Source organism: Semicossyphus pulcher, unplaced genomic scaffold (genome assembly GCF_022749685.1).
Source record: "Semicossyphus pulcher isolate SPU_LCO1_2020_fin unplaced genomic scaffold, fSemPul1.0.p SCAF_4, whole genome shotgun sequence".
Taxonomy (NCBI): Eukaryota; Metazoa; Chordata; class Actinopteri; order Labriformes; family Labridae; genus Semicossyphus; species Semicossyphus pulcher.
The window spans coordinates 17214361-17334131 of record NW_027211715.1 but is presented as its reverse complement, the minus strand read 5'-3'; the positions used below and the strand labels follow the sequence as shown (position 1 = coordinate 17334131).

Below are 119771 nucleotides of genomic sequence, written 5' to 3'. Positions count from 1 at the left end.
TTCACAGCAACAAGCTTGTAACTTCTCAACCATCACCCCGTCGGCCTCCTGCCCAGTTTATCTTGGCATCTCTTGTTGGAGTTTTGGGCAACAAATCAGCTGCCTTGAAGCCAATTACTCTAGCCTGAATGTTAGCACATAATCCCAAGCTGGCATGTAAGAGCATTTTTACCCAGTTAGTTAATGAAATGCTGTGTGCATGCAGGAGGTCAAAGCTCAGATGGAAATGAAAGACTCACTATAATAGCAGTATGTGGTTGTGGGATTCATTGCAAACGAACCAAGAACTTGAATGTTGATTGTGTCTGCCAAGATGTCATCATGCCAGTCTGTCTGAACACTAGACCATGATTTAAGAAGGTACCTTTTATGTCGATGATAATGATGATATGTCCAGAAGCACAGAAAGGTTGTGCATTCATTTTTGTTACCTTTCGAGGATCACAAGTTAATTTTTTTGTTATCGAGCAAAAAAAAAAAAAAGAGCTCGTTTTTACTCGTAACAAAGAAAAGAAAAGTTAGATGACTGTCAGGGAGGATTTAAAACTGAACAGTGATTGAAGTACAGTCTGATTAATTCATCAATAATGGGTCTTAAATCATTTGCATTACAGACACTATTGCATGCTGGTATGGCAGTTCTGATCTCTGATAAACATTACAAGTGATGACCTGAAGTTTTCTCGTGATCGTATCGTTATGTTAAGACATAATATTTTTACAATATAAAAATAAGTTGTAAGTAATAATATTTATAATCAAGACACTCAGATACTATGATAGTTTGCATGCCACAAGTAAGTACATTCAATGCCATGTTTTTTAAAACCCCAAGCATCAAAATATCTTTGTAAAAAGGTAAGTAGAACTCAAAGTTAAATTAATCTAATTTAATTTTACAGACCCCCTCCAGTGAAAATCAAGTGTTTAACCTTGTAAACATCTCCATGTGGTGTTCTTCATGTGCTACAAGACATATCAGGGACAACACAAGCAGCTCCATGGCTGGGCCTGTCTGCTTTAAACTGCAGTGTACCGAGGACAGGCTGAACAACACGCTTTCAGATTGGCAGGTTTGAGACGTCACAAACCTAAGGAGCCAATCCCGTTAATGGACGAGGTGACGCTATGTATATCATAATGACCTATGGCAACCACTTCGGTGATATGCGAGCCATTTGTAACCTTCATCATAATTTTTGCAAACTCACGACTGACTACTAACGTTATCATTACTCCTACTAATTACTACATTTCAAGCTAGCTGAGTTTCAACAAGTTGCCACTAAACCATGGCAGAGACATGTTTTGTTTTCGGCTGTTTTATTTTACGAAAGGAGAAGCTGAACATTTCAGAACCAGTTCGAATTTGCAGAGTCGGATTCTTTTCTATCCTATGATTCAGGAATTTTTAAAGAAGGAGAAAGAGGAGACACCTTGGGAGGATTTTGACAAGGTAATTAAACTTATTTTGCAGAAAAAACTTATCAGACACAATTTAATATCTCAAGCAGAGTATTTTTATATGTTTTAAAAAATGACTGGAGCTGGTCTTTAATGATAATAATAATACATTTTATTTATATAGCACTTTAAAAGGTACTCAGAGGCACTTTACATGAAAGAAAGAACAGAAGCAACAATAGCAAAGACATTAAAGACATACAATGAAAACAATCAAAAACAAGACTTACAGTTAAATAAAATATGTAACAGTTTAAAACGAAACTCACATCAAAGTCTTTACAGTCTGTTGGTTTTGCTTTGTGTTAAGTAGTAAATGTTAGCATGTTAACATGCTAATATGTCAATCATAGTAAACATTATTCCAACTTAACATCAGCACGTTAGCATTATCATTGTGAGAGTGTTAGCATGCTGACTATAGCATTTAGTTTAGGGGACAGCCTCACAGAGCTGCTAGCATAAAAATACAAATATTAGCTTAGCCTTAGACCTGTTGTTCAATCTAGGATTTAATACTTTAATTCCTCTACCTGTTTTCTCAGGCCTATACAGTATGTTCAAGTAGTTAAGGATAATGACACATTGCTGCAAATAGTTATTTAAAATGCATCATTATTTTACACTCAGTTGGACAAATCACAGACGATCTTGTTTATGATTGTCTGTCTTTTCTAAACATCCTTCTACTGTCCTTCAGTCCGCGATTTGTAGCGTCTGGCGCTCTAGTGGTCTTTTTGTCAGGACAAGTCTTAACAATCATCCAATAAAGATCCATTTTCACTTGAGCTATCTGCAAAACATTTGAGGCACAACTGAATTGTTTTCTGGATAGAGAATGTTTAATTCAGCCCACACTGTGTAATGAAAGCTCTCTCTCCATCTCGTACACACACCCACAACTTTGCTCCCACAGCAGACCAGCTGGCTTCATGAGCTGGTGTCTTCTATGAACATTTCAACATATTCCTCGAAAAACCATGACTGCATTTGTTTTCCCACAACTGCCAATCAACTCAGATCCCCTTGTCCATATCTTTGCGATGGTCGTTGTGATGAGGCGGAGCAGAGCTGAGTGGCTCAGACGCCAGACCTCTGCGGAAGCAAGATGTTGGACTCCTCAAAGGTTTTTGGCGAAAAAATTTTAAGTACTTCCAAGACTAGATTCCTACATTTACTTCTAGGAATAACACATAATCACATGTCCAGATTCACAAATATAAGTCTGAGTGTTGATCCAAAAACATCATCTTTGTTCAGAATATTGTATTTTGTGCAGCTACGTCATCCCCACAGCATTTATACTTTCAGTGTTGTGAACAAAAGTTCTTCTTGTATTATTCTCGGATAATCTGAAAACTAAGAATCTTTTGAGAAAGAATACAGAGCCAGGCTGCAGGTCAGCGACAGGTCTGTGCAGGTTACTGAACAGGTTTTAAAAGTCAGCTTTGTGGCCCCAACAACACTTTTAACCAACATCACAAAGTCATGAGGGAAAGCAGATGCTTTTAGTGTACTGTACCCTGTCTTTAAGAATAATTGTCACGGTCGCTTGTGGATCGTCTTTACTTCATTAACTTTTTTCAGAGCAAAACTGTTGTTTGATGTTTCCTTTCTTCCCACAGTCGAATCTCTTTCAGAGAAACTAATTCACAAACTCATTGAATCTGAGATACAACATATTTTTCTCAGTCAGTCTTTGGATTGGTTATGTGTTGCGTAATATGTTTTGAATTTTTAGCAAAGCTGGCTTAGTGATAACAACCAGCTGTAATCCTGTACTATTAAAACAAGTTGGACTTGGGCTTTAAGTAGTTTCAGATGTTTGCTGATCTACAATGACCTTTTTGTTTGATGGCCACAAATGATAATGCAGTTTTAAACTAGGTGGGAGAAGTAGGTAAGCTAAACATTATCAATAACAACCTACTTAAAGACACACAATGGGGATATTCGCCACTAGGGGCACTGCAGAGCAGTCTTGATGAAGGACCTCCCTATACTGTTGGTACAGGCCATAGACTGTATAAAAAGATGGACGACATGACAGCTTCCTAAGAGTGAAGCCAAAACATCTCTATCGCCCCCTGCTGACTGGCTGCAGTATAGGTCATAAAGCCCGCCTCCTCCATGTTAACAGATGGGACATGAGTCAAACTATAAAATCAAAATACATGTCAAATACATTTTTCTCAAACATGGTTTCTGTCATTATAGTTAGTTATTATAATGATGATTGACAGCTCTGTTGACAAATCCGGCTCCTGCAGCCGATCTGTTCTAGGTTAGCAGAGCGGAGGACAATCCGGAAGAGGACACATAAACAATCACTACAGTCATTGAAGTTTCCATACCTGTGCATGTCACCCTCAGACCAACACAGAGAAGCTATTCTGCTGTTAAACACGCCGGTGTGCGGGATCCTTGCTGTTTTTTCGGTAAGCTAAGTGTGTGTTTGGGTTAGCGGAAGTGGCTACGGCCGCTTCACCCGCCAGTCTCTGGCTCCAAATGACGTCACCATCGCAAGATGGCAGTGCCTATCAAGGTTGCTATTTTGGCATCACTTTCGTACAATGGGAGCAGATGGAGATGCGTCATCCATACAGTCATTGGTACAGACTAATACAATGTGTATGCGGCAGTGGCTTACAACTAAAAAGGTCAATCAAATTTAGGCTTAGAGTATAATACATAAATTATGTAAGGTTAGGGTTATGTAGTGTTGCTATGAGTACATTGCTAATAATTGTTACATCTTTAACTGATGGGAGTATTAAAAGATGCTAACTTGACTTAAAGCTTGCTACCTTTGACATAAATATGCTCAGGGTGGATTAGCTGTTCACTGGCTAATGCACAAAATGTTAGCTAGCTAGCTAGCTAACGTTCTGACAGGAATTAAGCATAACATTACAAGACAATAACCATTCATAAAATTATCAATTTCAGAAAACTTTACAAAAATTCTCACTATTGACAATGATATCACAAGAATAACACTAATTCAATTCTAGTTTTCCGCTTTTCAAGACATTTGCGTGACATTTGACAGTCACTGAGAATGCCATCCAGAGCAGTCCAGTAATAGCTGGACTGTTGGGAAAAGCCGCTGTGGGAAGGTACAGTTCCATTATTCAGTGAGGTGTTTGTATGTAATTAAACTAACATTTAGCTAGTTGCCTGCCTTTGTAAAAGTTATTTTCAAACAGTAGTAGCCTATACAGTGGTGTACTCGAGGGTGGGGCAGGGAGTGCAATGCCCTCTTGCCCTTCCAGTGAATAAATTATACATGTTGGAAAATTAGTCGGCCTCTCCCACGTGTGAGACAATGTGCCCTCATGGTATGCCTCCATAGTTAAAAATGCCCATGTTCTTGTTTTGCATCACAACTTTCTGTATGCTGGTGCCCCTTTTTTTGCCCCTGCCCCTAAAACAGCCTGAGCATGTCACTGTGCCTATATATTCATCCCCCCTCACTGTAGACAAGCTCTAGAACAAAAGGCACCACATTTTGTGTTATAGTACATATTGATAGGAACGTTTTTCTTTCATTAATTTCTGTTCATTCAGAAATACCATCCTCTACTTTGTTGAACAGCCACTATCTCATTCAAGTGTAGAGGATGAGTTTGGATTTCCTAACACACCCATTGATTTTTTGTGATGTAACAAAGTACAAATACCATGTAAGAGTTCAGGTTTATGAACTCTTCTTTTCTTCTTTTGGACAGCGCTGTATGGTTGTTTGTTTTATGCTTTTATATCAATATATAAGGAAGTACATTTAGAGCATATTTGATATTTATATTCCCAGCCTATATGAATTATAATTAGGCCTTGATGTTTAGCCATGTTCAAGGCAGTGCTTCTCATCCTTAAAATGGGAAGTGGTAACTTCATCCCGGATGCAGGTCCACAATCATTTGTCAATTTATTTATGTTATTATTATTAAAAATCAACTTGAGTAGTCAGGGGTATAGAAATATTTGAGTTATCTCTTTATTAAACAATCCTGGGCTCTTCATTAATACAGTGCGCTGCATTTCAGTGAATAAAAGTAAATGCACTGAACAGCCGGCATGGAGACCAATTTGATTGATCTTTCCAAAGCCTTGTGCATAAAATCACAAAATGCATCATTTATAAAAATACAGATGACAATGGAAGCCTGCAGAAATATATTACAGCTTAATATACAAATATATAAATGTACATTCAATAAATACAAAATGAAGTATTCTTGAGATGTATTATGGCTATCATATAGGCCAGTCCAGCACAAATTATCTGCAAGTTTTTGTCATTTTGCAATATCTGACCTTTCAAAATAAGGGCATGTTGTTGACTGAGTCAATGAGGTAAACAGTTGCAAGTGAGACACTGTTGACCCAATCATAAAATAAGGACCCAGCCTTTACTGGAACGTTATAAAAGTGGATACAACACGCAAATCCCAATCTGAGTGACCTCAACATCTGTGTGTCTGCAGGGGACAGAGAGCCTTTTAAAGTGACCAGTGACACAATAACCAAAACTCAATCAAAGAACAAGCAAGGCTTCAAGGGGTCAGTTATTAACACATAACTCATTCAAAAAAATAATAATAATACTAATTAAAAAAGTATTTACAAAGACTGCTGTTATTCTCTGTTCAGTAGACAGTAAACACTTCTTTGGTCCCTGTTGATTGTTGGCAATTAGTGGTTAGATAAAGAAGGGTCAAAATGATTTTGTACATTTAAAATAAGAAAAACAAACATAAGATGTGCCTAAATTGTGCCTTTCACTCTGAATCATTTATACATGAACAATAATCCAAGTTCACAACGGCAAACAAAACACACCACTTCAAAGTACATCGCTATAAACCGTACATATAGGCTACAAAAACATACACAATGATTACATAGATATGCAGGGAAGGCGGAAGTTTGTGAGCACATAATCACACAGAAAAACTGTAACATTTCTCAGCAGCACAATTTGCACAGAGACAGGAGAGAGCTGCTGAGCCGACTGGTTTCCAGCACTGTGGATGACGATGTGTGAAGTCATGAGGCACAGCAGGAAGAAAAATGCGTTCAGTATAAGTCCAGTCACTTGCAAAGGCTTTCCCAGTGTCTCTGTGTGCTCTCTATCTTTGGTTATGAATGTAGAGACGGGTGTTGTGCATGGTGGGCGGGTGGTGAGTGCAACTTCAAGCGTCATTCTGCCCAAAAGAACTGCCCTTCATCTTCAGCTTGTGCATCCTGTAGAGAAGAAAAGACAACAGGTGAGCTTCAGCTTCTGACGATACACAACAAGGCCCACAGAAGAGTTCTGGGACCAAATGTGGTTAGAGGAGAACATGTAATGTGGACTTACAATTCAAATGTAAATTAAATTAGATAAGATTTTGATGTGCACAAAAGGAAGCTTCTTCTGAACTTACTGTCTCCCTTTACGGCTCAGGTTGTCTTCTTTTGACTTGACGAAGACTCCATCTCCTCCTCCCCTGACAAGGTAAGCAAACTCTCCTTCCTTCGCGCTGAAGTTCACCCTGAAATCACACAGGAAAAAAAGTATTAAAAAATTAATGAAACATAAAATAAAAAAAGTAAAGTACAAAGTATTCTGGAATTTTCTAGATCACTTTCTTTATAGTGGTTACTAATAACTCACTTGGACTGGTACTCTCCAGACTTGATGCGCAGTTTGCGGAGGTGGAACTGGATGCTGCCCCAAAGGCTCGACCAGCTTATGATTGCATCTTTCTCCCAGCGCAGCTTCACAATCATCAGGTCCCCGATGTCAACGTCGGTGGTGATGAGGAAAGAGAAAGTTTCGTTGGTGCTTAAGACCGGCCTGCAGAGTAAAAGAAAGAGCAAAGGTCAAAGGTCGGCAGCTCAGATTGGAAGCAGCAAAGGCATCTGTGGCATGCGTGTGTGTGTGCGCACGCATGTGGATGAGGTAAGAAGCACGAGAGCCTGTTTAGTCTTAATTTAGTGTCAGGATAAATGGGAACACTGTTGCTGACTATGTGTTTTCTTTTCCCTGTGTATGTCTGTGTTGTAGGGTGTTAAAAAGTTGTACTATTTCAAAGTACGTACATGACGAATGGAATGTCCTCCTTCTCTCCGTGGGTCCCATACAGAGAAATCTTCATCGGCTGCTCGGTGTATCTCAGGCGGTCCTTGCTGAAGAAATAGGCCTTCACTTGATAGTGGAAAACTATGGGAGAAGAAGACACTTTAGTCACAGCTCAACATGCTCCCAACAACCTGTCTGTCATACTTAAAGTTAGTTACACACCAGAAAAGCTCTTATGTAATCATGATCTCTCTGTCTCCATGTGACTGTCACGGTGCTGCACTCAAACACAGATTTGCACTAAATCCTGTTACAGCAGTATACAACTATTTTATTACAACACACCTTTGCATCTGTAACATGAACATCCGTCACAAAGTCGACTTGCCAAACTGTAATGCTTAAATAAACGTTTCCATTGCACATGCAGCGGTGTTGCATTACCTTAGCATAGCTTGAGCAACTAAAATACCCATGACCTCTTCTCCGTGTCACCTCCTGAATACTTACTACTTGTCGTACACGTCTGCCAGCATGGTGTTAGAGCTTCAATGAAAAGTGTGGGCACTCTATTTGTATCAACTACTAATTGAAGTAATATAAATTCAAGCTCATTGCAGCCCCATTGCATATACATATAATATACCAGTAGCTGGTACCAGAGGAGTAAAGGAATGTGCATGAATTAACTCAACTCACCAATCCTCACTTAAGCTCATAAACGTATCTGGACTTTTCTACAGTAGTTAAATATGTCTTTTCACTTGCATGTCACAGAACAGATAAGATTTAAATGTGTTTTTTACCTTTGTATGGCATTATTTCACGGGTCTTCAGGTACATCGGGGCGCTGCGGGTCATGCGGACCTTGTTGATGTTGTAGCCGATCTTGTTGCAGCGGTTCTTTCTGCAGCTCAGGCACAGTCCCTTGTTGAAGGCCTCTTTGGAGATGCAGCGGTAGGCCATGCTCGGCAGCTGGGTGTTGAGCAGGGAGTCGATGAACAGGTGGATGGAGCGCTCGTGGGAGCATTTGACAAGCTGGTCCATATCTGCGGCACACACGATACAAACACAAGCTGTAAGAAAAAAACCTCTGCGCTTCTTTTAGATGACATCATCCTTGTGTGTGGATTTCATGATCTTAGCATGTCAGACTAAATGCTGATCCAGATGGCATGTTTTAGTCCTTCCTCCCTCGCTCTGTTCATACAACAGCTGAGGGAGTGAACCAGACGAACATCAAGCAGGACTTTCATCTTTACACTCAAACAGACCAGGACTGCAACACTCTGTGAATCTGTGATCTGTTATGACTGCAGGCAGACATGTTTGAATTGCAGCCCTGAAAGCTTTAATAGAGTCAGAGTGTGTGTTGACACCATGTAAACTTACACAAGCACATCTAAATGATTTACAAGAACATTGTTGTTGGACATGTTTGACTTTAATGTGGGCAGAGATGTGTATTTATGTCACACAGAGGAGGACTAAGTGGTACCAGCAAGTCTGAGCCTCTGGAGTCTTATAATAAGGGCAGAGCATGCCCACATGTAGGTGTGAATACAGGTCATCTAGTGCAGACTACACATTTCTTGAGTGCTTACAATCCCCATTTACATCTATTGAATCCTAATCCTAAGCATCACCTCAAGCTTATGCGGTAAAGAAGGGATGGAAGTCATTTGGTGTACGTACTTTGGAGGCCCTTAAGGCCTGCAGATGCAATCCCCAGCAGTGTATTCTGGATGTCGCAGCCCGGCTGGAAAGTTCCTCCGTTGGGGTAAATGTCGATGTGGCCCACGGCTCTCTGGATGCCGATGCTGCGGTCCGGGGAGCCCCTTGTGTTGGTGTGCAGGACGTCCACAAACTGGGCGTCCTCTCGGGACAGGGTGTTCTGGTTGTCTGCGTACTCGAAGGTGGGACCTGCGGGATCCAGACCTGAGAAGAAGAAGAAGGAGGGGGAGAGAGAAGGGATTTTAGACGTTGAGAATAATCAGAACAATGTGGTTCTGTGGGTTCTCATGGTGCCGTTCACCTTAAACTTCTATTATTCGAAGCAGCAAAGAGTTTACTTCATAGAGATAAATTTGTGGATTGGACCCTGTAGCTGGCACAGACATGCACATATTCAATACAGGCCTGGAGTGGAATGGCCAACGGATTATATTTCATTGGTGCACTGTGTTTTTATGATCGTCCGATAGTGCCTACATATTACATTATAGTATGGTATGTTTGAATGCATACAATTCCCTGGCTCAGAGACAGACTTTAGACATTAACAGGGTATATCAGATTTAGATCAGCAAAAAGGAGGTTATGCACTACACTAACAAAGGAAGAATTCACCATCAAGAAAACGTTTTGTCATGCTTGAACCAAGTGTTTTTAAGCATAGAACTGAGGGTGACAGCGACCCATTTTCCAGTTGAATACTTCTTTGCTCATGCTGTATATATGTATGCATGTAATGTTGGAAGATGAAGATTGATTCCCACCTGTAATCCTGCTGATTTTACGGTCAGTGAGGTCTCCGGCGATTCCAGCCACATGTGCTCCCAGACTGTATCCAAGCAGATGAATCCTGTCCCAGGGCAGCTGCAGCTCTTTCTGAAAGAAGGGAGGTGATGGGTGAGATGTGCCAGAAGAAAACATTGACATGCCTTAAATCAGTTTAAAGTGAATCCTGCAGAGCACTGCAGAGCTAGAGCACAGCAGAAATCTGTCCTAACAGAGTTTGGGGCTTAATCCAAGACATTAATTCATTTGTGTCATGTCATACTTTGCCAAAACTTTGCAAGCTTTATATCTAAACAAAGAAAAACCAATGAGAACATTAATTATGCCTTTTGCCTTGAAGTCGCTCAAACAAAGGTAGTGCTCCACTAAACACCGAGCCTCTGAAGCCACAGACACGACCATAAAACGCCTTTATAGGGCGTTTAAAATCATAACCAGTAGGCAAACATGTCCACAGCAGCGCCGCTGGGTTACAAACATGACATCACCGGCAACAAATTTGTCACAGACTCAGCGGCTGCTCTGCTTTCTTTGCTGGCAGATTTACATAGAATGTGGTGATAATTTGGTCGTTGAAACAGCAGGAAGCCAAATGCACTTGTTAGAGGATGTGGCAAATGTGATGCAGCTGTTATCCAGCTGTCAATCGGCTTGGATGCAGTTCAGTTAAAAAACACTCACTTGTAACCAGGTCACGAACTTGGCGATGTCCCGGCCCACCAGTTTGGTGTAGGCGGCAGAGGTGGGGTAGTGCTGGCTGGCGCGGACCAGCCAGTCCACCACGATCACGTTGGCACTGGGCTCCCGTTCGTACAGAGCCGACACCAGCTTGGGCACCCAGCTCTCGAACATCCCCGTTACCTATAGTTACACACACACACACACACACACACGGTCACGCACATTTGTGAGGTCAGTTGGAGTATGGCGTGATTTATTCCAGCCTTAGCCCTCGGTCTGTGTCCTGGAGAGAAGCCAGGGGTGAAATCTTGTGGCATGAATGGCTCTAAATCACATTATAGGAGGAGATGCATGAACAGTTTGCAGTATGGAAAGTGGAGTTATTACTCCATTCATGTCATTAGACTGTGTGGATGCTTGACAGTTTGGAGTTATGATCAGTTTGTTGGTTCTAAGCCCAAAACCTGCTGTATGTGCAATGTTAAAAGCATTGTTTTAACTGGTATTAATAGTATAATTTCCATATCACAGAGCCAGGGAAGCAGGTAAAGAACACAAAGTCAAATAAGGCAACAAAAGATAGACCAATAGAGGAGATTTAACAGTGATTTTCCATAGTAATGACAGTTTTACATTCAGTGTGACATACCGTCCAGCCATGTATCACAATGAAGGTCATTGTTGTTGAGTTGAATTCACACTCCTCGATGGTCTCTGGCTGACCGGCCACAATGTAGCACATATCATCATCAGGGATGTCGGCAGAGCGCAGGGAGAACTTGGACTGGATGTCAGTGTAGTCTGAGATCCATTCAGCGGTGGTGGGCAGCGGAGTAGCAGTGACTGTGCTGTTAACTGATATGACGCACAACAACAGGAGATTATTATGTTGTGCAAGACATTTAGAGGTTTGCATTCACAGTCACTGATTTTGCCTTTGAAAAAGTTACATTTATAACAGTATTATAAGACTTTCCAGCTCTGTGCATCCACACAACAACCAAACAGGATTTGAAAACCTGTTTTATAAAGATATGCTTGCAGGAGAGAAAGACAGACTACAAACTTTTATTGAGAGATTTTGGAGCCTAGCTCTGTTTCTCTATAATTTCAAGTGACCTCTTATTTCTCCAGAGTGACTCAGTCAACCAGTCGGAGTATAAAGCATGGCAATGTCGCCCCCTTTTGTCTGCACAAGATTTCTGCTATCTTAAATTGAATGAATCCACAAAATATGAATTGCATTGGAAAAGTAAAGCGTTTAATTTCTGTAAAATAGACAAAAACTCAATTAAAAAAGTATATCTAAACTACTTCTTTGCATTAGGTGAGCCAATTCTGGAAGGGTTGGTACCTAAATAGTCTAATAAATCTGAATGGATGTAGTTTTTAAAAATAAGGTAACGTCTTTCTGATTAAATAAATGCAAGTAGTTATTATATTAAATGTCAGGTTTATGAGACTTTATTTGATATTTAAAAACACCCTGTTTTTCCTCGTTAGTGTGTCCCTCTCTTCAGACAAAAGGCCTGTAGCAGCAGCTTTTCTTCATGCACACATGGACATGAATGGTATGAAATGGGATGCAGACCTGCAGACCTGCAGTCTGAAAGCGCTTCCCGGGGTTACTCCCGGTCAGAGCGTAACAGCATGCATTAATTAACCTGCTCCCTGCTTATGTTAACTTCATTAGAGCTGCGGATGAATCATGACGATAAAAACCTGCCTAACAAGTTATCACAAAACAAAAACACCTCCAGGTGAATCTTACCAAACACAGCAGTGGTGTTGAGTTCAGGGTCAGAAGAAAAAGTTGCAAAGATTTTTCCCAAAATTATCCAAACCGGTAAAAAGCAGAAATTTTCTTTTCCCATATTATTGAGAAGTTTTTTTCTAAAAAATATCCTGAATAAAAAAGTTATCTGGATGTGACAACGTCGCGTTTGATATCCAATCTTCTACTTTAGAAACAGAGCACCGGTCAGAAAGCGGTCTGCTGCTGTGGTTTGGGACTAAAGTTTCTTATGGTCTGTCACAGATGCCGCACCAAGTCATCTTTATGGGTGGCTCATTTGAATATTCACACGTGATTGGCTGGAGGTAGGAGGGCGGGGTTTAAACTTTGTACCAGTTCTGAGGGGAAGTCATTCACAACCTTCATACTCACTAAAGTTGATTCACTGCAGCGGACGTAGGACTCTCTGCATGAAGCCTTATTGAAACGGTCTAACTTCTTTCAATTACAAACCACCAATTAGGTTGATAGATTTAAAAAATAATAATACATAAGTTGTGTTTGACTCATTTAAAGCTGTAGCAAAGAAAAGTGAAAACGTAAAAAAGCATTTGATTTACAGTATGTGTTTCATATGTGCCAATAATGAACAAGTTAAGGTCCTGCATCGGACATTTTTCCAAGTAAAAGTACGCAAATATTACTGAAAGTATCAAAAGCGTAACGTTATATCATAAGTAGATTAAACTACTGACGTCTTGCTGTTTTATAAGCATTTAAGCTAACTGATGTAGTTTGTAGAGGTGTTACTTTTTACTACTTTATACCCTGCTCTGTAGTTACTCTTTAAAGTGTTTTCCATGTAAAAACTTATTTTTTAAAGTAATTAGCTGTCAAAAAATGTATAAATGTCAAATATGTCCCTCTAACCTGTATAAAGACACAATAGGCTAAATTAAAACACTGAAGAAAACTACAAATACTTTAAAGCTTTACTTAATATAGTACTGTAGCCTAACCACTGTGCTCTCAAAACATATAATATTCATCCAATAAATGCAATATATTATACAAACTATGGGCTATATTTCCTTTATATTGAAATGATTACTCAAATGTCCCTTGTGTTTCTTGTCTCAGACAAAAATCTTGTAATGAATCTGCTAATTGTCTGATGCCATGGTGTGGACTAAGAAGCCCTCCCTGAGGCTGCTGATGCTTTTTGCAGCCAAGTCTGATGTGACAATCAGACGGGTGTTCTGAGCAGGGTGGGCGTGTTTAAAGGCCCCTCTCCCATTGGTGCACCACTGTGGAGCGTGAAACTCTAAAATAATGACCAAGCCCAAGTGGTTAACAAATAACACCACAATGTCTTCTCCCATGTCCTCTGACTGCACACATAAAGGAAGCATGGAAGTTTTTTTTAAATACAATAAATACAGAAAAGAACATATCATGTCATGTAAAATCAAAACAAGATGTTAAGAGCTTGTACTGCACTCGGGGGCACCGGAGAAACTGAAAAACTGCGGAGAATGAAAAACACATGCAGGATGAGAGGCGGCATGAGAGAAATGTGTCTGAGCACATGTGTCGGACTTTTATGATGATTTTAAAGCCAAAACATCTGCATGACAAAATCTTACCCCTCTATAAATGGAGGGCAGCAAACACACAGTGACCTATTGCCTAGATATTTCCCCAGCATATTATTGAACAGTGTGTTCTCACCTACTGTTTGATAACAAGGTCAAAGTTTCTGTGTTTTTAAACGTGATGTGTCTGTTAGAGAATTCTGTGAGATGATGCCAAACAGAAATATTATTCTTCTAAAACACGTGATGAAAATAAACAAACAAAATGAGGTTCAGGTTAAGATATCACAAAGAGACCTGCACTACGAGGGAAGGCCATGTTGTTTCCTGTGGTCTGAGATGCCTTGAAAAAAATGTGCCACAGTATATATCACTTGGCACTCTGGTGGTATTCCTAAGGTAAGATAGAAGATAGATAGAAGATAGAAGTGTTACATTTACTGAATGTTAAGTTTTTGTCTGTTTGAGTTACCTGCATAGCAAAAAGATTGTCCTTTAGCCCGATTGTTCTTTTGACATTGGCTTCATTTCCTCATTGTTTGGCAACCCACGTTCTGTATATGTAAATCCATCCATCCATCCATTATCTACACCACTTATCCTGTTCAGGGTCGCAGGGGGGCTGCAGCCAATCCCAGTTGTCATTGAGAGAGAGGCAGGGTACACCCTGGACTGGCCGCCTGTCACAGGGCTGACTCAAACAGACAACCTTTCACACTCACATTCACGCCTACAGGCAATGAGAGTCACCATTGAACCTAACGAGCACGTCTTTGGACTGTGAGAGGAAGGCGGAGTACCTGGAGAGAAATCACGCACACACCTGTTCTCACCTGCCTCCCCTGTATTTAAGAAGGCTGTAGACCATGCTACCTCTCCCACCCTCACCATGTGAGTTTTGATTTCCTTTTAAATGTAAAGATTTTGTGTGCAAGTAGAAGCCATCTAGTAACAAAATACAGAAATGAACATAAAGAAAAGTTTTTACTCCAAACAATGAAACATTTTGAATAAATAAATCTATATTATTTTAATTGTCCTTGACAGACAAATAAATGTAAAGTATGTTGTACAAAAAAGTTATTTGTTCGGAGGGAATCCCAGAGAGAGCTAACTGTTTGACCTTTTATGAACACATTTTTTCCTTTTTGTCTTTATGTGACAGGGCAGTGAACAGAGTCAGAAATATGGGAGGAGAGAGTGGGGATAACATCGAGTCGAACCAGGGTCCACTGTGTTGAGGACTAAGCCTCTGTACATGGGATGCACACTTTAACCACTGAGCTAAACCTGCGCCCCTACCTATGGATTTCTAATAACTGTAATCCATTTGGCATAAAATTGTGTTGCTGACACTACAGACATAGAAGCATGCTTTTTTTAATGTGTTGAATACATTAGGTCTAATAATAAGTTGGGTGGTTATGAAGACTCCCTTTCCTTTCATGAAACATTCACTGCATTGAATCGTCCTCAGTAATCAACTGCTGCGCTATATTTGCCTCCTGTAAACATAGCCTGCTGTTTCTTTTATCCTATATTCTCAAGTATATGTATGTGTGTGTGTATGAAAGTGTGTGCCAGTGATTGTTAGGAAGGTGATGCTTATGGGCAGACCAGAAGGGCCAACCCAGTGATTAGAGAGAGGAGCAACGCCTCTCCCCGAGCGTCTGATCTCTGTCTCGATCTCTGCGGTTACTGCACTTGACCCCACGAGAGACAGACGCACAGAGATAAACGACAGGGCAGAGATGTCACATCCGGTACAAGGCACACCCAGAACCTCTGCTGAATAAGATGACTTTTCCATAACAGCTTGAAAAGACGGTAGAATTGGTGTGAATATCTGCGTAAAGAGGGAGATGGAAAGAAGAAAGGTAGAGAGAGATTGACTATATAACGAAAGGCAGACAAACTGCTGCCAGTGTTTTGGCCTGTTTTGATCTGATATGTCACAATGTTTAATGTCTTTCAGTCCTCTCGAGCTACAATTAGTTTGGCTTTGACCCCGAGACCTGCTGAGGAAATGAAAAGATCACTGCAGAGAGAACATTTATTTCCTGCTGCGGAGGAATTCCTTCACTTTCCTGTTGATGCTTCTTCTTCATCTTCTTCTGCTGGAGCGTTGCAAACTTAAAAGGCCGAACATTTGTTTCACATTCCTCAGATTACGTCTGCAAAAGTGCAAAGCAGTGCTGAGCCGTGCAGACTCTTACGGATGTTAAACATGCAGGTGCAGTCCGTCGGCCGCCTTATAAGTCTCTGTTTGACTGTCTCTCTCGTGTTAACAGGTGTAGTCTACGCAGGTGTAGCTCAAATCCCAAATAATAACAGCATAAAGTCGGCTAAGCGCTCTCTAAATCTCTGAAAGTGAGACGTAAACATGTGTTCAAGCAGCCGAGCAAACACACACACACAAACCAAAGTCCTCAGAGTAAACAGCCATTCTGATGACTCACTGAGGAGAAGGAAGGAAAACAGTTTGGTTTCACAGGATTATGCAGCATAAATTTTCTTGCCGCGCAAAGTTTGATGGCCTCCCAGCGTTTGGGAGATGGTGCACCATGTGTCTGCAGTATGTGGCTTCACATTAAAGAAGGTTTTTTGAGCCAAAAAACCAGCATGAAGGAGATATCGCTTCTGAATTTCATGTTTGCTGATTTCTCCGAACTTATACTGCGGTTTGATTCTGATTCAGGCCTCCTCCTCCTCCTCTGTCTTCCTTTCTGTTTATCAAACTTCCTTGCACGTTCCTGCTTGTGCGAGGCCATCCTCCCATTGTTTTCCATGACACCCCTCACATTGTGTTCCTTCTTATCTGGGTGTTTCCACTCTCTCTCATTGCCATCGCCGTCCAGACACATCAGGAGATGAAAAGACCTTCAGGAATTTCTGCCGAGACCTTGAAGCCAGCTGGAGAGTGTATAATGTTGAAGGAAGAAGTAAAAAAAAAAGTCATGAATCATGGTTTCACCAGTCGTACACTAAGGTTCGTTACACTTGTGGCAGGAAAGCCAAAGAAAAGCCTCTAATTGAGCAGCAGCAGAGGGCTTTAATCGCCCATTCAGTAATCCATTAGGGAGAAGGTTTGGTGAAAGAAAGAAAAGAACCCAGTGGGAGCTCGGTCTTTTACGAGTCGAAACAGTAAGGTCATAAAAGAGCCGCAGCGAGACTCGAGAAGGAGACGTGTGTGTGTAAGAGCCGGTATTTTACTCCTCATTCAAGGCTGACATGAAGAGGTTGTGTTGGGCAGTTTAACAAGAGAAGTCAATGATGCTTGAACTGAGTGCAAGTGTACGTGTGTTAATGAGTGTTTGCACAGGACGTTTGGTTGTTTACATGTAACATACACTGACCCTGTCTGTTGTTGTGTCCACCGTTCACTGTAAACTGTTTGGCTCCTTTTATTACCTTCAAGGCCACACTTTCCACTAAGTGAACAGGGAAGACATCAAACATGGAGCTTCTCAGGAAAAGCTGCAACTCTTCCCTGGAAGAGTAGGATTTAGGTGATTCTGACTCTGCAAACAGTATGTGAGAGCTGGATGTATGCCAGGGTGAACTCATGAAACTAGTTGGAAACCAGGAACATCAACCTTCCCAAGGGTTAATGTTTGACATATACAAATACATCTAGATTCATATGAAAACTAACACCATGTACAGATGCCAAACCCAGAGACATGTATGTGTGTGAGCAATCTTAAACTGTGCACGCATGTCGAGGGATATGCATGAGTGATATGAACATTTGACATACACACACACACACACACACACACACACACACACACACACACACACACACACGCAGAGGAACATATGGTTTGGCGGCTGTACATCTGTTGCTGCATGTCCTCTATACGTCAGCTCATACAGAGCTCCAACTGTCCTTTACACTCTGTGTCCAGCACACAAATGCCCACACAGTCCCAACAGTGATATAAACACATATACTGCAATAAAGCACACACGCAGGCTGAGAGGCACACACACACACACACACACACACAGACACAGAATGCTCTGATGAGTTTTTCACAGTTTCATGCATGTACATTACATAAGCGCTTCACTATGGAATGGACCCTACAGGCTGCAGTACAAGCAGACGTCTGGTCAGACCGGACTTACCCAACGCGCTGAAGTCAGGTCAGGAGAAAGAAGAGGTTTCATAACTTTTTGATTTCAGTTGCTCCAGAGGACGCCAGCGAAGAGGTTGCACATGGGGTCAGACAGTGCAAAGGTCATTTCAATACTGTGTTGACTTTCTTATTTAAGTTATTTAAATAATAACTTTGCTCACTAATATTTCTCATAAGATAACATTTATTCTTTTAGATCAAATACTGTGTAATGAGCAATGCACTGCAAGTTATTATATAATACCTATTTTTAAAAACGTTTATGTTTTTGGCTCCTTGTGAAACCAGACATTTAAAATGACATAATTCAAATGAACAGCTGACAGCATCTGAAAGCATCCTAATAGACCTGGATGACAGGATGAATATATGTCTGACTTTTCACTCATTTCTCTCCATGATGAGGTCTTGGACTGTGATGACCCGGCTTGGCTCAGGCCTCGGGCCTTCGCTCTCCTTTCGTCAGTCTGACTGCTCTCTGAGCTTGATGTGTTCGGCAGTAAGGAAACAGAGAGAGCATCATGTGTCTCATGCTGCCGCCCAGCCCATAAATAACTGTGAGAAGCCCAGGATCAGAGATCTGGCATTGAAACTCCAGCAGATGACGGATTTCCCACATCTTTCATGTTGCACCTTTGTTATTTACAACTTTCACATTTCTGTCTGTGGTTTTGCCTGAATCCCTTTTAAACCCTGAAAGATACCAAATGTGTCTCATCTGTGTTTTTAATGGAAGAGTCTCTGATATAAATCTAAATTACACTGTGTTTTGTGTGAAGTCTGACACATTTCCTCAAGTGATGTCACTTGAGTCAGTGTCTGCTGGGGCTAAAGACTATCCATCCATCATTAACTATACCGTTTAACCTGTTTAGGGTCGCGGGGGGCTTGAGGCGATCCCAGCTGTCACTGAGTGAGAGGCGGGGAAACCTCGACACACAGAGACAGACAACCTTTCACGCTCACATTCGCAGGCAATTTAGAGTCACCAATGAACCGATCGAGCATGTCTTTGGACTGTGGGAGGAAGCTCCTGAAGGGAGCCAACACATGCACAGGCAGAACATGCAAACTCCACACAGAAAGGCCTTCTACGTCCAAACTGGGATTTGAACCAGGAACCTTCTAGCTGTGACAGCGCTAACCAGCGCTAAAAATATAACTTTGAAAATGAACTAATCTAGACATTAGTTGCTACTAGCATAAGACCCCCAATTCTGACAATCAGATGCCAAGTTGCATTATGGGTAATGTAGGCATTGCTTTTGGACATGATAGGAGAATTTAAACTGTCCACTGTGAGCCTGACAATGTAATAAGAGTGGAGTTCAGTTTGAATGCAGTATTTAACATTTCTCATCCTGTTTTGTATATTTCAAATCATTGAAACTGATTCTCTGAGCTTCACTTCTCTGGAAACATAATCAGGATGCTGTCTCAGCTTTGTTTTCCCTCAGCTGTCAAAGGAAGCTCCCGTTGGATCCACGTGTGGAGGTCTCAGGTCCAGTGCCTAGCAGACTGACATATAGAGGAGCGTATGCACATGAGGGTACTATCAATGCAAACATGCAATCTAAACCCCTCCATAGCTCCCCTGCTGCAGCGTCTTACCTTCACATGCACTGCAGCTGATTCACAGGCACGAACCATTCAAAGCCATGAAACCCTGCACTGAACTCCTGCTGTGTGATATGATGTGAATTCCTTCATGTTTGTGTATTTCTCACATGCTGGACGCATGTGGAGCTCTGGCACCTTCACTGTTCTTCTCAACACCTTAACATATCATAACAAAGGGAGAGAAATACCTTCTTTGTGAAATGCAGAGTAGAGCCGAATGTCGACCCACATATCAGATCAATATAGAGCCTGTGAAGAGGTCATAAACTAAAATATTTCTTTGAATTGATTCAGAGAGGATAAAAAGAGCGGAGAGACAGGAGCACAGGCAGAAACTTGGAGGAAACAACAGTGAGACAATTCATCAGAGCAGACATCTGAGAAAATAAACACAGGCCAGGAATCCGGGAAAACCATGTTGCACAGCACGGGGGTGACACCATAGATCAGTGATATGTGTGCGTGTGTGCATTCCTCTTTGACCTCAGTGTGGGCGCTTGCACGCACATATTTCTCCCTTAAAATATGTGTGTCCAAATGAAGTGTCTGAGACCCTTTCTAGCTAACACCCCATGTGCTCCTCTCCCCAGTGGCCGTGTTGTTTTAAGCTGATCGTTTTACATCTGGTGGACTCTCTGTGTTGGTCAGTGAGGCGATGGGAAGGAAAGAGGTGAACCAGCTGCAGGGACTCCAGTACATGTCCTGATTTTATCTCCATAGAGTCATGTCCTCTGGGCCCTTATCATCTGTACTCAAAATAGTTTTTAAGTTACGCTATGAGCTGTCAGACATGGAGTATGGATGAAGTAGAAAACTCAGTGCTCACACTCAATTGTAATGTTTTAAATGTTGTACTCACTTTTAATCTGCACAATAACTTCTGTCTCTATAACGAAAACAGAAATGACTACTTGTCGCCTGTATTTATGGTTATATGTCGCCCTCTAGTGGACTAGAACTAAAGAGGAAAATGTACTGTGTAGTAACCTTGTTCTGTAGCTGTGTTTCCATAAAACAGCACAACAGGGTAAACAGGTGGGTAGAGAACGTGCGAGTGCTGTTGTGAATGTTGCAAACAGATCATGATTCATGCCTCTATTCCTGGGAACTAAAAGGTACACACCTGCATGACATGAGTCACCTCTTTTGCCAGAAAACCTACAAAAACAATTCACTGGCTAAAAGCTTGTTTACACTTTGTTCCGCTTCTGGATGACAGGCAGTGTGAGTGAGACAAAAAAAAGGATTCAAAACCAGGTTTACGATTTACCAGTTGAGGTGTAGATTTATTCAGGCCATCCAGACAAGCAAAAAAAAATCATTATCAATCAAATATCAAACATCATCATTAAGTGTCCTCTGTAGAGACAAAAGAAATGGAGGTTATTCAAACACAGACACTCCTCAAACCCCTCACCTCCAAACTGACACACATCAATCCAACAGCTGATTTCACACACCTTTTATATCTTGCTTTTAGGCCGATCACAGGTGAGCTCTGTAATCAGTGCCATCTTGACCACAGGTGAACTTAATCTCACCCACTCCAGGAGTTGATTACACTTAAGCATAACTGAACAAAGGAAAAATACTGAACTCAAAGCACAAGCGGCCATTTTAAAGGAATAAATAATGAAAACACCCCGTTTTATCATAAATTCAAACAGAAAATAAAAGAAATCATGAAGTTTAATTCACACATATTTAACAATTATTATGTACAATTATGTTTGAGAGGAATATACACCTTCCTCTTAATCAAAACAAATCTTATCATTTTGCGGGGTTGCACACTTTTAGATTCGACTGTAAGACAAGTGTGCAAAAAGTCTGTTTTTTCAGGTTTTGGCAGTCAGTTAAGACAGGAACAAATGCATCCAAAGCTCACACTTCTGTTAAGTTGTGTACTTCCCTGGTAATATGCGTACACTCTGAGTCAACATCAGCGCTTTAAGACACAAGCTGCGGTGGGGGGGGCTAACGGAGGAAAGTATCACTGGTAAAAGAAGAACTTCATTTATAGAAAAGGAACTTGCAGCCAGTAATAGATAAGGATCGAGGAAGTTAGAGTGAAGGAAGAGCTTTAACACAGAGGTCAAGATGGCATCATACAGTCAGATCATATCCTGTTCTATTTAAACATACACAATGTGTGATCCGTGACTGTGCTATTCTGCAATAAGCAAAATGTATGCAACAGTGACACTTGGATTTTTAAGAGGTATTATTGTCTTCCTTTAACCATTATAACAAGGTGTATACTTGTATCTCATAGCTGCTGATTGTATCTAGCTGTGTTGTCATTCCATTCAATAGAACTGGCTTGTTTAGGGTTTTCAATACCTGAATATTGCCCTACTTTCTGTATCATAAGGGACATTCTCATCATGCTGCATCATCAATTATCTTTACTGCTTATCCAGTTTGTGGTCGCGGCGGCTGGAGCCAACCCCAGCTGTCATTGATTGACTGATCACCAGTCAATCACAGTGCTGACACACAGAGACAGACAACCTTTCACGTTCACACAAATGATCCTAACGAGCATGTCTGTGGACTGTGGGAGGAAGCCAAAGTACCCGTAGTTCCCTACGTCCGAACGCTGCTGTGAGACGATAGTGCTAACCACTATGCAGCCTGCATCATCCATCCACTCTATAAAAAGTTGTTTTGGACACAATCTGCACTCCAACAGGCTGAATTTAGTCTAGTGAAGAAAACGGGAAACTAAACAGCATATATTAAAGTTTAGATTTCATCACAGACTCAGAGGAATTTGAACAGTCTTCAGGGGCATTTATTACCATAAATCAACAACACACGAATCAAATACTATTTACAAAAAAACTTAAAACACAAAAAGAAAAAAAGCATGGCTAATCAGGATGTGACATTTACTTTAAAAACCTTTTGTTGAGCAGCACAACTTTACCAACCATCCGTGTTATAAAAAGAACGTCAAAAAACCTCAGAACAAAGTGGTTTCAACAAAAGTCTCATTTAATGAGAATGTTTCTGACACCAACGGGGGAGCGGAGAGAAGGCTGGAGAGGTTAGGTCCATCAGGTGTCTACAAAACATCTGAGTTTACAACACAGAGGGTTTGAACGGCTCCCCACCAAAGCACAACCTGTGAATAATACATACTCTTGTGTGCGGATGGTTGTGTTACACAAGTAACGTAGAGTGAATGAGAAACACAAGGTTGGAGATCACTACATCACACACTAAAAAAAGAAGGAAGCGACCAGAAAAATAAAGGTCTTCGTCAAAAAGGGATTTGAGTTTTGTCCAAAAGGAATTTAAATTGATGGTTTAAAAACATGTACAAGACAAAGATGGTCACATCCTTCATGACATGACCTCCTGAAAGGGTCCCTCTTCTGTCCTCACACACACAGACATCAGTAGCGTCGTCCAAAGGCTCCACCCTGCAGCCCGCTGCCCTGCATCAGCTGGTTCTGTCTGTTCAGAGCTCCAGAGAGGGACTGAGATGTTCCTGTGTTCATGTAGCCTCCACGGCTGCTAATGAGACCAAAAAAAAAAGACATGATGAGCAACTACAGAAAGTGCTCATGTCTTAAAAAGTATGAAATCAAAATGTCAGATATTCCCTCCTCACCCAGTAATTCCTCCACGTGCCATGTGGCTCTGGCCTGGGATTGCGCCGTCTCTACCTGAAACAAGACAGCAAAACATCAGACACAAAGTCCAACACAATGATAGCTATTGTTCTCTATTCATATAAAAGTTACTTATTATTATTATTTTAAACTAGTCAGTGTAACCAACAGTAAAGTCATCACACAATAAAAGACTATGCATACTTTGCCATGATCTGTCTCCATCCACCTTCCGGCTGGAGTCCCAGTCTCGACTTCCTTCCCTAAAAGAAAAACATAAAACATATATTTGTTAAATGTCTCTGTTCATCAGGAACGATCTGATTACTGGACTTCGTATCGATTTTTATGAGGCTTTAACTGAGGCCAGTTCTAGCTCGGAGTTATGCTCACCTGGTGTTCAAGCGTTTGTCGTATCCTCCGCTCCAGGAGTCTCGGCTGTCTCTGCCGTGTCTTTCCGATCTGTCGGAGAAGTGCTGCGAGCAGAGCAAAAAAGACAGCCTTCAGATTTCCTGAATCACAAAGTGAATGCATGCAAGTTCCTCAGTGACAATGTGACACATACAGATTGTGCTACTGTGCGTGCATGGCTTGGCTCTGTGTCAGTACTAACAAAGTTTTTATTGTAGCATCCTTTGCACTCTTCACTCTCTCACCCTGTCTATGCCCAACTATGATCTGCTTGACTCTTGGCATATCATTAAGTTTATTTTAATTAAAGTGTATGCGATACATCTGGACATCGACGTTGTGGCGGCACAACGAATCTGTTTCTCAGCTTCTAGTTTGTTTTCAAAAGTGTGTAACCTGTGTTATGAGGATCATCGCCTCTTACCTGGCCATCTCTGTCTGCACCGATACCACGAGTGCTGTCACGCCTGTCGATCATCACGTTGTCTTGGTAACGGCTCCTGTCTCTGTGGTCAATGTCCTGATAACGGTCCTGTCGGTTGAAATCTGAGCGGCCATAGCGGTCATCCATTGTCATGCGCTTTTCAGGCCAGTCATCTTTTCTAAAGAAGGAGCAGAGACAACATCGAGAATGAGGTTCATCCACTGAGGCTCTAATACTGTGAAGCCAACTTAAATCCATTTAAAAATCATGGCCGTCAGCATCACTACACCATGTCTGTTATTATTTACCTGCCATCCATGTCATAAGGCCTCTTAACGGGCCGTCGGTCCTGCTCGAAACGCAGCTGCTCCTGCTGCCGTCGCAGCTCCTCGCGCTCTCTGAGGATCCTTTCCTGCTCCCGCCTCCTCTCGTACTCGATTCGCAGTCTTTCACGCTCCAGGAACTGACGCTCCATTCGGTCTGCATCGAGGCGCTGCTTTTCAGCCTGGAAACATAAACACACACGGGTTCAGCGAGATAGCAACAGATAGCTTCTGAGAAAATAAGGCTGAATAGGAATTTGTTAAGTCTATATTTGGGAGCAAAAATAGTTTTGAACAGCTATTTCTACAGTTTACATTTAACAGACACAAACATTAGCAAGAAAGCTACAAAGAGATCGTTCCATTGTAAGAAATTGTTAATCTGTCAGTACCTCCAGCCAGTGTCTCTTCCGGAGCAGGTGGTTTCTCTCCTCTCTCTCCCGAAACAGACGGATTCGCTCTCGCTCGCGGTCTGGGCGGTTGTCACGATCGCGGTCACTGTGAAAAGACGGCAAAGGTTAAACTCTCTTAGCCTTCAACAAGCAACGAATATTTTAATCAAACAAATAATTCTTATTTAAGCTCTGGATTGATTCCTTACGTCACTCTGCGTCTCTCCACCTCTCGGATCTCCCGCTCTCGTTGTCTCTGCCTCTCCCGCTCTCTCTGCTCCTTGATCTGGTCGAACGACAGGATGTCTTTCTTCTCCTTACTGGGAGACTTGCGGTCCCGACTCTTTGTGCTCTGGAAAGGGAGAGATGGAAAGAAGATTATTTGAATGACAAATACTGTTCATCAGGGTATGAAACATATCTATAAAGAGATTATGAAGAGCAGCTTTCTCGTACATGTTATATCATAGGATCAGTTTGGTGCGAGAGAAAATGTTTACATACTCGTTCCTTGCTTTTGGTTTTGACACTGATGACAGGCTCTCCTTTGGACTTGTCCATAACTACAATCCTCTCATTTCGCCCTGTCAATCAAACAAATGATTTGTCAAGAATGTAACAAAATGTTTTTTCAGTTCTTTCAAACTGAACATTGTGCAAGATTTCTCACCTTTTCCATCTTTACCTTCTCCCTCAGACTTCTCATCTTTTCCTTCAGATCTACAGGGAATGAAAAATGATGAGAACTCCATCTGACTATATGAACAAACATCTTAAACAACAGTTTAATGGCTGCTTAACTTTTCCTCCATTTAATCGAAAGCTTATCTAGTCTTGAGCCAAAACTCAGAGGCTTATTGTAGTCACGATTGACCACTGCTGCATGCCATGCTAAAAAATGTATGCATCCATGCTATTTAAAAGTACACTGGACCAAAACACACAGCTAGTGGGGAATTAATAGAGGGAGACTTAAAGAGCTTGTGAGCACTCTTACTTGGAGTCAGAGGAGTGTCTCCGGTCACTGCCAGACTTCTTGGCTTCGTTCTTGTCTGCTGGCTTCTTTCCTGCAGGCTCATTTTTAGCCTGCGACATTCACAGATGAGCGAGTTAATTCAAAGTGGCTGAATTAAACGATTAAATTACACAGTGACCAAACCGTATGTTGGAAAACAACAGTAACATCTCTTCTGTAAGCGTTAGGTTTTATGTGACAATTGTGTTGCTCAACTGAAGTTAATTTGATCCCAAAATTATGAATAAAATACATTGTCAAAAGCATGCCGGCTATTTTTAAATCCCATCTCTTCTTACGAGTGCAGGCTTCACAACAGCCTCAAGTATGAAACATACCAATATGTTCTGTAAGCACTATGACAGGTGCCTTCCAGAGATGCACCTTGAAAATGTATTGTTTTATTCATCTGGTTATATCATAACCATCTTAGAAGTTATACAAGGCGACACCTACACCTTTATAAAATTATAAATAGACTCTCACTGGTCTGGATTGCGTAACAAAAGTTTTCCTTTACTTAACAGGTCTCTTCTTGCAATTGGATGTCAAAAATTGAGCTCTGCACACAAATCTAGGGACCCTCACCCGCTCCACAGAGATCATCCTGCCATGCAGCTCGGTCCTGTGAAGGTGGCTGATACACTTAGTGGCCTCCTCTGTGGAAGACATGGTGACAAACCCGTAGCAGCGAGCACCGGGGCTCTTAGCATTGGTCACCACTTTAGCTCCGACAACCTGCAGAAAGCAAGGACAGAGAGGTCGGGATGGAGACACGGAGGATCAAATATAATGATTTGTAAAGTCTTTGCATGATGGCAACAGTGAGGGAAAGTTTGCATCGACTAACCTTGCCATATTTGCTGAAGAGCGTCTTCAGATCAGTCGCTCTGGTAGTGGAAGAGAGACCACTGACCCACAGATTCCTGCTACTGCTTGCTGCAGCGCCACTTCCAGCAGCTACAAACAAACACACAATAAATAAATTAGGAAATATCTACTACATTTGAAGGATCAAGATATGATGAAACGCATCTTTCACTCACCCTTTTCATCTTTAGACTCGGTCTTGCCATCTTTTTCCTCAGAGCTAGAGAGAAAGAAAGACAAAGCCATGAACATGCAGCTGTGAGGAGACCTGGTGCAGACGTTTATACTCGAGTGTTTATGGTAAAATACATAACTGACAGTGATCAGCCCATCATGTACCATAGTGCTGTGATTAAACAGTGAAAAAAAAAATCGATCAACACCCGAAGGCAATCCCAGTAGGTTACTCATTAATGGGTAATAAAGTGGGACAGGTGGATGTAAGGATTGAAGAAATGAAAACAGACAAATGCACAGAACGTTTTTACCTCCAAAGAGCATCCAAATTTTGCTAGCACAAAGGAGCCAATGCAACAGAGATAGCCATTTTGGTTTCTAGTAGACAGAAAGCAACAAACCTCTTTTTCTGATCATCGCCCTCTACAGAAGAGGACTCTTTCAGTGTCGAGGCTGAATCCGCAGCAGCTTTCTCTTCTGTCTTCTCATCCTCCTCACCCTTAGACCCCATTTCTGAATCAACAGTTTCACCCACAGCCCCCTGTTCGCTTACACTAACAGCCTGAGAGTTTTTGTTTTCAGAGTCCAGTGTCTCTTCTGGGACGTTCTGTACGTCCCCAACCTCTTTGCCGTCAGCCTCCACAACATCCCTGTCGCTCTCCACGTCCCCGGAGGTGGCCACGTCGGACTTGGCGTTGGCGTCGGGCACATTTTCTTCCCCTGCGGCGGTGGCAGCTTGCTCTTCTTCGGGGCTCGTCTCGTGGCTCTGGTGGTGATCTTCGTTAAGCGGCTCAGATAAACAAGACCCGGCTACTTTGTCATTTTCTACGGATTTAACAGGAATAGAATGGCACAGAGTTTAATCACTTCTGAAACACAGCAATGGTTAACGAGGAACTGGCAAGGCCTGGATTAGGAACGTCATGACCACTGGCCTGTGCTTTAGAACTATGTATAAAAACGATGAACCCTAACGAGAGACTGGAAGGAAACCCAAAAGGCTGGAGGACAACTGGGCAACTTTGGCTCATTTCTCACGTTGAACCACTGTTCACCTGATCCAAAGCAGACAAAGAGTTCAGTGCTGAAGAGAGGCACAAGATCTGCAGAGCAGCAGTAGGTTCTCGAGGCAGTTCGTCTTCTTTCAGCTTTCGACTTTCCCAGAGTCCAGTGGTGATAAACACAACTTCAGCACAAGTCCAGAAATGTCATGTCCAGCTGAGTCCATGTATTTAAAAACGTGTAATAGCAGAAGCTTCTTGATGGTTCTTCTTTGTCTTTATCTTCATGTGGCAACCTAGAAACACTGCAAGCACCTGCAACAGCTCACACCTCCCTGACCTTGGTATATAATTGCTGCCAATGTGCATCAAATGGTTAACCACTGTTCTTTTACTATTAAAGAACACAAGTGGACTCTTCATCAATATATTTAAGTGTGAAATTATCAATTGTGGTTAGCCAAATTTTAACACATAGACAGCAATTTCCCTTTGGGCTTCCAGTCTCTCCACCTCATTAAAACTAAACAAGCTCAACACTGTAAAAAGATGTCTCCACCTTTTTATCAGCCACTTTCTACAGTACCTGTTTCTTCTTTCGCGTCATCAGCGTCTGGATCCTGAGCCTAAAAGACAAGCAGGATGTTTCAGTGAGCGTGACATCAATTATAATGTATATGTCATAAAATATCTGTGACGGGGCGTACCATATTAACTGATGAGTCCGTCATATATTCATCCTTTTCTGTTACCTCAGGCTCATCCATCTGTGACACAGATACAAACAGTGACATTAAAAAAAAGCCAGTTGGACAAACACAAGATGCATGTTGGTTGTCACATTGTCAGCATAGTTTCTCACCTCTGGACCCCTCGCTTCATCTTCTGACTCGACGGCCCTGTTGTCATGTTCTTCATTCAACAACGCGTCTTCGTCAACATTCTCCGTTTCGTCCTCCTCGTCCTCCGCTGGTATTCCGTTGTCGTTCTCCGTCTCATCCAAGACGTTCATGTCCAGGATGTCCATTTCCTGCATGTTCTCGTGATCGTCTTGATGCTCCTCCTGAAAACAAACAGGGAATTTGTTAAACAAATGTTGAGCAGCGATTCCAGACTGACTTGCTCTGATACCGGAATCAGAAAGGCAACATTTATCAGTAGTTCTCTGTGCACGTATCCAATATTGTAATTAATAAGCCCTGAATCAAATTAGAACTCATTTTCAGATATTTTTCTAGTCACAATAGCAAACAACAACACAGTGCTAGCAGAGAATGTATTATTTAGAGCTAGGCTTGATTACACAGTTACATGTTAAAACAAACATGACAGTTTGGCAGACGACAGGACCGGGGGGCTAACAGCCAACACTAGCTCAACTCGTTTGTGGTCCTGCTGCTTGTTTTGAGGTAAGGACTCCTTTATCGTTCATCGTCTCTGAGGTTTTTAAGGGGTGGCAAATTAAACACTGAATAAAGCAGCGGTGTCTTTAGAAGACTCAAGTGAGAGAGATGTGTCCAATTCAGTATGAGAAAACAACTGAGGAATAAATACGTTCTTTCTCTGATATGACTGGCTGTCAAACTACAAATAAAAAGAAAGTAGTAGTATATGTCTGCCATTCTCTTAGTCTCGCGTTGGTGTATGTTCAGTACTAGTGTCAGCTGTTTTGCAGATTCAGGTATCGACAGGAAAAACAGGTATTGGAACATCTCTAACAACGACTCTGCAGAAGAGGGCCTCTAATCCTGCAAGAACAGCATGATACAGCGGCTCTTAAACTTGCAGAAATATGTGAATCTCAAGGCAAAACTCACGTGGCCATCATGGGAATCCTCCTCCATAGTGTTGTCCTCTGGTTCATCAGTCTCTTGCTTTGTATCTGCAAAAAATAAGCTTCACTTTAGACAAAGGGTGTCTTACAGGTTTCAAAGAAATCCGTTGAGTGGCAGATTTTTACAAAAGGTGAACAAACTGAAAGCAGTCCAAGACATCGACGTGGCAGACTCCTCCCAGCATTATTTTTAAACCTTACAGCCTACACCCAAATTAAGCTCCACCTGATGTTCCTGATTGGTCTATAAGCAGGTTGGAACTTAAAATCAGTCATGCAACTCTCCAATTGGGTTGATTTGGAAAGACAGATTACAACCGTTTCTAAGTAAAACACCTGCCTATGTGCACCTCCCCCACATTCCTATGTAAAGACGCTCCAGGTATGAGATGTTCCCCTACGACCTCTTGCAGCTACAGCAACAAGCATTACAGAAGAAGATGAACTGTCTCCCTCTCTATGTTCGTGTGCATCAGTACCATGTGCAGTATAAGGAGTAGAGCCTGACTGATATTGGATTTTTGGGGCTGATTCCGATTCCGATATAAGGGAGTAAAAAAATTCCGATATCGATATATCGGCCGACATATTCACATATGTTCAAAATGTATCTGAAATTAAAACTCCCAATCTGAAATGTTTTTTGTCACATTTGCATGACATACAAAAACAAAAGTCAAATAAAATAGTGTTTCTGTAGCAACTTAAATAGCACTAAAATAAAATAACAATTATAATAATAATAATAATTAAATATGAGTATACACAAAAACACTGCTGAAGATAAGTCACTAAACACAGACCAACTCATTTGACATATACTGTTAATAATAGTAATAAAAGGCTTAATGAGTAGGATTTCCATATTAAATATTCCCTATTAATCAACATCATAATCCAGGAGAAGTGCGAGATGTCTGTATCTGCAGAGGATCTGCCCTTCGTCTGTGTTTTCTGTGTCTTTGTATTTTCACTTGTATTTGAGTTGTTTTTTGTATTTCTCTAATTTGTACTGCATGTTTGGAGCTATCTGGCACTTTAATTTCCTTCGGGATTAATAAAGCTCTATCTTTTACTTACTTTCTGATCACAAGTAATATCTAGGATTAAAAATAAAGGTTTTAAAATCACAATTTACACAACAGAATTTCTCTCAACTCTTGTTGCACCAGAATGTCCTGCTGCTTTTGACTTATTTTTAACATGTCCTTGAAAGATGTAATACTTGTTGCGGTGTAGATTTCAGCAAATGGAAAATAAGAGCAGAGAAACATACGCTACTTCTAAATATTTGAAGGAATAGTCATTTAGTTTTAACTTTTAAGGGGAAGTTCACTGCAAGATATGCTTAATATGTCATGCATGGAAATCGTTTTAGTATAATACTTAAAAAGTGTCACTAACTTTAATCTTCTCCAAAACAGTTAAAATAAAAACTGAAAATTACAGGTTAAGTGGCGATCAATTTAAGTACATGGCTATTGAAATAAACCACCACATAGGGGGCTAGTCTCTGACAGTCTCTGAACACTAGGATAGTTTGTTTTTTCTTAATGCGAGACAGCGTGTTAAAGTGCACGCGCACGCGACATGCAATGCCACGAGACCGAGTATCTGGTGTCATTTTGCAAGCAGATGAGCTGCAGCTCAGTTTCGTTTAACATGAAACATGGTTTTCCAGGCTACAGTCATTTACAGTGTAATTTGAGGTGTCCACTCCGCATCTTGTGCGTACTTTACCTTTGACGCTGCGTTTAGGTGTGGATTTTTTTTGGGTTGACTCCGCAGCGAGAATAATCTCATCAGGATTCCCCCCCTCCTCCTCGAGTGCCTGTTTATGGAGAGCAAAGACACAAACCACAACTTTTAAAATAAAGTTCAAAAACAGCAAGAGTTTAAAAAAAAAAAAGTCATACATGTATAATAACACAAAAATGAAATCATTTTACGTTAGCTGTTGGGCGCAAACGTTTGCCTTTAGCTTCGTTAGCTGACGCTAGTAAGCTAGCAGATCTAGTGAATGGGCCTTTTATGCTAATGTAGCTTTAAACTAAAGGTGCATTGACAGGGTGCACTTACAAACCCAAATACAATACTCTGTGGTAATTGTAATAATAAGTGTCTGTGCCTAGTTGTTCGACAATTGAGCATTAAAGGACCTTTTTCAGCCGCTCTGATAGCACGCTCTTGACGCCCGTGGTGTCCAGGTTTCGTTTCTTCAGCTCGGCCTTCAGATCAATGACTCTCAGCTCGGACAGTTTGCGGACCTCTGCGCCCTCCAGGACCTCCACGTCTGCTGATGAGTCAGCCATCGTTTCTATCCGCAAAAAAGTCGCCTCAGCTTGAAATAATTCCTTAATGCACGTTTAAACTGATGCTTCACCTCGAATGGAAACAGATAGCTAGCAAACCTACTGCAAAATGGAGGCCGCGATAGAACGCATGCGCAGTACACTTACAGTGCAGAGACTGGCATAGGAGATCTGCCCTCATTTATCCATCCATGGCTTTTACAAACAGGTAAAATCTTTTGGAAGCATGCATTAAGTGATTTAACAGTGAAGACGAGAAGCATGCGCAGGCAGTGACAGATATTAATTATATCTTATGTAATATTGTCAAGTGTTTAAAAGCACAGTTACAAAAGCTTAACACATGAAAGCATTTTAAAAGTTTAGTTTTTAATTTATTCTTTTTTTTTTTTTTTTTACAAACAGTGCACACATAACACTTGATCTGCAGTGTAATTACTTTTTCTATGCATAATAATGTATCAAACTATTGAAAATGCAAAGTTGTCAGATAAATGGATTAACTACAATAACCACAGTCCTGGGTCTGTTCCTTCATCTTTTTGTCTCTTTTGCTTCTCTGTACTTCTGATTTATCAGAGCGTAATGGTCAAATAGAAGGTTACATAAACCTTAGTGTGAATGAAAATTGTACATGTCACTAAATTTGTAGTTTGTCTCATTTGCGTGGCTGTGGGGCAAGCTTTTGGTGGCAACAAGAGGTTTAGGGGACTCAAAAAATTCACAGCTATCTGTCTCCTCTGGTACATTGGCACTTCTGGATGCAGTTGAAGAGTCGCTGACGGAAGATTGAGTGCCGGTTTGTGCATAATATGACCAAGCATCTGAGGAACTAACAGAGGCAAAGGCCTTCGTCAGGGAGGAGCACTCAGGAACGTCGAAGGAGTCGAGGCTGGAGGATGAGGAGGCAGAGGCAAGAGGCGCTCGTGGTTCATGCAGGTTCAGTTTGGAGACCAGTGGTTTCCCTACTGTCACTGCTCGCCTTTCCTGTACCTCTTCATCCATGTTGGAGTAGGTGTAATGGAGGCACATGGTGAATGTGAGCTCCCTCTGTAAAGACAATGAAGAGCAAAACATGTTCATTAGAAACGCAAAGTTCTGGGTTTTGAACTCTCTTCTAAAAGTCAATTATATAAAAGATCAAAATGGGACAATAAATACATGAAAAATGCTTTTTAACAGACTAGTTTTGTACGTATTGTTCTTGACTTTGCATTTCAAGAAGGCATCAACATTGATCAGGTTTCTCTTTGGACAGAAATTAAAGAATTTATTTAAAAAGAGTCGCACCCGGAGTCTCTGCAGGCCTCGGATGCGTGTGTAGAGACTTGGGACCTCGGGTGAAAGAAGATCTTCCTGGATCAGAATTAAACTGCCGGCCTCAAGCAGAGTCTCCTGGTTACTCTTCTTCAGATCAACCTCAATATCCTGCCACGGTGACAGAATACAGTGAACAACTATCCACAGAAGCAAATAAATACCTGATAATGTTGAGTCATTATGGGCCAGAATGCATGTGTTTGTGTGTCATCTAAAACCTGCATGCTTAAGGTCTGCTAACACACCTCAGGGAAGTCAGTAAGCTGAGCAGAGCAGGAGATAATTTCTTTGGGCTGCTCAAGTATCCGAGTGTAGATGACCATGATGTTTGAGAACTCTGCAGCAAACCCAAGCTGCACTTTCACTCCACACTCGAACTGCAGGCAACAGCTCTTTGGTAGATCTACGAAGGAATACATTAGATAAGATAAACCTTACTGTTTCACTATTAAATAATGTAATATACAGCACTTTGCATCAATATTATTTGAGCTCATGTATGTGAAAACAGTACCATGAGCGACAGCCCATTGAAGGTTTCTTGCAGATTGGGATTCAGAACAGGCAGGGGTCTGAATCCGGTCTTTGAGGGAGCGTCGTTCAGAAAGATTACTGCGCAGCTCCAGAGCCTGACGCCCTCTCGTGATCTCACAACGTCCCATATCTGGTAAGTAATAATCATATTTTAATAAACAATAGGCATTAATCAGTGCTGTCACAGAGTTTTGCATCTGGCAATAACCCAACGATTGTTATCACAACAGGTGTGCTCCATCTCCTGTCAATGCTGAAACATGACATGAGTGGTATGTGGTCGGAACTGCAACAGGATGTTTAATAGATATTTCTCACAGCAGAGATTTGACTGTCATTAGAGGAAAGGATCAGGTGGAACAAATAACTTTACTTCATTTAGGTGTGTCAGTCACACGTGTTGCACAGCCAGCAAGCACAATACCAACGCCCTGGAGCTTCAAGAGAACAATATTTCAACTATAAAGAATAATACTGGAGTGTTCGGTCAGGAAAAGTTACATCTGTTGTTTTAGTGCAGTTTTAAATTATCTCATAAAATCTGGAGTATAATGTGACTGAAGAATTGTTTAGGTACATGTCTAATAATCCCTAAACAATCAGGCAATTTAAAAATCTGGGAGTAAATGCACATACAGGAGCTACTTTGGATACATTATAGGATGCATTATAAAGTCAGGTGCAATAATAACATGCATAACCAAGGTGGTGCAAATCTACAATAGTGCAAACAAGAGATCTCATACATCATGCGTGCATACCTTCAGCCACTCTGTCTAGCATGACTGTGACCTTCTCATCTTCACAAACTCTCCGTTTGAGGAAGCTAATGAAGATGCCATTGGACACGTCCTCCCTCTTCACTTCATATGCTTCGGCGTCTACGCAGCTAAACACAACAAGTGACACTTAGTGACGCCTTTAAGCCTAAAGCAGTGAGAATCATTCAGAAATGTGTGTTGAGACAATGAATGTGTCTTAGAGTAAGGAACTTACGTGGCATATCCAAACACTATATTTGCCGTCACCTTGAGCAGCCCTGTTTGCACAATGACATCATCATTTGGGTTTCTGAAAAGAAATAATTACTATTATTAACATGCACATATGATATAATAAAGCTCTTATATAAGTTAATCGATTGAAAAACAGTCACACCTTTTGCGGCACATATCCAGCAGGAATACGTTAAGGCCAGTCTGTTTCTGCTGCATCCTCGTAAGTATGTTCTGTACACACAAACAGTGCTCGGATGTGTAGGAGGCTGGAGCATCGATGGGAACCATGAAACTGTTGCCGAAATTCTCATAACCATGACCAGCAAAGTATAGCAAGCCTGTGGAAAGAAGGACATGAAAAGTGTCACTAACTGAGCATCAAAAGCAGATAACAACCTGTCAAGTATTTGATGCTTTAAACAAGTAAAGATGCTTGGTTTAAATATCTGTTTTTTTAATGAATATTTTGGCCTTTCATTCCTTTATTGAGAGTGAGAGGACAGTGGATAGTGTCGGAAACAAAGGGCCAAGGGTGGGAGTTGAGCCTGGGGGCCGGCGCTGTAGCCTCTATATATGGGATGCACGTTTTAACTGCTGAGCTAAACCGGTGCCCCCAAAAATTGTTTTACATAAGAATTTAATCAGTTTTATACTACATTTTATTTTGTTAAAAAAGCCTTTAAATGAAAACATTGGCAGTTATGTGTTATAGTGTACTAAGTGGAAATCGCGAAGATCTGAAGACCTGACGGGAGCACGGGTGCAAGATATCCAGACAGTGTCGCATGTGTGGCGTCCATGGTTGGCTCCAGTTGTAACTCTTTAATTTCCTCACTGACGGGAGAGTCGAAATTGTTTCTTTTTCTTTGGATTTTAACTCTTCTTTGAAGTTGTATCTGTAGACATCGATCTTTTCTTTGTTTGTTCAGCCATAGTAGATTACTGTTTACTCGCAACACTTGCAGAGACCGGAAAAGCATCTGCTTAGCTCCGCCTACCCTCTCTGGCAGAGTAGCCACTGCTGGGTGATGGAAAACGCGTCACTAACTGGGCGCCGCTTGTGATTTTTAGTCGCACCAGACACCCAGTCTGTAAAACTTCAAATGCAAAGGCTTTCATCAGTGGGCCATAGGCTCAACCACCATTGTGTTACTTTATTCAGCGATAGATAGAGACTTAACCGACATTTATGTAAATGAAAATCTTCGAGATTATCACTTTAAAAATACAGATACAGATACGACACAAGTTTATTTCATATGGCTCATATATTCTGAATGCAGATGAGACCAACCATAGACTCCCTTATCAAGCAGCAGGAGGAACTCTGTAACAGCGCTGTGCATCTCCTGCCAGTTGAGGTCGAGCAGGGAAACCACCTTGAAGTTCATTTGTCTGAGTAGGTTGGTCAACTCGTGGACGTCAGCAATGGGAGCGCACAGCTGAGTGTGGTAGACGTAGTTCATGTTGCCAATCAGGAGGGCGACTTTGTCTGTCGCTGTGGAGGGGGAAGAAAAGGCATCATTAAAAGATCATTAACATAACAAATAATGTGTTTTTTTACAGTGTATATTTTAATCCACAGATACTGTAGCGTGACTACAGAATTTCAAGCGCAAAACTCACCATGGAAATGTTTGGATGCCGGGGGTGGATTGGCCATCTGTTGGAGCGGATTCATTCCTGGTCTGCAGGTTTGCCAGGGGGCATCTTGTGTGTCTGTCAACACAATGTCAAATGTGAAAATATGTGAATTTTACCGACACCAGCGGCTGATAAGTTGCTTTAAAAATCACAGAGTTGGCTGACATGATATTCTGTACGTACAAAAACAGGAATAACAGTGTGATAGAGGACAAAGGAACTACAATTGAAGCCAAGTTCCTCTATTTTCTCAGAAATATTCAAAGAGAATATTAAAAACATACCTCGCCCTCGTTTCCCTTCTACCCAGTGGGTCTCAGTGATGGAGCTTGGGCCTGCATAAACGTGTAAAACAGGAAGTTATTAAGTGTACAGAACTGTATTTATAGGCTCAGCTGTGACAATGAGCCTATAAATGTGAAAAGTCAGTGTTGAATTTTTTAAGACCTCATTTTACATACTGAATATAGAACAGCGAAGTCTCACCGATAGTTACTGTTGCCATGTCACTCCACGCCTCGTGATACAAATTAAACACCTTGCATTTGTACTCTCCTCTGTTTGCTGTGGTCACACATGGGATCTGAAGGAAATACAACAATACACAACATAAACTACAAATAGCTTATAAACTCTGCTTTAGGTGTACATCTATCTCCATAGTGGTACCAATCTATAAAGAATTTCAAAAACATGGATTACAAACATGATACAAATAAGATTTTGCCAGTTTGAGAGGAGCTCAAGCTAACCATATAAGTTTTTGAATATATAGAAGACCATCTTTAATGGGTTAATAATTTGATTTTGTTTAGGATACCCCCTTTTACTTAGAAAGCGACGGTGATTTTATCATTTTCCCCCTAAAGCTTTAAAGCATTTCCTCTGTTTAACTTTTAATCAAAAGAAAATATCGCTTCATTATCATTATAAACAGCAGGTCACAGAATTCTCTGTGTAAAACCTACCTTGAGTGAGCGTGTCTTGTTTTGTTTTATGGGCACCGTGTTATGGTACCACTCATACTGGGCAGGAGGGTTGGCCTCCGCATCGCACTCCAGGAGCAGAGTGTCACCCTCGGACACTGCTTGAGATTGAGGCTGAAGGGTGACACACAGCCCGCTCACTGAGCCTGCAAACAGAGTGCTGCTGCAGCCTGGGGTGACAAGATTTGAGCAATTACATCACATGAGATAAATCAAAAAGAGGAGCATGTGAAGACTTGAAAGAGGAGAGGACAGGTACCTGCAGAGAGGATGCAGCGAACTTGAGCCCACTGAGAGAAGACAAAGTTGTCTCCATGGTTAACCCTGCAGATGTAGTGACCCTGGTGGACCGAGGCTAAAGGACACATGATCAGCTCTGGTGCGCTTCCTGTCTCATCCGAAATCTAAAAACAGGGAAAAATCAACTAATAACCACTTTATAGCTGAAATTTGACGATGACTATAAAGACAACACATTATATGCCTCATTACCATCACCACGTTAACGTCGATGTGAAAAAAAAGTCACCCAATCTGAGATTTTATTGTTACTTTTGATAACCACATAATCAGAAGACGTTAGACTGACCTCCTCTTTGCCTCTGAACCACTGGTAGCTGATTCCAGCAGGGCCCGAGGCTCTGCAGGTCAGAACCACCCTGCCCCCGGCTGACGCCTGCTGGGACTGTGGCTGAACTGTTATCTGTATCAGCTCTGCCACTACCACCCACACCCACACACACACACACACACACACACACACAGGCACATAGCAAAAATGTGAACAGTCACAGCATACACCGTTCTATAACAAGCTTGAACATGTGAATGCTGATTCAAATGATCCTGATAACGCAACTAGCGCCTGATCTTTCCACCAGTTTGAAAGTTATAATGTTAGTAGAGTAAGGACTATTGCTTTCTGTTACTCACAGAAACATAATTAAAGTGTCCACACATTAACTAATCAATAAAATAACAGATAGCTGTATGCCATTTATAGAAGAAAATGTGTCTCAGGGCCAAGGCTATGCTGTTGTTCATGCTGGCTCAACTGGGGCTGTCCTGGGTAGGTAGTTCCTGAAAATCACTTTTGCATGTGTTGGGGCGACTCATCACTTCTGCTTTACCTGTGGACGTGAGGTACTGCACAGCTTCATGATGGTCTATCTTCCTCAAGCAGTGGAGCAGGAAGTCCAGGGAGCAGGAGCGATCAGCTAGCCAGGCCAGGAGGGTCCGTCCTGGGCTGCCTGCCGCGCTCAGCACCTGGAGAGAGCAGGTGGTCAGCTCTCTCTCACTGCATGGAGGAAGTGCAAAGGGAAGTGTCAGAAGAGGTGGTGACCGTCATAATAGAGCTGCCCAGTGCAGGAGAGGGCCTGAAAAATCTTTCAGGAATGTACAGTGTTCAGGAGGGAAAAACCTGATACATAGCCTGACCTCATACATAGTATCAGAGAAAGTCCCTTTCACTCATGATGTTCAAATGAGTAATTATTCTTATAATTCTTCTTGTAAAAATATTCTAGAAAAGGTGTGGAAATGGCTTGAAAATGTAGCTACTACATCCTTTGTGTGATGCCTTCAATGTCTCACCTGCAGCGGAATTTCCGTTGCTCGGACACTGCATTGGCTAGCTGCCTCCATCCGCAGGTTGAGTTGTCCAACATCTTTGACAGCCTCTTCAGGACTTCTTCACTCAGAGTACCAATACTCATTTTCCACTCCTCCGTCTCCGTATTTGACGCCACTAAATACAACCAGAAAAACAGCACTGACTAAAAAGCGCTTTAATCTGACTCTATACCTTTAATTATGAGCTCCACCACGTAGCCGTAGCAGTGAGTCCATTATGATGTACACTGCACTGTTTTCTTGTATCGTGATTATTTACAGCAGTAGTTTAATTGCTGAATCAATCTCCCACTTGTTCGCCTACAAGGCTGGTAAAAAAAAAACCTATAGGTTGTAAACGGTCGTGGATTATCCAGCGGTCTACTTTATGAAAATGCGCAGCACAAAGTAAAATGTGTCTGTGGTGTACAAATACACAAATACAGCTGGAGACAACAATCGTATTAAGGAAAAAGGGGTTGCAAAACGAAAGGATGAGTTGAATTCCGACCAAACTAAACACTACGACGTCGATAAGTGATGCACTTTCACTTGTCGCTTCCGCCATGAAAACATTACACTGTAGCGTTTAAAGTCAGTTAGAAAAGTTTGGACTTACCTGCTTTAAAAGTTCTGACCGGTAAATAAATTGTAGAGAAACAGGAACATGTGCCTTTCACGTGAAAAGAGATGTCTGGTGAATTTTACACCCCATCAGTCTTCCAATCTTACGTGATTTTGTCCCACAGATGATTTGCTTCTCATTTCGGTTCCTCATTTCAGCCATCTCCGGTATGCTCAATCATTTGCATGAAGCGTTGCCATAGCAACTTTTACAGAAAATGATCAGTGTAAACATAGTTTTACATTTACAAGCTGGAAACCTTAATATTTTTTTTCATTCAAAGCTAATTAAAATGGCCATTAAATTATGTATCAATTAATTCTGCTAGTCTATATATCCATTATGAAGGGCGAGTCAAACATTTTCATATTTATTTAGTCAACTGTAAAAATAATAGTGAAAGTGAACTGAGGAAATAGCAGTATGCCATTTCTCTCTAGGAAAAACAAAAAATTCAAAGCAATGCAGTAGCCTTGAAACATATACTGTATAACACCACCTTCTGAAATAGATACAATAATCAATGTAGTTTTATTTAGCCGTTCAGTCACTTTCAATCATATTACACAGGCTTTTAAATTGAAAATCCTAACATTTTTTGACAACCAGACAAATACCATGTGCTGTAGAAGATACATGTATATACACAGTGATACTATTGAAAGCAACAACCAACTACTAAATAGACCTGGACTACTTTTTCCAAGGTCAAAAAATGACCTTTCTTCACTTTATGATGTAAATCTATTATTGAGACTGTTTCAGTTATGAGGCCATATTCTGGTTGTGTGCTGGGATCCACTTCATTTCGAGTGGATCCCCCTGTTTGTTTGTTTTACCATAACCAACACAGTTTTCTTATGGCTTTCAAGTAATGTCATCAGAGAGTCAATAAAAATGCTGCATGATTTAAGATAACACACTGAGTGAGGCAAGAGTTGGTATAATGATATTTCATTTAAGAAGCTGAACTCTGCCTCCGAACATTAACCATGTCAGGTAAATCAGTCCATAGGGTCTGAAGCAGCCACACGTACAGGAAGAAACACTCTCTAAGTCCAGTGAAGTCCTAAAACTTCTTCCCTTTATGTAGTCTGTTGTGACGCCAAATGTTTTCCTTCCTCAGACGCTTCCAGTACTCCCAAGTGTCCGAATCAAGCTCATGAAGCTTTTTGGGCTCTCCCAGGTTCAACTGAAACAACCTGCGTGGATGATTACAGGAAAGGGCAGTCAGATTAGTGAAAACACATCAGAATCTACTGGCAACATATGTTAAGCCATATAAGGAAATTGAAGTCTTAAGAAGTAGAGTTTAACACATTAAACACCTTTTTAACCCCATTAAAGAACCTCAATTTCAAAGGTGGACAACATTACAGACACAAATATACAACTTACATATAATGCAGTGAAGCAATAACACAAACTATGGTCAAACAGACTTAACCTATGAGCTATGTTTGGTGCTATTTCAAATATGTCAATACCTCCCTGTTATAGTTTAAACAAAAATGAACAAGGAAACATGCCAGAAACAAACACCCTGGTGGAACTAGTGTGTTAGTGATTTGGTGCATTTCCTAGATTAAATAAACTATAAAAACATTAGGGATGTGACTGCACTTAGTATGTGTAGGTGTAAAAAGTAATAGTAATACCGAGAGGAAGCATGTGATGAGTCAAAAGTTGTAGATTTACTGACATTAATGTGAACATCAAGTTATAGTTCGTTTTAAGCTACGATGATGTAAAGCAAAGGGAAGAAAGTGGAATGTGCCCTCACCACTCTGGATATTGCTCAGGAGGCTTCAGCTGGGGGTCTTCGCCTTGCTTAAGGATGTTGACACCAACTGCATAAGAAGTCAGTCTCACAGGGTCTTTACACACCTCTGGACCTTTCAGCTCTTCTTTCATTACGCCTCTGCCTTTCCCTTTGGCCGCTGCAAAGAACGGGAAATACATATTTGTAATGCTTATACCACCATAATGACATGCTGTTTTTTTTGTCATGCATTAAAATAAATAAAGTCAACGAGGCTGAAACTATAGAGACAGCGCTGATTTCAGTGAGAAAATAGATGCGTAAATAATTACAATACAGCTGTATCCCTGTATGACAACAAAATAGCAACTCAATAGAGATTGTAGATGTCCTCTTTACTCACCAACTTTCTTAGCATATCGACATGTCTGTATTTTGTTGAATGTGTTCGTCCTGCTCAGCAACGTTGTAGCGTCGGTTGTGATGCATTTTGTTAATGTAAAAATCCTAAACAAACCGAATCCTGACATTTTTTACTGTATGTTACTTGAAACGTAGTCCAGCATGCTACAGTTTGACATTCATCCCTTCAACTTCCGTTTTCTGCTCTGTCTTTGACTGTGTGAAAAAAATCTACCGCCTCTCTCTGGCCAGGAAGACGCACTACAAGACGAGTACACACCGGTGCACACAGCATGCTCAGGTTATAAAGGTGGCAGAAATATTGGGAAGAGGACAGAAAATGAAGGCGGTTTTCCAAAACCAAAGGATAGTTGATAAGATGAGAAGTAATAGAAGAACAAGAAAAGAAGAAACTATAATATCAAGACTACGGTTTGGGCACACAGGATTAAACGATACATAATGTAAAATAGGAAAACATCCTACAGAACATTGTAATTTCTGTGAACAAGTGGACACAGTAGAGCATGTTATTATGTACTGTCAAAAGTATGAGGCTGAGAGAAAATGAGGGAAATTAAGATGAGATTGGATTTAAAAAAAATTTATTGGATTTGAAATTTTTTGTTACAGTATCTAAAAAGGACTAATTTTTAAAGAGAAAATATAATTATTTTATTGATTTGCTTTATATTTTTTAATAGATAATAGCCTGTACAAACCAAATCCACACTCCATTCCAGTTGGTGGCGGTAATGCACCATAAAGTTGTTTGCCAACCGCCAATAAAACAAAAAATAATAAGAAGACCCGATAGGTGGCAGCACTACTGTATCCGCCTGTTTACTATAATAACAAAACAGAAGAAGACGACAGCAGAACGCTTCCCGAAAATGTCTGAATACGCCACGGCCCAGAAGAGTGTCCTGAAATTAAAAGGTGTAGGGACCATGTCCGCTGGAAAAAAGTAAGTCGTGAAATATTTTAAGAAATATCTGTAAAGAGCAAGGCGTTCAAATCGACCAAAATTGGATTTTGAACCGAGTACAGTACCTGGCTAGCATTCAGCTGAAGCTATTGTTAGCTTGTTTGCTAACTGTAGCATTATTTTAACGTTACGCTGACATATATTGAGATTAAGAAAATACAATTGAGTAATACTGGTAAACTCATTATGGTATATAAGCGTACTGATCTCATTTGTGACTTAAACACTGTTAACAATGAAGTTATGTAGTGCTATTGTAAAGGATGTAAAAGGATGGTAAACATTAGCTATGTAACTTTAGGTTAGCTACACGTAAGCTTAACGTTATAACAAAATATCGACATTTCAAACACATTTTGAAACAACTATATAGCATTTCAAAGACTTGGTTAGTAGATTGTACTAAATACTCGCATCAACAACACAACCACAAAGGTAAAGATACTAACATCACCAGTTGGGTCTTTCTAGGACAATCCAGTTCAGTGTTTAATTCCCTTATTTTGATTTTGTGTCTGTGCAGTCTTTTTGTCACCTCCCTTGCCTGTTGGAGAGAGTTGTTGACCTGACCAACCACTGATCAACCATGACATATACACGTATTTTTACAGGAAGAAGAAGAAGGATAAAGAGAGTAAGCATCGCTTGGAGCAGGTTGGGAACAATCAAAGCGATGAGGAGGTGAAAACCACGAAAGGTTACGTTGACAAAAGGACACCGGCACAAGTTGCTTTTGACAAGACGCAAGAGAAAAGGGTATGTTATAGTTTTCCAGTATTAATTGCATAATTGTTCTGGGATTTAAAGCAGAGGCGTGGCTAAATAATGTTGTAACAGGCTGTTGGTTAACTAAATTTGCATAAAGCGCCTATCACTGCTGTCTTGAATATCCAATATCAGCCACAATTCCCAAATAGTAAGAAAGTCTAGGAATAGACACATTTGCTTTAAGACATCTGCTTCATGGGGCCACCTTAATATATGGTGCACATAATAATAATAATCAATGGTGCTAAAGAAAAAGAAAATAGCAACCAAATATGAGTAAGCAGTGTTGAGTTTCAGCACGTGTTCCTGCTACACCAGCCAAACCAAAGCTCTTCCGCTGCCAGAGCAGTTAAAAAGCTGGAGCATTGTCTTTCACTCATGCTAGCATTATAGGCTGATATTTGACAGTATTGTGAACTTGTTACATTCGGGGTTCCATCATGAGTAAGCGAAGCTGGTGGATTAGAAGGTCTGACAAGGTGATGAGCAAAGCAGAACAGAAAAGTTTTTGGAACTGTAACGGTGCGTTGGTAAAGGCTTGTAGTATCTGAAAAAAACTTTGTGGCCATGGGTATTTGATCTCTAGAGTATAATATACAAGAAAACCATTTTGCATTGACAGTAGCACAGAGCGGGCACCACACAAGTACTTTCACAAAACACAAACTGGTTTATAGAACGGATAGGAACATTAACAGGAAGACTGTATGACAAATGTAGATTTTCGTTCTGATCTTCAAATCCAGTCATGCTGCAGCGCAAAAGAAACACCAATTTATTTACTACGTGGGTTGTAGATTATTAACTATGGTACTTTTTTGTACTTTCCTGTTCCACCAAAGTGCTTATCATATTGGAAATACTACTGAGAGAGAAGGATTAATGTGTTCAATTTAAATCTTGTCCCGGTAAATAAAATAGTTAAATAATAGACATCATTAGCTTAGGGGTATGGTTAGCGATGTTACATAATCTGAGTTTAATCATCTTCATGTTTTAAAATGACGTTAATCTGCCCTTTTCTACTCCAAAGTACAAAGTTCATGTTAGCACATGCATGACGAAGCACCATAATATGAACACTGTGGGGGGTTTTTTCTCCATGGGTAACCTGATCAGTGTTTGCAAATCAGAAACATGAGATGTTGAAAAAAAGCCATTATGCAATTTATTATTTGGTCTTTAGCGGGTAATTGCAGCAATTATGTAGATCTAAGGCAGTTTAACACAAGATTTATTTCTAACATGTGAAATTGTCAAAAACCTCAGCTGTTGTCAGCGACACTCACAAGTAGGGTCACATCCAGTACTCATTCTTTCTTGAGTTTTTGGTTTTTAGAAGAGGTTAAGTAACAATGTCAACAGCATCTTTTGTATTCATTTCTTTCTCTCTTTCTCTACAGCAAATGGAGAGGATTTTGAACAAAGCATCAAAGACACACAAACTGAGAGTCGAGGTAAGTCATGTCACACTTGGCATAGTCCCATCTAGTCCAACTTAGAAAATAGCACATTTATTAAAGTTATTTAGGAAAATTAAATATTTATTTTTATTCCTTTAGAAAAGACGTGCTGTTTAAATGATTTGAGAGTTATGAATGAAGCATTGCATCAACTATTTAAATCAGATTTTGTTTCACTTGTTTGCAGGATTTCAATCGCCATCTGGACAACCTGACAGAACATTATGATATCCCCAAGGTCAGCTGGACCAAATAGAAGAGGAGCAAATGTTGGTTTTATCCTTTCCTTTATCACTTGTACATGTTTTTATTTTTATTTTTATTTTATTTGTTAGCTTTATATATTTACCATTAACACGTGTTCCAACTGTCATTCTTTTGTTGTAACAATAAAGGATTTGAGTAGACGCATATCTTGTCGCCATTTTTTTCTTATATTGCAGAACTCCTTTTTATTTCGCCACAGAGCACATCAGCTGATGTTGCATACAATAATATACGTGTAAGTGTAGACAACATTAATAATGAGGAAAAGAACTGTGCTTACTTTAAAGAATACATTTTTAATTGAACTGAAAATCTGCAGAGATGGCACATACTGTAAAACAGGTCTGAAAAGGTACAGTAGTGCATGTTGAGTCATTCTGGATGGCACAGTGTGAACATGTGAGGAACCAACCAACAGTCAAAGTATTTAAGACTGTCTTTGACACAATTTGGTATACAAATACACAACAGTTGTAATGTTGTTAAACAGGTAAAACTTCTTTCAACAGCACATTGCAAACCCTCAAATATGTGGTTCAAACATAGAAGTGTACAACAATGAAAGTTACAAAGTTCCCGTATGGGAAAAAGCTGCAGCAAACATCAGGATTTTTCATTTTTTCTTAAGAGACGAGAGATGTTCATGTTTAAGAGAATGTTTCGTTATACAGTTCAACTCTTGATTTAATTACAAATACGCCTTTCTCACACTAGAAAAGGTGTTTTCTTTGTTTTGTAGTGTTTTTTTGTGTGCTCAGAATTTACTTTGGCCCCAGCATCTCACTCGGCTTCACCCACTGGTCAAACTGCTCCTCCGTCAGGTAGCCCAGCTCCACAGCCACGGCCTTCAGCGTGGAGCCTTTCTTGTGAGCCGTCTTGGCGATGGTTGCTGCTTTGTCGTAGCCAATGTGTGGGTTGAGTGCAGTGACCAACATGAGGGACTCGTTCATGAGCTTGTTGATCCTCTCCGTGTTGGCCTCGATGCCCACCACGCAGTTGTTGGTGAAGGAGACGGAGGCGTCGCCGAGGAGCCGAGCTGAGTTCAGCACGTTCTTGATCATCATCGGCTTGAAGACGTTGAGCTCAAAGTGTCCGTTGCTGCCTCCGATGGTGACGGCGACGTGGTTTCCCATCACCTGGGCGGCCACCATGGTCATGGCCTCGCACTGGGTGGGGTTCACCTTGCCTGGCATGATGCTACTTCCTGGTTCATTCTCTGGTAAGATGAGCTCTCCCAGGCCGGAGCGAGGTCCTGACCCCAAGAAGCGGATGTCGTTGGCGATCTTCATCATGCTGACAGCTACTGTGTTCAGGGCTCCACTCAGCTCCACCAGAGCATCATGTGCTGCCAGAGCTTCGAACTTGTTTGGGGCTGTAATAAACGGCAGGCCTGTGAGAGAAGAAACAGTGGAAGCTACTTTCTCAGCAAACCCAATGCGGGTGTTGAGTCCTGTGCCTACTGCTGTTCCTCCTGCTGCCAGCTCGTACACCCTGGGCATGGCACACTTCACCCTCTCAATGCTGTACTTCACCTGCTGGACATAAGCGCTGAACTCCTGTCCGAGGGAAAGTGGGACAGCGTCCTGAGTGTGTGTGCGTCCAATTTTGATGATATCTTTGAACTCTTCAGCCTTAGCAGCCAGAGCGTCATGCAGAGTCTGCAGCCCAGGCAGCAGGACATGGTGAACCTCTGTGGCTGCAGCAATGTGCATGGCAGTGGGGAAGGTGTCATTGGAGCTCTGACTCTTGTTCACGTGATCATTAGGGTGGACAGGATCCTTAGAGCCTAGTTTTCCCCCGAGGATCTCAATAGCTCTGTTGCTGATCACCTCATTGACGTTCATGTTGCTTTGAGTCCCTGATCCTGTCTGCCACACCACCAGAGGGAAATGATCGTCCAGTTTACCAGCTGATACCTCATCTGCAGCCTGGACGATTGCATCTGCTATCTTTGGGTCGAGGCCGTAGTCCTTGTTAACCTCAGCAGCCGCTCTCTTCAGGATACCAAAGGCCTTGATCACTTGGATCGGCATTCTCTCACTTGGACCCCCAATTTTGAAGTTCATGGTAGATCTGACAGTCTGAGCACCGTAGTACTTGTCAGCTGGGACCTTGAGTTCACCGAACGTGTCCCGCTCGAGCCTGTACTCTGAGCTGGCCATTCTGGACGTGCAGAGAGGGAGTTTAGAGTGGACGCCGAGTCTTTGTAAAGTTAGGAGGTTGCAGTTAAACTGCTGGACGCGTCTCAAAGACCGAAACATGGCTTCGCATTAGAGGTGAATCCGGGGGGAGGTCAATGCAGCCTTCTACACCCAAAACTGTCATTGGGTGGAGAGGAAACCGATCGCACGTCAGCCAATAGTGAGGCAAGGAAGGCGGGACTTCCGCTGGGGTTGTCGTATCGCGTGAAAATGTTCGGGATACTTCATCCGGATCAATGAAGCTTTTCAAAACATTGCATGATTTTATTTCCGATATGACAAGGAAAGATAAATTACTTTGCACAATTAAAGTCAGTGACATTACATAATTTTGTAATTTAAAATGTATTCATCAAACACACGAACTTTTAAAGGAATATAGATATAAGTTGTCTGGTTTGTCTTACATATTTGATTTTGTGACACTGGCACTGAAAGAGGCAACAAATGGTATTCCGGAGTTCTAAATAAGGTAAAACACAGAGTTTATAGCTTTTGCTAATTTTCAACTCTTGTCCCTTGTTGGGCCTTTACATATACAATGTAATAAAAAATAAAGCAGTCAGTATCATAAAACCACATAGAGCTACATATTTGAAAGTACAGTTAAAAATAATTGCCATAATATAACAACTCCCAAATACAATACAATGGTACAAATAAGTAATTTAAAATACAATAAGCTAAAAGTGACTACAGCTCTGGTTTGCTTTGAGCCAGCATTTAACCTTTGTTGCTGAAAGATTTTATATCAGGGATTAATTTGATGTCAGTTGGTAATGTGTTCCAGAGTTGACAGCCCTTTATGGAGACAGCTGATTGTCCAGATTTAGATCTTCGATATTGTATTTTACAGTTACCCTTATGTATGCTCCTGGTTACTCTCTTACTGTCTTTGGATATATCTGGTAAGAGGTTCAGGGGTGAGATTGTTTATACATTTGAAAACTAATTTGAGGAAACATAAATTCATGAAGCTCTCAAAACTTAATAGGCTGTATTTTTTTTACATATGATAATGATGCCATCGGATGGGGTTTTTGTCTTTTGTTGTGTATGAAGGTTTTTATTTTCTACATGTTAATCTTCATTCGTATTGAATGTACTGTATTGTGCACATGGTTTGTGTAATGTGTTTAATGACACTGGAACATCGTGTGACCATAAGTTGATAGGCCTTGACATTAATGAGATGAGCAGCCCACTCAAACACCTAATGTTCTACTTATACATGTACCTTCCTATTACTATATGTTATCAGATGTCTAGTTATTATAATGCAATTTTTTATGCAATGTTTTTTTTTCGTTTATTATTTTTATAGTTATTTGTTTCGGTTGACTATGTTATGATGTTATTATCAGTGTCAGTTACTAGAGTGATTTGAAAGTCCTTTATTTTGAAGTCTAAGAACGATATGTCACCGGAAGTAATTCGTGTCTTGTTGCTATCTTCACCCTGCTGTCTCTTCTCGCGGTAACGTTAGTATACTGTTAGCTTGCTAGCTAACCCCATCGTTTCCAGGTTTCGTTCCGACCTGAAAAAAGCAAACGAAGAGAGACACGGACGGACTACGCAGCCGAATACTTTTAAAACCCAGGCTGCAGAGAGGAGCGGGACGATGCCACACAACTTCCAGCCCGGAGACCTGGTCTTCGCTAAAATGAAGGGGTACCCCCACTGGCCAGCCAGGGTAAGCAAGTAACGTTAGCAGCAGCCGGAGGGGCGGAGGGGATGAGCTGCTCTGCATGGGACGCTGGAGAAGGTTCTCTGTGTATCCTCAGCAATGTCTAACATGGATACCTATCTCACATACATAAGTGAATGTATCGTTGGGCTGACAGGCTGCCTGTTAGGCCAACAGTCAGTGCACGAGCAGCAGAATGAGATGATGTTGGCCTCACGTTAATCTGCAGAGAGACGTTCAGCAGCGATGCGATGTGACGTTTGAGATAACTCAGTTTTTCTAGATGTGAAGCCCTCTTCTCTATTTAAAACATATTTATTGTGCACCACATATCCATACAATGTAAGGCAGTTAAACACATCCACAGTGGTTTGTTGCTCACTGATATCTACCATGAATAAATGATACCATTATGCTCGACTCCCAGAAAACTTGGGTTATGAAATGTTATTTCAAATCGTTATTTGACACTTGAGCTTTACTGGAAGGTCCTGCTTGTTTACAGATTGAAGATGTGGCTGATGGGGCAGTGAAACCACCTCCTAATAAAATCCCAATTTTCTTCTTTGGGACCCATGAAACGTAAGTATAATAATGTATTATAAGCAGATACTGGTACACACAGACCTGATTAAACTCGAATGACTGCAAATGCACTTTGTTTTGTTTTTTAATTGATTTTAAAAGGAGGAGATTTATTTACAAATGGGCTTACATTCATTTTGTCCTGAGTACAGTTGCTTCTTTGACACACATGGATGACTTGGCTGTGCAAATTAAATTAAATTTAGGCCCTTGACTCATCTGTTCGTTAGCCTGATATCCCCTTTGAGAGCAATGATGTGAGACAAAAACAAATGACTACTTCTATCTCATGCCATAACTTGCCAGTCTTATTTCTTAAGCTTTATTCTCTACTGAAGGTATACTGTTAAGCACTGACTTGTGTTAGTTTGAGAGTGCAGTATGTTTTTGAGAGATGTGTTGATAAGTCTGATCTGGCATCAGACACCATCTGTTTGACAAGATGGCACCTGCAGTATATCAATTCATCACTAGATGGCACAGTATGCTGCTCCACAGTCTCGGTTCAGTGTAGAGCATCCTTAACATCAGTGTTGTTGATAACATTGGGGTGTATCACATTTTGTAAATCTCTCCTTTTCACAGAGCATTCCTTGCACCAAAGGACCTTTTTGCCTATGAGAAGTACAGCGAACGCTACGGGAAGCCCAACAAAAGGAAGGGATTTAATGAAGGTTTATGGGAGATTCAGAACAATCCACATGCATCCTACAGCGCTCCACCTGTTGTAAGTTTTCCTAACGTAAGAATTCTTAAATCCTGAAGCGTCCATTATTCAACATTACTGTCTACTCTAATAGATACTGTAAAAGAACACCTAGGGCATTTTCAAACCCATAGTCTGGTTGTTTTGGTCCGATGGATGAGTTGCTAGTTTGGTTCATTTTCCCTTTGGTTCGAAAACAAAAGCCATGTGGGAGCTGTCACTCTTTTACAAGAGTGTCCTGGCCAAGACAGCAGAAGGACATTTGTACAAAGTTTCAGACATACAATTACAAAAACAAGTCTACATATTCTGGGTCACATAGCAAAAGCCATTAATCAAAGCATCTACAACCTGATGCATCTTCCTCCAATGCCTTCAATCTACTTTTAAAAAGATTTACAGAGATCAGGTCCTTCAGACCCAAATCCTCCTGCAGCAGATTCCAAGCAGCAGGAGCAATGTACCTGAAACACCTTTTCCCCATTTCAAGATGCACTTTGGGGACAGATAGCAGAATTTAGCCTTGCGGGTGGGTTACAGAGCAAAGACTGTAGCTTCCAGCATTTTTCAGATTAATAAAATTACATAAGTAAGGGGGGGGAGGCAAGTTAAGAATTGCCTTATAAATAAGGACATGCCAGTGATCTAGTCTACGGTCGCACAATGCAGGTCAACCAACTCGAGCATACAGTGAGCAAAGATGAGTTAGGGCCTTAAGATTTGTAATTAACCTTAATGCTCTGTGGTATACAGTGTCCAGAGAGTGAAGCCAATTAACGATTCTCATGACATTAGAGTTACTTTATAAGCAAGTTTGTTTTTTCAATAACACCTCTGGTATACTCTAAGCACATTCGATATAAAAGTAGTTTTTAATTGAATTTGGTCAAAAAGTATTGAACAAAATAGCTAAAAGCTTAAAATAACTGACTACAGGCAAGGACAGAAGAGTTTAATGTGTCAAGGTGAGAGACTTCAGCACCTGGCAGCACTGGACAGCGCCCAGCAACAACAACACAATACATCCAAAATAACAAGTGCATGTCTTATGCAAAATCAGAAAACTGTGCATTGTCAATGTTTCAGAAGAAATGGAATAAAACTAATAATGAGAAGAAGTGCAGCAGCAACAAGTAGTGCAAACAGCCTATGCCTGTTAACTGTGCGCACACTTAAAAAACTCAAATGAACATCACAATGTTGGTGATCATATTTGTATTGTAAACAAAAATACATGCGTCCCGCTTTGCATTAAATGTAACGGATTAAACGTCACACAATGTCTGAAATATCATTAATGAAAATAATAGCCTATCCAAAGTGCAGCCAGTGTGTGCCTATAGTATAGCCTATATATACAACGCAGCTGGCTATAGGAGCTTGTTTAATCCAAAAATGCGTTATGCTTCCAGTAGTTGGGTCGGAACTAGGTCGGATCGCGTTCTTACCACAAACGAATCGCAGTAGAGTTTATTTGGAATCGGACCGAGACCACCTTTTCAACAAGGTCTCTCTCCGGTTGTTTTGGTCCGCACCCTAGTGCGATTGCTTTGTTCCTACCTGCCCAAACGAACAGCACCAAGGGGGTAAACGCTCCAGGGGCAGGTTTGAAAATGCCCTCGGACAGCTTAAAACTGGATTTGGAGATTGTGTGACAGGCTTTATAGACTACAGTGTGTTTAAGCAATACATCTGTGTTAAACCATTATCTATTATCTTGGTTCATCTGCAGCCAGCCAGCTCATCTGACAGCGAGGGCAACAATGCTGGCGGAGGAAGTGATGAGGATGTGGATGAAGAAGAAGCCACGGTGCCTCCGAAAGCAGAGTCAGGAAGCGAGGTTGACTCAGATTCTGGGAGTGAAGACCAAGGAAGGGGAGCTGCAGTGAAGCGAAAGCCACCGCCTGCAAAGGTATTGATAATTTATTTTAACATCAGTGGAAATTATCTTTACTTGACCTAAACAGCCTAAGTAGTGACTTGGCTAATAAACTATTTTAACACTATATGTTGTGAAGCTTAATAGAATTGTTAATGGTTGGAAATGGGTTGCTGAAGTATTTCTAACAATTTGCAATGCTTGGATATTTACTGAGGATTTGTTCTCTTGGTAATGAAAACACTAGGTAGCAAAAGACCTCCCTTTTTTCTGGCATCTTAGTTGTTTATATCAGAAGTTGTAATATCAATGAGCTGTGATTAATGGAACTTCGATCAAGCAGATCTTTAAATACATAGTTCATACAATTCAATTTTCTCTATTTTCAACCTTGTGTTTTCTTTTTCAGCGGCCTCCGCCTCCAAAAAAGGCTCGGGGCTCGTCCAGTGACAGAGACGGAGCGGAGAGTGGATCCCCCTCTGAATCAGAACCTACACCTTCAGAGTCTGACTCAGGAAAGAACAGTGACCAGGTAATTACACACTTACACACACAAAATGTGGTATTATTGTTGGGTGATCTGAAACTCAACAGTTAAATGTTACGTTTGATTTCTTCCGACAGGATTTTACTCCGGAGAAGAAATCTGGTGGACGAGGAGGAAAGAAAGCAGGAGGCAGAGGGAAGAAGAAGGTGAACCATCAGCCCCTTTATATGTTAAAAGTATTTGAGTGTTTTTTGTTGTGGTAGTTTGTGATTCCTTATTCTATCTCCCACCCTGTTCTCTGTGACGCTGCAGAAGGCTTCGTCCGGGTCGGACTCAGAGTCGGGGTCGGCCTCAGAGAAGAAAGTAGCAGACAGCGATTCAGAGGATGAAAAGCCTCGACCGGCTCTGTCCGGCTCTGAATCCCATTCTGGCTCTAAGTCTGAATCAGACTCAGATCCACCTCCCCGAAAGGGCCCACAAGCACGCAAGAAAGGTTTGGAGTTTTTATGCTTTATCCAAAATTCAAGAGATAATTGTTGTTTTGTATCAAAGGATTTCAGTGATTATTTTTCCCCATACGCAGAGAAACCTGCACCAAAGCCTCGTGCACGGAAACCCAAACCCGCCCCGGCAAAACGAGCGCCTTCGTCATCCTCTGACAGCGACAGGTCAGTTATCTTCCTGTTTATGCACCACGTCTTTAATACAGTAGTGTGAACTCTGAGGTACACACCAGCCTGTTTTTAAATGGCAGCTCTGTTTTCTCACAGTGACAGTGAAACCGACCACATCAGTGAATGGAAGAAACGAGACGAAGAGCGCAGACGAGAGCTGGAAGAGCGCCGGAAAAAGGAGGAGGCAGAGGAGCTCCGCAGGCTACGTGAGCGAGAGAAGGAGGAAGAGGAGAAAAAGAAAAGAGACAAGGACAAGGGTAAAAAAGGGAGCGACAGCGACAAGAGCAGTAGCTCAGATGAAGGTGTAGATGAACACCCTTTAAAGAAGTCCAAGAAGCCCCCTCCACCCCCGATCCCTGCGCCCTCAGACTCTGATTCTCCATCTGAGGTAGGGTCACATGACAAAACATGTTAATTGTATAATTATAGTCACTTAAAGCATGTATTACCTTTTGATATTTTCAAAGTAATAGTACTGCAGGTGCTACTGACTTACGTAACTTCTTGTGCTAATCTCATCAAAAGGCAAAGAAATCATCCAAAAAGCCCGACCAGCAGAAAAAGGCAAGAATAAAGAAAGAGAAGGAGAGGAAAGAAAGAAAGGAGAAAGAGCTAAAAGAAAAGAAAGCCAGACGGTCAGAAGAGAAGTCCAGAGCGAGGTGAGTGAACAATGGGGAATGCACTACGGTATGCAAACCTCATTAGAAGTACTTCATTAAAGTTTAATGCACACAGATCACAGAGTTCCATCTCTCCCTCTCTCTCTCTTCTTCTCTCTCTTAGGTCTAAGCCTGAAAAACCCAAACGCAAACCAGAGAGGCAGCCAGAGAAGAAAGTGGAAAAGAAAAAGGGTCAGTGTTTTGTACAGTCGAACTCAGTTCCACAAGCACTATTCTTGCAGCAGTTTAGGATTCATTGCTTGATGGAAGCTGATTTGCATAGACTATAACCGTGCAACAGGAATATTCACACAGAGATAAGTTTCTGTTTGTTGATGTGTCCACATGCAGAGGCATCACCAGAGGAGAAGCTACAGAAACTCCACACAGATATAAAGTTTGCACTCAAAGTGGACAACCCAGTAAGTGACATCTTTAATTTTAGTTAAATACAGATTTCCTTTCCAACTTTACCTCAATGTAATTTCTGTGTATGTGTGTGTTCTTAGGACATAGAGCGGTGTCTACAAGCCCTGGAAGAACTTGAGGCCGTGCCTGTCACCAGCCAAATCCTTCATAAGAACGCTGAAGTTATTGCCACACTGAAAAAGGTGCAGTTGTTTGTGTTTTGTTTGACTTTCCTGATTTTAAAATGTTTTTCTAACCGTTTTCCATTAATGCAACATAACTGTTGAAATGATAAACAAAATATCATAGAAACAATAAGATCATATAATCCGGGCTGTCAGGGCAGTAGTGTATTTTTCTCATTTATATGCTAATCTCCATTCCCATCTTCTTTCATGTATTTTGTTTTGTTATGGACAATTTAGATTCGGCGGTATAAAGCCAGCCATGCAGTCATGGAAAAAGCTAGTGATGTCTACAACAAGCTAAAACTTCGCTTTGTGGGCAAGTCGGAGGTGGCAGGTAAACCCCTAAGTGAGAACAAGGAAGGAGATGATGATGAGAAGGAGACAGAAAACACAGGTAAATACCAGCTCCTGGATCTTGCTTTCATCTGGATTCAACATGACATTTATTTTGTCAATACATTTTTATCTTATTTTAATCTAAATTTGCTTTTTCTAGACTCCACCCCAGTGAACGGGGAATCCGAACAGAAAAAAGATGATATGGAGGTTGATGAAAAACCAAAATCACCTGCCCAGGAGGAGAATAATGACGATACTGCTTCAAGTCCAAGCAGGTGAGCATCCCAAACAAAGCAATACAAAGTATCTGTGCTCTACTCACTATTGGCACAGGCAACTGACTATGAGACAGATCTGGCTTTAGGAATCTCATTTGAAAAACGCCATATGTTGATCTTATCATGTCCAAGTCTATGGCTGTGTTTGAAATGCCATACTATATACTATAACGCTCGGCGGTAGTATGTAGTACGGGGCTGTTCAAATTAATTTTGCAGTATGCAACGCCAGGCGCTAGTTTCCGGTTTTGGAAAGCGGAAGTAAACAACAGCCCGCCAATAGCAAAAAGCTGCTTCTTTAGCTATAGCGCCCCTTCTGCTCTTCTGCTGCTGTCTGCCATTTCAACTGCCGTTGTGACGTTTCAGCACTTTGCATCCGACTTTGGTCCAATGCATACTGGATATTTCTTCCGAATCAGTATGACATCTGGGTATTTTTGGCATACTGCACATTTTGCTTTTCTTTGCATACTGCATACTATATTTTGGCCGAATCAGTACGTACTGCTAGTATAGTATAGCATTTCGAACAGCCTATGTGAGCATGCTCTCTGTTTTAATGTACAGGTAATCTTTGTTTAAGCCCAGCCATGGTTGTGACTGTGACTGTCCTTTCTCTTTAGACTGAGCCCCGACAGCCCCGCTAAACAGACTCACATGTATGAAGAGGCAGACAACTCCATCTCTGCAGAGACAGAGCCGCCTGCTGTAGAAAGCTGAATGAAAGACCCTTAACCACCACTGCAGTGGACCAAGTGCTAAAGATGGTGGCCTCTTTGTTTGACGTCTACAGTGCTCCTGGCCCAACAACATTGCAACACTCACCCAGCATTTCCTACTGTATCTGTTACACCGATGTTGATGTTTTGGACTTTTTGTAGTATAATGATATCAAACTACGTGGCTCTGTTGCTCAAACAGTTTGGTCCATTATTTATCACAGCAAAAAGGAAAAGCTTACTAGTGTGATAGATTGTGGCGCTGTGTGAACCCCTTTTGTTTCTGAACTGAACTTTTCCTTTTATATGACACTCGGCCCGTCCTGGATCCTCACCCTGTTCCCCCCTCTCCTGGCTACTTTGTTCTTTCTACCACATGAACTCCTGCTTTAGTCATTCATAACATATGTACATTTAATGATCACATTTTAGCACTTCTAACAAGAATTTATGCTGGGGGGAGTATGAGATGAAACTGATGATTCACGTCGGGGAAATTGGGCAGAAATGGAGCCATGACGTTAATTTTTTTGCTTGAAGATTTTGTGCAGCCGTTGCTCATCTTTTGGCTTCATATTTTATAAAGCCTACAAAACATCACAAAGGCCTCTTGTCTGTGTGTATGGCATTGTGAGAGTGGTAAAGTACTATTTGTAAGTCTTTTATGTTAAGTATTTTTTAATTATCTGGTCCTCATCCAGTTAATCCAGTCTGAAATGTAAAGCCATTAATTGATTCACTTAAAACTGTTTTCCAACTGAGGTCCACCCACTTTTTTATAGCCTTGTTTGCAAATATTTGCATCTACAGTTTTGTCTAAAATAATAATTGCTGTGGAGTTGAACACCTTGCACTCTTGTCTCCTCATAGTGTCTGCTTTCAGTAGCTTGCATTATATATGGAATAACTGTACAGATTAAAACTGCCCTTAAAAGCTATTGAGATCTTATGTAGCTGCAGCCTATTTTGCCATTTTCCTGTCATATGCATACCACAGGTGTTTTTAGTGCTATGTAAATTGGTAAAGCATTTCTATCACTGAGTTGAGACTTGAATAAAAATCTCAGCATGGTTTTGTTTCTATTCCATTTCTTGGTGTGTTAAACTTGTGTATTTTTTAATATAATAACTGCATTACCATATAGTTGAGTATTTGAAACAAATATGTAGTCAACCTATCGCTCGTAATTGAAATTCCATGGGCCTAATGCACAGTAGTTGCTTACCAATAAAAATAAATATTTTTAAAATGAAGTTTGCTACTATTTTCAAACTAGCAGTGACATAAAACATGTCGCCGTTCTGATTGGTGACTAGACCTTTAATTCCACTGATTCCCATATGAGAGTCTCGCTTAATACTCAAGTCAGCTGACTTTAGACGCCATTTTGTCAGCCATTTCCTACACTGATCCATTGCCAGCGTCTCTGCACAGCACAGGACGCCCCGTCTGGCCTCAGCTTCATCAGCCCGGGCTTGGTAAACAGCAGCGGACCCTGTAGACACGGTCCTGGGTGGATGAGAGACAGTCTAACGGGTCGCTCGGCACCCACTACACCCCTGGAAGGCGCTTGGCCCCGCGAGACAGAAGCGGTACAAGTCACAGGCAGTCATGGCTTTGAAGATTGTCAAAGGAAGTATCGATCGGATGTTCGATAAAAATCTTCAGGATTTAGTACGTGGCATTAGGAACCACAAGGAAGATGAGGTAAAACGACCACCGAGCAAACACTGTATCCTGGAACATTTGTAACATCTCATTCATTGATGTGTTTAGGTCCACACATACTGCCATTACCGTTATCATTGACGAGCTAGCTAACGTTAACGGCTAACGCTCGGTAAATGAACGTTAGCGTTAGAATGCTGGTCAGCTAACGTTAACGGCTAACGCTCGGTAAATGAACGTTAGCCTTAGAATGCTTGTCCGCTAACGTCAACGGCTAACGCTCGGTAAATAAACGTTAGCGTTAGAATGCTGGTCAGTTAACGTTAACACCAGTCACTCCAGCCGTTAGCTTACAGTTATTCAAACAGTCGTTTTCAAAAGCAGCCGACACGGAGCTAATTTGACGTTTGTTAAGTAACAGGTTAGGGTTTCTTATTCTCTGCTAACTTTGTAATGACATTACCTGTCAGGTTCTAGGCAAGCAGGCTTAATGAAGCCTTTACACTGACAGCTAGCTAACCTAGTTAACTGTCAACCAGTTAGAGGAAGCAGGTCGATAGATTATCACAATTTAGAGGGAGATTAGACAACGGTATACCATAACAGAGGATCCTGCTAATGTTAACTGTCTTACAATTACTATTAACATTGTCTAGTATTGCATGACAAAGTAAGAGGTGTTTAATCTGTCACTTGCTCGAGTTGGGGACATTGGAGTTACTTCACTGCTGAATGGATGATGTGATGCTCTGATGTCCTGTGCAGTGCATGAAAGAGGCCTACCTTGTGTGTTTAATTCAAATGAATTTATAAACATTATGGAAGATAATATTAATATTGAATCCTTGTTATATAAGCTTGTAAGTAATGTGAAATGAGTCAGCCGGCCTGCATATCGATCTGAATATCTCCATCAATGATTAAAGATGATGTCATTCCTGTCACAGCTCTGGGTGATGACAGGCTTATCACAGCAGCACCCAGATCTGGGTGGGAGTAGGGTGGGATGGGCCATTAGAGGGCACTGTTTGTGGAGGCCACATTTCCATCTCTCAGTACTCCCTGCTCCTCTTATAAACTCTGCTGTGTCTAACCTTGTTCCTACGGTAAAATGCTATGTCTGGTTGGTAGTAAGATGGGCTGGGTGTAAGGCAGACTCCATGGATTGTTGTTGCGAATAGCTGCAGCACTGTGCACACCTGTCTGAAGCTGTAGGTCAGGTGTGAAATGTAGAGGGAGTGTGTCTAACCTGATGGCAGCGTTTGTGCTCGATTTCTCTCTCAACGTGGCAGTTTTCAACAATCTCATCACAAAGCCAATTTACAACAGGGGTCAAACCTGCGATCTCATCAGATATACTCAGATATTGTCACCCATGTGTCTTAAAGTTGAAGAGAAAAAAATAAATCGCTGTATGCTGTTAAAGGCCATCAGTCCATGATCTCTTGATTCAATGTATGGGCTAAGCTGTTCGCCAGCAGTAACCCAACCTGGGCAGCCTAGATAATGTGGTGGTTGCCCAGTCAACAGTGGACAGTTTGCTGAAATATTAATACGCTATGTGTGTGTGTGCAGGCCCGAGTGTGTGTTGACTTTTTCCTGGCCAGCCCACAGTTTCTCATCCACTATATTTGTTTCTCACGTGCGTGTGTGCTGAGTCTTTGCACAGTTCATTCATTCACTCTCTCTCCCACATTTCTTTTTTTTGAACAGCAGGCACATTGAAGAAAGTTTTGAAGATGTCCTGATTGTAATTCCAGACTCCCAGAAACAATTTAAGGATGATCTGGAGTTGGCTCTTGTTTAAAACAAGGTGTACCACTAGATAGCCTCAGCTAACACTGAGCCTTGGGGAATACAGACCTGCTAATTCACCTCCAGCTCAGTCTGCATTGTTTGCTGAAAGGTTGTCCTTGTTGGCCCTTTTACAATTATTTCAATGAGTTGAATGAATTGTTCATTGAAGGAGGATGAGTATGACTGTGTGCGTGTGTGTGTGGTGATCATGTGTTGAATCCCTCTTGCCCTGCTAGCCTCAGTGGCAGCAGCAGAGCTCAGCACCCCCCCTCCTCTACCTCCTCCTGTCACTGTGCTGTCTCATGACTGCACACACATGACCAGCACACACTCACACTCTACAGCGCTATATGTGTATGTGTTTGTTGTGCAAGGTTGCTCCTCTCAACAATGGCTGAATGATTACTCTATCGAGAAGTCTATCTAAGCCTTTCCTCCACTCTTAATTGAAATGTACCTTCTGCTGACTATCTCAGAAATCTAGTGTAATATAGCAAGGATTGTGGGAGCAGCTATTTTCACTCATTCATTCAGGCGTGAGGCTCCTGGAAACACTCATTTGTTCACATAAAATAGCTGTTTATGCACCGTGAATTAAACAATCTGTGTTTAGATACTGGGTAATTACAGCGATAAAGTTTAGTCATTTTTGGTCTGTAAATATGAGCAGTTTTATTTTGGGATTGGTGCGATGATGACAACAACATAGGCGTGAGGTACCATTTAGCGTAAGAACATCAGGGAACAAAATGTTCTCAGTCTACAAGCAAAAGCCACATTATTCTCTATTTTACCTGCAGTTTGGAAGATATAGAATATTTGCTAATACCAGAAGTGTCTTAAAGGAAGAAATCTGCATTATGACTTGATAGTGTCTAGAAGTTACCTGACTCGAGCTGGGACTCTGCAAAACGACCATCCAGCTCCACCTCTGCTGCCTGTTGTCTTAAATAGTAAACACAAAAGACAGACCAGGATTTTTCCAGCGGGTTCCTGGTGCTTGGTAGCAGCCTCCCACTCCGGATATCACTCCTCCACCTAATCTGATCTGGTGTTTGTTGTTTGTCCTCTCTTCTGTCTGCCCTCAGGCCAAGTACATCTCCACATGCATCGATGAGATCAAACAGGAGCTCAAGCAGGACAACATCGCCGTCAAAGCCAATGCAGTGTGCAAGCTCACCTACGTAAGATCCCTCAACAGCCTCCACCGACTCACTGACGCTCTTTGTCTCTCTGTCTAGTTGATATATAGGCACTGATGCACATTTAGATAAATCCATCAAGTTTTAGTTCTTAAGTGTGAGCCCACGTGTTACACAAAGACCAAGTGGCTGCTTTACTAAAAACAGTGTCAGAGTCCTACAACTCTATGAAGGTAATCATTTCAGTTTTCAATACCCAAGATTAACAAAAAAAAGGACAGCACTTAACAAAACAGTAAAGATATGATCTAGAGGCAAAATGATATTATGGCACATATAAAATGACCCTAAAGCAGATATCAATACATACTTTTATATTCTCTCTCTCTTCTCTTAAATTCATCGTCCAGCTAGATTGGATTTTTTTTGTACAGGCAATGAAGTCAGTGTCTCCGAATATGTTTAATTAGTTTCATACTCCACCGCATGTTGTGTTAATTACTGCAGAAGGTAGCCATTGTTCTTTATATACTGTATATAATCTGTTCAAAGCGCAGCATGCCTCTTGTGTAAGGTGCTAAAGGCTTCATCAGGGGTAAATAAAAGTGACTGATGAGACAATTTAATATATTTTCTTTATTAAACAGGGACAAAGCTGCATGCATATATTTAGTTTTATTGGCTAAGATAAGTCACTCCACAACCTAATAGCCAAGGGCCTCCATTCATTGAGAACAGTGTACAATTTCTGTTAAAATGAAAGCACTCTGTCTATTTATAGCCCAGGCCCACATTTACTTTTATATGGCTTGATGGAATTTGCTTTTCTGTGTTACAGCTTCAAATGCTGGGCTATGATGTCAGCTGGGCCGCTTTCAACATCGTTGAAGTCATGAGCTCCTCCAAGTTCACCTACAAGGTATGACTGTCATATAATGAGAAGTCATGGAAATGCAGATCACATGGCATTCAACCTGGTCTCTTTCTGGATTAATGGATATGATGTTATAACTGCAGTCTATGACAAAATGTAGATTTGCCAGGATATTATTCGGATATTAGGAGTTTAAAAAGACTTAAAATGTCTTTTTCTGTAGCATTAAAGTTAATTTCTCGACGTAGATACTCACCCTGAAAGTACAGCCCAGCATATTCTATGTGCTGTGAGGTATATCTCCTTAGAACTGCTGCAGGCTGATGAATGTTTGTAATAACCCCAATGTACTGAAATATACATTATGTATTCACACAGTGAAAATGCAGCACAGTACAGTGTGTGATTCTTTCTGTTTCCTTCTCTTCCTACAGAGGATTGGCTACCTGGCGGCCTCGCAGTGCTTTCACGAGAGTACTGATGTCATCATGCTGACAACCAATCAGATCCGAAAGGTCAGAGATGTTCCTGTTCTGTCAACTCTTTATTTATCCCTCAGCCTGCCTTTTTATTTTCTTGTCTCATGGCCTATTGCCTTCTGCTTTTTTATCCATTGCTGTCTCACAGGATCTCAGCAGTCCCAACCAGTATGACACAGGTGTTGCTTTGACTGGCCTCTCTTGTTTTGTGACCCCTGACCTGGCTCGGGACCTGGCTAATGACATCATGACACTGGTGAGTCATGGAGAATATGTCATCGATTTTTTTTCTGGCTGCAGTCAGTTTCCCCCTTTAACTTCTCCTGCATCCTTGATTACCTCAAGATTTCACAGTGAATAAACACAAGTCTGTCTCTTCTATTGTTACTCTTTCCCACCCTAGATGTCTCACACTAAACCCTACATCAGAAAGAAAGCGGTGCTGATCATGTACAAGGTGTTTTTGAAGTACCCAGAGTCCCTGCGCCCCGCTTTCCCCAGGCTCAAGGAGAAACTGGAGGATCCAGATCCAGGTATCAGGAAAGACACAATGTTCAGTGTGTTATGTGTGCTAATGTCCGGGGCTCCAACACCGTTGTGGAAGAAGAGAGAATTGTTTGCTAGGTTGTTTTTTTTTTTTAAATCTTGGTTTGTGCTTAATCTGCTGTTTCCTTATTTGAGGTCGCTAAATGTTAGACTCTGCTGGCACTCCTGGGGACAGGCGTTCTCTGTCACCTGAGCCCTATGAATTATTCAGCAGCTAAGAATATGAGATTAAGGAAGGCTCATTTGTGATCCTGCCAAGGCTGTCTGGGAATATCCAACAACTCTGCAGACTATTTCTGTTGCACAGACAAAAGCATCTCACAGGATGTTTATCTGTCTAAATGGCATGTAACCACTGGTTTCACACTAAATTAATTTGTGTCAGTGAGTCAGTATTTTCTGCTCTGAGATTCTAAAAGGGCTTTGTTGTAAAAGCTGCTTTCAAGTGATGTCAAATAGATATTTCAAAAGTGATGAAAGGTGAAAAGAAATAGTTGATTTTGTTGTTTTTCCCATCAAATGTTTTTTTCTCCTCTTCAGGTGTCCAGTCTGCGGCTGTAAATGTTATCTGTGAGCTTGCGCGGAGGAATCCCAAGAACTACCTGTCTCTGGCCCCACTGTTCTTTAAACTCATGACCTCCTCTACTAATAACTGGGTTCTCATTAAGATCATCAAGCTGGTGAGTCAACTGGGTACAGGGAACTGCCTTTAAGAGATTCTGGACAAAGGTAGTAATTGCACTGTGTTTATACTGCTCTATCTACCAGCAACATACTACAACACTGTATACTCTGTGCCACCAAGCCTTGGTTTTGTTTCACACCACTAACATTGAGATAAATCCATCATAAAAGAGGGATTGATTCTAGTTCCTCCACCAGAATAGGCCTCAACTGACTAAGATGCAATGCAGCAACATGACTGATTACATTTCATAGCAAGTTTGTTACTTCATTACGTATTAAAAGTAACTCCTGTAAAATCCGCAATAAACGTTACACCGGACTATAAGACGCAGTCTGATTTTGGGTGTATCCCAGAGGGAAAAAAACTTTTCTATTGCTCTATATTGATTAAAAAAGTGTATACAAGTTATTTCAACACTATTTCAATTTAGTTTCATTTGAAACACATTCAAAACACATACAAATTGCAGCCTACCATCTGCTTTCGCCATGTCGAATTTGCAATCCTGCTAGCTACTGGTGCGGTAGTTGAGCTCACTCACTGGCGGCTGCTCTTGCGATCATGACGCCGCATGTCCGTGATGAAGCTTTAGCTAGATCATAGCGCCATTGTCTGGGTAAAATACCGTAACACAATAAAATGGCTCTCTCTGCATTTAGTGCTAGTATATTGGTGGCACAGGTATGCAGCCACCTTTTTAATGAAAATATTTTTTATTAAAAGTGCATCTTATACACCGAATTTTACAGTATTTCACATCCCTTGCCTTACAGTTGGTACAAGTGACAATTTTTATACAACGCTTAAACTCACTTTATGATTATGATTAGGAAGGATATTCTTCTGTGTGTCACGGCACACTTTGTTTTCTGTTTCACAGTTTGGTGCGCTCACACCATTAGAGCCACGGTTGGGGAAGAAACTAATCGAACCTCTGACCAACCTGATCCACAGGTGAGATGAAATCCTCAATGACTCACTTTGTTAGACAAAGTTAAAAACATTTGAATCTGACATGTTCATATCGATTTATAATCTTCACTCTCTGTCTCTGTTTCATATCCCATCCTGATCTCTTACAGTACCTCTGCCATGTCTCTGCTGTATGAATGTGTCAACACTGTAATTGCAGGTCAGTATTGGCAGTCTCTGTGCAATGTCACAGTCTAAATCAGCTTGATGTGTGTTAGTAGAGTTTGTTTACACTGCTAGAATTATTCAAGTTTAGGATAAAGTTGCTTCCCCTTTTTTTGGACATAACCCAAATCTTAAAACATGTTTTTCTTCTAAAAAAAAGTCAAATCTAACTGCTTCTCTGTTGCACATTGCAGTGTTGATTTCCTTGTCCTCTGGGATGCCTAACCACAGTGCTAGTATCCAGGTAAGCCCCCCTAGGATCAGCTCTTCCTTAAGCACCTTTATGTGGTCAGATGTTGAACATAACCCTTTCCACTCCAGTTGAACCACAATGCATGCTTTCACCAGAGACACAGCAACTGTCAGACAGGCCAGCAACACTCACAAAGCTTTATTTCTTGCATTTCTGTCAGTAATGCATGAAAATGTTTCCTAATAGGCCCCATTTCCCCTGTTTTTTTGTCTCATTTAAGTTCTTTGATGTTTGCTTTTATGACCAGCCCGAAGCTGGTGTGGAAAGGTTTACAGTGGTGTTAATGTCTCTCCCTTTCTCCCCTCCTTCTCTCTGTCTCTTTCAGCTCTGTGTGCAGAAACTGCGAATCCTGATAGAAGACTCGGACCAGAACTGTGAGCCCTCTGTCAATGCCTGCAGTGTGTCATTTTCTCATTGTCTGCGTGTTTCTATGGAACAGTCCTCCCTTTTAGACGACAACAACGTAGAGCCCCTGACTCTGGATAACTCGAACATTATTACCTTTCCAATCTCAATTAGCTGGCCTGCTTAGAATGCCAGCTCACTGACGTCACATTTTCCCGTTTCACACGCAAGTGTGTCCCAGTTTGTTGATTCAATCTGAAAAGGGAAAATTAGCCTGTTTGCTTTTCTCAAACATAAGGCTTGGCTTTATAAAGACACGCCCTTACGCACTTCAGGTGGAGCTGAGAATACTACATCCAGACATTCGAGTTATCTGGACACCCATACATAGATAGTTGTGTTTGGCGTAGCTGTAGACCCATGATGTTAATAGAGCAGACTGTGAAGTTGTGGTTTTAGGTTTTGTTTATCCTTTCACCACGCCTCTTGTAGTTGGCTCTTATAGTCATGCTTGTGATGTAACCTGCACGAAAAGTAAAGGTAATGAAAGATCAGACTCTTCCTGGACTACAAAGATTCTTTGCTGATGATATCAGTAAAGTAACAACCATGAGGCTCTGGCCCCACTGTTCTTCAACTGGGTTCTCATTAAGATCATCAAGCTGGTGAGTCAACCGGGTACAGGAAACTGCCTTTAAGAGATTCTGGACTAAGGTAGTAAGGTAGGACCACCAAGCCATGGTTTTGTTTCACACCAATGACATTGAGATAAATCCATCATAAAAGAGGACTTGGTTCTAGTTCCTCCACCAGAATAGGCCTCAACTGACCAAGATGCAATGCAGCAACATGACTGTTTGCATGTTAAGTTCTTTACGTCATTACGTATTAAAAGTAACTACTGTAAAGTCCGCAATATAAGTAACACCGGACTGTAAGACCCCCAGAAAGGAATCAATGTGCGATTCCGTCTCATGTTCCAGTTACGCCTTTCTCACTGCCATAAAGTTGCATTTCACTGAACTGCTGCTGTAACTTTATCATAGCAGAGGTAGATTCAGAGGCCGTGTCTTCGTCTCCTTCAGCTGCCCAGAGGCCATGTCCCCGGTCATTTCTGCAATGTATGCACTGCAGCAACCAGCCTGACCTCGCGCACACACTTATCGATCCAAGAACCTGAGAGGCATTTGTCTCTGCCAGATTCAATGATGGACAGAAGTGCGTGATTCAGCAAATTTCTGAATCTATAAAAATCTGTGTGGTGAGTGGGATAGGCTGCCGGGAAGATGAGAGAGGATAAGGCAAAACAAAACCACTGTGTCCCGTGTGTGTGTTTGTGTGTCCTTTCCATCGTCATGTATGTTTTTTGTTGCCTTCCTTTTTGATATTTAGTTGGTGTCATTTACATATGATTCTTACAGTTTATTTCATGGAAGTTGACACAACAGTAATTTGATCACATTGTATTTAGTTAATATTTTACATACAAATCCAGCTAGGCCTGATATAGTGGCTAGCTGTAGGGAAGTGCAGCATTAACTGATTTTTTTGTTGTCCCAAAATTTTTATTTTTTATTTGTTGTGTTACTGCAGTCACAATAAAGTTAGGATAGTAAAGTTAGTAAATGATAGATAAGATTTAAGATAACTTAACTTAAATAAGAAAATATAACAACAAAAAAACCTCTATATTATTACAGAGATGGGGTGAAGAGAAGGCAACATCTGTTTTGAAATGTACTGAGGCCATGTGTGTGTTTTTGTAGTGAAGTACCTGGGCCTATTGGCCATGTCAAAGATCCTGAAGACCCACCCCAAGTCTGTGCAGTCTCATAAGGATCTCATCCTCCAGTGTCTGGATGACAAGGACGAGTCCATTCGCCTGAGAGCTCTGGACCTGCTCTACGGCATGGTAGGAAGCAAAGAGCAAAGACATTCTGTATCTTTCTGCCATAATTCACCTTTTAAGCTTTACCTTCATGCTTATTAATTTGAACGTTGTCGAACTGGTGTCTGCTCCTCCAGGTATCCAAGAAGAACTTGATGGAGATTGTAAAGAAGCTGATGCTGCACGTCGACAAAGCAGAAGGAACCACCTACAGAGATGAACTGCTCACCAAGATCATCGACATCTGCAGCCAGAGCAACTACCAGTACATCACCAACTTTGAATGGTCAGTCTTTTAACCAGTAACCCCAACCTCAGTGTTTCCGCTCCATACATTTTGCCGCTGAGAGAAAATATAACTTCATTGTAACTTCATTAAAAATATGTATATATTTTTTTCCACTTGATGGTATGATTTCCAACTGCACCTCTGTGTATCTGCCTGACAGGTACATCAGTATCCTGGTGGAGCTGACCCGACTAGAGGGCACACGGCACGGCCACCTCATTGCCTCTCAGATGCTGGATGTTGCTATTAGGGTCAAAGCCATCCGGGTCTTTGCTGTTGCCCAGATGGCCACTCTGCTGGATAATGCCCACCTGTTGACAGGCAACGTGCAGCGAAAGGGCATCTGTGAAGTGTTGTATGCTGCAGCCTGGATCTGCGGTGAATTCTCTGAGTGAGTAGATTTTTTCTCTCCCTGGGATAATAATAATAATAATAACTTTATTTATATAGCACCTTTAAAAACAGAATGTTTACAAAGTGCTTTGACAGACAGAGCAAAGGCAAAGAAGACATGAGCATTTCAGTGAAGTGAAACCGCTTTTCAACACACAGCCATGTTGTACACTAAAGGGAAGGTAAACTTGAAGTTATTCAGCAACCCTGCATAAAAAATTAATGACTCTTTCTTGACAATTAGGTATCCTGTGACTGTAGATCCCTGTAACAGTGTATGCATAGGGACTGACAGCTCACTTTAGATACTAGGCTCCATTTTTTAATCATCAAGCTTAGCTTTTGCAGCCAGTTGTCAGAATCGTATCTTTTCTTTTCACACACAGAAACGCAAACTTTTATCTCTAAATTAGACTCTTTTTCACTTTTAGTATCTTCAAAACTAAGAAAAGGCTCCAATTTTTAAATCTGTCTCTTTTCTTCTCAGGCACCTGGAGAACCCGATGCAGACGCTAGAGGCCATGCTGCGGCCTAAGGTGGCCACCCTACCGGGCCACATCCAGGCAGTGTATGTGCAGAACGCAGCCAAGCTGTTTGCAACTGTGCTCAAGAGCCAGGATGGAAACACAGACAGCACTGCGGCACAGGAAACCAGCCAGCTGATGATTGACAGACTACCGCTGTTTGTCCAGAGCGCTAACCTGGAGGTGCAGGAGAGGGTAAGAAAAAATATGCATAAAAAAATGATGCTTACATTGATATTATATACCTCACAATATCCCACTACGTACAAATGTGATAAATACCATGTCTGCCTCTCCTTCTATGATGTCCTCAGGCATCTTGCATCCTGCAGCTGGTCAAGTACATCCAGAAGCTGCAGCAGAAGGATGTAGAAGTAGCAGAGGAGGTCAACGCTCTGTTTGCTGGAGAACTCAACCCTGTGGCCCCCAAGGCACAGAAGAAAGTGCCTGTCCCTGAAGGGTTAATACGCTTTCTGTATATCAATACACACGTTTTAACAGTAACTTAAACAACATAAATCCTTAGTCTGCCACACCGGCAGCACTTGTGTATGCCATTGAGGTCCAACAGTAAGATAAGCTGAATCTTCATTGTGTGCATTTGTCTCTCTGTGACAAGTGAAGTATAACTGCGTTCTGTTTTTGTAGTCTGGATTTGGATGCATGGATCAATGAGCCTCCATCTGAGAGTGAGTCTGAGGACGAGCAGCCCAAGGCTATTTTTGCCAAGGAGGAGCCCAAACACTCCCGCCCCCGCCACACAGAGGTGGACGAGAAGGAGCTGGCAAGGGTAAGCCGGTTGACTGATTGTGAAATTGCTAAATAGAACCAACAGTTTTATTTTAAGAATAGATTAACCTTTTGCATGTTTTACTGTCAGTCTATGCTTTTTTTTTTTTTTCAGCAGTTGTTTGTGAAAGCATGCTAGACATTTGTATAACATGCAAAAATTACCCATAAAGGTGTTTTTCAGTCTCGACTTAATTATGCAGTCCTTTAACATTCAAACAATATTGACTCTCTACTGTTAATCTTGCTTCCCATGTGGTCCCCCTCTAATGCGCGGTACGCTGTGCAGTCATTGATTAATTCTTGTACCTGTTTTTGTTCACAGAGAAGAGAAGCCAGAAAGCAGGAGCAAGCCAACAACCCCTTCTACATCAAGGCGTCGCCATCCTCTCAGAAGGTGTGCTGACTCAGTCATCACTAGGCTTTAAACAAAAACAGAGTGCATATGTGTGTTTGATCAAATCTGTTTGAAACTTGGCTTGTATGAGTAATTATTACAGTACATTAGATAATTGTGTGTAAGTTGTACATACCAACAAGCAATGTGTGATAAGCTGCAGTCATCTTTTATGGCCTCTGTTTAGGTGTACCAGGAAGCCCCTGGCGTGGAGCACATCCCAGTCGTGCAGATTGACCTCAGTGTGCCTCTCAAAGTCCCAGGTGAGAAATTACCTCAAAACACTTATTTTTGTGGCTGACCTAACTTCGATCATACTGGTTCAGGTTCAAAATATTGTTATGTTATCTTTATATTTTCCTACCTTCTCTGCTGTTCCTCTTTTCTTATACATTCGTCTATTTATTGAGATAAGACATAACACACGTTGCTGTCTTTCTCCCACAGGTCTGCCTATGTCTGACCAGTACGTGAAACTGGAGGAGGAGCGCCGGCAGAAAGAGAGAGCAGAGAAGAAGAAGAAGGAGAAGAAGAAGAGGAAAGAAAAGCGCAGCGGACGAGGGAAGAAACACGATTCAGGCCCAGAGAGCGAGGAGGACATCACGCCTGCGCACATGGTCGACATTGTTACAGAGGAGATGCCAGAGGTACGTCTGTCTGTGTAACGGACCTGTGTGTTCATCATAGTAAGTTTGAAAATGAACGAGAAAACTAATATGTTTGGAGAATTTTTACATTCAACAGTGTTTACAGCTTTGTAAAATAATAAGGTCAGCCCTATAATTTAAACTGTGAAAGTGAATGTGGACATGTATCTGAATCTAAATTAAATACCTGTTACTTGTTCAGTTTATCGGTTTCTCAGCAACTGAGACAGCTGAGAGTGAAAGTCAGATCTCTGCACTTTTTTATATGGTGTTGATATAGAATTATTTAGAAAGTTATTAAGTTTAAGTTATTAAGTTTTATTGATTTCACCTTCTCATTTCTTCAGAATGCCTTACCCAGTGATGATGATGACAAAGATCCTAATGACCCTCATAAAGCTCTGGATATCGACCTGGACAAGTGAGTAAACATGATGTGGATCTTAATACAACAATCCTACCTCGTGTAAATGTAACTCTTTATTTAAACACATGATGTAAAAGTTGCTTAAAACTTTTATTTTAAGTCCAGAAAATGAGAAACACTTGAGTTGAATCCCGTCATTTTTAAACATCTGGATATTTTCTCAGCATTAATCCCTGACCTTCCTGGCCAAAAGTATCACATCCGACATGACTCGAACCCTTTCCCTCCTCTCACTCCTTATGGCGTTCTGCTTTCTGCTTCCTCTTTTCTATGCCTACACACACCCATTACTGCCTCTTTGCGTGGGCAGCTTGTTGGAGACGGCTAAGCGCAGGTGAGTAGCACCCCAGCCACAGGACCTGGGCTCTGACTGTACATGGATTTGCCTCTCTGTCTCTCTCTTTCCCTCCCTCTGAATAGCCGTTTTGCCCCACTTACTAACATAGCTGTCCTTTCTTTCCTCATTCAGAGTTTGCAGTACCTGCTTCCTCTTTTTGCTCTTTTCCGTGTGTTTTTAATATCTATTGTAGCCTAGTTTAATATCCAGACTCCCTTGTCTCTCAGCCTGCTTCTTCTTCTAAAGCTTGACAATATCAGCAGAACATCACGTTTAAACTCTTCTATGATTTTTCCCACCTTAAATTTAAAAGAAAAGTACATTAAATAAGATTTCTCTTTGAGTTTTCTAGTTCCATAGAAATAAGCTGCTGCTGATATTCTCAGGACTTGATCTTTCCCCGCCTGTCCTCCTGGAATGGGCTTCTAAAAGCATTTTGGCAACTTTCTTGGAAAAGATAATCTTCATCAAGATGCTTTAAAGGAAATCTATCCCAGGGGTTAGGAGCTGAAATTGATGTGCTTATATTTCCCAATTTCTCCTCAGTGTGGTAGACTCGCCATGCCTTCAAATTCTTATAAGCTGTTTTTAAGTGTGCACTCCTTACCTCGTAAAAAAAAAAAATACAGGCACATGTGCCCTTAGAAATATGCTGTTTGTAGATGATTTAAATAGATGATTATAGGGTAAATAGAATTGTTGTTTGTAATTTGTAGTTTTTAAGTAATAAAGGAGAGTAGAGATTAACAGAGAATATTTTCAGAAGTTCATTTTTATGCCAGAACATTAATTAATATATAATATGTATCTATCCATCTATTATCTATACCGCTTATCCTGTTCAGGGTCGCGGGGAGGGCTGGAGCCAATCCCAGCTGTCATTGGGCGAGAGGCAGGGTTACACCTTGGACTGATTGCCAGTCAATCACAAGGCTAACGCATAGAGACAGAAAACCTTTCATGCTCACATTCACACCTACAGGCAGTCTTAGAGTCACCAATGAACCTAACATGCATGTCTTTGGACTGTGGGAGAAAGCTGGAGTACCCAGAGGGAACCCACGCATGCATGGGGAGAACATGCAAACTCCACACTTCGTCCAAACCAGGACTCGAACTAGGAACCTTTAAGCTGTGAGGCAACAGGACTAACCACTGCAGCCCATAGTATTTATATACAATAATATTTTATTTAGTGAATATTTACCACACACACACTAAGAAGGTTACAGTTTTGTTTACTTTAGCTCATGAGTACAGGCCAGGACTTACGCATAGTCAAAACTTAAGAAAACAGACCTCTAAAGAAAAAAAAAAACCCTAACCCTTTGAACTAAAGTCCTACCTTGGAAAGGGTTATAACAATGCAAACAAATTATAAATGAGAAGATCTGACTTCATCTTAAAATCAAGTTTTGGCTTGTGACAGAGAACCATGTGTCTTTACATAGAATCCCCAGCAGGGGGCTGCAGTGCTTGCCATTACAGCTGTAAAGGGTCAGGCTGTGGAGAAATTAAGTTGACAGCTCTTATTAGTTCAATATGGAGCAATTTATTGTTTTAGTTTCTAGCTGTCTGGGAATTTTTCAATGCTTCTAGCTCTGCCAGAGGAATGGCTTACATCAATGCTTTGAATGAGACCCGGCTGCTGCTAAACAGTGCAGAATATGTGCCTGAATACGATGGATTGCTGCCTTTTACCACCGTCTTTAACCCTTTCTAACAGATTATTGTTAATAAGAAAAAATAGGATATTTTCCAGATGATGAAACTAACTCCAGGTGGATCATAAACACCCCGAAAGTCATGGTCTAATTATAGTTAAAACTTATATCCGTGTGTGTCTGTTTGTCCAGGCCACTTGCAGACAGTGAGAAGCTTCCGGTCAGGTCGCACCGTGCAGCAGAGGCTCCAAAAAGCCCAGTAGAAGATGGAGACGCAGAGAGTGCTGCTTCACAGGAACCCAAGAAGAAGAGCAGCAAAGAAAAGAGAGAGAAGAAGAAGGATAAAGACAGGGACAGGAAGGTGAGGTTACTTTTTTTTATTTTTATCAAATGGATTTCGCTCCTTTCTTCTTGCAAACCGCACTCTCTTTATTCTGTTGTTCTGATGAAACCGCTTCTTAAAACCAGTCAAGATTTATGACTTGACAAGAAGGAGCTGTTGACCACTATGAATGTGTTGTGGCTGTAGTCATTGTTGTGACACAGAGCTGTCTTTTGTTTTTTTCGCAGAAGAGCAAAGAAGAGAAGAAGAAGAAGAAACACAAACATGAAGAGAAGGAGGAGGATCTTCTTGGGGGTCAGGCCGACGAGCCTGTGGTCCAATCAGAAGAAACCAGTGAGGTGGCTGCACCGCCCACCTCCACGAGTGCTGAGGTATGTCCTTACAAAAGGGTGGAGCGGGGCTGTTCTTCTACCTAGCAACAGAGTTGATAACTCAGTCCTAAATTTGATCCACTAAAGTAATGTAATGGCCTTTAGAATACATTATATGTAGCACAATTTGAGTTAAAAGTTTACATGTAAACAGATATATTTGATCATTTTCATTGACTCAACGCTCATTGCTTCTTCCCAGCGCGTCTTTCAATCCGCTTTAGTGATCAAGTATCAGTTTCCCTCGTAGCTGACGGTGCAGCCTCTTGCCAAATACTTGATTTATTCATGAAATAGAACAGTGTAATCTCTGGATCCATTTTCATGAATAGTAGACAGATACAGAACCTGTTTGGCCCTCACCCCTCTCACTTCCTCGCACTCCTCTCCCTCCCTCCCTCTTCTAGGTTTCGGATCTGGATTTCTGGCTCTCAAACGCTCCAGTGCCCTCTAATACCCAGGTTGAGTCCTCTCCCCCTCTCTCTCTCTCTCCTACCCTCATCTGTCCAGTTCCTTCATTCCTCCTTCAAAGCTTTCATGTTTTATTGATCTACCTGTTACGTTTGTGTTTGCCATACGTTCTCCCCTTATCACCTCTTAATTTGAATCAGTTTTACATTTTTCACAGCTCAGCCTTTTGACACGACTTCCTCTCTTTCACAGGTCACATAACACTTTCCTCTCTCACTCTCCAGCCCTCCTTTGTTTTCCAGCATGTGTGTATGTATGTCTGTGTGCACACAGTGTGTGGGATTCTTTCTCACAATGCCAGTGGTTCTTCTTCAGCTTTTGTTTGGCTCGCTGGGTGTCGTGTCAATCGTGAGGTCAAAGTAGATGTTGTTGTTGTCATCGTTGTAACAGTGTTGGTGACAAGCGAGCGGAGGTTGTCTGAGGTTTCCTGGAAACTTCCCTGAAGTCAGTTCTTTTTATGCCTCTTGTCACAACATGTGTCCTCTGGCTGCTTCCTCCATGATTGCATGTGGGGTCCCTTGCCTTTGTTTCTGTTTGACTCTCTGAGAAACAGAAAATATATTTAACAAAAACTCTCTAAAAATTGACTGCAAGTAGAATAGTGTTTAAGGCCCCATGTCCCCATAGCACCTTTTTCTGAGCGCCAGCGTCTTTTTTCAATTGTTCCCAATGAGGGCAGAGTGTATGCGGTCGCATGCGCCCGCCAAGAGAAAAGGCGCTACACCCAACGTCTTCTTTTCAGAGCGCTCTGCCTCTTTTGTGAGGCTGATCTGAGCACTTCGAGTTGAAAATCTCTGAACTTTTCAGAAAGGCGCTGGCGTCGTCACCGCTGCTTTTTTTCCAGGCAACCAATCAGATAGGGCGCCACTCATCACCCTGGTTACCACCAAACATGGAGGAGCAACCTTTTTTTGGCCGTTTCTGTTTACCCGGAGCTGTACATATGACAAACAAACAGTATCACAATAGAAACAGAATAGAAACAAAACCAGCGTGCAACATTTTTTCTCTCATCGCACAATCGCTTCACCCCAGCCCTCCCCAGCACCCAGTGCTATTCTGCCAGAAAAAGGCGCTATGCGGACACTGGGCCTAAGATAGTGTCTGCAATTTTTGGCCACTAGTAGTGCTACTGAGCAGTGTTTGTATGAGTGAGTCCTCATTTTGGCAGTGAAATAACATGTAATGCTGCAGATATAAACGTATTCGCTGATCAGTAGTTGGTCACAGTAACATGCGACCAAATGTAGCTACATGCTAACAAAAACAACTGCTAGCTAGTAAACCACGATGTAAACTCTTTACTTAATTTTTTTTGGTGCTAAAGTGCGCTTAACATGTTTGCTAGACCTCAAGACACAAACATTAGGAGTGGGACAAAATATTGATACAGCAATATATCGTCGTCCTGACTCAATATAATTGTTAGGCTGGAGTCAAATATGGATATTTTAATTTACAAATATATGACGCTGTAAACAAATTAACTCACCATGTCTCTACCTCATGACTCCTCATGGTGGTGCTTATGACATGAATAAGTGGACGGAAGTTAATTGGCCAAAGAATTGACAGCAGGATAAAGGATGACGACAGCGGGATAATGTCGGACAACGGTGAACAGAAGTTAGGAGATGTGCAGCCACTTTCAAATCCAAAGTCCTAATTTGTTTTTAAGTTGTTTAAAAGTTCTGTAAATTTAATTTACAGACTGAAAACACGTACATTGTTTCATCTCAGTTTGTGTCAAATTCTGTAAAACTGACACCAAATGGCAGTAAATAAATAATTTACCTTTTTAGGGGCATTTTATATTCTTCAGTTATTGTGATGTCGAATTGCTTTATCTTCATATCACGTATGGTATCATGAGTTTCCCTGTGATTATCACCCCTAACAAACGATGCTTTTTGGTAAGAGAAACTAAATGTAAACCTTTATTCTGCAATGAAATGTACTGATTTGGTTCTACCCAATACTTCCCAAAACTGAAATATGGCCACTATTTACCTTTTTTTAAAATTACACTAAACAAAATTGTTGCCATAATTTGTTGTACAAACTCCTTTACTTGATTGTTACAAATCATGGATGGTAACCTTTGGAGAGAGCCAGTTCCTGGTCTTTAAGATGATCTGAGCTAATGACTGCTATCTCCACCTTCACATTGAGTGTTCATATTAGAACATGAATCTTACTTTGGCTCCCTCAGCAATAAAGAGATTTCACTTACTCCTTAAATGTTAAAGTTAGCTTATGACATTTAACACAGATGTTAGCAGAGATGTTGTTTTGCACCTTCTGCACATGCTCATCTGCTGATATTTAGTTAAAATTCATATTAGGTATTTTTTTCTGTTTTAATCATCATCAACTGTCTCCCCCGAAGGTAAAAGCGCATCTGTCTTAGAAACATGACCTTTTAAAGACACGTCTCAACATGTTTATGTGGAAGACTTGTTATTGTAAAGGCCGTCACACTTAGCAGAACAGATCGGTGTTTTCCTTATGGGAAGCTTACATTAGCACAGATGTCGGCTGTCACAAGAGTCGTGTAAATCAGGTTCTTTAATCTTTTATCAGCAGCTTGTGTGGCTGGTTAGTACAGTCGATCCAGCAGTCACAAAACAAAGGCCCTGCACATGTAGAGATACATACAGAAATAACATATGTGCAGGTTTCCCACTCATTCGTGTTTGAGCTCATTCGTCTACTTAGCGGTGTTTAGAAATCCAGGTTTAAATATTTGAGCTAGGTTGCAGCTGATTATGAATGACTGTTTTTTTCTGAATGACTGAGTGAACCAGCTAACTTACCTCTATGGACACAGAACTGGCAAACACTACTCTATGTGTTTCATGCTACAGTGACTCATTGCTAATGGCTCCATGTTTTTTTGTGGTGTGTGTGTGCGAACAGGAAGTAGCAACAGTAGCAGCAGCAGCAGCAGAAGCAGCCCCCGTGCCTGAGGCGGCCTCTGGCACGGCGCCAGACTCCGAGCCTGATGAGCCCAAAGACACCGAGATGGAGGAGACTGTGAGTCACCAACGATGATGCGATAATGAATGCTTATTCTCACAAGTTTGTGTGAATGATGTGCCAGAGACCTGCCAGTTCTCATGTGGGCTCTGGAGGATTATTTCTACCACTTTCCATGTTTCATAACAAGTCCAGTTTTTTTTTAACCTCTTGTATCTCTAAAATAAATGTCTCCATCTTCCTTGTGGTTTTTCAATGATAAGAAGTCCTCCAAACACAAGAAGAAGAAGCAGAAAAAGGAGAAAGAGGAGAAGGAGAAGAAAAAGAAGAAGAAGCATCATCACCATCACCACCACAGTGACGGAGGAGGAGAGGAGTCGGTGCAGAATGGCACGGTTGAGGAGGAAGAGCCATTGCCGGTCAGTATTTGTCATCGGAAGAGATTAATAAATCAATCAATTTAGCGTTATATTAAGTGAAAGAATCCTTTCATGCTGTAGCTCTGTACTTTCCGCTTGGTTTAATATAGCGGTGGTAGAAAAAAAATTAACCTTGAAACTACAAAAAACTTGATTAATGTAGGCAGTAAAATGTATCATCATTCTGATCTGTGCCTCCCTAGCTCCACAGTTTAAACCCCATGACCGCTGCAGAAACCCACACACAACACACACACACACACTGCCTTGCTTGTTACGCATCAACTATATGAAACCGGCTCCTGTTGCCTAGTTTGCATACTGAATGACAGAGAACGCCTGATCTGACCTGAGCTCTTCTCTCCTTTCAGCCCATGTCCAATTACTGCCTGCTGGCTGAGAACTCATACATCAAGATGGTGAGTGATGGTCATAGAGCTGGGAAAATTCAGCTTTGAACTCATGTTTAATAACTTTGTCTAATATTTTGGCCTCATTTTGGTCAGAATAAAATGTTGTTTCTAATGTCTAAAGCCGTATTAACACCACCGCCATTAATGACAAAGAGCCCCATAAACGTGTAAAACATCAGCTGGTTACGTGCATTCTTTATCTACCTTTTTTAATCATGTTTACGTTGTTTCATTTTTTGTTAAACAAAAGGGCTTTTTACACTGCCATTCATTATTACGCCTCTGTTACATTCCGTCGTCTATGTAGAACACATGGAGGCGGAACGGTGGGGCGAAGTCGTTCCGCCTCTGAGTTGGCATCGGAGGTGGTAACAGAGGCGTAACAGAGGTGAAACGGCGTCTGTGTAAACTGCAGAGCCTGCGGGGCGGAACAGCGCCGTGTGTGTGTGTATTTGAATCTTGCGCTGTTTGTTTACACCAAGTGCATGTTTTGCTTCCACAATGCTGGAACGCTATTTAAAAACACACACTGAGGCGGCTTTATGCCAGCGTTGCGTGGTGCAATGTAGAATGACAGAGGTGGTATGAGGACGGAGCTTCGTTGCGGCGCTGAGGCGGAACCATCGTGTAAAAAAGTCTGTAGAGGGATGATAAAAATCATACTGAAAAGGATGAAATGTATTTTATCATCTGATTGACCACAGGATGTTTGCCCTCAGTTGACTCAGTTGTTGCCTTTGTTCTGTGTCTCTGCCTACCCGTATCTCTGAAAAGATGTAATAATAATAATCGTAATATCCAGGTTGACACCTCAATTTACCGAAACATTTAGCCATTTTACCGCTGTGTGGACAGATGTGTAAACTATCATGTTAACATGCACGCTTTAGGCTATTGCTATTGATGTTTACGTTATCAAGACAGGAGCAGTAAAAAAAAACACTGTATGCAGATCTCTCCTTCTCTCTCCTTCTCTTTAAAGATGATGGAGGATGCTGATCAGGTACTAGTTGAACTGTCAGCGACAGAATATTATTAAAACTCTTCTAGATGTGTTTCTCGCTGCTCTTGTTGCTCTACACAGACGTACTCCTGAGACAAACAGTGTTTTTGTTTCTGTAGAATAATTCTGTCTTTGTGTTTTTACCCCTTTGCTCGGATGGTTTCTTGTGAGTGTGTGCTTTGGTGTTGGGTTGGGTCGATTTGTTGTGTTTGCTGTTTGCCTTCTTTTAATCTTCAGCTCTCCGTTTTTTAAAATCCAGATCGCTTAAGTTTGAACCATGATTCCAGTTGCAAATATATTAATATAATGATGGATGTCATTTTCCTTTTTTTTTTCTCCCACTTAGGTGTGCGACATCCAGGGAAACCTGCAGGATGGCAGCCAGGTGGTTGTGTCTGTTATATTTGAAAACAAGTGTGAAAGCTTCCTCAAATCCATGGAGTTCAACGTCCTGGACTCTCTCAACTCCAAACTGCAGAGGCCAGAGGGGTCAGGTCCACATGATGGCCTCACTGTCCCCTTCCAACTGCCACCTGGTCAGTGATTACCTGCAAAATACATGAGTTGGTTATCCAAACAATACACACTTATATATTTAAATTCTTAAATGGTGTCCCTAATGTTTCGAATTGAAAGCATATTATTTTAAACCTCACTTTGGAAAGTTTTGTACAGTCCAGTTGCTTAACTGTGAACTTTTCTTGTGCGCTTCAGGGGTTTCCAATGAGGCGCGATTTGTCTTCACCGTGCAGAGCATTGTAATGCCACAGAAACTGAAGGGAACGCTCACCTTCATAGTAAAGGTCAGTTGGAACACACGCGCACACACACACACACACACACACACACATACTGTTTATACACAAACCAAAACGAACATAACAGTTTCTTTCTCGATCTTTTGGCATAGATACATTCAGTCGTCACTTACATAATGTGTCAAAGATTTGTAATTTTTCCAATTTTGTGTCTTCCACCTGAGTGTTGAAATCATTTTGGGGGTGCAGGGTGGTGTTGTTGTAGTTGTATAGTTGCTGCTAATCTGAGATAAGGACTCCTGACCAGCTCCAGGTTACATTTCTGTAACCCTTCACACAGATCTCTGCAGGTCTGCAGGTGCAAAAGAGAATCAATTGCCACGTTGCTTTGTTATTGATTATCTGCGGTTGTTGTTATGTTCCCACAGAATGAGGACTCCTCCACTCACGAGAAACTGGACTTTAAACTGCACTTTACCTGCACCTCCTACCTAATCACTACTCCGTGCTACAGGTTGGTGTATCCGTAGAGTTTCCATCAGAAATACCTCCACAACACAACTCACATTTTAAACTCTCCTCCAGGGTCTCATCAGGACAGAATATAAAATCCCATTGGTACCATCAATGTGCAGAGATTTCTTTAATGGCAATGTGCCTTTTAGTGTTTGTTTTAGACAGAGGAGTGGGTGACATTGACATTTTGGCCTTAGGACAGTTTCAGAAACAAAACATATGGAGTGTCCAAAAGTTAAATTGGTCATCCTAGGGGCAGTGGGAATAGTAAGATTTCATGTCAATCTGCCCGTACGATTTTTTATCTTTTCTCTTAGTCATGTTTTGGCCGACTAGAAACTGTCTTTGTTTTGTTTGGCCAGTGATGCGTTTGCAAAGCTGCTGGAGTCGGGCGACCTGAAGGGCAGCTCTGTCAAACTGGAGGGAGTCAACATGCCCTTCCACCACCTACTGGCCAGGATCTGCTTCCACCACCATTTCTCTGGTACATGCACACCGTGACATTTACTATTTGTCCCGAATGTCAGACTTTTGTGCTTAAACATGAAGCTACCAGAGGGGTTGGGTGTTCTACTGAAAGAATTCAACAATAGGGGTGTTTATCAGGAGTTAGTGTTTTTCTTTGACGGTAAATTAACTTGCAGTGTGTAATTGTGCTACCCATGTAGTAAAGCATGTATTTTCCAAGAAGAAAAAGTTAGTTTGATTATCACCTGTTTGTGTGCAATTGTTCTGAGTGTTGCTGCTCTTTTTGTCTTGGCGGATTAGTTGTGGAGAGGATCGACTCCTGTGCCTCCATGTACAGCAGGTCTATCCAGGGTCACCATGTCTGTCTGCTGGTCAAAACTGTGAGTGAACCACTGAAACTCCTCCCATATCCTCCGTGATTAATAATTGTATAACCTATTTTATTATTTTATAAAGATGACTCTTAGATTGTGACCTTTTTTTCTCTCCTTCCCCCTCTCCCAGTCTGCTCAGACAGTGTCCATTGATGCTAAATGCGACGAGCCGACGCTGCTTGGGAATGTGCTGGATGAGATCAAGCAGACCTTCTCTCAGTGCTGATTGTGTCCGACAGCCCCAGGGTGCCCCCTCGACCCCTCCATGCCACCCCCTCCCTCGCTGAAACACAACATAATCATGTTACGAAACACTGCGGCTGGCACTTCCAGTATCGCCCTATTTATTAGTCCTCAGATTTGCAAGATTTCTTTCCCCTCCTTCCTCTTTACTGTCCCCACACTCTGTTGTTCCTCTCCACTCTGAGCTCTGTGGTCACTCCCCGACACTTGATGTTGTTTTACAGACTCGCTGTGTACATGCACCGTCTTCTCTGCCATGCAGTTTAATTTTTGCTTCCTGGTTTTCAAACCCCCAGCAGCCACTCTGTTCCCCCCTGACTCTGACTCTTTACTGAGCTCCTGTTTCTGGACGCTCTGCTTCCTCTGCTCTTTGCTGTGTACCTCTCTCCTCCCTCCACTCTGTCGGCAATTCAGTCTGTGACAGTCATGTAATGTAATGTTGACAACTGGACTTTTGCTGTTTATGGTTGAATTGTGTTTTTACTGTTTTGAAGGTTTATTTGTCTTATGTTTGTTTTTGTTTGTTGTTTTGTCTTTCTTTTTGTCTGAAGCTTATCTGCGCCTTTGTCTCCCCCCCCCCCCACCTTGTTTCCGCTCACTAAACATCAGTGTGCGTGCTGCTTGTCTGTGTAGGCCTGGAAAAAAACTTTTAATTGACTCCTTCTCAGACTGGTCATAGCTGGAAAAATGGGGACTCTAACCTGCTCACCCAACACTGACCGGGTGCCTGGAGACGAGCAGACACTGAGCAACTGCAGTGAGAATAGTGCAGAGATGAAACCAAAGCTACATATAAGGCATGGGTTTTAGACTTCTTTCCGAGCCGTTGCCCTACTTGCCTTCTGGCAGGGCTCAGAGCAGATCTGCTAGTGTTAGTTCAACAGAATCCTTGTGTGGCACTACGGTTTGTACAGTAGATCAGTGGTTTTGCTCTGTGCCTTAGCCGTGCAGTCTGACCTACTCCAGGGCATAATGCGTCTTGTAGAGCCCCACCTCCCCTGTGTATCCACTCCCTGATCACCTGCGCTGAGCTGCAGTGTAACCCCTCATTTGAAGAACTTCCAACATATCCTTTCACCAATCAAATCATTTGAAGACAGGAAAGTATGAACACGATTGAATGAAGGTGTGGCTCCAGAAAATTAGTGTACACTGTAATGTGAGATTTCTATTTCACCAGGGGACAGTTTCCTGTCAGGCCAGTGCCACCTTCATCAGCATCGTCTAAAACTCACAGATGATTTGGTTAGCTGTATAGAAGATGGTATATTATAAAGAAGCTGTTATTTCTATGAATGTTGCTGATGGCCCTCATTTGTGTGATCACATGGTCAATTTAAGGAACGAATAATGTGGCATAAAGAGAGCTGCCCATGTTACGTCACAGCCAGCCAAAAAAAAAGGTCTGACTGGCAAAGGGAAGATAAATGTTACTCTATCGACCTATCTTTATGTTTAAAACTGCATATCGGTGCTGAAGTTGTTCTCTCTGTGCGCAGAGGCTATTTAGTGGTCAGTGATTTTAGGTTCCCTTTCAGTCAGTATTAGGCGGCGTGGCTTCCACTGTAACGAAGCGTCACTCTTTACTTTATGTAAAATCATGTAACATTTACGCCTGTGCCACTCAAACAGTAGCTGCGCCCGCGCTGGGTCACACCCAGCTGGTGTGTACCCAGATAAACCCCAGTGTTCCTTTTCCCTTCAAAAACTGCCTTGCCTTTTTTTTTGTTCTTTTTACATGTTATGAACATAAACGGCCATTTTTTAAAAAGAAATGGCCTCCACTTAGAATTCTCTCAGAGGTACTTAATGTTTTATTTTGTATCATTTATGTCTGACGTCACTACCCTGTCCAGCACGACTTAACCTAGTAGTAGCAAGATAAAAACTGACTCGGTAGCGTCTCTGATCATATTTTCATATGGCCATCATCTGTCTGCTATTGTAGATAACTATGATAATGATGTCTGTGACCTGAAGAGCAAGTCAGCAATTCCATGAGTTCTTCAGTCCAGTAGTAGAGTCTGAATGAAAAGGTGATCAGCTGTATTTCAGGAATGTCAATAGAAAATAAGTATGTATGTATTCCCTGTTCCTGAAAATGACAACACAACTCCCCTAATCATACATGTCCTAATTCTGATCATTTCTCCTGTGCATAATATTTGATTAAAATTTGTATATTGCATGATTAGGAATGTACACTTTTTATTTCCCTCTTTTGTTCCATTGACATGCTTACAAAAACAAAAACTTGTCATTCCATTTTCCTTTTTCTTTCTAACTTTTTTTTTTTTTAAATGAAGTTTACTTGACCATTCTCTATTTTTGATGGTATTGTGTTTTTATCTACTCTAAGTTCAGACAATATTAAAAAAGTGATATCGTTGAATGTTTTAAATTATTATTCACAGGGGAAGGAAGGGGGTTCTATATGGTGTCATGACACTAAGGGCATGGGGCTCCGAGAAATACGTTGAGTAAAACAGACCACGCGAAGCAGTGTACTGAGAGGCTACCCACTCTGTCTTAATTCTCTATTGGTTCAGTTGTAGTGAGTTATTTTACCAAGTTTGGCTTGTGACATTGAAATATACTCTCAAATGACTCTGATTTTTGAAGGTCCTGTCTTTTTATTTCTCCATATTCAATTATCAAACTGTACAATGTAAAATGTTTTAAAGGGGAAAACATAAATTATCTACATTCCCTTTGAAGAAAGTCCACCCGAATTAAAAATAAAGGCTGTAAGAAGCTGCTGTAGTATTTATTGTGTCACACTGAACTTTCAAACACTCAAATGACAATGTTTTTAATGTCTTCACTGTAAAAGATACAACAGATGTGTTTGTTGTATTACTTTATTTTTCTTTCACCAATACTGGCACATTAACTTGAATGTTTGATCATACAGCAAGGTGTATTATTATAACTTCAATTCCCAGAAAGCCTTTCGTGACAGCAGAAGTAATCGAGACCTCTTTAGTGACTGACAGTGAGCAGCTGAGTTGGTTAGAGGTCAACTTACAAAGCCGCAGGTTTTGGTTTTATCGTTATATGTAATACTACTTTCTTTGAACGCAAAGGTTGCCCAGCCGCCCCTTTTTTATGAGCGGTAGCCTGACAGCTGAGAGGGAAGAAACGGGCTAGCTTTAGTTAGCATCCCTGTTAAGCTAACGAACCAGGATAGGTTTCCTGTGTGGAGTTTCAAAATAAAATCCTCATTTGAAGTTTCCACTTTTTCATTTTTTAAAGGTTAACGTTAATTGTCCGTTAAACATATACTTTTTGTGCTGTCAAACATGTTGACATACAGTTGAACAAGTTAATTTTCAGATATAACTACTACCCAAGGGATTACATTGGGAGCAAATGCTTTAATGGACTTAAATCAACTAAAAACTGACGAATTTGAACAAATAAATGATAATAATAAAAAACGGATTGATATTTGGGAATATGAAAAAAATCTGCAATATATAAAACTACACTTTTTTAAAAACGTATTCCAAATGTAAATATAGGCTTGATGTCGAGGGCTTTAGCCGGAAATCAGTGGATAACACGTCTAACTTGATAAGACTAGGTTTACATGGTCGTTAATACCTGGGGCTCCCCGGGATTGTTCACAACAACAGAGGAAGCCGCACGAGCTCTGACCAAATAAAACCCAGTCGCGATTTTTAGATCCTGTTTGGAACCACACTGACGGAAACTAACGTTAACGCGTTCCTGTGCGAAAAGGCTCCGTTCTTCTACTGATAGCTATTGTTTGTTGCCGAGCTAGCTTTGTCCTTCTTTGCAGTCACAGCTGTGGTGGGTTGCTGATATATTTATACAAATCCTAGTGGAATATGGCTCAGCATGGACATCATGTAGCCAGTTCCCAAAAAGCACTAATGCTGGAGATGAAAAGTCTCCAAGATGAGCCAGTCGAAGGGTTCAAAATAACTTTGGTGGACGAGTCGGACATGTACAACTGGGAAGTAGCGATATTCGGACCCCCAAACACACACTACGAGGGTGGTTATTTTAAGGTGAGTAGCTAATGTTAGCTAGCAGTCGATCTATTGTTCTGTAGCTTGTAGATTTAGCCTACATTTGTGTAATTTACTCACAGAGGACAGTCCAACGGTTAAGTTAGCGTCTTCGACTACAGCGGGTTACAGTTAATAACGCAACTTAGCTAACTGCCAGTTGTTCCCCTCTCAATGTTACCGTGTTTCATAAAAAAGTATTTATTTCTTTGTTTACTTTAAACCAAATGCACTCAATCAGCATTATTACATTTTATTGTTGCAAGCTCGCATGCATCAAAACTTTTGCTGTGGCTTTTCTTCTTTTTTTTTTTCTTAAAATGGAGATTCATTGAGCTCCCTTCTAGTGATAGTCAGTACATGATCACTGACAGAGTTACTTTTGTGTTAACATGAAACAAAAGGTCGTTAGCTTAACCGCCTCAAGCTTTAACATTACTATGATTAGCAAAACTCATCTACTCCCGCTAACTAATTCAATCACTTCCTTTGTGTTCAAAACTACATCAGCTCGAGGCTGAAAACGTTTTTTTGTTTGTATATTTAAATACACTCAAGGCAGCAGAGCCACAGTGCTTGCTAACTTTGCTTTTAAAATTGAGATTTAAAATTGGGTATGGAATTTGAGCCAGCTTGTCTAACTTATTGTAACTTAAAAGCCATTTAATTTGTTTTCTCTCGCACTTCCTCCCTTGAGAGTGAAGATGTGTTGGTTTCACAGATATGTTGTTCCTGTTTTTGACTGTTATTGACAAAGAGGGTTGGCAGCCTCCACCAAGTTAGTCACTACTAAATAGACTTAGTTAAAAACAAACCTTATTTGTAAGACCTTTTTATACTAACGACTCTTAATTAATTAAATGACACCATGGCTGTATCCCTTGATTTAAAAATAAAAACTTTTAAATTTTTAAAATTTTTGTTTATATAGTGTTTGTCAAGTGCTGTATATGTATATTATCTCGCTTAGTCTTGTTCAAAGCTACGTACATTAAAAATGTAGAATAACAGAATTTGTGGCCATAGGAGTGAGCCTACTGCTAGTTTGCCTCAACGTTAATTAGTGTGTGAAAATACATCTTCAGATATTGCAAAACATTGTTGCTCATCCACGCTTCAAGTCCTGTCCTAACGTGGTTATTCATGCTATAAATTACTCCAATTTATTATCTTGTCTGGTGATGTAACTGAAAGAACCTTGTTAAAGCGTTTCAAAATTGCCCTACATTATTAATTGACTGGACATCAAACAAAAAAATAATGATATTTTACTTTGGTTGCATAATAGTCCCGTCTTTCACCGAAAAACAATAAACACCCCGAAAGTAGATTTTTAAAAAAACATTTTAGAGGAGAAAAACAAGAAAATGAACATTCTTGAATTGTATGTTATGTATGCTCTTTTAGAAGGGTTTTTTTTTGTCATGGGCTCATAACGCTAAGTCCGGCATTAGCCCTAAAGCTAACCAGTACTATCTAGCATATTGTAACGCACATACTTCAGATTTACAGTGCTTTATGAATCCAGTTCTTGAGAGAGCTTGTTCATTTTTGCCTCTGGTCTTTTTCAAGCCTGTGAACACAGGCAGAGGGCCCCAGCCAGGCTACCGTAGACGGTGTTCAGCCAGTGTATCTGTGTGGGTGCTCTGCTGTGTACAGGATTCCTTTGTCGGCCCAGGAATGCACAGCCTGGCTGTGAAATCCACCGCATGGTTGTGACTCATTGTTCTGTGCTGGGTTTCCATCCAACCAGTTTGCCATATTAAAAAAAAAAATCCCACCCTTTTCTGACCAGGTAACCCAAACAAACAAGCAGTTATGACGTGCTGCCTCTGCCTATTCCTCTAAAACAGGGCAGGTAATGACGTCACATGAAGCCAGGCTGACTCAGGTATTTATTTCACAAGGGTGTTGCTCTCCAAGTATCGCACCATGACGAATAAGTTATGACTGCAGGCACACAGTGGGCTGAGACATATTGAAATGTCACTCAAAAGACATTGGATGTCCGTCCTGGATCAGTAAACACAGTAACCTTTATATGCATTGACCTGTAGGGTTCACAATTGCCCCTAATGCTTACTGAATCTGAGACATTTCCAAGCTTAAGGTTCTTTGTTTGTGGGCCTTGTGCTCTGTCATTTGAAGTATCACTCCAGGCTCTGAGTGCCTGATGATCACTGGAAGAGGGCCAGCCAGCCCCTCTGCGTGCGTTGTTATTGTAAACATTCAGTTTCAATGTGTAGAAGATACTATGGCCACTGAGTACCCAGCCAGGGCCCCTTCAAACTGTGACTATGTCGACTAATCAGTTGATTATTCTTTATAAATCGAAGTAGTTTGGTTTATAAAATGGTGACAAATATCAATCAGTGTTTCCTAAAGTCTTGTTTTGTCCACAACCCAAAGATAATCAGGTTACTGAGAGGAGTAAAGAAAAGCAGCATTTATTCACATGTAAGCAGCTGGAATCACTTTGACAGATGACTTTTTTTTTCTTAGAAGATTCAGACCAATCATCGAATAGTTGACAACTAATCCATTCATCTGTGAGGCTCTAGAAATGTCTACTACGAGTTGTCAAACACAACGTCCTATCCGCGGCTTGAATATAAAGTCTTTGGAATGGATACGTCCTAAAATACTTTCCTCCACTTGTACAATAATGGAAAGATTGTCACAAATATGTTCTACTTAATATTCTCTCAAAGTCTGTTTCCTCTCTCTTTAACATCTCCGTCTCGTCTTCTTGTATTTACTTGAGCCTGGGCAAGTCTCATAAAATCAGGAAGTGAGACTTCATCAGTTTCAGAAATAATACAACATCCGTACTTTATATCAGTCCACAACCTTAAACATTGAGCTGCCAATATTCAACATTTCATCTGGAAATATGCCAAGTAAGCATAGCCCCCTGTCAACCCATTTAATAAGATGTCCTAAGATTTGAGGGCCTGTATATTTTTGATTTGGATCCCAAATCACTCTCAGGAATGGTATCTAACAACTGGAGTTATTGCAGTTTTGTCTTGTACTTGCAATATACCATTCTGCATTGAAATATTGAAGGCGGAGTAGTAACCGTTGAAAATGTAATACATCACTGCATTTATTTGCATAATGACCCAATCTTTAACTGTTATTTTCTCTCCCAGTGAGCTCCCTCCTCGAGCTTTAAGTAATTACTGCACTTTCCAAGAGGCCCCTAAAAGGCTCAACCAATAAGCTTTACCTTACATGGCACAAAAGTGCAGCATACCTGAAAGTCTGGTTTAGTTTGCTCCTGAGGTAATTCCTGCTTTAGGTCAGGGTTACAGTCTTAATTTCTCTGTAGTCTTATTTTTACATTTTTATACATTAATATGACATTGTCATTAGCATCTGTATGGTGGAAGATTGGAACTCAGCAGGTCCACTTGAGAACTATGACGTTGCTTTTTCTGCGATGCTGCTCACATCTAGCAGATTGACCTCTTCCTCCTCCGTTTTGTATCATGCACCAGAACAGCAGAAAAGGGTGTTGCACTCTGTGAGGTCATCTGGTTTTTCACAGAGAGGTTTGTCGCCTTGATGTGCAGCAGGAACTATTCTCTGTGTGTGTGTAGCGACAGGCCTGCTGAGGAAGAAGCCCTGAGATCTGTGAAAAAAGGACGGCCGTGTTTGTAGCGCTGCTGTGTCAGCATCTGGCAGCTTTAATTGTCATTTCTGTTGCATGTAATTACGCTGTAAAACGGATCCTACAGCTTAAAATATACTGTGAAACAAAACATCTTTCATATCGCAGTCACGCGGTTTTCCCAGAGTGGCTTACTAAATACTGACAGACCACTTCTTCACAGCAGCCATGGAAAAAAAAAAGAGGGGTGTTGACGCTGGGTTTTGGCCTGGGCCTGTCTGTCTGTCGAGTTCTGTCGAGCAGCTGACTCTGTGTTTGTGCCTTCCTTCCTTTCTTTCTTCCTTCCTCGGCAGTGGAGGGGAGGAGGGTACAAGGCGAGAGGACCCAACCCCGGCCGCAGCAGGCCTGCCTGGGCCGGGCCCTGTTCAGGCTGCCGGAGTCATGTTTCCCCCCCCTCTGGCTGTGTCACAGAGAAACGAGAGGAGGGCAAATGAAAGAAGCACAGAAACAGCCAGATCAAGAGCAGGCAGAGCCCTTCCTCCAAGCAGTGGTGCCTCTTTGAAAGGAGAGCCTGGAGTTAATAGAAGTGAGCGTGAGGCCCCTGTAGATGGTTATAACCGTCCCCTGAAGCCCTGGCCATGTGGTCTTTTTCTCTTCCTGTATGGGCCACCAGTTTAGTAATGGCACCTCTGAAACATGGCTGCACAGGCTGCTTGTTTGAAATGTGTGCGATTACCAGAGAATCAGTTTGTAACACAACTTTCTTCCCTCCTCCTAGGTTGAGTTAATGAGAAGGGGCCTGTTTGGTATGAACATGATAATCCTCTGGGCCTGTGTGTGTGTTAGGGTATGGAATTTGCTCTACACAAGGACGTTTTCCTCATCATGCAGCGCGAGTGTGGGGTTGGGTGGAGTGTGTGTGAGAGAGAGGATAAGGTCTACAGAGGAGGTAAAGAGTCGTCAGGGAGAACGGAATGATTTGTTCTGTTCAGGGTCTTTGCATTGACCTGGTTTACTTTGCTCTCCTGTCATCTCACACAGGGTGGGCGTGTTCGCTCTCTATTCCTGTTCCCTCTTCAAGGCAGCTTGTTAGCTCACAGTCCAAGAAAGACTTTCATAGAAGGAAGAAATTGATCTTTTAGTCTGTATTCTCCATGATGTTCCTTTTCAGGAGCCCTTTATTTTTGCATGCTCGGCGGGAAATTGGCTGCACTTCATGTCCGGCAGCGCTTAAATGAGCTGTCCAGGGTGAATCACCTTTTGACCGTGGATGCTGTTAATTCTGTTCTCAATCCAATTACGAGGAATGACATGCAAGTCAGTTGTAGCGTGTTTTAGCAACCGTACGGAGGCTGGAAAGAGACCTTGCTGTATCTGAAGCAAAATGTCCTTCCTAGCAGTAAAGCAGAGACCAAGTGAGAGAGGTAAAAGGCTAATATGTGCATAAGGACAGAACAGATCTATTCAGACGTGACGCGTGCATGAGGCTGATCCCTCAAAGAGAAAGCTAATATTGACCGTCTAAGACCCCGCTGCATCCTCCTCCCTCTCCTCGCTCCTCCTTGTGTTTCTCCTCTCCTGTCGGCTCGATGCTGATGAGACGGGAGACGAGCTCCTCGCTGCTGCAGAACAAACAAGCCAACCAAGCAGCCTGCCTGTGTTTAGCCCAGCTCTTTCACACTTCTCTACCCCCATCCGTCCATCCTCCCCCCATCAATCAAGGTTATGTTGTCACCTGCGTGGGCAGGTCAACACTCTCCACCCACACCCACCCCCTTCTTCCCAGGGTAAACTGCCATCTTCGGGTCTTTAAATCTTTATCTGATGCTAAAACGAGCAACATGCATCCTTCCTTTCCCCTCTAGCCTCTTGACTTTGTCAATTTAGTTTTGAGCTCTAAATAATAGCTGTATCCATCGCTTGTGTTACCATGCAGTTGGTGGCAATGTGTTTTAAAGCCTCCTGGTAAGCTGCATTGTGAAATCATGCTCTTACCTTCTTACAGGGATCAATGCTCGTGCTTAACCTTAATGCATATCCCTACTTCCCTGCTTTACTTGTGGAGAGCATCCACAGGATTGTGATGAATGAAGCCTTTTAATGGGAAGTGTTGATGCATAGGTCCCCCAGCAACAGGAAACAAAGTGAGATCATTTTTTATTCAGATATGGAGGACGTAAAGGAGACCACTTCACTTCCAAGACTTTGGTTGTTCCGGTTTGCATTCTAGATTTGGGCTAAATTTTCTTTTGATGACGTGAATCTGAAGGTGAACTTGGATGGAGAGATGGTTCTTTGCCAGACGATTAAAATTTGTTGGTGTTTGCCAGTGTATGAAAGATGTCCTTAAAGCCCGAATCCTGAAAACAAACAAAAAACACTTTTCTCACAGGACGTGTTGGCATAGCTTTTCAGCCGCATGTCCGTCTTTTTATCGATTGCACCATTTCCATCCCCTCTTGAATTGGACCGAATGTTTTCTGAAGTGGTTCGTTTCAATCACCCTCACTGCAGATGCTGTACTTGCCCACTCATCCTAATGGGGTCAACCAAAAAAACAGGAAGTGCTTTATAAACTAAAACTGTCATGGACAGAGGCAGGGAAGACTTTTTCCCAAATCTACAAAATGAGAATTAGTTTGCCGAGTCCTCAGCCGGCGCACGGACATGATCTTGATGCTTATTGTTTGGGAAGACAAACCGAGCTCTCACTGTTGCGTCCACCCCACCCCCCTCCCCTTCCTCCTAGCTGGCTGCTATGTGCTGCACTGCTGCCAGCTTGTAATGTGTGCAATGTTGGCGTGAACCCTGCACTCTGAAGGGCCGCCAGCTTTCTGGCAGGGTCAGTCAGACCCTGGGATTCTGTGTTTTTTCCTACAAGCGGCATTCTCTCCGGACTGTGTCAGTGTTTCCTCTTCAGTCTGGTGAAGCAGCTATGTTCTGTTTGTTGCAAATCAGGACGGAGTAGTTAAGACACCAAATACAACATTTGTTACTCCAGTACGGGACTATTACTAGCTTATAGCATTTAGCATGAGCAGTAGTACACTGTTTGATTCTACTGCGTACAGCTAGGATTAAATGCTACATTGCAGGCAAAGGGGGTTAAGATGCTAATATGGAGCAGAAGTATTATATAGAGCAAAACCCCCTCTATTCTAAGTGAAATCCCCCCCGTCCTCCTCCCACCTCCCTGCTCTCACACAGCCGATCCCCCCCCTTTGCCTCCCGCTCGTCGGTTCACTGTGGCGAGGACCAGCTGACCATGCCGAATCAGCAAATGTGAGCAAGTGTGTGTGTGTGTGTATGACAAGAGGATCAGCAGAAGGTTTCATGCTGTGAGTGACGTGCATGTGTGTAATCAGTGTAGTCGGTGTCCCCTGTCCCTCCCATAGCACTCCTTATGGAAGGGGAGGAGGGGTCCTCCACACATAGAGGGATTTATACAGTGTGTATGTGGGTGGGTGGGTGTGGTTTGAGTGTGGGGACATATAATAGCAAAGCACGGGTGTGAGTAGTGGATTGTCTTGGGTTGCAGTGACAGCTGGAGAGGACAAACCCCCACAATGTCTTTATACCACCAACTCCCCTCACCCACCGGTGTCTCTCTAAAGCTCCACGCACTGAGCAGCTGAATGCACCGCGAGCCTCCCTCCCTCCCTCCCTCCCTTCCCACTATATTACATTACACTGTCATTAGCTCCTCCATACTCGGCCACCTCAGAAGGGTTTGCCATGACTGTTCAGCTACTATTTTTAGGTGTCTTTCAGTCACTATTGAAGCTGATGAGCACGATTGTTGAGATCGTCATTCAGCAGCTGCGTGTTGACACCGCTGCTGCAAAAAAAGAAGAAAAACATTGAGAAAGAAGCCCTCTCTCTCTCTCTCCCAACAGCTGTCCCCGTGTGTGTGTGGAGAGGGGGGTGTATGTGTTTTTGTGTGTGTTGCTTCTGCGGCATTGTACAGACTCGCATTCTGTATTTAGTTACCCTTGGGAGACTGTGTCCACCAGCAGAGTATTTTTTAGTAAAAGTATGTGTGGCGAGGTTTCCTCTATGCGAACAACACCACTAGCACGCTTACATTATATGCAGTGGCTCAACTTTGGCTACAGGAATCACACCTCTATGTACTGTCCGTGAACATACGAGACTTTCAGGCTCTGAAAGCGGTTACCCTAATCAGCAATGACCCGGAGGGAAGTAGTCATGACTTGTCTGTTGGAAAGGGAGAAGCGTGGATAAACTGCCTCTCACGTTGCTAATGTGTCTCCTCTCACCCTCAGGCCCGCATCAAGTTCCCTGTCGACTACCCGTATTCTCCACCTGCTTTCCGCTTCCTCACCAAAATGTGGCACCCCAACATTTATGAGGTAAGTCTGACCTGGATCACTGCTTGGACACAATACAGCAGCTTTTTAAAGGCAATGAGTTAGTGTTAAATATACATATTTGAGTCCAGCTTCGATTTTATGTCAAGATTTTCGCCAACTAATAGAAGAGCATTCTTGTGGTTTAATCTTATATTTATGTGATAATAACTGTAATGTTGTTTCTCTTGTGACCTTAGAACGGAGATGTATGCATCTCGATCCTGCACCCACCAGTGGACGACCCACAGAGCGGGGAGTTGCCTTCAGAGAGGTGGAACCCAACACAGAATGTCAGGTACAGAACGTAGTGTTCTCACGCCCATACTCGGTGATAAAGTTTTGCTTTTGTCGTCTGTTCTATAAACACAAATAATGTTAAGCGGTGTAATCATTTGTCCACTGACTCACAACTTCCTCCCTAAATTATATGATGTGTTCAAAGGCTTCCCCAAAACCACTTATTTATCTTAGTCATATTTTCTAATGGTGATTCTGTTTGTTCCTTTGTCAATCAAAGGTCAATCACCTGTAGCTTTGCACCTTAGCATGATTTCACAAAGCTTTGAGCATGACTCCAGGTTTAACTTTGCTCTGTATGTACAAGCATTACACAATAAATACTGTTTTAGACTGAGGTTGGAGATATAGTCGCTTTTAACTATGCGTTTATGTGTGCATGATGGCTGCCATGCGTTCCCTGCGTCTACATCGGCTATGCACATTCCCAAAATTAACGCTACCCTCACACAAGATGCAGTATGCACATGAACGGTAGGGGCAGTGTAGAGGCAGAGGGAATGTGACGGGGGTCAACACAGCAGCAACAATGGCGGAAAGTTCTGAAGACAAGCTGATAAACCATCTGTATGATGTGTCATTGCCTCTGCACAGCAACAAACATGCCTGTCAAAATAGCTGGAAATAGTTCCATTTTGAAAGTTGACGCGGAAACCTGCAAAACTAAATGGGAACAAGTCCGGGGCCGTTATGTCCGTGCACGGAGGAAATGTTTGAGAAACGGAGTGCGGGCGGTGCAGACGGTGTGTTCTGTCCACTGAACACACAAAAGCTCTCTTTTTCTCCAGTGATCTCAGAATTAACATCATAGTAACCTCCTCAAGTGTCTGCATGTCTGTTGTTTACATCCTGCACATACAGTTGCATACGGCTTGAGCTCTCTAGAGGTATCCTCCAGCAACACGCGTAGTGCATAGACAAGTATGTGAACAATTACATTCATGACGCAGCGGGTTGTGTAGATTAAGCAGCTAGTATATCTCCAGCCTAGTATGTACAAGGCTATTTTGCCCTTATGTTACAAAATAACTTTACTTACTAGGAGCCACTTTCCAAACCTTAACATAAGTTTTTAGATATTTTTACCAAGATTTAAATGGCATATTTTTCCTGTCGTCTTACAGTCATAATGTTAAGACTTGAAGCTTTCCTTTCTACCCTTCCTTTTGGGTTTCTCAGAGTTAATTGTGTACAAATGTAGCTGTTGGCATCGGCAGTATTACAAATAAAGTGAGTGACTGATTCCTGACATCCACTGTGAAATCAAACCTTTTGCATAGAAGCAATCATTTAGCTCATGGCTGATGAAAGATACAAATTAGAGGCTCAGAAGTGACAAACCTGCTAGTCACTCGCCACATTTCCGACCCACGTTTTCACTCTATTGGCTATCCATATCAGATTATGTAGTATCTAGAAGCAGCACTCAGTTAGTATAGATTATCGTAATAATGGCTGTGAGGTCATTAGCTTCCCTGTTCATGAGCAAGATCTTCTCTGAACTTCGAACCACCTTGCTGCCACGAAACGCAGCTAAAATCCAAACATTATTCATAATTTATTCTCATTTTATTTCATTTATTTACTTAACACAGATTTAGTTATTTGCCCCCTGCTGATTTCCATTTTCTCTCTCCCTTTGTCTCATGAGCTTTTTCTTTTATGCATTATTTAGACACAAACTCTCATAGCTGGATGAAACTGCGTCCACAGTAATGGGCCCTCTGTTGCCCCTGAGCTGCTGTGAATCTCAACTACACAAAAACAAAAACAGTCTCGTATTTTGTCTTAAGGAAAAGGGAGAGCTGGTAGGAGATCACAAGTATGAAACACTTCTAGAGAGTCAGTGGGTTCCCCTCAGTCCAAGTGAAGTATAAATAATGTATAACATCATTGTCTGTTAGTTTCTGTAATGAGCAGCTCTCTAGCTAAAGGCTGAACTCAACAGATGACCGCAGAGACAAATGAGTTTTCCTCTCTCTTTCTCTCCTGTCCTTCTTTCTTTCTTTCCGTCTCTGTACACCTCTTTGTCCTGCTCTCTCAATGTGTCTTGTCTCGTCTTACCTCCATCTTCCCCTCCCCAACCCTGCGTTGCTCCGTTTTCGTCTCCTCCTGCTGTATTTTAATGTCCCTCCACTCTTTCAGGACCATCCTCCTCAGTGTGATCTCCCTCCTGAACGAGCCCAACACCTTTTCCCCGGCCAACGTCGACGCCTCCGTCATGTACCGCAAGTGGAGGGACAGCAAGGGCAAGGACAGAGAATACATCGAGATCATCAGGTAAAAAGAAAAACCGGCGCGCAGCACCCTTCACACCTTCAGTGGGAGCTTGATGATGTAGCAGGTACACAGAGTAACAGCACTGACTTTCTGTTTCTCCTCCGCCTCGCAGGAAGCAGGTGCTGGCTACCAAAGCTGACGCAGACCGGGACGGCATCAAGGTTCCCGTCACGTTGGACGAGTACTGCGTCCGCACCCAAGTCCCGCCCACAGACGACGGCTCCAACCTTTTATACGACGACTACTACGACGACGAGGAACTGGACGATGATGACGAGGACGACAACGAGGACTGTTGCTATGACGACGACGACTCAGGCACAGAGGACTCCTGACCTCGCATCCCAGTGACGTCACCGCCCCCTCGCCCCTGCCCTCACCACCTCCCCAACACCTCCTTCTCTTGTCATGAAATGAACTTTAATTCCCTCTTCTTCCTGAATCCCACCAACATGTCATCCTCCTCACTTAGCTCCGCCCCCCATGTCCACTTTCAGTGCAGTCACAGTATGCAAACTAAAACCTGATGCATCCAAGAAAAGAAAGCTACAGAGTTTTTGTTTGTTTCTTACATGTTTATTTTTTTTAATTTGTTGTCTGAGTAGAGGTTACACACATGATACACACACACACAGGAGCACAACTTACAGAACTGAGAACTGGTTTAAATTTCGAAGACCTTTTTCCTTCCTCCAGCTTTGAGCGGAACAAAGCCGGTTTGATGGCCAAGTTTCCTGTCGAAAATTTGGCTGAGGAATCGTCACGCCTTTTCTTCACCTCAGCATCAGCAGGGTGGAATGTAATGTCACAGATCAGATCAGTAGAGAGCATTTGGAAAGCAGGATGTTTGGTGTACAGTATGCGTGTTTTGAAAAGCGGAGTCACTTCCGTGTCTGAGCCATGTGTGTGACCTCTGGTTAGCACGCTGTTTCGAAGCCCTGCCACACTTCACCTCTGACCCTTTGAGCCCCCTGGGCTTGTGCTGCTCCAAACAGGGAAGTTATCCATTTCAAAAGAACTGCTCACATTCCCTTGTGCCTTCCCTCGCTCCCTGATATCACAGATCTGAATGAGTGGTGGCACAGACTGTGCACGCAGCAGGAGCTATTCAGGCTCCCAAGGTCCCAGGTGGGGTTTCCGTGCAAACAGCGCCCTCCTGATGGAATAAGTTTCAAGTTATTTATAGCAGCACCTGTCAGATTTGTCGGGGATGGGAGTGAGAAAGGTGAGATCCAACAGCTGAACTAAAGAATGGAATGTAGATCAGAATCCCACAAACGTCCTCTACTGCCCGCCACGCAGCCTTCATCATACGAGCACGTGCTACTCGTGGCCTGGATGCATTAGCTAACAGCTAGCTGAGCCTGCTGCTCCTCATGAAATCCAATGTACTGTATTTAAGAGAAAAACCTATGCAGTCAGTGCTTGAACCTACTTAATATGCAGTGCTTTAAACGTGGCAGGAAAGCTGAGCCTTTCAACAGTCTGACCTGAACTGCTGCTTCAGTTTTAAAAGCCAGTGACGCTCCTGTGAGGGACTGACTTTGTCCTCGGCTAGAGACGGACGTGTGTCGTCGTAGCCGTCTTTATGTTTGTCAGCGGTTTGTTACCTCTAACACGGAGTGGCACGAGTCTCAAAAGCAGAAGAAACAGGGGTGAGATTATGCACTCGCCTCCCCCTGGTGGTGGCTGTGTGTACAGACATCCCCCGCCCCCCCCCTCTCTGAAATGCTTGACTGGGCTGCAGCCATCTTGACTCACCTGAATCAATGAACCCTGTAACCTCCAAGCAGATGAGGTAGCAGTGTGAGCGATCAGAAGAATGGCCTACTGACATGCTTCTTTCTGTTTACAGCCCACACCGTTTAGAGGCCCCTTCGTTCCACCATCCATCAGTATTTACGTTGACACTCAACGTTTCTGTAACCACGTTTCCGTTGTGTGTGAATACTCGCAGATTGTTTCTAAGATGTGCTGAGAAGTGTTGAGAAGATGAAGCGCAGAAATGGGAAGGCATGGGGATCGGGTTGAGCTTTGAGCATGAGCAGGAGACTGTGGTTCTTCACTAGCATGCTGTTATGATGTGTTTGTGGTTTTAGAACTGCTATAAAGGGTCGGGATTGTGTCCAAGGACGAAGGTCCTCTTCTCAATTTTATCTAAAACTGTTGCATTGTGAACGGGCTGAGGGTTGTCTGTGTTTTTTTTGTTTTTTCGGGAGGGTTGGCTTCTTTTACTGTTTTGATGTAATCTTTTATTTCCAAATTGTGGTGTGAGCTGCAATGTTTTCTATCTTACATGTATTAAGTGCTACCAATATCGACCTGATTGTTAAAACCCAGGATTGTTCATAGAAAACAAACTTATTAAACACAAATATAAAACAGAAAATTGACACAGCACACCACAAATAACTGTTGTAGCCTTTTAAAAAGCCCTGAATGCTCTAAAAACGAGTTATCAATACCCAATAATCGACTGATGTCCAGCCCATGAATTGTCCTCCCCCCTCCGTTTTGATGTTTTAGGGTGAATGGGATTATTTTTTGTCAAACTACTGTTATTTTTTATCGTCTTTCCTCCCCACTCGTTCTCCGTTCTCTGAGCTCTGATTGGTGGAAGCATCACTGAGGGAAAAAAAACCCAGCAGATAATTTCAGAAAACTACAAGAACCTCAGGAAAAAAAAAAAAACATCTACCAACAAACCAACAAACAAACATCCTTCTCCAGCTGAGTGAACCTAAACCCCGGGGAGTCTCACTTTTTGGCTTCAAAGGACTGTTTACAATCTCTACCTTAATATGCACATGTGGATATTTGACGATCACTTGATGTTTTTTTTTTTTCTTCTTGTTTATATTTTCTTTTTTTCTTATGGTTTGTAAATCTATTTAAAATCTGAAATAAAGATCTTTATTAGATTTTGATGTATTTTTATTGAAGCGGGGGGTAAAAAGTTGAGTGTGTTAAAGGTCTGATTGGTTTCTGTGCTCTCTTATAGACACTGGAACGGCGTGAGTGATTGAAATGTCAATGAAACTCAGGGCTTTCTCTGAGAGGTAAGACGTACGTCCTTCCTTTTTCACTTTCACTTAATGGTTTCTTTTAAAGTTTTTAGTGGTGCTATAGGGAGAGGAAAGTACGTGATGAGATGTGTACACAGTAGTCACCCTGCAGAGGGTGGTGGAGACTGTAAAGGATTTCCTGATGCTTTCCACACTTTATTCTACTAAAAGTGTGAATTTATTACATAAATTCTCTAAATGGACGTGGTTTCTTTTTCTTTGTCTTTTCCCTTCATCACTCCAGGACGTGTAAAGTCTCGGGAGACTCGGTAAGACATTTTTGTATGTCTTCATAGCTCTGTCCATTACTCTGGGCATTACTAGTTACCTTAGCCCTGATTTGCATGAAATTAAAGCAATCATTTTTCTGTGCTGTTGCTTTGACGTGCTGAAAAAGATCAAGACTGCTCCTTTTACAAACGGGCAAACCTCGTGCATTTACACATAGAAGAGTGTCACATTAAGAACTGTCAAAGGTTTTGTAATATTAAATCAGAAGATACGATTCAGGCATTATCTTATTATATAAACTTCACACTACACTCCTCGACTTGTGAGTGCCTGAGGTTTGCTTTGACATCAATAGATGTACTCATTGAGGGTAAATCCCAAGTTTCATCTCAATACGATACATGGATTCTTTGGACACAGTACGATTTAGTTTCCATTCCATTCAGTGGCCTGTGCACTATGTAATTTAATACACTTAGTTACATGTACTTATGACTCAACTCTTCTTGATATCTGATTGAAAAACAATTATTTTTAATAGAAAGAAAATATTAAGTGGAAATTGGTTGGCCGATATATCTTAAAGATGAAGATTTGTATACATGTTGTCACCCCGTATCGATGATATTGAATCGTTCATTCATCATCAATGTATTGTTACACCTCTACTAAAGAACCATGCTAGTGTTGTGGCTCTATGGACACAAGTATCTAAATAACAACTGCATGAATTGTAATGAGTTTAAAATCAGATCTTCATGGTGCCCAGAGGATGAATCCCTCTGACTTTGGTGATCCTCTGACTTTTTCTCTGGTGGCACCAACAGATTATGTGTGCTCGAATGAAATCTGTTGGATTGGTTATCATGAATATTGGTTCTGACATTCATGGTCCCCTCAGGATGGATTACACAGCTTTTGTTATAATCTATTGTTTTAACTAGCGCCATCATTGTGTCAACCATGTAGTTTGTCAAATACTTTGGTTTATGGCCAAACAGCCACTACACTCATGAGACTCCTATCAGCTTCAGTTGTGCTTTGTGCTAAGTGCTAATTAGCAAATTCAAGCATGCTAGAATGCTTTGATAATGATCATGGTAAACATGACACCTGCTAAACGGCTAGACAGCATTGTCATCGCTGGCATTTAGTCAGGAGCTAAGAGCTGCTAGCCTGGCTGTAGACTCTTAATCACCATGTTGCTGAAATCTTGTGTAATGTAAACAGCCTGTCTTACTCTGGTCTGATCTTATCATGTTTAACTGGCTCACCCATATATCTTTCTGTCTTCTCCAGTTACCAAAAGTTGAGCGTTAACAAAACACCAGAAATAAACCTGATTGGAGGAATCAATACATTTTGTTATTGATTGATCACATTATGGAACGGGTTAGATTCCAGGTTATATAAGGGCAGTAACCTGAAAGCAGCTTTTGTGAGCCTGGATGTCAAACTTGGCTATTAATACGCATAAGCAATTTGAATCAACACACATCTGATTTATTTTCTGTGGAGAAACAAGTTGATTTAAAATGAAACTTAAATCAAACCAACTTGAAATAACTGTCGACACTAAACAACTTCCCCCTGATTACTTCCTGTCTGGGCAGCGTCACTGAAGACAGAAAGAGATGCTTTATTTCACTTGCAGATAGATGTTTCTGCAAGATCCAACTTGTTATTTTTTACAGTAAGGTTATAGCAGTTTCTGTCACTGTGTTCATTCTTACAGATGCTTTAAGGACCCTGCAAGAAATCTGAGGTAAGACGGCGTTTGTTCCCTCCTGAATAACTACACAAACACCACGGTGCTATAACCTTTCACAGTGGAGACAAATGAGCTCATATTAACTGCTTCCATGGGAATGCTCTCGTGTATGCGTTTTTCTTCAGCTTTAACAGATAAAATGATTTGAGTGTAACATTACAGCTCTCTGTTTGGTGCATATATGGATTGCTGTGAGTGTGATGAGATACCCTGCAGTCACCCCTAATGTGAGGGTGGTGGAGACTTAAAGGCTTTCCTGAAGCTCTCCTCGTGTGAACACTTACACCAAAGTATATGCTTTTTTCTGAGGATTAATTTTGCCACTGTTTCACGCCTCTAGAGGGCAGCAACGGCTTGTTACACAGCTGTTTGTCAGTAGTCTGTAAAAAGCCTGAGTGACCATAAAGATAAAAGACTCAAAACATTCTCTTATATGAGTACAGCTTGATTCTTCCAGTATACCAGTCTATTAATGTGTGTGTTTCTCCTCTTTTCTCAGCTCAAACTTCTGCGATTCTGCAATCAAGAGCACAAAATATGTGTCTGCATTTGTTCTCCAGTCGGGGGCGCCGCCGTCATTTAAACATACAGAACTATAGAGCCAAAGTATCCTCTGGCCTTTCCCTACTTTTCTCATCACTCATTGCGTCTCTGTAAGTAGACTGTTAATATGACTCACATGCTGTGCTATGATATGCTGCTACTGCACATGAGTTATTAGTTTTATCATGCCTGCTTTCTTCTGTATTCCTTGTGAATTTGACCCTCTTGCCTACTGAAACTTGTAAATGAAAATCATCAATCTGTTAGGAGGTTTCATTTGACACAAAAGAACATCATTAGACTGTAAGCTTGTGTTTCAGGCCGTCTCTGTGTGTAATCTTTCCCTCCTGTAATCAGTGTTTTAATCTGCATCCTTTTTTACAGACACTTCGGTCCTCCCTTCCCCAAACAGAGACGTGACGATCTTTACTTTAGAGTCCATCAAATTTGTTCCCCTGGGCGACGTGTCTGACCTTCTGCCCTGCGTGTGTCTAATCCAAAATGCCAGTTCAGCCGACCAGAACAAGCGAGACCCTGAATGATCCTGGCATTTACAGGATTGCTTCTCTCTCTCTTCTACTTCACACAGTGTTTTTGTCTGGAGGAGGATAACACTTTGCTCAAGCTGCTGGATCCGAGCCAGATGTTACAACCTGAGGTAACACACGTCACAACATGAGTTTCGGTGTCACGCTGTTCTCCCTCTTCGTGCTCCAGCTGGCTTCTCCAGGCTCCCGATGACTTCTCTGAGTCAGAGCCCTCTGTGACCTGCGACAAGCTGGACGTACTGAGGAATGAGCGACCTGTCTGAACTGTAACAGACCGGAGAGGTGAGGAAAGGTGAGATCAGAGGAGGAGAACAGAAAGCTGCTCTCTGGGGTCAGGTTGATTCATATGTCAGGATATGAGATGTCACCAAGGCAACTGAAGTTGTGTGGAAGCGGGGTTGACAGGAAGGAGAAAAATGGATGGCAACAATAAGATGAAGCGGGGGTAAAAATGGATCCTTTGACATGTCAGCGGTAATGAGTGACCGCGTGTTCAGGGAGTCGATGCAGAGGAACAAACCTGGAGGTACACAAGACCTCCTGCGGGGCTTTTGTGACGCTCCTGCTCGGCCTTGTTCCAGGAAGTCAATCACACGTCACCGAGGAAGAAGTCACTCAACAGTTGGTGCGACACTCACTGGATTGACTCCTTCAGCTGCTTCTTTGCACATGTAATTGTCCTCATCACTGCCAGAGTGTAGGTACATCTGTCTCTCCACTTGGAGAACAACTTCTCTACTTCTGGGTCGGTCACGGCTTCTGTGTTGGACAGACAGAGATGTATAGGCGGGCCCTTTAATGAGAGCAGAACAGACGCATTAACCTTTTCTCAGGCTGTAGTCTGTTCTCATCTCACTGCTCAGACTCACGCTTGTGTACCGATCTCATTATTTCCCAGAGGAAGCTGTTAACAGAGCGAACATGGAGCCGAGTGACATTCAAATATTCCTCCACAGATTTGGAGTTAATAAACATTGATATGAAGTTTTCAACTCTTATGTACAACGAGAAGATGCTGATGTTAGACGAACAATAGAGAGGGTTATCTTGTCATTATACTGCAATATTGAATACTGTCTTTGGCCCATCTGCATTGTGCAACAGGTTGAGTGCCTATGGGTGACAGCAGAGTGAGCCCCGCCTGCTTCAGATGACACCCAGCAGTCGGCTCTGGCTCCAATGTGCCTCTGCAATCTATATGGTAAGTGGCTCTTTTCACAGGTTGATTACATTAGACAATGACCTCTGGGAGGACCTCGGAAAGCAAGACATGTAATTATCTCCACTCAGAGCTGGAATAGCTGTCATGGTTGACATGCCGAGCTGAAGCCGTCCATGATGTTCTTTAGGGCTGACCCGTGAGATCCGGGTTCACTTTCACCGTCGGGTGAAGAATGTGATGTTGCAGGTTTATCCTCCTCCTGGATCCGGTTTTTGTGTGTCTCTCTGTGTGTGTGTGTGTGTGTGTGTGTGTGTGTGTGTGTGTGTGTGTGTGTGTGTGTGTGTGTGTGTGTGTGTGTGTGTGTGTGTGTGTGTGTGTGTGTGTGTGTGTTTGCACAAATGCACGTGTAAACAGATGTGGATTTGATTGCATGGTGGTTGGTAGATGTTGCATGCTAAAGCACCCTTGTTGGATTGTCTCTGAATGTTAAGACAAGTAACGTGTCCGTACACGTGGGTGCAGCTGAACGAGTCCTTTACACACATTTTCTCATTCATCTTCTTCCTATTTACATGTGGTCCAGCATAAATACAGCTTCCTGTTTACATTGGAGCACTTTTTATTTCACATGACTGATAATGTTGCTCTTGTTTCTGTTACTAGTTTGAGTTGGACATGGATGTGCTACAAGAAGATGTCACATATTTCTGCTAAATCAGGATTTAGCTTTTAGTTTTGCAGATTGTTTTTGTTTCCCAGGCAATGTCAATTAATATTTTCTGACAGCACAGCTCAATGATGATGCTCGTTCCAAGTGGAGAAAAGCAGAATCGGATCACACAGACTGAGGCGTGGCAGGTTCTGCAGCTTTAAATTATGCAAACAGACCAAAGTTTTGACAGTAAACCTACTGCGTCTTCATCTGCGCAAACAGAAATACAATTACTAACGGAGGTTTAATCCAGCAGCTGATTTACTCTGCTTGTTAAACTCTTCCAGCTCCATCCTAGCTGTGATAGGAAGCTCATCTCATTTTCAATCTAAGTAAGTACATTAAACATACAGAGCGTTTCACATTTCACATCTGTCATTAAGCAGTTTGTAAAGCTCTTGTTCCCTTTGTCAACACAAGTCAACACTCACAGCAGCTCTAATCCGGAGGCTTCATTGTCTGAATTCCTCCCTGTCATGTTAACGCAGCGCTCTTATTGGCTCCATGCGACTGATCTGTGATAAAGCAGCGGCCGTAACCCCTCGGTCAGCCCACGGCTTATGCAGCACTTGACTCAAAACCAGGCAATATAGACAAATGGCGCTTTTTGTCCTGCCAATCAATGGAGTCAGTGGGGCCTTTCCTATTTTAGACGGACAAATGTGTGTTGTTGCCATAGCAAAGTTTCCAGGGAGACGGATCAGACGGTTTAAACCCAAAGATAGACGGAAAAAAAGGAGGAGGAGAAGAAAAGGAAGCCGTAAAATCAATTGAACCACACATAATAGAGGTGCTACACACAGCATTGTCCGCTCAGCTGCACATGCTCTTCCTGCTCAAATATCAGTCTTATTATAACCTATAATTAAATGGTTCACTGACAAAGCATGGTGCTGTCTCTTTAAAAGTGAAAAAAAGACTTTAGCTGAAGAAGTTTGACATCTCTTCTTAATGTAATTTTGAACATAAAGTTACAGTATTTATACATTTCAAATAACATAAATCATAAAAGTCAAAACTGGTTAAAACTGAAGCAGCACTAAACATTTAAATGTTGGATGTGACAGTGCTGGTGAAAGTCTTAAACCCACCTGTAGGATTCCTCTTCCTCTGATATGTAACTGATGTGTCTTATAGTCGCTTCTGCTGGGAAGCTCTGCACAGTTTGATCTCATTGGTCAGCTGCAGCCCTGTGCCGGGTATAAAGCGCGTGCCAGGAGTTCCGGAGCGGAGACCGTCTGAGGGCGCAGAGCAGCGCCGCAGAGCGCACAGGCTTACCGAGGAGCAAACACCTGTTACTTACGGAGCAAGTGAACAAAGAGGAGCGAGTCCTTTTCAATAGTGCTGTGAGTATATTATTTGTATATTTCTAAAGAAAGGAACAGAGGGAACCCTCAAGATAATGTGTAGAGAATGGATGTGAGAGGTTTGGGAGAACGCGGACTGGTGCGTAAATGGAGGAAGCCTTCGACACCTGTTGATCCGAGTATTCGTTTTTAACTTTTTCCTTTTTTAAAACTTATTTTCTGTAACTTTAAAGCAGCCTGTGTGATCTAAAGACGCAGAAAAATATGTTGTTTAATCTTAGGAATTGGGTTTTATTTTATTTGACAAGATGAACTGTAAACTTATTTTTTTAACCACCGGAACATTTATGGTGTTATTAAAACTTAATGCCAGACTTATATCTGAAAGTTTTTAATTTTAGGAATTAAATGCAAACAAGTGGTTCTCCTTTATAGTGGAGGAGGGGCACAAATATATAGCCGAATTTCCACGTCGATTAATCAAATAAAGAATACGACTTTAAATGCAGTCATATAAGTTTGAAAAACAAAGCCCCTTTCTTGTTCTAATCTGTTCCCAAATTGACTCTTCATTCATACTACCAATCAACTCTGCTAAAAATAATTATGACTGACTCATTAGCTGTACATGTAGTGATATAGTTGAATTCTGGTTGTTTTATTTATCTGTCTCAATTTGCTGCCTGTTGGCTTTTCTTTTCCTTAAGATGTTCAAGCCTCCTTAAAGAGCTGCCGTTTTTCAGACAAACCTTTTATGAAGCTTTAGTATCTTTATGAGAGCATCTACTCGACAGCATTGGAGACAGTTGAGCTCAGATTCAATCTGCTGTGAGTGCACTATTTCCTGTTCTAATCAAACAATTTGGGATCTTGAACATCAAAGTGCTATTTTGGTCTCTTTGTTCCCTTTGGAGAAACTGTCCTCTGATCATTTACACCCCCTCTCTGTGTTATTAACTGCAGACACACCTGACTGTGACTACTCCACACGCCCACACATCCCACTGTCTGGTGGGACCATGTGGGTTCTGGATAAGATCCGTGGCTCGGTGGAGACCGGCGTGCTGCGACAAGGAGAGAACGGAGACAAGAAAGGAGTCACCCCTTCCTACAGCAACGTCCTCACCCCGGACAAGATCCCGGACTTCTTCATTCCCCCGAAGCTGGTCAGCAGCCCTCCAGAACCGGAGCTCCCTAATGTGAAGCCCAAAGAAGGATTGCAACCCTCGACTTCAGAGCAAACTATTAGCATTGGGAAGAAGATCAGCTGCCCAAGAAGTCCTCGCCTGGTCGCCAAGATCGCAGGAGACACCAAGAACTTGCTGAAAGCAGCAAACCGTCACATCATCCAGATAGAAAGTGCTGACGATGTTGTGACTGGAGACACCAATGCAGACCCCCAGTCGCAGACAGCAATGTCTCTGCCTTATGTCCCCAAGACTCACACGCCTTATGGCTTCGCAACTTTGAAGGAGAGCCCCCACACTCGCCGTAAAGAGTCACTGTTCCACTGCGAGCACACCAGTCCCATCACCTCCCCAAACACCCAGAGGAAGACCCCGGGGAGAGGCAGCGAAGGGGGGAACCACCTGAATCCAGCAGACTTCAACACCTCACACATGAACCCTTATCGATACTTCAGTGGTGGAGAAAGCGACACCTGCTCCTCGGCTGAGTCCTCTCCCTTCAGCTCCCCGCTGCTCTCCCGCTCCGCCTCCCTGCTCAAGATCTTCACCCACGAGACGCAGGCCAAAGTGGTGAAAGCCAAGCGGACGTTTGCTCGCCACAGCTCGCTCTCCACCGACGAGTGCAGCTCAGCAGAGCCCAGCCCCAACGTCCAGCGACGGCTGCACATGCCCTCCTTCCACAGCGGGGCTGGAGCGGCGGACAACAAGCTCCATCGAGAGCACACCATCAGCCTGCACAAAGGTGGGTCGGTGAGGATCAGCGCCAACTACGACTCCAGCACCTCCCGCCTGCTAATCCGCATCCTGGTGGCAGAGAGTCTCTACGACAAGCACTTTGACATCAAGAGCATCAACTGCTGCGTGTCCGTCTACCTGAACCCGGGGAAGCTGCAGAAGCAACGGAGCAACATCATCAAGAACAGCCGCAACCCGGTCTTCAATGAGGACTTCTTCTTTGACTCAATAAGCTCGGTTCAGGTGAAGAACCTGTCGATGAAGATCAAGGTGGTGAACAAAGGCACCAGCCTGAAGAGGGACACACTGCTGGGACAGAGAGAGGTGCCGCTCACTAAGCTGCTCTCAGGGCTTTAAAGATAAAAGACCTGGAGGTCAAATAAGGCAAAAAACAAGGACACAGATGTTTGCACTGGTTTTTATATAAAAGTAAAAAGAACGATAAATGAGAAATGTTCCTATCAGGAAAGAGAGAAAGAGAATCAATCTGTGGACATTCATGGACAGATGCAGGATTTTTTCGCCAGGCTCCTTCTCCCAGAAATGAAAGCTCATTAAACCCAGCCGGGCTCGACAGCCACAGATTAATTTGACAGATGAAAGGGATCTTTTTTCTGGACATACCTTCCTCAATCAGGTCCTGATCAAAGGTTGGAGACACCTGTGCATGGACCCGTCTCCATGTCCTCGCCTGCACCATGTGTGGCATGGTTTTATTATTATAATGTGACATAAATCCACAGCAGCACAGGATGCGATTTTACATCAGCTGCACTGTGTGTTCAAAACAAAGATGCTATTGTCAGTCAGTGCGAGCTTTGAAGTGGCACTACGCCCTGATGTGCAAATGACCCTTTGATCCCGGTTGCCATGGCCCACTGCTACAGGAGAGGACGAAGGACTAACAGATCGCCACAATGGCCACATTTACATGCACATTAAAAGTAGAATTATAATGTGATTAGTCATGCAAGAAGTCCTATGGTTGCATATTCAGTTCTTATTAACAGAAAGTAAAACCCTCGTAAGGTCTATGTGCTGCACAAGTCTCTAAGTTTTAGGTGTCATTTTATAAAATAGTTAAAGCAACTTTAGGTTAAAGGTGCTCTGTGGAGTTTTTTTTAGTAAACAAATAAAAGTTTACATTTAGTGTGTCTTACCGAAATGAATCCTCGGGTTCTAACAAACATAATAAAAATATTGACTCTCCCATAGAAACCCTAAAAAAAAAGATGGACGACATGACATCTCCCTAAAAGTGAAGACAAAACATCTCTAACGCCCCCTGCTGACTGGCTGCAGTATAGGTCATAAAGCCCGCCTCCTCCATGTTATCAGGTGGGACATAAAATCAAAATACACGCCCAATAAATCTTTCTCAAACATGGTTTCTGTCATTATAGTTAGTTCTTATCATGCTGATTTACTTCCAAGTGTTCATTTTTCTGACAAGTTTAGTTTTAATTAGTTATTTGACGCTCACAAAATGATTGACAGCTCTGTTGACAAATACAGATGCTGCAGCCGATCTGTTCTGGATTAGCAGAGTAGAGGACGAACGGCAAGAGCAGACATAACTAAAACAATCACTACAGTCATTGAAGTTTCCGTACCTGTGAACGTCTGCTTCAGACCAACACAAAAGTGTTCCTGCTGTTAAACACGCCGGCCAGCGGGATCTTTGCTGTTTTTTTTAGTAATTCAAGTGTGTGTTTTGGTTAGCGGAAGTGGGCATGGCGGCTCTTCCCGCTGATCTCTACTGCCTGGGTGTATTTTGGCTTCAACTGGAGACGCGTCGTCTATTTTTATATAAATACAGTCTTTGATAGACACATTTTCAACATTAAAAAATATAATTTTATCAACTCCACAAAGTAGCTTTAAACTTTTCTTTTCTTTGACCAAATTTGAAAAACTTGGCTTTTATCTGCAGTAAAAACATAAAAACGTTTAAAAGATAGTTTCATTTTTATTTTTAGTGCAGCATCAAAAAAATTAAATTTGAAACTAGTTGATTTCTATGTGCAACAGGCTTCTTACCGCTCTAACAGATTTTTTCCATCAAAAAAAATCTGGTTTTAAAGCTCACATATGGACACAAATGTTTGCAGTGTGAGGTAACTCGACTTAAAAGTCTTTTATAGCCTCCACTTGTGACTGAAACTGCATGAAACCCAACTCACGGACTTCATGAGCAACAAGTAAGAAATATTTGCAGGAAATAAAATTCCTACATGTCTATTTAAAAATTCAGTTTGGTAAATGAAATCTTAGCCTCACAAGGGACCTGTGTGGACGCTGGAGCTGCAGCCTGTCACGCACGCCTCACCCAGTGTGGGCACCCAGATTAAATCTTGTGCAACTAGGCAACAGGGTTTTGCCAAAATAGGTACACCGCCTTCAGTCTGTATTCAGACTGACGATGTAAATACAATGTTATTCTGCACAGATTATCAGCACCAAAAACATAGAAGCAGATACTTTAAACTTGATACTTTAAAGGTTTTATCAGGAGCACTTGTTCTGTTAATAAAAATACAGATATCTAAAAATGGCAGTGACAAAGTGCTCAACAGCTGACAGCAGAGGGACAAGAAAAAAGGTTATTAAAAGTCAAATACAACCATGGAAACAGATTTCACATTTATGCAACCAGGCTGTTGCCTCACAGTATTGGCAGTGGGCGAGTACAGTACATGTGTGCATGTATATGTATTAAATGTTCATATGAGAAGATCAGAGCAGAGTACCAGTTGTATGGCATGAATATGACAATGACATACTGGTGTTTGCATGACATGCTCAAAGTTTTATGAAACCCTAAAGCCTTACTATGTAAGTGTGTGTGGTGTGTAAGAAAGAAGTGAGAGAGTGAGTGTGTGCATGTTGATTAGCATGACATTTTGTCCACAGTTGGTAATTTTCTATGTACAGCATGTAGTATTTTGTAACATGCCACTGTATGGTAATGACTCTAAACGTGTTGGATTTTTACTGTATATATCTACATATGTTCTAGTTTCTACACTTGTCAGTGAAATGCTAATTATGCACCAGAGAAGTGTGATGAGAGGCATGTTCATTTCATCAGTTTCACCCTTAATGAAGCCCGGGGGGAAGAAGCAGAAATGTCAAGAAGGAAGTAAGGAAAACAAGGCATCGAGGAAAGCTGCATTATGTGTTTTGACAGGCGTCTGCTCTTTGGCTGTTCTCTGTCGTCCATCCGAGGAATTACAAGAAATTGCGTGTGACTGCAGCCTCGAGTGCTCGGCGAAAACAAACAGAAGGATTCAGAGTTGTCTGAGCGATGCAAAGTACTTAAGTGTCTCCAACCCTGCCTCAAAGCTTCACTTTAACTCTGTGAGGATCACTCACCTGGTGTTTGTAGCTCACCTGTAGCACTGCTGTTCATATGCTCTATATACTTTATATACAGTGACACTGCTGGTTGTTATAGTGTGAAAGTCAGTGATCTGTTGTAACCCTGTTGCACACATGCAGTGCCTGCTCGTAGACGAATTGTATTTTCTACTCAGACGTCCTGAATTGTATTCAAACCTGTTGTAACCAAACCCTGTCAGAGGTTTCTTCTTGCATGACTTTATACTAAAGTATCGTTGGTACTACATTTCAGTCGATCCTTATTGTTTATTGGTAGGTCGCCTTGTGCTCTGATTCTAGATGAGGATTGCAGACAACACAATGTTTATAATGAAACACCTGAAATATGGTGATGTGTTGTGCTGATCTTCCAACTGATTGTCCTACTTTTATAATTGTTTTGACTGTTTTCATGTTGCTTACAGTTTAATAGAATTAAAGGGGAAAAACAATAAACAGCTATCCGGCTACTTCTGCTGTCCTGATTTACCTGAGATTATATCATTGTTAAACATTAGATTAATTCCTTTTATTAATGCTTCTTTGACTTTTTTGAATTGCCAATATCCACAGAAAAATACTCGATAACAAATTAACTTTTGGGTCTAAGTCAAGTGTCTCAGGAAATGTCTTTCAGAAAAGCCAGAAACTAAAGACAAAAATTAAGGCTTCACATTTAACAACAAAGCAGCACAAAGTTGAGTCATATTTCTGCTCTTGTTTGGATTTTAAGCTGAGCTTGACACATGCCGTACAACGTGTCTCTAACAGAAATATACTGAACAATGTCAAGAGGCTTTAAGTCCTATGAACACACATGAGTTAATGTAATTTTCCCCATCTGACAAGTTTAACTGTCTAACTAGACAAAACAACCTGGTACTCTTTATATAAACAGCCGTTAGCTAAACTGCTCTGTTTTACTCGCCAGTAGCTTTGCTAGCAAGCTAACGGTCTTTAAATTGTTTTATGGATTGTAAAGGAGAAATCTTGGGTTAAAACTAGCTTTTAAAGTTTTAATTAGTAGAAAAGGGTTAAAAATAGATTCCCCTCTGTTCAGTGGACATTTTAATTTCTCAGGCTCAACGTTTGTCTGTAAAAAAGCTACTTGAGTTTCTTTTCCTGCTACTGTTAGCATGTTAGCATTCATCTCAAAGTGAAGCTGAGGCTGACAGGAATACATTTTGAGAAATATACTTAACAGAAAGATTGATCAAAATTTTATACATGAGCTGGATATTGAGTGAGATATGAGGAGATTAGCTTAGATTGTATAAAGATGGAAAATAGAGGGAAACAGTTTGCGTGGTTATCTTTTGGGTTAGTGAAAATAAAATGCCTATAAAACCATATAAATCTGACAGATTAACTCATAATATCATTTTGGTTTATTCTGTACACAAACTGATATGTAAAAAGTGACACGTAGCATTTTCAAGGGTCAAATGTGCTGTAACTTTAGCAACTAGCTCATGACTAAGCATATTTCCATTGACCTTTATCTTGGCCACAGTTACTAGACTTAACTTTCCCATTGTCCTGCCTGTTGTTTAATTAGGTCCTGACTGATAACATTTAAAATGACTGTGTGACATGAGAGGGGTGGTGTTCAGTTGGATGTTGTATTTAATGTGTATACATGGTGAGGTGGTGTTCAAGTCTTCCTGTCTCGACAGTTTCTCTCTGAAAAATGAAGCTAAAAGTGCCGGTCCGTTACTTGACACTGAAATCTTAAATTCATTTCCAGACTTATATAAACATTGGGAAATGATTTATATGTACTGTTGATGTTCTTGTTGAGTATTTAACCTGTTAAAGTTGCTAAAACCACTGACAGCTGTCCTCTAATTACTTATCTGTAAATGGGTGTGAAATACTTTAATTAAAGAAAATAGTCTTCTCTATTTATGGCTTTATTTGTTGTATGTGACACTCAATTTAAGAAAATTGAGTGTCACATACACAGAATGAACAGTGTGTATAGCTGTAACTTACTGCAACATCTCTGTAATAAGTCAACACTCGGTAAAGATATTGGCTCCATTAGTTTTAGGCGCCACACTGTGACATGCAGCTTTTAGATTAAACCCGCTGTTTCTTTTTCCAGCTCCTTAAAATGATATCCAGACAGTACTTATTTTATATATAGTGATAAATTTCTTTTCACCTAAATAATAAACACAGTCTCAGTTTTTGTATGAACGTATTCAGACAGCATTACCGTCTGCGTGTGGTGCCACTAGAGGTTTAGCTCTAGTCATTATTTTTAACGACTGCTCAGCACTTTTTAAATGATAAATTCACAACATTTTCAGTCAGGAGAGCATCCCCACCTTGATCTCTCTCCTCCTCTTGTCTCCGGCTGCTCTTTCCCTGTCCTTTCTGACTAATTACCAGATTTACCTCGGTAATGTAACACTCCTGCTCCCCCAGACTTAATGATGTCCTCCTACATTAAATCCAATATCCAGCAGAGTTCTCAGGCCTTCTAAACATGCTGCTCCTGGTTTACTCTGAATTAACAGCATAAACAAAGAGAGATATTTAACATCTGTGCCGGGCTGTTGTTAATTGGCGGGGTAAAAACACTGCACCATCATCATTAGCTGCAGGGAGGAGTCAATCTAAGAGCTGCCTATTTGGAGAGGAAGTGTGTGGGAGGCGAGAGGGTTCAGTAGGACGTACACCAAGGAATCACTGGTTACTGCTGCCTATGTTACATCACTTATTTATCTTTTAATGAAAGCAACTTTAAAGCTGCCCTAATCCATATCTCTTTATTTATAAAAGCTCAAATGTAAAATGTGAAAGTGGTTGCTTGTATTGATTATCCCACAGAGAATTAACACCAATATCCGCAGTTCTCTTTAGCTCTCTAGCTTCTTGTTAACTCACTGTCCGTTTTAAGGCCCCTCAACTTTTACTCATTATGACCGTTTGCAGCTGCAGCAGGACACTTTTTTCAGCCTTTCCAGCAAAAATCCAGCAAAATAGTAGTTATATTAATTTGACCTCTTTTATAGGCCTAATTGTTGTGATTTGGTTTGTACTTTTGGTATTCTTTTTTGGGTAAAATAAAAACTAACTTTCCTTTAAAAAAAAAAGCTTTCAAAGCATATACATTTGTCTGAGCAGAGATACAGTATCTTAAATATAGCTTCAGGGTTGGGTATGGTTAGGGCTACATTACAACCCGGGCTGGATTCTTGTCTTTGTTTTTAGACACAGATATCTGGACCAAGGTGCTTGATTGACTGACTTAGACTGACTTTCCTATGCTGCTCGCAGGGCTACACAAAAAATACATTCTACTTTAAATGTACATTTTTTGATCTTTTAAAAAGTCCCTTTGAAAAGCCGAAAAGGTTGGAAAGTTGGCAGCATGGTCCTGGCGCCCATAGGTTTAATTTGAGCTAGGTGCTGCAAATGTCACGCTCTGACTTCACAGATGAAAACGTTTAACTTTTGAATTTTTGGTGGTCAAATGAGGCTAAAACCTCCACATCAAGCAACTCACAGAACCCACAGCACTTACACATATTCAGTCATGACAGCTGAAGCAGATCTGACTGACGGTTCACCAGAAGTTTACTGGGTGCACTTCATTCAACAATGGACCTCGAATAACTTTTCCTGCTATGACTGAACATTCAAGCTGTTTGTTATTCAGGATCACATGAGCAAAGAGACTCATGTACAGATCCCCTAATTCATCCCTCACATGTGCACACACACACAAACATACTATAATGTTTCCTGTGTCAGCTGCACATGCCGCTACCTACACCCGCTCATCTGGCATCCCTCATTTCCATCCTCTACTGAACCTCTCACAGCCTGTAAATTGATTTATAATGCTGTCTTCTCCCAGGGTGGGTGGAGGGTGGGGGGGCACACACAATGTAGTGCGGAGGGTCTGGGGATGGGTGCAGATTCTGGGTGGTGGCAGCGATGAAACCGGTTCTCTGTAGGGCAAATTTGATTGGGGACGATTTTCATCCCCGACTTCAGGGAGGAAAGGTTTAGGGCTGTTATTGGCTTCAGGATTACTATGGCAACCACTGAGCTGAGTGCTCTCTGAGTGAAGGAATGAGACGTGTGTGTGTGTGTGTGTGTGTGCGTGTGCATCTAGTGGGGGGTTGAGTATTGCGGTTTAAATTGCTATCCAGTATCATGGCCGCTGTGTTTTTTGCTTTTTATTTGAACAGAATTAATTTCCCAAAGATGGCATTAAAAGTACTTCTTATGATGTTAGCCTGCTGTCACAGGCCTGCTGATGTTTAACCAGTAAGGCAGTGGTTTAGTCCTTTGTACAGCAGCTCTATGAGCAGGGGTCCGTTTCACAAAGCAGGTTTATTGAAAACTCTGAGTCTGTTAACCCTGAAATGAGGGAAACTCTGAGTTTTCTGTTTCACAAAGGGAGGTAACTCAAACCAGAGAAAGAGGGGTAACTCTAGCCTGTTTCACAGAGAGAGGTAACTTAAGCTCTCGGTCAGTTACTGTAGTAACAGACTCTATGAACCTAACCTGGTCATGAGCAGGTTTTCTTCAGGAAACTCAGAGTTTCGCTCTGTCTCCTCCCTCTAGAATATAAAACCCTCATTCGACTTCCTCATTCATTCAGCCCGTCTCACGCGTGTGTTTGAGCGGTTACCGAATTAAAAGAAGAAAAGTTGCGTCTCTGTGCTGCTCTGACCGCTTTGCAAAAGTCTTTTATATTTATGATAAAAAAAATCAAAAGACAAATCTGTGTCAAAGTCATCATTTTTAGATTTTCCACCACCACTGCCGAGAGCGCTCAAATAAGACGCCGTTAGTTATTGGATTTTTTTTTTTTTTAAACTAACACATTCAGTTTAATCAACATGAATTATAATGTATGTGAAGTCAGCATCATGTTAGGGATAAAGCTGATGCACATTAAAACAGCCACTGAATGATATTTAATCTGTTTAATATTTAAAATATGATTGAAGTGCTTCCATTTACGTTTTTCTCCCGCTGGATTGCTCCTAAATTAATATAAATTTTAGCTTCCGGTCGTGATTAAGTATTAAATAAATAGACCAGTTCAAACTTGCAAATTTACTCGAGCAGCAGTTTCTTCCCACGCCGCTTCTCTCTCTTTTGCAGCTGCAGCCGTGTTACTTTATTTTTCTAAAAACATGCTCGTATTCGTTGAACGTCCGCATGAGGATTTCGAGCTCCGCTGGTGTGACGTAGGAGGACCTCTTTTTGTGTACCGTTGCCATGGTGAATCGTGGTGTCGGGGCTCCATTAATGCTGGCTTTTTACAGTCAGCGTGCACGCACTTAACTCCGGGTGAACCTACTCAGAGTTGATTGAACTAACTCTGATCAGCTGTTCTGGAACCGAAAACTCAGAGTTTCCTATCTCAGAGTAGATCAACTCAGAGTTCAGGGTTAGGCTCAGAGTTTGTTGAACCTTCTTTGTGAAACGGACCCCTGCTCTATGGACCTGTTGCTTTCAAGCAATGTGAAACTAATAACATTAATTACAGCTGCTTTTCAGTGGTTCACATGATTTGAACAAAGCCATGTTAATGTCTTAAAGTTACACTTTTTCTGCAATGAAGGTCAAACTTTTTCTCTGTGAGAAACTTTAACTGCTTACAACGGTGTGATACTGCAATACTTTAAACTTTTATGATAAACAATAGGCTCTTATTACTCTGATTACAAACACATTGTTGCATTAGTACAACAATATAAAAACCATCACAAATTTAAGTCCTGCATTTAAAATCACACTTTAAGAGTGTCACGGCTCAGAGTTCAGACAAAAAGGGAGAGGACCCAGATGCAGAATGATGGGATGAGATTATTTAAACAAAAAGGCTTACTGAGTTGAGGAGTCCACGGGGTGCAGGCAAACAAATCCAACAGCAAAAAAAGGTCCCAACAAAACAGGCAAGAAATAATCCAAATGAATCCGAAGGTGAAAAAATCCACACTGGGAACACTGAGATCACTGGGAACAAAGTGACACAGCGATGGTCATACAGGAAAAGACGACAATGAACAAGCTAAGAAACAGGGCAAGACTATATTAACTGGAAACCAGGGACAGGTGAGACTAATCAAACACAGGTGAAAACAATAAGGGCGGGGCACACAATCACAAAGGTGGGAAACAAAATAAAGGAAGGAAGTTAAACAAGACATGACATACATGGGGCAAGAACTGCAAAATAAAACAGGAAACACTAAAAACTCAGGACTGTGACAGTAGGACTACAAAATAAAACAGGAAATGATCTAAAACAATGAAATACAAATGAAATTCATAACTAAACAAGACTAAATCATGACAGGAACACAATAAACTAAATACAAAACTAAACAATGACAACCCATTTTTTTTTAGCAAAAGTAACTAAGTTTCAAAAGATAAACGTAAACTTGAAATATGATCACCTCCACATTACTAAGTAGATCATAGAGGTAGTGTAGCAGTGTTTCCCAAATTAAGGGGTCACAGAGGTCGTGAGATGACTAACAGGGTAGAAAAGTGTAACAATGCAAATTCCTGCTTCATAAATCAGTACCTATCTTTCTTAAATCTTTACTGCCCCTTGTTTTATTAATTTTAGTTCTTTTTGGTCCCAAAGCTATTAAAGTGCTTAAGTACCTATAGCAGCCCAACCACAACAGGTGCTAACAACCTGTAGCGAGCATTGTGGCTAAGAACAGTGCTGCCTCTTTATTTCCATGATGTCTGCATGGATCATTTATATTTTGCATGATTATTAGCAACAGGTTGCTAATGATGCCTCCGTTTTGATCAAAATATCCCAGTAAGCCTTAAAAGCAGGTTGTATGGTGTTGGTGTATTTATCGCCTGGCAGCAGCCCCAGTAATGATCAGCTGCTCCTTTGTCGGCCTGGCCCCCTGTGCCCCCGTCAGTGACGCCTCTCTGTGGCCCCTCACCGATAAGATCTCCGACCTTCAGACACCAGCACTGCGGCTCGGCATTGTGATCACACACACACACACTCCAGCTGTAAACTCTGTGAGGGCAGAAAACTGGAGACAACAGTGCTGTCAAACCGCCCGTGACAGCGTTACAATAACAACCCGGGGGACATTTGCCACAGGCGGGGGGGAAATGGAGGTACGCTGAAGGAATAGGGGGTTGTTATTTTATCTTTAAAGGAACATCAGGTGGTCAGTGTTGCAGAAACGACATTTCCTGAGCACTTAGAGTCAGCTGAAGCTCGCAGGGAGGGTGTGTAATGAGACTCTGGAGGTCAGCTGATGCAGGAACAGCTGTCTCAAAGAAACACCTGAAAAATAACGCTGATTCTTTACATGAGGAATTTAATTATTATTATTATTGCTTCCAAAATAAAGCTCCAGCCCAATCAACTAATTACAGCAGCTCTGGATTATAAACAGTTCCTTTCACAATAAAATATTTCCCGTTAAAAACTGAGGGCATCTCCTCGCACAAAATAAGTGATGGAGTTAATATAAAGCTCATAAGAGAAGATTATTGATGTCATTATTCATGTTGAGATGTTTCTCATAACACAACAACATTATAGAGCATGTAATCAGTTGCATCATTCAAATATTGACAAAGATGAAGCATCAGGATGGAGCTTTTCCACACAGAAAAATCGACATTCATTGTGATTTATAAAACTTTGTATCAACAAGAACATTGCTGTCGTGACGGAGGAGGAACTGTAATGGAAAACATTTGTCTTTCGTGATTTATCACCAGGAAATAAAGGACAGAAAGGGTCCGCTCCTGTTACACCCATATTGATTTTAATAATGGAACCATAATTGCAGAAACTTCCCCTTTCCAATAAAAGAACAATAAAGTGGATGAAAGGAAATGAAAGCAGCTTCATTAACAAGTCATCAACACCCTGTAAACAAGGCGACGGCTATTTTCCTCCACAATCCCTCATCACATTAGTTTGATATTGAGGGAAACGCTTCTGTTGTTCCCAAACAAAGCAGCAAATCATTCATCTTTTCCAAGAGAGTGTCAACATCCTGACGTGATGTTGTCAACAAATACACATGCACATAGAGCTTTGAAGGTAAAAACAATATCACATGTTGTTGTTTGATTGACACTGCGAGTCTTGACAATGAGCTGCGTGTGTTTCTCCACAGAGGCTGAAGACGCCCTTTGTGGTCGATTCATTAAAGAAAATGTTCAATCAAAGACAAAATGTGCTGAACAGGTCAAACAGTGCTGTACACATATAGGAGAGTTTTAGACCATGTCTGTAATACATTCATGAATGAGCAGCAAAGTACTGTTTAAACATGGAGAAAAAAGAAGGAATAAAAAATGAATCCCACTTTCTTCAGGCTTTCGAGGGAAACAAAGCTCATTAAAGGAACATTAAGAAGGATGTTAAAGTAAACAGACGATATAAAATAAAGGCTGCATAACATACTTTTATCATGGGGACAATAAAACGAGGAAAAGTAAAAATTCGATGCAACAGCTCAAAAGTTTTGCAAGAAATTTCTGAAACGGTGCAAATACAGCACATGCAAGAGTTGAAAACAAATACAACAGGCAGACACTGCAATTAAAAAAACATGCTGCAATACAAATGCAGAAACAAACGTGCAGTAAATACGTTAAAAATGCAAACACAAACTCAGAAAACAAATGCAAAAGACTGTAAATGCAGTCATCAGAACATGAGTGCTCCAGGCCTGTAGGGGGCGCTCAGTGGAATGGCTTTGTTATTGACTTTTTGATTTTGGTAAAATCTTATTTTAGCATAGCATAACAACTGGAAACAGGTGGGACAGCTGTCCTGGCTTTGTCTAAAGGTTAAAAGTTATCTCACCATACTCCAAAAGCTCCCAAATTAAAACATATATATTCAGTAAAATAGAAAACATAACATTTTATGTTTAGATAAGGGACCATTTCCTGCTGTCGCTGGATACAGCCTTAGTCATTCATTATCGTAAACACATTTTGTCACCTAGATAGTTACTGTTCTTTAAGCTAAACTTAAGTAGCTTCATATTTACATGCAATTTGTTTACCTCATGAATATTTTTTAATCTGCCTGTGAGCATCACCACTGACTTGTGGTTGTCGTCATGTGATATGTGTGTTTACCAGCTAAAAATAGGATCCACTTAAGCTTATTAATTAATGCCATTCATTAAATATGTTATAATTCAAGTGTTTGTCTTCTTGTTTCTTGTTAACCTTAATGTCTAATCATCGTTCTATTCGAGTACCACTTCCTGGTTAAGGATGATGCTTTCATGAACACGCGCAATTGAATGCCCCGTGCTCCACCAGGTACTGGCAATCTGGACTGTGCCAAGTCGGATTTTGGGATGGGGGTGGTTGCAGTTTGTTTCTGCTTTTGTGTTTCGTTTCAAACCAGCCATAGATAAATTACCTCTAGCTTGATGAATATGTTGGCTAGTTATTGTTCATTTTAATGCCTGAATGGAAAGATTGATGTTTTCAA

At 41.6% G+C, this 119771-nt stretch overlaps 10 protein-coding genes across 16 annotated transcripts; 5 read left to right on the top strand and 5 right to left on the bottom strand.

Moving 5' to 3' along the window:
* Positions 1–5455: 5455 nt before the first annotated feature.
* On the bottom strand, positions 5456–12741 carry lpla (lipoprotein lipase a). The gene is made up of 10 exons (XM_069679883.1): positions 12507–12741; positions 11385–11590; positions 10736–10915; positions 10033–10144; positions 9230–9472; positions 8341–8583; positions 7555–7675; positions 7127–7309; positions 6897–7004; positions 5456–6714 (listed from the first exon to the last, which is right to left on the bottom strand). The coding sequence occupies exons 1-10, from the start codon at positions 12607–12609 to the stop codon at positions 6663–6665; spliced, it is 1551 nt and encodes a 516-aa protein (XP_069535984.1). The 5' UTR covers positions 12610–12741; the 3' UTR covers positions 5456–6662.
* A 9864-nt stretch (positions 12742–22605) lies between these two features.
* safb (scaffold attachment factor B) lies at positions 22606–32322 on the bottom strand. 2 transcript variants are annotated; one of them, XM_069679891.1, is made up of 21 exons: positions 32060–32322; positions 31641–31731; positions 29884–29948; positions 28929–29129; positions 28774–28833; positions 28653–28692; positions 27467–27890; positions 27065–27108; positions 26869–26978; positions 26607–26756; positions 26001–26089; positions 25674–25723; positions 25508–25587; positions 25213–25355; positions 25004–25109; positions 24597–24793; positions 24289–24466; positions 23847–23929; positions 23658–23716; positions 23453–23507; positions 22606–23355 (listed from the first exon to the last, which is right to left on the bottom strand). In XM_069679891.1, the coding sequence occupies exons 1-21, from the start codon at positions 32210–32212 to the stop codon at positions 23235–23237; spliced, it is 2499 nt and encodes an 832-aa protein (XP_069535992.1). In that variant the 5' UTR covers positions 32213–32322; the 3' UTR covers positions 22606–23234. The 2 variants fall into 2 exon arrangements, with proteins under 2 accessions (XP_069535992.1, XP_069535993.1); XM_069679892.1 differs by having other exon boundaries at positions 22606–23352.
* A 302-nt stretch (positions 32323–32624) lies between these two features.
* Positions 32625–40078, bottom strand: malt2 (MALT paracaspase 2). The gene is made up of 17 exons (XM_069680019.1): positions 39925–40078; positions 39288–39441; positions 38825–38991; positions 38284–38414; positions 37954–38098; positions 37677–37864; positions 37195–37291; positions 36993–37043; positions 36691–36783; positions 36359–36562; positions 35225–35402; positions 35063–35137; positions 34828–34955; positions 34047–34196; positions 33778–33935; positions 33503–33640; positions 32625–33262 (listed from the first exon to the last, which is right to left on the bottom strand). The coding sequence occupies exons 2-17, from the start codon at positions 39407–39409 to the stop codon at positions 32825–32827; spliced, it is 2463 nt and encodes an 820-aa protein (XP_069536120.1). The 5' UTR covers positions 39410–39441; positions 39925–40078; the 3' UTR covers positions 32625–32824.
* Positions 40079–40312: 234 nt separating this feature from the next.
* Positions 40313–42272, bottom strand: mrpl54 (mitochondrial ribosomal protein L54). Its single transcript, XM_069680420.1, has 3 exons — positions 42096–42272; positions 41714–41870; positions 40313–41132 (listed from the first exon to the last, which is right to left on the bottom strand). The coding sequence occupies exons 1-3, from the start codon at positions 42220–42222 to the stop codon at positions 41000–41002; spliced, it is 417 nt and encodes a 138-aa protein (XP_069536521.1). The 5' UTR covers positions 42223–42272; the 3' UTR covers positions 40313–40999.
* Positions 42273–42942: 670 nt separating this feature from the next.
* Positions 42943–45724, top strand: fam32a (family with sequence similarity 32 member A). Its single transcript, XM_069680331.1, has 4 exons — positions 42943–43061; positions 43694–43838; positions 45254–45307; positions 45501–45724. Exons 1-4 carry the CDS (start codon positions 42988–42990, stop codon positions 45567–45569), a joined length of 342 nt encoding a protein of 113 aa, XP_069536432.1. The 5' UTR covers positions 42943–42987; the 3' UTR covers positions 45570–45724.
* Positions 45429–47880, bottom strand: fh (fumarate hydratase). Its single transcript, XM_069680330.1, has one exon. The coding sequence runs from the start codon at positions 47839–47841 to the stop codon at positions 46342–46344; it is 1500 nt and encodes a 499-aa protein (XP_069536431.1). The 5' UTR covers positions 47842–47880; the 3' UTR covers positions 45429–46341.
* A 1379-nt stretch (positions 47881–49259) lies between these two features.
* hdgfl2 (HDGF like 2) lies at positions 49260–57583 on the top strand. 2 transcript variants are annotated; one of them, XM_069680594.1, is made up of 16 exons: positions 49260–49474; positions 49974–50050; positions 50639–50780; positions 52492–52671; positions 53048–53170; positions 53263–53331; positions 53441–53618; positions 53709–53793; positions 53896–54187; positions 54325–54458; positions 54583–54650; positions 54810–54880; positions 54968–55069; positions 55292–55448; positions 55551–55668; positions 56295–57583. In XM_069680594.1, the coding sequence occupies exons 1-16, from the start codon at positions 49403–49405 to the stop codon at positions 56389–56391; spliced, it is 1965 nt and encodes a 654-aa protein (XP_069536695.1). In that variant the 5' UTR covers positions 49260–49402; the 3' UTR covers positions 56392–57583. The 2 variants fall into 2 exon arrangements, with proteins under 2 accessions (XP_069536695.1, XP_069536694.1); XM_069680593.1 differs by having other exon boundaries at positions 53438–53618.
* A 261-nt stretch (positions 57584–57844) lies between these two features.
* ap3d1 (adaptor related protein complex 3 subunit delta 1) lies at positions 57845–83789 on the top strand. Of its 5 annotated transcripts, XM_069679493.1 has the most exons (35): positions 57846–58098; positions 60945–61040; positions 61837–61917; positions 62307–62387; positions 62500–62607; positions 62755–62884; positions 63438–63577; positions 64466–64539; positions 64668–64717; positions 64917–64966; positions 65301–65349; positions 67087–67232; positions 67346–67494; positions 67658–67888; positions 68378–68609; positions 68729–68874; positions 69063–69204; positions 69529–69600; positions 69788–69863; positions 70048–70247; positions 70595–70668; positions 70985–71008; positions 72868–73036; positions 73246–73389; positions 73797–73850; positions 76780–76896; positions 77103–77258; positions 77630–77677; positions 78654–78674; positions 79021–79210; positions 79389–79477; positions 79861–79946; positions 80311–80432; positions 80717–80796; positions 80921–83789. In XM_069679493.1, the coding sequence occupies exons 1-35, from the start codon at positions 58003–58005 to the stop codon at positions 81014–81016; spliced, it is 3819 nt and encodes a 1272-aa protein (XP_069535594.1). In that variant the 5' UTR covers positions 57846–58002; the 3' UTR covers positions 81017–83789. The 5 variants fall into 5 exon arrangements, with proteins under 5 accessions (XP_069535598.1, XP_069535594.1, XP_069535596.1 ...); XM_069679497.1 differs by lacking the exon at positions 73797–73850 and having other exon boundaries at positions 57845–58098; XM_069679495.1 differs by lacking the exon at positions 70985–71008 and having other exon boundaries at positions 57847–58098.
* Positions 83790–84630: 841 nt separating this feature from the next.
* cdc34a (cell division cycle 34 homolog (S. cerevisiae) a) lies at positions 84631–98531 on the top strand. The gene is made up of 5 exons (XM_069680278.1): positions 84631–85070; positions 92973–93059; positions 93257–93354; positions 95502–95636; positions 95749–98531. The coding sequence occupies exons 1-5, from the start codon at positions 84888–84890 to the stop codon at positions 95969–95971; spliced, it is 726 nt and encodes a 241-aa protein (XP_069536379.1). The 5' UTR covers positions 84631–84887; the 3' UTR covers positions 95972–98531.
* A 6413-nt stretch (positions 98532–104944) lies between these two features.
* On the top strand, positions 104945–107350 carry LOC138607886 (C2 calcium-dependent domain-containing protein 4C). The gene is made up of 2 exons (XM_069680543.1): positions 104945–105014; positions 105939–107350. Exon 2 carries the CDS (start codon positions 105995–105997, stop codon positions 107252–107254), a length of 1260 nt encoding a protein of 419 aa, XP_069536644.1. The 5' UTR covers positions 104945–105014; positions 105939–105994; the 3' UTR covers positions 107255–107350.
* Positions 107351–119771: the final 12421 nt, after the last annotated feature.

Bases quoted from the DNA above. Each gene is read 5' to 3' on its own strand.
- fh (XM_069680330.1), bottom strand. From the start codon at position 47,841: ATGTTTCGGTCTTTGAGACGCGTCCAGCAGTTTAACTGCAACCTCCTA.
- fam32a (XM_069680331.1), top strand. From the start codon at position 42,988: ATGTCTGAATACGCCACGGCCCAGAAGAGTGTCCTGAAATTAAAAGGT. The intron at 43,062-43,693 runs GTAAGTCGTGAA...GTATTTTTACAG, and splicing joins ACCATGTCCGCTGGAAAAAA to GAAGAAGAAGAAGGATAAAG. The intron at 45,308-45,500 runs GTAAGTCATGTC...ACTTGTTTGCAG, and splicing joins CACACAAACTGAGAGTCGAG to GATTTCAATCGCCATCTGGA.
- safb (XM_069679891.1), bottom strand. From the start codon at position 32,212: ATGGCTGACTCATCAGCAGACGTGGAGGTCCTGGAGGGCGCAGAGGTC. The intron at 28,834-28,928 runs GTGAGAAACTAT...TCTGTGTCACAG, and splicing joins ATGAAGCGAGGGGTCCAGAG to ATGGATGAGCCTGAGGTAAC. The intron at 25,356-25,507 runs GTATGTAAACAT...CTCCCTTTCCAG, and splicing joins AAACCAAAAGCAAGGAACGA to AGCACAAAGAGTCGGGACCG.
- mrpl54 (XM_069680420.1), bottom strand. From the start codon at position 42,222: ATGTCAGGATTCGGTTTGTTTAGGATTTTTACATTAACAAAATGCATC. The intron at 41,871-42,095 runs GTGAGTAAAGAG...CGTTCTTTGCAG, and splicing joins TCGATATGCTAAGAAAGTTG to CGGCCAAAGGGAAAGGCAGA. The intron at 41,133-41,713 runs GTGAGGGCACAT...TCATCCACGCAG, and splicing joins CCTGAGCAATATCCAGAGTG to GTTGTTTCAGTTGAACCTGG.
- malt2 (XM_069680019.1), bottom strand. From the start codon at position 39,409: ATGAGTATTGGTACTCTGAGTGAAGAAGTCCTGAAGAGGCTGTCAAAG. The intron at 38,099-38,283 runs GTCAGTCTAACG...CCCTGTTTTTAG, and splicing joins GGTTCAGAGGCAAAGAGGAG to ATTTCGGATGAGACAGGAAG. The intron at 37,044-37,194 runs GTGAGACTTCGC...ACGTTTATGCAG, and splicing joins CATGGCAACAGTAACTATCG to GCCCAAGCTCCATCACTGAG.
- lpla (XM_069679883.1), bottom strand. From the start codon at position 12,609: ATGGGAAAAGAAAATTTCTGCTTTTTACCGGTTTGGATAATTTTGGGA. The intron at 10,916-11,384 runs GTATGTCACACT...GTGTAACTATAG, and splicing joins TTGTGATACATGGCTGGACG to GTAACGGGGATGTTCGAGAG. The intron at 10,145-10,735 runs GTGAGTGTTTTT...CCCTTCTTTCAG, and splicing joins AGTTCGTGACCTGGTTACAA to AAAGAGCTGCAGCTGCCCTG.
- hdgfl2 (XM_069680593.1), top strand. From the start codon at position 49,403: ATGCCACACAACTTCCAGCCCGGAGACCTGGTCTTCGCTAAAATGAAG. The intron at 50,051-50,638 runs GTAAGTATAATA...TCCTTTTCACAG, and splicing joins TTCTTTGGGACCCATGAAAC to AGCATTCCTTGCACCAAAGG. The intron at 54,881-54,967 runs GTAAGTGACATC...GTGTGTTCTTAG, and splicing joins CACTCAAAGTGGACAACCCA to GACATAGAGCGGTGTCTACA.
- cdc34a (XM_069680278.1), top strand. From the start codon at position 84,888: ATGGCTCAGCATGGACATCATGTAGCCAGTTCCCAAAAAGCACTAATG. The intron at 85,071-92,972 runs GTGAGTAGCTAA...TCTCACCCTCAG, and splicing joins ACGAGGGTGGTTATTTTAAG to GCCCGCATCAAGTTCCCTGT. The intron at 95,637-95,748 runs GTAAAAAGAAAA...TCCGCCTCGCAG, and splicing joins GAATACATCGAGATCATCAG to GAAGCAGGTGCTGGCTACCA.
- LOC138607886 (XM_069680543.1), top strand. From the start codon at position 105,995: ATGTGGGTTCTGGATAAGATCCGTGGCTCGGTGGAGACCGGCGTGCTG.
- ap3d1 (XM_069679493.1), top strand. From the start codon at position 58,003: ATGGCTTTGAAGATTGTCAAAGGAAGTATCGATCGGATGTTCGATAAA. The intron at 64,540-64,667 runs GTGAGATGAAAT...GATCTCTTACAG, and splicing joins CTGACCAACCTGATCCACAG to TACCTCTGCCATGTCTCTGC. The intron at 64,967-65,300 runs GTAAGCCCCCCT...TGTCTCTTTCAG, and splicing joins ACCACAGTGCTAGTATCCAG to CTCTGTGTGCAGAAACTGCG.